The sequence below is a fragment of the Melopsittacus undulatus genome, chromosome 4, assembly GCF_012275295.1.
Source record: "Melopsittacus undulatus isolate bMelUnd1 chromosome 4, bMelUnd1.mat.Z, whole genome shotgun sequence".
Classification (NCBI taxonomy): Eukaryota; Metazoa; Chordata; class Aves; order Psittaciformes; family Psittaculidae; genus Melopsittacus; species Melopsittacus undulatus.
Genome location: NC_047530.1, coordinates 6,172,928 through 6,317,106, shown reverse-complemented (window position 1 = coordinate 6,317,106; position 144,179 = coordinate 6,172,928). Strand labels below are relative to the sequence as shown.

Genomic DNA, 144,179 nt, shown 5'->3' with positions numbered 1-144,179 from the left:
GCTGCACAGCAGAGACACAGCTCCAAAAGCTGAGCAATACCTGCCTAGGATCTGCCTGTGCCCTTACACATTCCGGGTTCAGCTCCTTGGATTCCTGCCCTGGAGCCCAGGTTCTGCTTCCTCTGCAGGCTGATGGAGGGTGCAGCATCTTTGGTCTGTTCAGAAACAACAGTATTGATTATGGAGTCTGATGAGTGGCAATGATGGGGTTTTAGAGTGGATTGGTTTGCTTTGCTGGACTCTGTAGTAACTGGTATCCCCAGAGCTAGGTCTGGTCCCTGTGTAGTGATGGGGCAATGCAAACCCGCTAAGCAAGGGCTGATGTTTCACCTCTCTACACTTAAATACACGATTTTTATTGATTTTCTTTTCTCTTTGCAGGAGATATTTTGGTCAAACTACCAAGGTGAGTCACTTTGAGTCCTGCAGGTGCTCTGCTATCCCTTAGGATGCGCTGTCCATCCTGGAGAGGTGGCTCCCTACCCTCTCTCACAAGGGGTCACTTTCCAGGACAAAGCACTTGTGTTCTGGCCCTAGGTGATGAACTGGCCCAAACCAGGATGTTCATTTGGATTCCTTTCATATAATGTGGTTCTTTCCTCTTATATTCCTAGTATGTCAGGGCCCGGGACGGTCCAGGGCAGTTCTGGATGCTTGTCTAGAAGGTAAGAAACTCATGTTAACATCAGCTCCCAGATACAGCGAGTGCCAGGAACTTGCTTCCTGCAGAGCTTGTAAGGAAAAAGCCATAACCTAACATTGGTGAAGCCATTGATTAGAAAGAAAAGTAGGAAGAGCAGAGTTTGCAATTCCTTCCTTCCTCTTTATTTCCCTGTGAACCATTGCACAAACAGCATGGGGCAGATACCCTTCTCCTTGTGATACAGTTCCCAAGGCAACCTCTCAACAGGACTCTGAGCTGCTCCCACAGCCAAAGCAAAGCACAGAGCTTCAGGGGGATGCTGTTCCTACCCCATGCAGAGAACGCCTGTGCGTGTGCAGGCTCATGCAGCAGCAGTTAAAGGGAGTTGTGGGATGCTAGCTCTGACCTTGATGAACAACATCCACTTGGCTTACCCTGTGTTGGGTTTTTGACAGGTAACTGCTCTCTTGGGGTGGGCCACAACTACAAGGGGACCATCAGCTACACCAAGTCAGGGATTGAATGTCAAGTGTGGACAAGCAAATATCCACATATACCAAAGTAAGTTCATCTCCCATGCACTCCTAAAGGGTGCTCCAGGGTGTCCTTGCTTCCTTCCTGGCCTAACCAGCCTTTTCTCACAGATTTAATGCCACCATTTATCCCAACCTCATTGAGAACTACTGCAGGAACCCAGACAACCACTCAGAAGGGCCATGGTGCTACACCCGCGACCCAACAGTGGAACGGGAGCCGTGTTCCATCCCGGTGTGTGGTGAGTCAGCTCCACATCCCATCCCAGCAAGCCTTCCTCTGGCAGGGAACACTGCACTGAGACTGGCACTGACTGTGCCAAGAAGGGTCTTACATGAAGAGGGGTCCTTCAGAGCAGAGGAGCTACATCTTAAACAGTAACAGGGGTGAGAAGGCTCTCTCATAGTTGCACCGAAGGGGATGGAGAAGCATCCCTGCACTTAGCACCTCCTCATTGCTCCACCCCAGAGAGCTCTCTGCCCTGGGGCTTTGCCTCAGAACTGGTTGAAAGCAGGGAACCTTCTCACAGCAGAAGTTTCTCTTCCAAGCAAGCAAAGAGACAAAACTCACTGAAGGCAACAACACCAAGTGAAAGCCAGAGCGTTCACAACCACTGTGACTATAGGGTGTTGTAAAGCTGCAAACCATTGCCATTGCCTTGGTGTGCAATGTGGGAACTGGAAACAGACAGTGCTCTGCCTCAGGATGATCAGGCACCTGTATTATCCCTGTTCTCTAGTTAGCTCCTGACTGACTCCTTGCTGTGACACTTATGCACACATGGATATGGCAGGAAAAGCCTTGCTTCTGTGCATGGATGTGGCAGGACTGTGCTTTTTTGCACATCTCCTTTGCAATCACGTTGACATGAGTCAACTTCACACAGAAGCAGTTGCACTGATTAAGGTGAACATGACTTGCTCAGTGGCTCCAGGGTGAGCAGGAAGAGGGTCTCTCTTCATATGGGGATGCCCCTAGGGCACAAGAAGGCAGTGTGCAGCCAAGCAGAGCGTGATGCTGCAGAACAGGTAATCTGGTACCCACTCAGGAAATGCTGCTTAAAGCTTACAGCCATTAAGACACTTGCAAGAAACAGCATGGAAAGCCTAGCAGGAACATTTGCTCTCTTATCTTTAGATATAGAAACATTGGCAAATGTTAAATTTGCTGCTTTCGTAGCTCATCACAGTAAAAGCCTCACCCAAATACGGGCTAGGTATGCATTTGAGTAAAAGGCATTGGAGGATCTAACACAGCAACATTGTGCTGCTTGGGCATCCCATCCCTTGAGCTGCTTCTCAAAGATACCCCAAAAAGAAACACAATATTGTCCCTCACCGCTTAGTGGCAAACAGAAACATGATGAATAGTGCCAGCTTCAACTTACCCCCATTGAAGGAATCTCCTCTGACACTGCAATATTGGAGAGGGCTACCGCATGCATGGGAGCATGGTGGGAGCTCCCAAACATAACGGGACACCCCATGGAACTCCAGGCCCCAGTAAAGAGGCTCCAGTGCTGTTTGTTAACAGTACTTCTGAGCACAAAGTGATGGCTTGAATCCCAGCTCTCTGTCTTTCCAGGTGAAGAAAGGATGACAGTTGAATATACCCCACGGGTCTCACCGCCAGCTCCACTGGAGCCCTGCAAAGAAGGGAAAGGGATGGATTACACTGGGACCCTCTCAGTCACTGTGTCTGGAGCTAAGTGCCTGCCATGGAACTCTGAGAAAGCCAAAGAGGTGCTCCAAGGAAAACACATCGACCCAGATGTGAAGCTGCTGGAGAATTACTGCCGGAACCCAGATGGAGATGATGAGGGTGTCTGGTGTGTCACAGATGAACCACCCAACTTTGAATACTGTGACCTGCACTACTGCGGTGAGAAGCCTGCATGGGTTTGGGTTTGCACAGGCAGCCAACAGCAGTACGTGTGGCTAGGGTGAAATGCGTGGCCTGGGAGGCATAGACAAGGAAGCCCTGTATATCCAAATACAACATATACTAACCTCCTGTACCTGTATGGAGCTGTTACACCTCTCATGTGGTCACTTCTCTCTGGTGGAGAACAGCTGGTGGGTTTCAGCTCTTCCTCTTTCCAACAGTGAGCAAAGAGCGTTAAGAAGAGCAGAGTTTTAAAACATTCTTCCTTCATCAGACTCACTGTGTATAGGGGGAAACATTTACATTGGAAACTGCATTGTGCGTTATGGAAGCTGTAACTGGGCATGGTAAAATGTTGGTCTTTGTCTCTCTCAGACAGCTCGCTGGAGGATGAGTATGAACAGTCAGAGAGCATCTCCGGCCGTACCACCCTTCCTCAAGAGTTCAAAACCTTCTTTGATGACAAAACGTTCGGTTCAGGAGAAGCAGGTGAGCAAATGAGCAATGAGAAAATGAACATGAGCCGGCTTCAGTGTGTGCTCACAGCCCAGAAAGCAACTGTATCCTGGGCTGCATCAAAAGGAGCATGACCAGCAGGTCAAAGCAGGTGATCCTGCCCCTCTACTCTGCTCTCCTGAGACCTCACTTGGAGCATTGTGTGCAGTTCTGGTGTCCTCAACATAAAAAGGACATGGAACTGTTGGAACAAGTCCAGAGGAGGCCACGAGGATGATCAGGGGACTGGAGCACCTCCCATATGAAGACAGGCTGAGAAAGTTGGGGCTGTTGAGCCTGGAGAAGAGAAGGCTGCGTGGAGACCTCAGAGCAGCCTTCCAGTGCCTGAAGGGGGCCTACAGGGATGCTGGGGAGGGACTCTTCATTAGGGACTGCAGTGACAGGACAAGAGGTAATGGGTTAAAACTTAAACAGGGGAAGTTTAGATTGGATATAAGGAAGAAATTCTTTACTGTTAGGGTGGTGAGGCACTGGAATGGGTTGCCCAGGGAAGTTGTGAATGCTCCATCCCTGGCAGTGTTCAAGGCCAGGTTGGATGAAGCCTTGGGTGCCATGGTTTAGTGTGAGGTGTCCCTGCCCATGGCAGGGGGGTTGGAACTGGATGATCTTAAGGTCCTTTCCAACCCTAACTATTCTGTGATTCTATGAAAGCTCCAGATACAGCATCACTGTTTGTAGAAAGGCTGCAGCTCCCTCCTGCAGGAGGATTGCAGAAGTCAATCTCCAGTTACAACACGATGGAGCTAATAAGTGCTTCCTTCCCAGGCTCTCCCAGCTTAGCACGCTGACTGCAGACAATGCTCTCCCTGTGAATCAGGGTAATAACAAAGGCAGATGACCTGGGGGTTTTGTTTCCAGACTGTGGCACTCGTCCTTTATTTGAGAAGAAAAAGGTAACAGACAAAAGTGAGAAGGAGCTGCTGGACTCTTACATTGGAGGCAGAGTTGTCCATGGGGACGATGCAGAAGTTGGCAGCTCACCTTGGTAAGTGTTATCTTGCCATGCTCTTCCATAGGGAATGGTGTCTCCCTTCCCTTCAAGCGGGAGAAATAAAAGGGCTCTCCCACCTGAGGCAGCATGCAGGCATTATGGCTTCTAATCAAAGCTTCTCCCAGTGGTTGACAGCTGGACAGAAACTCTCCTCTTGGGTCAAGTGCACCTCCACCTGGGACAGCAAGAGTGCTGATGGGCTTCATCCTCAGCTCTTCCTCCTTCCAGCTTTGCTGCTGCAGAGAGGATGAGAAACCCCCCTGGATGAAGGGAACAGGGTTAATGGCCCTCTACACAGAGCACACAGGTCCAGGGAAACTTTTCCTGGCACACTTGGGCAGCTCTGTCAGTACAGCACAGTGCTCTTCCCTGCTCACTGCCCGCTCTGCTCTTCCTGCGTGCCACTAGGACACACTCAGCCCTTCACAGCTGGAGTCCTGCTAAGTCTTCCTCCTTCCTTGTCTCTCAGGCAGGTGATGCTCTACAAAAAGAGTCCTCAAGAGCTGCTGTGTGGTGCCAGCCTCATCAGCGACAGCTGGATTTTGACTGCTGCTCATTGTCTGTACTATCCCCCCTGGGACAAGAACCTGACCACAAATGACATCTTGGTGCGGATTGGCAAGCACGTAAGAGCAAAGTAAGAGCCTGGATGAAGTGGGAGGGATGTCACCTTCCCCTTGGAGTAAGGAGCTACAGTGAGGTTGGCCTATCAGTCCAGTATCAGTAACACACATGGCCCATGCCACATGTCTGTCAATAGTGGGATCTAACAGAGCTGTCATTTGCTGCTCTTGCTGATCCCAAAGGCTAAAATGAAAGGGAGGGCAGAAGCATGGCAAGCCTGAAGGGAGGCTCTGGTGTAATTGTCTCAGAGGGTACAGAGCACCTGAGAGTATCATGAACCCCAGAAGAGTCTCACTTGCTCCTGTACAGCGAGTTCTTTCCTTCATGGCTATTTCAGGTATGAAAAGAATATAGAGAAGATTGCTCTGTTGGATAAGATCATCATCCATCCCAAGTACAACTGGAAAGAGAACATGGACCGAGACATTGCACTTATGCACTTGAAGAGACCCATTATCTTCAGTGACTACATCCATCCTGTCTGCCTGCCTTCCAAAGAGGTTGTGCAGAGGTGAGGAGACTGTTCCACAGGCCTAAAAATGCAGGCTACAAAAGCTTCCTTTGGGCCTTCAAAGCAGACCTAAAAAGATGCATTACTGGGGCTAGTTGCATCAAGACCAGGCAGGAGGAAGCTGTTCAATGCAGTTGATTACACCCACACTTCCTTCCCCAGGCTGATGCTGGCAGGTTACAAAGGGCGAGTAACTGGCTGGGGAAACTTGAAAGAAACATGGGTCACCAGCCCCAGCACCCTGCCCACAGTTCTGCAGCAGCTCAACCTGCCCATCGTGGCCCAGGAAATCTGCAAGGCATCCACCAAAGTTAAAGTCACTGACAACATGTTCTGTGCAGGTAAGTAGCACTGGAGGCAGCAGATTATAGACATATATCTATGTCATATAGACTGGTTGGGTGTGTGTGGAAACCCCAATTCCTCAATGTTCTGTTAAATTCCTGTCTAATAAATTTCAATAGGTACACATCTACACTCATAACTTGGGAAAGAATATTTCTTCTCCATGGCACATGCTATTTTATGGACCCTTTAGTGCTCTATCTTTTCTCCTCCAAGCTGAACAGCATTGATTTAATCTTTCCTACTACAGAAGGCTTTCTGAACTGCCGATCATCTCTGTACCTTCTTAAGGCTCTTCTGGCACTATGCCCTGTTGGAGAGAGAATAGAAGTGATCCCAGAATTCAAGCTACAAAGAGACTATGGATTCACCAGAACCAGTTTAATACCTTCTGCTGTATTCTTCATTTGCTTGCAGGAACTGAAACAACCTGCACAAATCTGCCATGATTGAGTTTGTGCTCTTGCATCTAGTAAGATGTGATTGCTTGAGTTAGAATGGAAGCCAGTTTCCTACCAAGAATACACTGTTCTTAGGGTTTCTTCTTCTAGACCAGGTTGGATGGGGCTTGGAGCAAGCTGCTCTAGTGGAAGGTGTCCCTGCCCGTGGCAGAGGGTTGGAACTGGATGAGCTTTAAGGTCATTTTCAACCCAAAGCACTCTAGAATTCCATGATAGACAGCATTCTTGTAAGACAGCATACAGCAGAAAAGGGGAGATACAGGCAATGGGAAAATGAAGAGATACCATCTAGTCCATCAGGAATTAAAGTGCCTCTTCATAGCAAGTCTGTAGGAAGACAGCTGGGGAAGAGAAAGAGCAGAGCCTGCAGAATGACACGAAAGTGGAAGTGACGATGGCAGTGTGTCTCCATAGTAAATACAACAAAAGAACAGGGTACACAGAGTACTACACACACAGGAGTTTGCAAGACAAGAGAAGGGCACAGTAGCTCGAGCTGCAGCTGCTGAACACGGTGGCAATCGACACCAACAGCAATTCTCGTGAAAGAAAACAGGACTGAGAGCACAGAGGGAAGCACAGGGTGGATTCAGGAATGCTGCAGACAGCAGCAGTTAGCTGGTTTACATACAACACAAACCACAAAACAGCTTCCTAAATTTCAGTGCAATAGTTGGCATGAGAGTAATCTCTTGGCTCTCAGCAAATAGATGCAGCAATACTTCAAGGAAGAGATGGCCAACAGCAGCCTGCAGTCAAATGTCCAACTTTGTTCCTGCCTGCAGGTTACAGTCCTGAAGACACAAAGAGAGGAGATGCCTGTGAAGGGGACAGTGGGGGACCTTTTGTAATGAAGGTATGTTCAACCGGGCTGGGCTCACAAAACACAGAGGTAGGTTTGTGCTGTTCTCAACTTCTGTAATAGTCTAAAAAGCAACAGCAAGGATGGAAACTGCTGGAGTGGCTGAAGCAAACCCATCTCATGCTCAAGGTGAGCAATTGAGATGAACCCTGCAGTCCAGCCCCACTTCTGTACTGCAGGTCTGAGCTGCTCAAGGTCTCAGCACTGAGAGCTCAGCTGCAAACACACAAATGATGGCCAACTCTCACTTAAGAGGTTTAAGAGTAAAGTTACTCCAACAAGCTGGTGTATAGTAGATAACAGTCTGAATCGCAAACCAGTTTCCATCACCAAACAGGCTGGGACATATACAACACATAGACCTCAAAGTATCTTGCTCCTTGTGCCAATCCCATTTTTCTTTGCTTTAGAACCCAGATGACAACCGTTGGTACCAAGTGGGAATAGTTTCATGGGGAGAAGGCTGTGACAGAGACGGCAAATATGGATTTTATACCCATGTATTCCGCCTGAAGAAGTGGATGCGAAAAGCCATTGAAAAACATGGGGGATGAATGCATTACCTTACTTGCTCCTGGCTTTGCTACAATGCTCCACTTCCTACAACAGAAGCGTAGAAGATCCTGAAGTAAACCAGTAACATCCTCACAACTCAAAGTATTGTCTCTTGAAAATAAAAGTTCCCCAAACCCATAATTTTACTTCTGTTCATGCTGAGTTCAGTTGCACTTGCAAGCCATTCCAGTAGCCAGGAGTACAGACAGAAGTGATTGCACTGGTGATTACTGGTTGTGCTTAAACAGCTCCTCCTCCCTCCCATCAGCTATTGCTATCAACAGGTTTTTAAACCTTGGATGATAGCCTTAAGCCAGTTGCAGTAAGCACAATCCTGCCCCCAGGCCCTGTCCATTCCTTCCCTTCAAGTCACCTCATTTTCTGTTCTAGAACCAGAGTCAAGAATGCACTGGTGATAGTCAGCTACAGTAACTGTGGCATTACATAAAACACCAAAACCAGTGTCAAAAGGAAAGCAACTGGAACCTGTTTTGAGGACAAACCTTGGTCTCAGCTACAACAGCAGACAATACCAGCATCACTGTTCATAAGGTACCACCTTAAGAACTTAAAGCTGTATACAGTTCATCCAACAGAAGAACTTCCATTACTTCTATACTGTATAGCAGTAACTTCCTACATGGCAGGTGGTGCTGGGTCCTCAAAGTTCATTTTCCACCTGCAATGCAAGATCCAGAAGGTAACAATTCATGCACATTGCCCAAGGGCCTCCAATGGAAGCATCCTGTACTGTACCCATAAAGCCTGTTTAGGGATCACTCCCAGAAGCTTTAGCAGCAATGTGTAGCACTGAAGACCCAGCAGTAAATACATATTTTTGAGTAGCCAATTTGTTCAGTCCAATTTTCTCTTAAAGCAATGATGAGATTTGGAAATCGTCTTTGCTCCCTCTGACACCATATTCCTAAACTTGTTCACAGTGCTAAAAGTCACAGAAAGAGGCAACAGTGAAACTTCATTGTGATTCATATTAAAGTGTATTAAGCAGCAGAATGACTGTTTTAAGTGAGAGATATCTGAAATAAGTTGGATATAAACGAAGTTATTGATCAGTTACTATCAGGCCGCCTCCCTGAAGATGGCTCATTTAGGAACCAACTTGAACACAACCCAATTTGATTGCCCAAAGCAAGCATAAAACCAACCTCTCCAATGCATCTGAAGAAAGCAAGCTCACAAGCTCCAGTTCCACAACTGTTTAAAACCATCAACAACCACAGGCATCAGGCACTGAAAATGTTTATCCCTCCTTATGTTTAGCCTCAGCCTTTCACTGCTACCTAACCATGTGTGAGAAACTGCATCTAAGAGGGCAAGCAGGACCATAGTTTCTGGGGTAAGGCACTGGAATGCTGACTTATTACAAACAATACAGAGGAATCATGTTTAAAATTCAGTTTAATGTTATTTAAATATTGTCTGGGCTAGAGATTAGGCTTTATTAATGGATGTGCACAAGTTTTAGTTCAGAACTCCCAGGATATTGAGTCCAACCGAACACTACAGAGACAACAGGGCAAAAACTCGTTCATAGTAAGCAACTGTACCTTCTGCTTCTCAATTATTCCTGTATTTCCCTTCCAATTCAGCTTCAAATTTAAAATAGCTGTATGCAGGTTTGCAGGCATCGCTGGTTTAACATCCTGAGCTAATTAACAAACAGCTCTTCAGAATGGCTACTGGACATGGGAAAGGAACATATGGATTAAGTCTCAGTAAGTTTCAAAAAGCAGCTAGTCATTGAGAGGTAGTGGCAGTAACTCTAGTGCCAGCCAACACAAACCATTCACAAACAGCCCCAAGTGCACAAAACCTCAATGCTTACCACTAAGGGCCAAACCTCCACTTGTTCCACAAGAAAAGTGCATGCCCACTTCAAGTTAGGAGACTGGGACTACTAAACCGAGGTGGTGGAGCAATGAATGGCATCATCACATCAATTAACACAGGATGGAGAACACTCGCAAGTCACCTGCTACTGCAGTGTACAAACTCACCACAAGCACCAAGCAGTATTACAGCAACTGCAACCCCAGCCAAGGGGCCCTGTAAGAGGAAGACTTCAGCCATTTGCAGAAGCTCTGGCACAGATCTGCTGTACAGGTACTACTTTAAAGCCACATTTCCACTGTAATCAGGCAAGATAGCTTGAGTAACAGCCCTGATGCAGAGACTGCTGGTCCACAGAGCAAACGACAAAAGCAGCAGTTGCATGGAACAATTAAAATCTAGAGCAGACGTGTGCTATTTTAAGCCTGCCTGTCCAACCTGTCAATAACTTTGTTCTAGCTACGGAACAGATGTGCAATTTATGCTTCACAGCCAGCTCTCTTGCAGTAAAAAGGTGAAAAGATGAATGATGGGGCTAGAAAGGCTACACAGGATATGTCTTAGTCTTCACACTTGTAGCTTCTGAAAAAGGCTAATCAGAAGACCACAAAAGAAGCAGTGGTTATAACTTTTGCAGACTAGAACTACCAGGTGTCTTAGTTACACCAGATAGTAGAGTCTGCTTACATCAGGTGTTTAAGAGCAAAAAGGATGTGGTGATGAGGTCTACCTGCATGAAGAGGACTGCATAACCTAATGAGTTCAGGATACATGAGTCCACTGGCTGTACATCCCTGCTAATCTATTCCATATCAACAGCAGCAGGCTCCCTCAAGGAAAGCTTTTGTACACAGAGGGGCTATGCTTAACCTGGGTAAAGGCATCACAAGGACTAGGTCATTTAAAATAAGCAATTTAAGCAAAGTAAATAGTCTCAACTTACTCTCAAGTTACAGAAACATATTCCAAACAAAAAACCCCAGCTATATGAAAAATGCACTACTGCTTATAGAAGAAAGAGTGCAAAGTTTCAGGATTGCACCTACAGATAGTATATATTCACTCATCTTCCTTATAATATAACCAAACCCCAAGGTTCATGTCATGAATAGTTCAGTTCAGTTTCTAGATGCCCAGTCACAACATTCAGGAATAGAGAGTGACTTCTCTAACCAGCAGTCACTGCTTTTCCTAGAGGCTGGTATAGTTAATGCAAACTTTATTTACAAAAGACACTTAAATTAGTTACTTCATGCTGTGTGTCCATACAGAACCAACAGTTCAAAGATTACATGGAGAAGAATTCACAAAATTAAAAGCAAAATCACTAAAGATCTTCTAAGAGTTAAGAACTAGGAAAAGATCTTAAAGACAATTGTACAAATAAAAAAAAACAAGTTATGAGAAACTAGTCTGAGCAAGAATATGGTTGTTTACAGGTCTGTACACTAAAACTAATACACAGACAGCCTTCTATTGTCAAAGAGATGCTCACTGAGAAGCAGAGTATGTACAAATACTTGTGCCACAATGACTCAACCCCCAAAATCCACAGTATTATACATAAACCAGTTTGTATACATTAGGCCTAAATGAGGCCATTTAACTATGAAGACTTCTAGTTTAGTAAACTAAAGCTGAAGACAGCCCAAGCAACAGTGATGCCGTGTCTCTTGCATCTTTATTTGCGACTGCTTTTTATTCTCTCCAATCTTTTTTTCAAGTCGTCAATATTAGCTGCTGCAGAAGAGGGTGAAGCCAGAGTAGTGCCAATGCCAGAGGAATGAGTCTGATTGGAGTCCAGGTCCAGATGTTGGTACTGCTCCCGTGACTCACGGAGCTGGGAGAGCTTACTGTGAAGCATATCTGTAGAGGATGCAACTGTAGGGAGTGTTGGTTTAGAGAGCAGAGATGTCAGAGGTGGTCTGTCTTCCTGCTGCAGGGAGAAGAAAGTGAAGTGTAAGATAATGGCAAAAGCCATACAAGAAGTACAAGCTATAATCAATGTCTTTTCATCTTCACACTAAAGACAAGAGGAAAGGGAAGAAACAATACAACGGTGATCTGGACTGATAGTCAGTTGCTAAAGTCAGAACCATGCGCAAAGCTAACTCCAATACTCAATTCCTATCATTCAAGTAGCTCATGTTTGGCTTGATGTCAGTAGGGACAGAAGAGCTGTACAGTCTTTGAAGATCAAAAATTTACAGCAGACCAGTATTTTCCCGAGATGGACTGTGTAGCCCTGAACAGCCTGATGAGGCAAGAGGAAAGTCCATGCCCACAAACAGCATCAACAGGCAATGATGCTGTGCATTCTGGAAGAACATTCCAGAACAGCTGGCAAAATCAACTCTGACAAAAGTGTAAATTGTCAATTCATAGAATGGTTTGGATTGGAAGGGACCTTAAAGCCCATCCAGTTCCAGCCCCTGCCACAGGCAGGGACAGCTTCCACTAGAGCAGATTGCTTCAAGCCCCTGTGTCCAATCTGGCCTTGAACACTGGCCATGATGGAACATTTGCCACTTCCCTGGGCAGCCCGTGCCAGTGCCTCACCACCCTCAGAGTGAACAACTTCTTCCTAATATCTAATCTAAATCACTAAATCACTGTTCTTTTACCAACTGATACCTCCATTTATGTTTATGACCTTATTACTATCACCTAGGAAACATCTCCCCTCCTCAGAGGGCAGCTGATGCACGTTTGCATTAACGGTTAAAACAGTGATGTGCCTGGATGACTGTTCCTAGCATAAACATAACTTCTCACGTGGCTGAATGCAATCTTCAGGAGTTGGCCCTGGATTCCTAACACAGATCACCAAGCTGTAAGAAACCTGTGGGGCCAAAATTTCTTAACACCAAGCTCATTCAGCATTTCTGTGCTTCAGTAGCCATACACTCAAAATATATGAAGCTTCATTCAACGGCTTTGTTCAGCTCTTATGGTTCTTTAAGAGCAGAAATATATAGAATTGCCACATCATTCAACTCAGAGATCAGTATACGTTAATCTATAGAAAGCAGTAGAGTTTAGTTAAACCTTTCCAAGACTCAAACTACACGGAGCAAAAGAAGATACCAGACTACAGGGCTGCAGAAATAACCTGCATGTGGGCTAGTGCTGCAGAGTGAAGTGAAACATAAACCTACTTGACCATGCAATGAGTTTAAAGCCATTTATACTGGGCAGGTGACATGCAGCAAATAGCTAGGACACACACTATAATTACAGATCAATGATTCTGATTGGAATCTGCCTTTAGCACAGAAAAGCAGTCATGTGAATTCTCAAAACAAAGAAGCAGAAATGAAGTGCCTCCCTGGGGAGGTACAAGAGTTGTCAGGTACAATACCTTTGCATTGTCAAGGCCACAGCGCTGCCTGAGGATTTTTAGTCTTTCCAAGTAAACTGAAGGCCCCACTTCCTCCCCATTTGAGTTTCCTATGGATGAAGATACAGTGTGGGTAGAAGCAGGAACACACGTTCCTTCCATCTGAGAAGAAATTCCTGGAGGATGAGGGGAAGAGGAAAAAAAAATGAAAGATTAAAACCAAACAAGGGTAAACTCCTTGGTCTTTTCCTTAGAATAACATGCAATGGATGAAGACTCCACCAACCTATAAACTAACAAGCTATTTACATTTGCTAGTACAGGCATGTGAGCCCTTTAATTTCCTTGCAAGAGTGACAGTTGAAAACCAAGGGAAGAATTTGAGACATTGAAGAAGCAGCAGCAGAGCAGCTCCAGAAGTAGTGCTGTGACTGACAGCTGAAGTAGACACTGGGAGGGAGAGGAAGATGCTGATGTGGAACAGCAGTAACCATGATGTTACATGGTTAACAGAGAACAACAGAGAACTCAGCAATGGGCAGGATGGGAAATATTTGCAGACTTCTGTCTTTTTCTAAGTTTCATAGTACTTCTGGGCAGACCTCACCAGTGATTCTAACCCCTCTTTACCTCTCAATTCAGGTAACTTAAAGCTGCTGCTTCTTCCAGCTCAATCTGAAATAGTGATTTCTGGAAGGCATATAGGAAGGTTTTTAAAGTTTCCCTACAAAAAAAATAGGAAAGGATTTTACATTATGGGAAAACCTTTCCATTGTGAAATGGACAGCAAGTTCTAACACTTAGCATGGACAGGGATTTCTTTTCACTTGTTTACTGCAAGGGTATTTAAAATAGACAAAAGGAGAATCAAGGTGAAGCATGTATACTTTAGTCTAAATAAAGCACAGCTGCAAGATGCAACAATGTCCTTTTTTACAAACTACTATATAGTAAGGTAGGGAGAAGAAAAATAAAATTGGGGCACAAATGCCATTTTGAAACCTAACTGCTGAGCTAACATTTCATGGCTGTACAGACTTCTGGGATGAAAGAATTCTCTGTCCTATCTAGTCAGGCATTTAGGAGGTTCTGAAATAAGTACTACAGTAATTTACAATAAAGGGATAGGAGAAGGAACAGTGGCAGGAGAAAGTCTCCCAGAACACTGAAACGTGGAAGAAATGAAAGTTAAAGGTAGTTTTGTCAGACTATATTTTACTGTCAGCTAATAATTTGTCACATGCACTTGCTAATACTGCATTGTATACTCATTTGTGCTTATCTGCAAAGAAAACACTCATTAACAAACTAAGTGGTTTCCAGTAATTTATCCAATTATAAAGCTGATTGATTGGAAATGAGGCAAAGATTGCTACAGGAACAGTTCATGTTATTTTAAATAAACTTTGATTCTACAGCAAACAATACTATCAAAAAACCTCTTGTACCATTTTAGTAACCAAAACGTAAAAGGAGAACCTGAGAGCTGCTGCTGTTATAAACCAGCTGCATACTTGACAGAAACAACTCTTGATACCAGACAAATGAAGCATAGGTTAACATTCAACCTACATTACAGGATACGAATTAGAGCCACTTGTTTACCAAGCTTTCAGATGTTTCTGACATTGATTGTGACAGTGGTTCAACATCTTTTTGTAAACAAACAGTGCACAGTCCCTGCAAATGGTGCCTCATAAAGCAACACAAGTGCCAAGAAAATATATAACTCACTTTGGAAACCCATAAACATCTGTAAATATTAGTTTCTACCAGGGAACATAACTGCCCTTCTATCTCTGCTTCTTATAGATCCATCAGTTCTATTATAGCACTTACCTGTAGAAGTAGCAATTCGTCCTTTCCCCTCCCGTTCTGTTTCTATCAGCCGGAGGCCTCTTTCCACATAGCTCTGGAAGAACTGTGAGGAGTTTTTCAGGAAGGGCTCAATGTCTGCATCAGAGTATTTCTTTTTGTATTCATACAGCTCTGCTAGACCCTGGAAGGGAAGAGTTCCTGTGTGTTACTACAACTGCTGCATCCACCATTCTAATGTATCATGCTTTCTGCCTTGCAGGAAGGGAGCACTTACCTCCTTAGTGTTCTCCTTGGAGCCAATCTTCTTAAATATTTCTGCCAAAATATCATTCACTTTGGCCTTTGAAGCCTTTTCCTCCTAAACAAAAGAAATCAAAGGACACTTGTAAAACAAAGTGAATAAAATGAGAGGAAATTAGACAAACCTACAATGTCCTCAGACCTGCTAGCTGGATACAGAGCTTCCAAGAGGAAGAAAACCTGGAAGCAGTTAAGAGTTTAAGCTAACTACCGTTTACACAGCATGAGAGCAAGAACATCATTAAGCTGTAGGACTCAGAAAAGTCACTGTTTAAAGCCTGTTTTGGGTATGGTTAACTTTTAGTAGATTGAATGCAGTATCAGGCAGCATAAAACCTATGCTGCACACCTGAATATCGTGGAGAGTACTTCATCCTGGGATATGCATGGAATATTCAGGTAATAACAAAGACACTGCAAGTTACCAAAGCAACCATAAATGAAAGCAAAACTAGAAGAATATTTCCAACATCAGTTGGATGCCAGAAAGGCAATTACTAGTTCATATTTCACAATCACAAAAACCTTAAATTGCCTTACATTTCCCCTCCCTACCAAAATATTTCATTACTTACTATGCGAGAAGCTCCTTTTTCTGTATCCTTATCAGCTTTGCTTCCACTCTGATCCATGGAGTGTTTCACTACTCTACACAGGTGAGCCTCCAGCTCAGACTCATTTTTGTTGTCTATCATTGTTAAATGATCCAAGATCTAAAAGGAGATAAAAGGGAATAAATTAAGAAAGAACAGAAGGAAAACCTTTAGAGACTGCATAAGCATCCAGTTCAAAAGTAGATAGACTAGTGACTGCTCTGACCTTGGGCCCTTTTAACTTGCACAGAGTGTGAAGCAGAGTCTTCAGTGTCCTTATAGGAAACTCACTCTTGCATTGCTTCAGCTTCTCTTTGGGGAAGACCTTCATGAAGATGTGGATATCCAGTAGAATCCGATCCAGATTGATACTATTAATGGTTTCCGGAAGCAGACGCACCATTCTCCACAGACACTGGAACAAGAGAGTGAATTAAAGCAAGACAACTCAAGGAAGGAGTATTTAACTATGTAAAGAAGAGATTGTACAAAACTCTTTGAGTCATTTCACTCCGCTACTACATTCAGGCACACACTGTCTGCTCAAGCTACATTTGCACTGATATGTGCTTTCTCTTTGTAACTAGAGCTGGACATATCCAAATCCTTCCTTAGAGCTGACGTATAAAAGTAATGGTGACTTCTCTACCAGTATATGGAAACTGAATGCCTTGCGTGAAGAAATTTCAGCAGATAATGCATATATGCTATGTACAGTCACACACACAAGCATTTGTTGTTTAGGTTTAACCTCATTAAGAACACCTAAGTTGTCTTTAAAAGATGGCAGCTACAAAAGGGTGCTGTATTATAAAACAAGATCACACCCATGCCTTGAATGCAGACATCTGCATGTTTTTTCTGCCTGTCTTTAGAGATTACATAATACAAGCCAGCTCCAGCCTGGGACTGTTTGAATCCATGGTACAGTGCTGTGGCTTAAGCAAATAAGCACACCAGGTGACCACACACCTCTGTATGGAGTTCGTATTAGTACACATGAGCTTCTGTACACTATTAGCAGGTGTTAAGCTCCCCTCCTGGCATATATAACATCACTATATGTAACATCAAATTATAATATAAGAGTTCAGAAATATTTCAAGTTATGGTCACCAATTTCTTTATTTTAATATATATCTGTTGTTTCAGCCAAGCTAGTTCAGACAAACCAACTAAGTTCAAAACTTCTACTACAGGCTCACCTTCATGACAAGCTCTGAAAACTTCGGAGAGCTGGCTGTTGCCAGCAGGCTGTCTTGGAGCAAAACCAGCAGAGCACTAGAAGGAATAAATTTGTAACAGTTACAAAGGTAGCAGTGCCATACACAAAAAGATGCCATTTCCCCCCACCTGACTGCAGAATACTACAGCAGAGACTGAGGTTAGTCATGGGGTGAAACAGCTCTTTATCTTTCTAGCACACTAGAAGTGTTAAGAGACAGTCTGCTGAATTACAAAGCATACAGAATCGTCCTACGCTGGTTTATTTAGCCTGCCTCCAGCTGTGCAGATTGTGTACTCATATTCTGATCACCGTTGGTGGTAATTCTTCATTAACTGGCTGAACAGTTCTAGATATCTTTCTTTGCCTACAGAACAGCTAACACAAACTTTGGCATTCAAGGAACACACAAGAATGGGTGAAGAGAAGCAGTAATCACCCAATTTCTATTACATACCTCAAGATGTTGGTCTGGTCAGACTTTTCCAGGACTTTCACTACCAGCAGGTTGACTGATCGGATGACCTGCTCACCCTCCTCAAGGTCTTCAAGCCGAGAATCCAGCATTAATGTAATAAGACCATGCATTAGATCCTTCAGCACACCAGTGGAGGCTTCTCGAGCCAGACTCTCAATCTGAAATAGCTACAAATTGAAGACAATATTAGGAGCTTTCCCTTCTTTAATATAGTTATTCCTTTAGACTATACTGTCAAACCATTTGACACCCCCTTTGTCCCCTAAAGTATACAGCTCAGCACTCAAGATGTAAGGAATATTAGAGCAGAGCTTGATATTGAAGTGTGATGGGTTAAAAGTGGCTGTATTCTGTATAAGCAAACAGACCTTCTTACCTTCCCCAATTTCTCATTCCCCATTCCCTCTTCACCTTAATGCTTAGGTCAAAGCCTTACCGAGATCATGCTCCCAATAATACAGCTGTAAAGTTTGACTATCTCATCTTTGTCAAGCTTCTCATCTGCCATATGCGTGTTGTAGATTAGCCGAAGCTGCATGAACGTAGCTATTAGGAATTGGTCAATGTGGCCAGACATTGCTTCTGCTTTGTCTTCCTGTCTCACAACCTCATCAATCTAAGATTTATAAACAAAATATCCGAGTCAACAGAATGCAAACAGTGCAGTATAACTGATTTAAAGAAAGACTTACCTATAGAAAAGGTCTTGCTCTGACTACTCCATTTGCCAAGGCACTTTTATTCTAAGCTTTCCCCTAAAATCCATAGCTAGACTTCTATTGCTAATCCTATTACAACCAATTAATGATCTTTTAGAGAATTTCAATCCTATCTCATATACAAATGAAAACAAAATGCTGCATGATGAATTCTGGAATTAACAACTTTATGAAATCTCCTGGATAGAATACTTCTAAGAAGTTAAAGCTATCCTAGAAAAGTATAAAAGCTATGAGGCAAGACAATTCTTTTGCTCAAAATCCATAAAACAGTCAGCATTTAATAGTCAAGTCTCACTGAATTAACTGAATTAATTTGTGTGTTAACAGCCTATTCTACATCATCCACATGGAATTTCTATTGCTAAAGCGAGTCAGATGGCCCCTGTGCACTTAGTTTTGTCATCAGGGAGTTCTGAGCAGAGTCCATGTCACCTGACACGATTGCTCCACCACAGTGCAACTCATCACCCTCGCTGACAATTAGTTTAGTACACTGTGATCAGTTGCTATTTTACTTCATTTACCTGTGCCAGAGCCTGGATGCTTGTATTTATATCACCACTAGCTACTTGGGAAATGACAAAGTTGATAGTAGAAGCTGTATTACTGTGCATGTCATCGAAGTGTGGGGATACAGCCCGGATCCTAAACAGTTGAAGAAAACAGGATTCATTACTCTCTTGAGAGATAGCTCTAATTCACATTGAACCTCTGTATTTCAATATTGGTTTAGAGATAAGCAAAAAGTATTTCATTCTTCACAGAGGATACTCAAGGAAGGAATAATTTAACATGTCTATTGCACTACTTGTTAAAGACTGATGATGCACTTACAAATGCAAGATCCTTTAACTATACAAATGCATAAGCAGAACTCAAACTAGACTTACTTCGGCTCAGGAATCAAGACTGGCTCAAAGATGTCATCTAGTTTGTGCTGTACAAGCGCTGGCATCTCACATCTGACAGTACCATTGTCATTTTCAATCTCGTCAAGATCCAGCTGAAACTCCCGTGGAACAGTATGTGCTGTCTCCGAATGCCCACCCATGTTCCGATTTTGGCTACAGAAACCAGGAGAGAGGTGTTTATTATATACACACAAGAGGCAAGGACACTAGCAGCCCTGTTAGCCCTAAATCTCTCTGAACAGCACAGATTCTGAACTTCTGATTTCACTCAAACCCTCTAAAATAGCCCCCTTTGCCTTTCCCCTTGCCACTAGTAAAACAAGGTGTTGTAGGCCAGATGAGCAACTGCTATTTATTTGGCCTTCTTAGTTTCTCTCAGAACCCATCACAAGACCTCCTGCATCTGTGACAGGTGTACACTGGTTCATTCTGAGAGATACCTACCCTAGTAATCTAAAATATTATCAATAGAATATAGTGCTCAAAAGTGGCTTTTTCTTTTTAAATGATGGATAGAACGCATATGCAACCTTGCAAACTCATATGGACTTGGGACTCTCAGCAGCCCACATGACTTGTGCTGCATAGTAGGTTTTTCTCAATGAAATACTCCAATACGTAGTTCTCAACAGGAACTTTCATTCCAAGACAGTGAGCAGTGGCAAGGAATACAGTTTGAGCTTTTTGTATCTGGTATTGTTGCCCCAGGCTCTACAATTCACACATGCTCATCCAGTTCTGTGCTGTATGTCTGTCCTAACAATTTAAACTAGGGTTCAATCAATACCAAATTTAATGTAGCACAGCAAATTCTCACAGTATTCCTAACCAGTTGCTTAACATGGAAGTGCCACATCTGCCTGCAGTTTGATCTAGAGTCACCTTTGGTAGAAACATGTAATTTTTGTTTAAGTCAGAGACCTGTAAACAATGTAGAAATGGCCACTGTAAACCTGTCATGCTCAGGAAGGGATGACTAGCATTGGAATGGAATGATAGAAGAGTGTTGCTACCAAGGAGTTAGTGGGCAGTACTTACATCCTATAAGTGCGATACATAATTCTGTCCATGGAGAAGCAGTGAAAAAAGGCACAAGACCATTTAGAAAGATTTCAAGACAGACAAGACAAAAAAAAATTTCAGACATTTTGTTTTTTTATATTATTTGGCCAATTTCCACAACATGCAAAGATGATGACACAAGAACTGAAAGAACAGCGCCAGACATGAGTAGCACATACACTATGCAGGCTGCAGATCACAGCGTATCAATACATACTTGAGTTTGGAGGACATGTCCTCGGCTGGTCCCTTCCGCAGCATGCTGGCATTAGTGCTGATGTTCTGAGCACGTAGAGGTTTCTCCTCTGCCTGTCTCACTGGAGCAGCCGATGGTCTCTTGGCTGAACGCTTTATTCTCTCTTCCAGCATGCTCATGTCTTTCTCAGAAAGCTACAACACACAATGCTTTCACTCAACTCGAGTTGCATGGGTTTTAGGTATCCTGGTCACCTACAGGAGGTATACCACTTATAACTGCAGGCTGAAGTTCTCTAATACCAAGGGTAGGAGCTGCAAGTTCCACCATCTAGCAACAAACTAATAGGGCCATTCTGGACTGCCAGATGCTACCTCAAGGAACAGATTAATCCATACTGACAAGCTGTAACAATGAATGCAGCTATTTCTAGCCAACATAATTTCCAAGAAAAATGTACTCTTCAAGCACAGCACTACCATGTATTTATAACAGTTGCTTGCATTGCTGCAAAACCTAAACAAAGAAAACCCCCCAACCTTTCTATACCCTTATTTGAGCCTAAGCAATGCTTTAACACTAGGGACCTGGCCACAGAAGCCCAAATCCTTCTAATAACTGACCTATTCTATGTACTCCTAATTCAAACTGAACACAAAGACAGCCAATTAAACATTTAAACTCATGCAGTGAGAAGAATCATATTTATCTGCCTTACTTACAGAACCAAAGGTTACTAGTAACTGCACTCGAACAAAGCTAGCCATGACAATTCTGTGGAAGCACTCTTCAACATCCATACGATTTGGAAACTGTCCTCAAAAGCAATACATTTTAAGACTAAATGGACCATGCTGAAGCTCAGAAAGCCATAGTTTAGAAGGGGCTGAATGGTTCAAGGCCTACAATTCTTTCTTTAACCTTGAAAATTGAAAAGCAAATGGACTATGCATCACTAAGGAGGAGACAGATTGCTCTCTGAACAATAATTAAAGTAAGATGAGAAGCTCAAATGTTAATGAAAATGCAGCATCAATTCTCATGGGGATGGCTACCAGAGAAAATGGGTCAATGAAATTCAACATTTCAGGGAGTTGGAAAAAGGGGAAAAAACAAAAAAGCACAACACAAAAAAAAAGAAGCCATACAGGCATTAACATATCTATCACATTCCAATCAGCTTTAGCACTGCTAGAAACATTAAGAGCTCAAATTCAGAGAAGAGAACAGGAAAAAATGGCCTAACAGCTCTTAATTCGGGTTAGAACTCAGTATACTTAATGCTATCCAAAGTAAACTGGAGACACAGCCAAACAGCTTTCCACTGCTGGAGATTGGAAAGTGAGTTTTGCCACCTTAAACTTTCACTCTATTTTAGATGACACAGCCACGTATGATTTCATGAGAACAAACCACCAGAAACACAAAGCAACACAGTACTGACACGGACTGTAGGAACTAGAGTGCTATAAGACAAAGCAAATAAGTTGAACTTCCCAAACTTCAACTGCAAAGCAACTGGTGGAAATGAGCATAAAAGAGCTGAGTATTTGACAGAGCCCAAATAACTGCCTTATTTGAACAAGTAAGTTATCCATACAATTGAATATAAAGCAAGTGCTCAACAACAACAGCACAACGTCACACAACCAACGACAAGCGAAACAGTGCTCATTCCCTCCAAAAGCCTAAGGATTTGAAAATTAAAAAAGAATGTAAGATTATGTCCAGTTACACTCACATTTCCAATGAGCTTGAACACTTGGTCACCATGAACGTTGTAGACAGTCACGATGGTGTTCAGTGCAGCATTACGCACAGTGTTGTCCCTGTCACCAATGTGAGTCGCCATTTCTTTTAAGGCTTTCCCTGGAGTTGGCTGGCATACATTCATGCCATAGGATTCAACCAGACATCCAAGCTCTTCCAGGCATTCTGAAAGAAGAAAATGACATGTGTGTTTTCAAGTATAAAGCTGCTGGGAAAAGAGCCCTCACAGGTTTTGTGTCACTTGCACAACTTGAACATTTGTAGAGGAGCATCAACCATGATGTTGATGACAGATATACTCCAGGTGATTTATGCAGTGATGAGTAAACTAATGGTTCAGACTACTTTATGCAGGTAGCATCTAAAAGCTGTCAGTCGTCTCTCTACCATCTGAATATTTCCCATAACCATATACAAACAACATTACAGTTAACTTCACACGTAGGTGATGTTGTGACAGCAAGCTTGCATACTCCATTCAGTATGTAATTTACCTTTCTGGTTATACCAGGATAAGATACTTTCAAGGTGACTAGGGAGTTGTTTGAGCTACAAACCCCATACCACAGATAATTTCTATAATGAAAGTAAGATACACAGTGTAAAGATGTTTATTTCTGAAGTCTTTATCAGATTAACTGATTCCCTCAGCCACTTGGACAATACTACTGTCACTGTTCAAGCCAGTACTGTTTCACTAGGATAGCAAGCCTACTCAAGGGAGGCTACCTTAATGCTGAATTGCTCATCTTTGGAAGGTACAAAGACACCCAAAAGCAAGATGATATACTCTGTAATTGCCCAGTTCTCACCTGCACGCTGTTTTGAGTTTTTGGATTTTGTCCCTTCCATGATGAAAGTGAACATCTTGCTGGCTGGATAGATGAAACACATCCTGTTCAGGATGGCACGGACATCCCTGCGGATGACATCTTTTGGTTCTCCTACCTAGTGGGAAAGGCAAAAAAAGGGGGAAAAATTAGTCTCATGATGCTACACATTTACCTAAATAACACGAGGAAAGGCAGAATTATTTTCAATGCAAAAGTCCTTTAAACACAGCTTTTAAAAGCAAATACACAATGTAGAATCATAGAATCATTTAGGCTGGAAAAGACTTGTAAGAGCAAGTGTAACTTTTGACCTAACACTACCAAGTTCACTACTAAACCAGGTCCCCAAGTGCCACATCTACAAGTTATTTAAATACTTTCAAGGACAGTGATTCAACCATTTTCTTGTGCAGTCTGTTCCAGTGGGCACAAGCTGCCTCCTGACCAGCACCCTCAGGTCTTATCCCATCAGGCAGCTTTCCAGCTGTTCTTCTGCAAGCCCATAGTGTTGCATGGGGTTGTTATGATCCAAGTGCAGGACCTGGCACTTTGCCTTGTTAAACCTCATACTGTTGGCTTCAGCCCATGAATCCAGACTGTCCTGATTCCTCTACAGATCATTCCTACCCTCCAGCACATCAACACTGCTTGGTGCCATCTGCAAACTTACTGAGGGTGCATTTGATCCCCTCATCCAGATCATCAATAAACAGAACTGGCCCAAATATCGAGCCCTCAGGAACACCACTTGTGACCAGCTGCCAACTGCTTTCAACTCCCTTCACAATGTATTTGAAATTAACATTCTACAGCATATGATGGTATCCTGATATATTCCTCATGAAAAATTAGGTTAGTTTCTGTACAGTAAATTGTACCTTTAGGATAAGATATGGGATGAAGGAGGATGCTTCATTCTCAGTAAGATGATACTCCTCTTGACTCAGCAAATTGAAAAGCAGCTTAAGGTATTCAAGTGCTTTCATCAAAACGCTTGTGTTGGTATCAAAGAACCTCAGGGTAAGCCATTTTAATATCAGATCCAGGCAGCTGATGACTCCATCTTTTTCATTTTCCAAGTGCTTGAAGAAAATATAACCAAAACAAGATGGGAGGTTGTGCAAAATGAAACACACTGTTCAACAAAAGAACAGAAGAAGGAAGTGCTGTGCCTGATGTCTGCATTTACTGGTTGATTCCTAGAATACTCTTAACTTACATAGCTTTCTGAAAGTGTACAAGAAGTCTCCAGTGAGGATGCTTTCCCTTCTCCCAAAAAGGAATCATAATACAAACTTCTTCATTCTTCTGAAAATTATTTCTATTTATGCTAAGGATTCAAATTCACAGAACAATGGTCCCTAGCTCCTCATGGTATCCCTATACGATTTTAATTCATGCATGACCTTTCATAGCAGAGATTAATTCTATACAACATCATCTACTACCACAGACCCAAAACTCACCTCAATCATAACAGCCAGTGCTTTGTTGTGATGCTGAAAGTCTGCATGAAACATTTCATCCTGTAGCCATTTAGCCACACAACTGGACATCTGAGTTTTTAGCTGCTCAATATATTCATCACGGGGAGTAGTGAAATTCCACTTTAACACCTGTAAAAGGCAGCACTTGGAACTTAAAGCAATCAATACTTAGTCTTCCTGAAAGAACCTACAAATTGTATCCCTTTCAATTCTGCTTTAAAATATATCTTCAAACTCTTCTCATTATCAAGTAATAGGAAAAAGTCAGTGGTGTTTGCTCACCTCAGCTTCCATGGAAAATTTTCTCTACTTAGAGCAGTTATCTTTAGGCAATTATCTTAGTTATAAACAATTAAAATGGTTGTTTCCAAGCTGTAAATATGCCTATTTACTAGCAAGTTACAAATAACACACGCATTTTAAGTAACAGGATTTCCCTACAGAAGGCAAACTTGGTAAGTGGGGTTATTCAAAATAAGTACATTAAAACATTTACAATATATCCTAGAACTGCAAAAATTAGTGAACAGTTCTCAGGTAAAATCTTGATGATGCTTCACAACTGAAGACTCTCTTGACAGCTGGAAAAAGACCTTTGGCTTTTATGAGACTGCATAAAATGCACAAAAATTGTGAACCAGCAGAGAAACCCCACAGTAAACCGGATATTGACCTGTGAAAGTCAACTAAAGAACTACATAGTCAATACAAGGGATGGACAGGCTATCACTGTCATGCCATAGCATGTTTAACTGTAAATTAGAAACTAGAATACATTAAAATTACTCCTTCAAAACTTGTGAATACATTCAGGTTTTTCTCACCTTCAAAGCTTTCTCATCTTTCATCCTCTGTTCCTTCCCATTTGGGACTATGATGAAAATAGGACCCGATTTATCATCGTCTTCCTTCAAAGTAGGCTTGCTTAGCACTTTCTTCCCCTGAATGCCCTGAAAAAAAACCAAGGCATTAACAGGCAACACAACACACATGCCTCAGTCCCAGCAGTTGCAAGCATTAGGTACCAGCCAAACTCATGCTGCCTTTGCGTACAAGTGCAGCCCAATGTACAAGAGCCAGAGAGAAGCTGGAAGAATAAAGTTGACTAGGATTTTAGAAGTATGTGCTCAGCTGCTGTGGAAGCAATACCCATGACAGTGTGCGCAGTAGTACCCTGTGAAATAGGACACATCACTCTCAAACAGTGCTCTACTCACCCACCCACGTCCCTAAAACCCAGTGTGGTACCTGTTTGATAGATTTGCTCTTTGCCAGACTGGTACTGCCTTTGCTGAAACTTGTATTAGCTTTGGACAGGCTGGTATTGCCCTTGGACATACTGCTACTAACACCTGACTGCTGTAAATAAGCCACAGAAAAGGCTTTGTTGTTAGACAGCTGGTTACCATTCCAAACCTTTCCATGTGTTCACAGCAAAGGAATTAACTATAGCATTAGAGCTTTGACTTAATATAATCAACTTAGGCAAATCTACAACATCCTTCAAGGCTTGTTCCATTCATTCCTGCCATGAATCTGGACCTACATCAAATACTCTTGCTGCAGCATGACCACAGGCAATGGAAGCAATAGGACTGTAGAACAATTTGGGGTTATAAACATAGATCAAACTTGAAAATTAATAGCAAAAAAAACACTAACACAAACCACAAAAAAACAAACTAAATACAAATTCAAGTTAATCAGTTGAGATTATGATGCTTTTAAGCATCTTCCTTCCCTTTCTGCATTGGTGACTAGGAACGTTTTAATCTTCATACTGTAAAGGAGAAATTAATTCCTTTTGATACACAGGTTCAAAATTACTGCTCAAAGTGTAACACTGGAACTGCAATGGTAAGAATGAATCCTCAACAGCATGAAATCAAGGGGGGCAAGCAGATTTAGAACAGACTCAGCTGCTCACAAGACTGTATTTTTGACAACACAGACTCTATGGCAACACTTGTCATTTCAGACCTCAGATAAGCATGAGGATTTTCAGTAAAAGCAGTCCCTAGCAAGGGCTGTACTCTTTCACCTGCAATACATTAATGAATTACAGATATTCACTTCACAGAACTGATTTTATAACCAAAAGAAATTAACATACCTTAGCTTTGGAGGAAACTCCTCCTGCTTTTGCTCTTTTGGGATCGGGTTTGGATTCTGCAGAACTGGACCCTGAATCTTCAGCCGATGCTGGAAAACCAAGACCCATTTCAAATAACCAACAAGACCATTTTAGGTCAGGAGAGTTTTTCATTCTTAGAACACAGAAAATAAACTGTTCATGGATACAATTTGCTCATCACATAAACGTCTGAGGATTTTAGACACATAGAAAGTCCCTTAAATTCCATGTTAGCATGTGAAGTCCTAATAATTAAGATGTTAGCAGATTTATTACCAAAATGATTTAAAATGCACACACATATAACACTGTGCTGGTGTGTGTTTGTGTATCTAATGCCTAGAGCTGTGTTTACACCAGTTTGAACAGGCAAGCTAGCCCCACCAGGGTAAGGCAGGACTGCTTCAAATCATCTGTCCCCCAACCTGCTATCCTAGTACCTTCTTTTGCATCAGCACCAGCATTCTAGTAGTCCCACAGTGAATGTTTCAAAAGTTATGTTAAAATCAGATTATTACAGAAAAAGAAAAAACCAAAACCAAGCCCCAAGCCCTCTAGGCCATGGGTTTTAGCTTCAATACTAAGCTGATATTTCCAAAGAACAGCTGACAGATGGTTGTGTGGAAAATAAAAACCCTCCTACACTGGAATCTGACTGAACTGCAAGTAAGACCAGAACTGCAGACAGTACTCACTAGGGTATGCAGCTATCTGTAACCATAATTATGCTGAATTCATAACTATGCTGAATTCTCCTGTTTCTTCCTCTGGCATGTCACATCAAAAAGCTTCAAAAACCCACCCTGTTCTCAGTCATGTCCCAGAATGTAAGAGAGGTTACCTGATGCAGGTTGGAATTTGGCTGGAGCTGCACCCCCTGGCCCTCTGCAAGATGCCTTAGCAGGAGCAGCTGGTTTGGCTGGCATGTTGGCTTTGGCTTTCTCAAGCATGGCCAGTACCTGGTCTTTGGAAGTTGGCTAGAGAACAAGAGGAGGAAAACAAAAATGATGAATTTGCAAAGGTTAGCGAGAGTGATTGCTAATACATGCCACAGACAAGGAAAATTACAATAGTGTGAAACAAGCTATTTTCTGTTTAGCATCTTAGAGGACCTTTAATCTTAATATATCAATGTTTTCAGATATTTCTGTTCTGAGAAACCATTAAGATCATTAAGTCTCTTCTGCAAGACCTACGGGAAACAAATGAACCAGCAATCCGTTCTAGCTGAGCAGTCCTACAACATTAATGGAATGTCCCAACAGTGATTCAGTGCTCAAGGGTCCATAATACACACCAAATCGCTAAAAACCACCTTAAAGCATGTGGTCAAAAGGTATAGAGTTGATCAGTAACTGGTATGAAAACTACCTGCAGAGAGGCATTCTGGGAAACACAGAATGAGTAAATGTCAAACTCCTGCAGTGACAAACCTGTGGTCATGGCAGCAGTCTTTCTAAAGCAGAGAAAGCTCTAACTCACAGCCTCCTGCCACTATTTTTAGCCCCCCCACTGAAAATAATCAATGCAGAGAAGCTTACATGACTCAAGACAGCATATCATGAGACTTGTGAATGTGACTTAATATCCACTCATTCAAGGTCTTATTATTTAATCTTAAGTGACAGAAATACCTTGAGCTTGCTAGTGGCTTTTGCCATCTTCTCAAAGCCAAGGTGCATCATGAAGAAAGGCAGGGCATCCTGAGCTTTTTTACGCACATCCCCATTTCGATCTTCGAGGCAGGAATACAGGTGAGGCACACACAAGAGTAGGTCAGAAGGAACAGAGCGGAGGGTAGGCAACTTCTCAGCCAGCCAACCAAGAAGCTGAAAGGAAGTTTTAGTTTAAAAGCTTTGGAAGCAGCACTCCCAGTGTGCTGTCAGGCCACCAGAGCCTGAATAGTAGTCTTTCAGATAGCTTGAAGTAGGAAAAAACCCACTCCAACCTTAGTTCAGGCAAATATTCTTAACCAACATCAACTTTCATGTCAGCAATAAAAGGATTAAAAAATTAAGTACAATATGTTAATACACAGCTATCTTCAAATTTGGAGCCTGGTCTCTTAAGACTGCACAGACTGTTTCTTCCTTTTGAAAAGCACATCAGAATTTCAGCTGTACTTAATCAGCAAACACATTAATGCCTCCAGTTTTGGTATGTGATTAATTTGAGGGAAAACACCCTAGCTCTTGAAATATTCATCAAAACAGGAGAAAGATTAATTTCAGAGGCATTGAGAACTGCATGACAGCTGCCATGCAGGAAGAAAGCTTGTGATTAGCCTTTTGAGGTCTAAAATTTATGTCCGTATGAGGACACAGTCACCTGTTTACTCATATAATGGCAGCATTGTATCACTTCAGCCTGCACAGATAAACACAGTCCATAGCAAGTAAGGTTACCTCTTGTCTTAAGAAAGGATTTTCCTTTTTGAGCTCCTCTGACAGGTCTTCCCCTTCCAACCACTCTTTCATGCCTGTTTGTTCAGCCCACGCGTTCACAGTTGCCAGTGCAGCAGCACGAACATTATTCTGCAGCAAGAACAAGGTTTAAGAAGAATAATCCTAAAGAGGGGTCAGAAGATTACAACAGAAGAGGCAATAGTTTCACATCCTTCCCATGAAAAGAAAAAGCTTCTACATCACTGGCTTTGAAATCTGGTGTTATTTGCTGCCTGAGAGGTCCAAAGTTCATAACAATTTAGTTTTAATGATGGTATCAGCTGCAGAAATCACCAAATTTGGCCCTTATACTTACCTAACATTATTTTTAAGAAGTCAGTTTAATAAAGAGAGACAAAGAATATCTTAAAAAGCACTTAATTTCTGCTACCATTCATTGATAAGAACTTTGAGAACCTCCTAACTCTCAACCAAGCTGAAGAATATAGTGATTTATGTAGTTCTTACAACAGACTTAGCACATTCATAAACGAAGGCAAGTGGGTTATGAAGCCTGTTATTAGGGCACTCTTATTTAAGACGCATACAAGCAAGTCAAGTCAAGAGCAGGGGTGTCCCCTCTAACTCCTATTAATTTCCATCTTTAGTGTTTTTTTTTCCCCAAGGAAAATTTGGAACAGCAGCCTTTTTTGAAAACATGAGAAGTCATTTGGAATATTTAATCCTGGTCGGACTTGATCTTAAAGCTCTTCTCCAAGCAAGTTGATTCTATGATTAATAACCACAGTTCTTCAAAATATTATCAGTACAGAGATGACTCCATACATGACTCTCTCCTGTGGGCTGAATGTCTGAGGCAAGCTGATCGTGCAAGAGACTCACTTCGCTCTCATATGGATTAATTCTAAAGGCAAAGGTAACATCCAGGCACACCTAAACAAGAAGCAGCCGCCTTGCCCAGTTGCTTCAAATAGCTCTTTCCCATCCATGGTCCTAAGCTTTGATTTTGACACATCTTGACAAGCTCAACAATAACATTATGCCAGCTTCGGTGGCAGTTTTGAATGTCCTGTTTCTAACTACAGGCCTCCCACACAGCAACGAAGACAAGAATGTACACTGGAATCCATGCTGATATGCTAAAAGAACAGAAGTTCCACAAGCAACTTGCAAACCTGATTAGCATCTAATGTAGTATATTTAGAAGTATGCATAAAATCACCACATTTCATTTAAAAGCTGAAATATGCCACAGACTGGGTTTGTTTACAAGCAGGAGAATACATCTCAGGCAGAATATATTTTCAGACAGACATTCATATTTGGGCAATAAAAATGTCTTTGAAAGGTTCTTGCCTAAATGACAACTTAAGATTCCAAAGAAGTTTTAACTACCATCCACATCCACCTCTGAAAAGCGAGTCCAAACAGCAATAGTTATTCTCAAGCATAGCTCAGTGATCGGCAAAAAGCAAAGTGAACTTGTTGAGCTCCTACCTTACTGTCTCCTAGAACTGTAATGACAGGAATGCCCAGATTTTTCACATGCTGTTTAATATTGGGGCCCATTGCTGTTGCCAGCTGCTGAAGAATGCTCAGTGTTTGTTGCACCTGCACAGAAACAAGAAGGCTTTGAATGAAATACTCCAGAACTCCAAGTTTTATGCGGAAAAGTAACACTGCTGTACAGATAAGCTTTTACTTTGGAATGCCTGCTCAATGGTATCTATGCCACACTTCAAACTCACCACACAATTAGATAACTTGGAAATATCTAAACAGAAGTTATTTCTATATTCCCAGTAAAATAAAATTCAACTAAAAATATCTTCAAATAAGGGACACCTTTGTCACAAGCAGAGCACAAGCACAAGCTTGTTTGGTTGGTCTGGGTTTTTTTAAGGCCTTTTTAACAAGAAGCAAAGAAAAAGGCAAGTATTTTATAAATAAGCAGATATGGAATGATCAAGAAAGACAGTTCATTGTTTTCCAACTGTTGATATCATGACATTGTAATAGACTGAGTAATAATCAAGATTCAGAAGTCATGAATAGTTTGTTTTAAGTTCTAAGCTGGAAGCAACTGAAATAGGGTTTTGAATAACATACCAAGATTTTATTGGAGTCATTGAGACGACCCTTTAAAGCAGCTGGAAGTTCTCCTATGTTTGGTTGTATGAACTTAGCATCATTTATTATGCTTGTCACTTCATCTAGACCTTCTTTTCTGATCTTCCAGTTCTTGTCCCCAATCTTGGACACCAGTTCAGCTGTGATCTTCTCACTGTAAGAGGAAAAAAAAGGGCAAAAAGCCCATTTTCTTACTTTTAGTATCTTGTAGTGCTGTAGTGCTTTAACACTACAGATCTCTGTTGAGAAAGTGTCTATAAACAAGGATTTTTGAATTGCAGTGGAAGTATGTCTTCAGGTTGTAGAATCCAAACTTACCCTATATCTGTTCTTGGCAAGAGATCCACAACATCATTCCCAGCATCCTCCTGTTCCTCTTCCTCACCATCATCCCCACCTGTCACAGTATTCCTGGAAATGCCACGAGTTGGGGCTGGTGCTGTCTGCCCTTGCATCTACAAGCAACAGAAATCAGAAACAGATGCTTTACAGTATTTAACATTAAAAATGAAAACACTTGCACGATATGAATGTGCTGTCTCAGGGCTACAGACTTTTAAACATTCTGCTGTTCAAACAAAACCAGAAACTTGAAGTTTGCCATGAGAAAAGTGACCACTGGCATAGCCAGACATAGTGAGTTTGCAGCTGCTTTGGTGAGATGTCTTAAGAAAGCCGGTTCACTTATAAAAACACAGGTTAGACCACAAGATTACTGCAGATCACAGCTACTGAAGTTTCCAAGTTGTTTTAGTGATACTTAGTAGTAAGAGAGCTACACGTTGTACCTTTTCAAATTCTGCATCTATCTGGGAGAGAAGAGCTGGTTTCTCATCCTCAAAGAACATTCGCAAAGGAGGTCCCACATAAAGATACATGACTCCCAGGAGGGTAATAGCAGAAGTCCTTACAGCCTGTTAAGAGAGGATAAAAGCACTCAGCCTTCAAATTCAGGATTGATAATAATTCAGGTTTAAAATTCTGAAGGTACTCACAGGGTTAGTTGCAGCAAGAGCTGTCTTCACGTTACTGATGAAAGCTTTGACATTCAATCTGTAGGAAAAAGATATCCCCCATAAGTAAAATGCACAGAAAGCACCATAAAAACTGAGATAATAAGTTAAAGAAAAAGAGAACAATGTGTTGAGAACAGATTCATAGAACTAACCTACAAGCAAATTTGCACTTAAGTAAAATCACAGGTACCGTGCAGATAAGTTGCTATATAAATAGCTACTGAAAAAGGTCAGTTTGGAGATCAGCCTAGTACAAAAATCAATTCAATAAACATAATTTATATGAAAGACTGCTATTATGACAGCAGGAAAGTTTCTATAAAATATAGTGATCCACCTAGGTTTCAGGTGTATTCACGCAGAACAGGGACAGCAGACACGCAGAGCTCCTTGCCCAGCACACTCCTATAGTACATAAAGTAACAAAAATGCTCTTCAGAGAAGGCTGAGTAATGAGCTGTCCTGGGTTCAGCAGTAGAACCCAGGACATGAGTAAAGCACCTCATAGTAACAGCATCTTATTCTTACACATTTAAAGCTAGAAGAACACTTGGCAGAGCTAGAGTAAGGAACAAGAGTTCAGCTGTACTTGCAGCCACCCTCCTCTTCAGACCAATTTGACAGAGAACAGATTCTTAGTCCTAGCTTAGAAACATTTCATTCAAGTTTCTCTTAGCTATTTACTTAAGAGACGTACCCAGAAAAGCCGAACTCTTTAATTGCATTTGAAAGCCAGTTCAAGGTTTCTGACTGGTTTTTAGGATTCTTCTGAGAGAAAGCCGTAGCCACAACCTGTAACAGAAGACAGTTGAGTAAATTCTCACTGGCAAACCAGGTAACAAAGCACTGCAGTAAAGGAGTGAAGTCACCTGCAAAAACACCACAGGACATTGCAAATAAACAGAAGCATACAAGAAAAATGTGTGTTGTGTCACTGTAGCAGAATATAATTGCAGGTGAAGCTAAACAGAAATTCCTGTAGTACTTCAAGGCAGCCAGAGGCACCTTTGTTATGGATGTGTGCCTGTTTCGGCAGGATTTCAGCAAAATACTTATTTACTACTTGCTACTTCCTCTTTAGGAAGAACTTGTATTAACTTCTGCCTTAGGTGGTATCTTGAGAGCAAACCAATCGCTTCCAGGCAACAGAAAATGCAAAGGTTTAGGATTTACTACTCAGACTGAAAGAATACCCCACATATCTCTGGCTTTATTACCTTTGCTGCCCACTCACCTGCTCAGCAGTCCATGGCAACTGACACGCCTCTGCTATTGCTGTCATGGCTTCTTTTGCATTACTCCCACATTTCACATCACCAACCTTGTCTACAAGACCATCCAGCACAACCTGGGCTGAAGTTTTGGAGAAGTTTCCTTTCTGTGCAATCAATGCAACTATATGCAGTTTCATCTGCATCACCTGGAATGACCATAGCAGCAAGGAAGTTAATAATGCCTTTGTGTATTTTACACCAAGTTTCTTATTCTATGCATTTAAATATAAAAATATATACATTGTGCATACACACATATAGACATTTGTTTACCCACACAAATGTATACATACACTTGAAAACAGAACTGGATTCACACAACATTTATGTACACAAATACATATTTTTATACACACTTGTACATTTATGGTTTTGTGTGATCACACGAATTGTGTCTATACACACAAATACTTATATGCATAGATATATATATACACAACCAATAATACTGGGAAGCCATTATCTATATTAGAACTTGGATATACAGATACATATACCTGCACACCTGTATAGACATACATCTACACCTAGCTATCTTCAAATGTTGTTTCAACCACGAACAGAAATCGAATCTACTTTCAGAATTTATATTCTTATTGACTATAAATACAACTGTGGTCATGGTGCTGGGACTGTCATCACTGACATAATACATGCACTTACAGCATTTCAGCTGGAAGCACAGTTTACATTAAGTACAAATTTCAGACTGTTAATTACTGAAGGATAAGATATTACCTGAAAATTTGTTTCCTTCCAACCAGGTTTCTTGGCCAGCATTCTTACCAGTGCTTGGCAAGGCATTTCATTTCTCTCCATAAGCTCAACAGCCTAAAGGATAAACATGAAGTTAGCCAGTGGGTCACAGGTAATACAAACCCCAAACCACAAAGTTACCCCAACTGTCCTGTAAATATTTTCTTAATACTGACATAAGTTGCAGAAATACTCAGCAAAAGAATTGACCTGAAAAGCATTACTCCAAGACCTTCTTTCACAAGCAGCCCATTCTACAGGTAGTGAGACAAGGTTTGAATGATAGCATTCATACTGCTATACTCTCTATGTTCTTTAACAAGTCCATAAAATGGCTATTCACCATTCCAGCCCTGTGAATAGCACAAACTAAAACCCAAAGCAACCAAGTAAAAAGAACATCCACCCCCAAGAAAGCCCTAAATTGCGCTCCTTTCACATTTGAATGCTGATTACATGACAAACCCTGAATGTAATCTAAATTACTGTTTTACTTATTATTAGGCTTATCCACTCCACTGAAACTTCCTTACATTTGAGCACAGCTGGCTTCCACAGCAACATTTCACTGCTGCCAATCACCTTTTCCATTCATATATTAAAATTCAGTCACAACTATAACAGTGTAGTAGTATGAACTTAGTTGTACATTGACAATTGATGCCTCTTCTGAACTCTCAAAGGCTTTACGATGAAAGACAGGCTTCACACTGAGCAACGCATGATACTTTTCTTGTTTGTGACTACATGAAGCACTTGCCACCAGCTGTGAAGACTGCAGGTACTGTATCTTCAAACATCAACTATTTGCCAATTGAATTTTTAGCAGTATAATCAATTGCTGCCTAACATGCAATCAGCAGGGACTTACTTGCAGCTAGTCTTGCCCAGTCACTGCAAAACATTTTGTTTAAACCTTGTTGTCTTTGAGACTAAACTTCTGAACCACATGGTGTTTAAACAACCCCCATCATGCATTCTCAATCCACATACAAACATTTTTGACAAAAGCGTAACTACATTAGAATAAAAGGCTTACTTCACTGTTATGGAGTAAGAGCTAATTTCAATGATGTAAGCCATTTGTCTTTTACAAGTATTGTTTAATCCATCTGAATTGCTGACATCACTACTCCCTTTCCCTACGTGCCTCTCTTCTTATCCACTGATACACTTACCTTCTGAAACTCCTCCATGCAGGCAAGCCTCTCTTTCCAGTTACCACTGTCTAACTGCTGGATACAAGAAGCTGGAAGAACAGCAGCAGCTTTTTCTTCACATACTTCTATCTGCAGAGAGATCAGAACAATGTCAGCACCCCACTGTATCCCTTCAGAGGAAGGCAGCAGCCTTAAGGACAGGTAATATACTACAGTAACTTGCACTGTGCTGCATTTAGAAAACATGAGAAGTTTTCTGTTGCAGGCTTAAGTATTTTGTATGGTTTGTATATGTAGTTTCTACATAACTTTAGAAAGTATATAGTTTATATATGAACTATACTTTAACATATAGAGCTTCTATAGGAATTTAGGAAAGCTTGAATTTAAGAAGCTGCTAAATTGTACTGCAACAGAAAAGCAATCCCCAAAGAGTATGGTATGTTGTGCAGACAGTAAACAATACTCAAGTAGCCACTTATAGAATCAAGCAGAAGAAACCTAAAATGTGTAAAAACTCTGAATTCATAGCAATGAATCACTAGTTGATGAGGGTAGATGGGAGAAGACCCATATTTTGCATCCATTTTAGCAAAATGAAGGATTAATGCTTTTTAGTATATGAAAAGTGATTAAAACTACCCTTGTTTCACAGGTGTCTACACCACATTCAGGAAGCACATAATCATTTTCCACTGTATAACTAGCACTATAAATTGGATGCATAATGGAAAGCATTAACTCTAAGCAACACTCCAGAGGTAACTGACAGTCAAGAAAACTCGCAGATAAATCTGGCACAGCTCTAAACTTTATTAGTGTTTGAGCTTATTTTACCTAGTTCCCTACCAAGAAGATAGGTAAATGCTCATGAAAATTCTTGGTTTCTGCATGATAATTGAAGTATAACTTATTACAAACAGCATGGAATAAACTTGCACTAGCTCACTGAATTACTGCTGTACACTAATTCAGATTTCAGTGTAAACTCCAGAATACTGTATACTGAAGCAAGTATCTTAAGGAAATCATGCATCCTAAAGCATGTATATCATTACTTTTTTCATCTGTTCCTAGCTCAGGAACAACAGGACATACCCTACTATATTAGCATGATTGTTTGCCATCTTAACATGGCCTGGTATCAATAGCAGCCTGAAGAACAAGTGTACTTACCAAAATACAGAAAGCATCAATTTTACCAGTTAGGAATGCCATTTATTTAGATATACTTTTTGCCCTTGTCCTAACAAAAAAACACCCAACTTCAGTGAAAGAATCTGTCTCTGAATACCTGTATTATCTGAAGACCTGGTTAACCAAAGCTACTTAGAGGACTTTGTATCTCATAGAATTAGCAGAGTACTCACCGAAAGCTCCGATTCAAATATTTCTTTGGTCTCAGGACCCTTCTTGCCTTTAGCCCCAGCACCTCCCACGCCTGCAGCACCTGCTGGTTTGCCTTTCTTGGGTGGGCCCCCAGACTAGAAAGGAAATGGACAAGTTAGCCAAGACCAGATGTCTAGTTCATCAGATACCAAAAGAACAGATGTTTTTCCCCACACTTCTACATTCTAATGTCAAAAAATACTTCTCTCTCTTGTACCATTACAGCTGCAAAGAAATAATTTTCTGCTAGAGCTTATTGAATTCATATGTTGCTTTCAGACTACTAGGTTTTATAAAGCACATATAGCACAGGGACACACAAGACAATGAAAGACAAAAAGGGAAAGAACTTATTTGTGAAGGTTCAGAAAGTAATTAAGTCATTTATATATTCTCCTATGGATACTGATTCAATATTAAGCTTGCAACTGGTATCTCTCTTCAGGGCTACCAGTATCAATAGATGAAGAAAATAAGATCCACTATTTACTTCCAGGTTTCCCACCTGGAGAAACAGGGCATTAGAGATGATCTACAGTGCTATTTAGGTATATTTTACAAATGCAAATAATCATTTGAAAGTAATACAGGCTAATGTTTCTAATTATTTATGGTAACAAACTACAAACAACACCGAAGAGAATGCTCAACACAAGTAGTAACCTTGCTAGCTAAAATAAGAGACATTCACTTCAACCAAGTACTACTATTGCCACAGAGCACACTAACATATCTACAGGTCCTCTGAAAACTGGAGCTTCCTTTGGTCCCTCACTACTTTGATATAAAAATCTGGCATTAAGACATAACAAAACAGTTTGTATCATTAAAAACTGTGATTTCATCAAGTATATATTCTTGGAAAGTCCCAGATTCTTTCTATTGTTGGGCTCACCTACTCCTACAGAATGACAGCAACTCCTCAGTGAAAGGAGACGTTCAACAGGCCACCTTTGATCATTGATAAGTAACAGACAACTGTGATTGTCAGACAATCTCTTGGCAATCTCTTACCTTCACAGCAGGTGCTTTTTTCTGTGGTCCTGGTTTGGTTGCTGCATCTTTTGTTTCTTTATCTCCACCAGACCCTGAAAGAGCAGGGGTCTTTCCACTAACAGGCCTGCCTTCTTTTTTCTCAGCAGCTCCTCCTGCTTTTTTCCCATAAACCAGTTCTACTTTCTCAGCACATTCTTTAATCTGACAAGCAATTACAAAGGAAAAAGGGAAAAAGGAAGGGGGGGAAAAGGGAAAAGCTATTTAGCTACCACCATTGGATGTACAGTTCTCTTTCAACAGCAATGTTTCAAACTTAACTGTTCATGTTCTCTCCAGAGCAGCCATTTACTTAATATTTGTTATCCTGTTTTTGTTAAACAGTCAATAGCATCAGTCATCATTGTGTTACTAGAATCACTTTCCTAATTAAAAATGAAGTGCATTTATACACACAGAAAGCATTGACCCCCCAATACTTACAGATGCTCTAAAGACTAGTTCTTTGCAAGTTCCATTACAAAAATCATAATTCAGTCAACAAACCTATCAGCACGTGCAAAAGCACAAAAACTCTGTGGTTGGAAAGTAAGGCTTTAATAGCAAATCCTGTCTAGTAATATAGAATTAGACCACATGGCTGTGCCTTAAAACCCTAAACTTAGTTTCACGCAGAGAAAGTGTTCAAAAGCAAGCAAAACCCCACAACCAACAAAACCCAAAAGAAACCCCCCAAAACACACCCAAACCAAACCTCACAATCCACCTCATGGATAATTCAGCCTTGGAACCAGATTCTTTATGTAAGAATGAAAAGGTGCAATGTTAGCAGACTAATGCATTTTAGGTAGTGGAAGTCAAGAGATTCTTGATAATCTCACAAGAAATAGAGATTTTCAGATTCCCTGTAACATCAGTAACTTCAAAGTAAAGAAATTTTCAAACCCCTGTGCTCAAAGTCATCAGCTGCAGCACTCTCTTTAGTCTTCTCTAGCCTAACATGCACCTTAAATGGATAATGGGAGCATTAGTCACAACATTTATAAGAAACTTACCCGTTCAAGCTTTAGTTTGTCTACATCTGCTAGAAAAGGATTCACAGCTTTCTCTCCAGCCACTTTCAAGGCAGTGCCTAATGCTTCAAACCCAGCATCTCTTACTTCAGGAGCAGAATCATTGATATGCTGCAAAGAAAGACAGCTCTTATGATATGACTTCAACTCATACCTAAACAGATTCTTAAATCAAACTTCTAGATAGATCCCCTCCCTTTTTTAAGGCCAATATCTACAAAATAATCCACTGCAGAAAAGGTTGGTTTTCACTTCTATTTTCCTATGTACTGATGAAATCTACTATTTCTCAGATACAGCCAGATTCTCATCTTTGGATCTTTTACAGCGTAAGAGTGACCATTCAAGCTTTAATACATACTGACACACTATTAAAGTTCACAAGGAGTTCAAAGTTCTGCAACCCTGTTCAAATCTTTATTTTTGAAGCTAGGGATACTTCCCATAACAAGGAAATGGCTATTTGCAATGAGGAAAAAAAGTATTCATTTTATTGTTCACACTGATAAATGCTTTAAAATAATGGTAGTATAGGAATCAATGATGGCTCTTTTATTCATGGCAGAAGATGTGCAGCATTCCAGCAATAGCTTGCTAGAAATGTCTGCAAGGAGTGGCACAGTACCCAGAAGTTTAATAGTTGCAAATTACTGCCTTAATCTATTACAATAATTGGAGAACCTTCAGTTTCAGAGAAGCCAACTAAAGAGACTAAACCGTTCCCATGCATCTTGTCTTCATCCGCAGTCAAAACTGACTGATGGCTACACACTACACAAGAACTCTTTAGTCCTTGGATCACCAGAAAGGTCTTTGTCCCAGAATCCAATGCTACACAGCATCACTGCTTGAATCAATGACAAAAGTACCAACTCCTCCTGCTTTACCTTGAGAAGTGCAGCACAGAAAGGTTTTAACAAGCTTTTTGGCAGCGTAGAAGGTGTGCAGTGGCGGAAGCTTCTAGCAATGAAAAGGGATGTTTGTTGCTTAATTGTTGGGTTTTTGTTGTCCATCACTGCCAACACATCTTCACTTATGTTCTGCAATGTGGTCTGCAGGGTTGGATAAAGATAATTTCAGTAAAGTAAGAAAAAAAACCCCAGAAACCAGTTCTCAGACAACGAAGAAAGGGGAATTGTCACTATTACTTACTGTAAGAAAGATTGCATCAATGGCCTCTTGCAGTGCCTGCACTACCTGAGGCTTCTTCTCTTTAAATTTCTCCAAGATTGTTGGAACAACCTATGGAAAAGGTAAAAAAGTCAATCCACTCTTAACTAATGTAACTGGGAAACCTGATAATCTGCTACCTGGTATTTTGCAGAGAAGCAAATGATGCAGGTATCACTGCTGCACCCTCCAGGAGGGCACAACAGCAATATGAAATGGTTTATTTTAGCTGATCTCCAGTATTAGATTCATTCCAGCCAATCTACTAAAAACATAGATTTTTGAGCAATTTCATAGCCAAGCTAAACAAAAGGAAGATATACAAGTTCACAGCATTCCAAATGAACACTCTGGTTCTACTGGTCTGGAACACAGAGCAGTAAAGGAGAAATCATACTGTAAAAATCCAAGAAAGTATATAACCTGTTCCTTCTTCCCCAGTTTCCTGACAGCACTCAGCATGGTTCACTAAGAAGCCCTCATTTGACCATCCTTTTGATGCAGCCCTATAGCTGTACCTGGGATTGCAAGGTCCTACACCTGGGTCGGAGCAATCCCAGGCACAGCTACAGCTTGGGCAGAGAAGAGATTCAGAGCAGCCCTGCAGAGAAGGACTTGGGGGTGTTGGTCAGTGAGAAAATGAACATGAGCCGGCTTCAGTGTGTGCTTGCAGCCCAGAAAGCAACCGTATCCTGGGCTGCATCAAAAGGAGCATGACCAGCAAATCAAAGGAGGTGATCCTGCCCCTCTACTCTGCTCTCGTGAGACCTCACCTGGAGCATTGTGTGCAGTTCTGGTGTTCTCAACATAAAAAGGACATGGAACTGTTGGAACAAGTCCAGAGGAGGCCATGAGGATGATCAGGGGACTGGAGCACCTCCTCTATGAAGACAGGCTGAGAAAGTTGGGGCTGTTCAGCCTGGAGAAGAGAAGGCTGCGTGGAGACCTCATAGCAGCCTTCCAGTATCTGAAGGGGGCCTACAGGGATGCTGGGGAGGGACTCTTCATTAGGGACTGTAGTGACAGGACAAGGGGTAATGGGTTGAAACTTAAACAGTAGAGGTTTAGATTGGATATAAGGAAGAAATTCTTTACTGTGAGGGTGGTGAGGCACTGGAATGGGTTGCCCAGGGAGGTTGTGAATGCTCCATCCCTGGCAGTGTTCAAGGCCAGGTTAGACAGAGCCTTGGGTGATATGGTTTAGTGTGAGGTGTCCCTGCCCATGGCAGGGGGGTTGGAACTGGATGATCTTAAGGTCCTTTCCAACCCTAATTATTCTGTGTCTCTATAACCCACAGCTGACAAGACCATGGCTCTAAAGCACCTCTGTGCTCCCTGGAGCAGTATGTTTCAGATATATTGCCTTGAAAAAGCACAGCTGACACTGAACTCTGCCACACTGGAATTTTCCAGCAATTTATACCCAATCTAGCTGCTCAGCCAATAAAATAAAGGTAAAATAATCAGCAGACATTCTCATGTGGCAGTAATATTTGCAGCTCCATTTCAGTATGGGCTTTTTAACAGTACAAAGTTCTGTCAGTGAGCCAGGAGCATGCAGAGCTTTTAACTGCGGAAAACAGGCTGTTGTCAACGTTTTCATAAACCTAATGCAGGTCAGTTTGGAAGTAGCCTGATACCTACAGAAGTGAAAGCTCTTGCATAATACAAAACAGCTTTTTCCACACATATCCAGAAGCTAACTGTGCGATCCCAACTGCTTGTGACACACAGTGACTTAGGCTCAGCTGGTAACCTTTGTTGGGCCACAACTTGTAAATTCCTTGTTCACACAAGCTTTAGCACTAAACACCCCTTCAATTAATGCAGAGCACCACCATACAGACCCTCATATATGCTACTGCAGGTGCTAGATGCCCTAAAGCCTACAAAGAACAAGTCAGAGGAAAGAGATATTTAAAATCATTAAGTGTGTTTTGGAAAATATTGACAGCTAGAATGAGTGGGGTTTTTTAACATGGAAGTTAGAAGCCATGTCCTATGTGAGAGAAGGAAGAAAAATAAGTCCAAGGCTCCAAAGGCTGTCAGCAGAGGTGAAGTTGGGCCACATGAACTCAGTTACAGTGAGTAGTATGATTCTATGCTTGATTTCATTACTCTTGTATTAACAAACTGCAGACTAACATTACTCTCCTGTATTTAATAGGGTTTAGAATAACCCCACAATTCTAGAAGCAGTTCTGTTTTATAACACTTCAAATGCTTGCTCTTAGGAGGAGCCTGCGTTTTCCTCACCAGTAAATAAATACAGCAAACAAACCAAGTGAAGTGGTAAAAACTAGTGAGATTATGCAACACAGCTGCTGTTTCAGTACTGAAAAATCATCCTCTCAATGCTATTTGCTTGGCAACCATGGAGCTATACCGTTACTTCAAAAGCTTGGCTTTTTCTGTGCTAACACTGGAGCTAAGAGGGTTAACCTTTCAAACACAAATGAAGTATAAAAAGATGGTTAAGAATGCTTCCAACTACAGACAGCTCACAGAATGAAAGAGACTTTGTCCAAACTGCTGTTCACAAGTTCAAAACATTCAAGTCTCCTGAACAGCAGTGACAGTCATTAGCTGCCCAATTCACCACAAAACACAACACTACCAGCAGCCAGACACACCAGTTTGCTTTGTCTCTAAGCTCTTCACTTTTGCTTATCACAAGAAAAACGTGATTCAGCAGCTTAAAGAATACACCAACAGAGGCTTAAGAAACAAGTGAGATAAAGGGAACTTTTAATTAGTTGCAGTTCTTTATAGAGACTGGTCAAGCTTCCCCATGTATTCCCTGATAATCAGCTGTTGGTAAGAGATAAGTAACAAAGAAGAACAGAGCACTGATCTACATCACCAGAACATTCTGGTACCAAAAAAACCCAACTCATTAGTTTAGTTATTTAAAGCAGCAAAAACACCCCCAACTCCAGACAATCAAACCAAACACTCATCAACAACCCTCCTCCAACATTCAAAAGAACCCAACCAACCCAACCCATCCATCATGGAGCTGCTAAGTACAACTCTGGCTCTAAAGCTATTTTTTTTCCCCACTGTGGCCTACAAATGCATTTCTCTATCCAGGATGAGGTAATGTAAATACAGTTCGTTTGATGAGTAATCTCATGTTTGAGATCTAGAGTTGTCTTAGTACAGAAGATTTATTGCAATAATAAGCTTCATGTTGCTTAACGTGGATAAACAAGAACCTTCTAACCTTAAGCTGCAAGAGATCTTGGCAGATATTTCACTGCTTGCTTCATTAAAGGGGTAGGTAAGTATTCTGAACTGTACAAAGAATACCTTTGATAAACACCAACGTTTGACAGGGAAAAGAAAAAGGTGTCCAGCATCAATAAAAACAGGAAAAAAAGTACATACTCTTACTTACATGCCCTGCATACTGTCCAAATTTCTTTCGGAGACCAGTGGCTAGTCCAGCAAGGCATTTGGCAGCCAAAGCAACCAGCATAACATTTGTATCCTTCCCAACAACCTGAGGAGGCAAAAACCCCAAAACAACAACATTAAGAGACTGAAAATCCAGGTTTCAGAGACTAGGAAGGATGTCTTAGAATAATCAGTGGGCCATAGATATTCCACCACTGTTCCAACTAGTCATTTTCTACTTATGAGTATTAACTCAACTGCAAGTTTTAAAGTATGATACAAATAAATTACAAAAGAATATTAAATCCTATGTGCACTCTGGGATTTCTCACCTTTTTGAGAACTTTCACCAAGTCTGCATAGTCTCCTGATTCCAATTTGGGATTTTTCACCAGCAGCTCAACAGCTTCTAGAGCTTCTTTCCTTTCCTGCCACTTCTTTGCTTCCTGCAGAGCAAACAATTTCCATTCATTTATAAATGCAACTTTCATTCATTTATAAATGCAAACAGTTCTAGAGAAGCCTACATGCCACAAACCACAGATTTTAAAACATAATTCTATACTAAGAAACCCAAAGTCTCCCTACAGTTCAACGTCAATAACTGCAATGAAATATGAAATACAGTCCTTTCCAGGGCATCTCAGCTCCTTAAAATTACAGCTTTCTTGCTAGTAAATCAAATTTTGAGACTTTATGATAGTCTATATTTTATTTACACAGTCTGTTATTATCCATGTAGCAGTAAAGCATACACTGCAGAATGCCAACAGGTCTTAGGACCCATCAGCTTCAAATGTCATAGAATTCACTGGGAATATTTAATTTTATGCTTACTATTTTCTCATAGAAGTCTTTGGGAAGCTTGGAAAGAATTTCTACAGCTTCAAGCAACTCATACGCGTCTACTTGTGGTACTGCCTCTTCCTCATCATCACCTCCTGCAATCAGAAGAGAGAAAGAGATAAGCACAGTGACAAAAGAACTTTTGACTACAGCACCACCTAAGCCTCATTGTTTAAGTGTTATCAGTTGTGATTTTTGTTACTCCAAAAGACAGATACGCTTTCATAGCACTTTACAGAACCATAGAACAGTTTGAGTTGGAAATGATCATCTAGTCCCAACCCCCTGCAATGGGCAGGGACACATTCTATTGGACAAGGTAAAATAAATTTAATGGGTTCCCTCACAAACAATACACCAGTGATAAACCTTCCAATAGAGTTCAGCAATGAATTAATTTACCTCCATCTGCATCTCCCCCAGCTGCCTGCTGCTGCTCAAACTTTGCTTTCAGCTCCTGTTGGGAACGCAGGAACCTGGTCTGCTTAGGAGCAGCTGATGACACTTTGACCCACTCTTCTTCCAGTTCTTTTAGCTGAAAAAAAGGGAAAAGCATTGTTATCAAAAACATTCTGTATACACAAGACAAGCAACACTTCATGGAAAGCAATGGAGCTTTCCTATTTCAAAGCCAAGATAACAGTGTCTTTCAAGTTCTTTTTTCTGTCACTGAAGCGACTTCCCCCTCATACTCACTGTAGCTTTTGATCAAGTAGGTCCACATAACATCAATAAATGTATCAATGCTAAGCATTTACATAAAAACAAATTGTAAAGCCAGAATGGTGTCCCCTCTGTAGAAACTTCAAAATAAAAACGGCTGAGCAGGAAAGAAGATCTTTTTGTTACAGCCATGCTGAAACCAAGGCACAACAAACATGCTGTGCTGCCTTGGATGACACAGATTTCTGCTTTCCACTTGAACATGATTAACTGAAGTGGATAGGAGGGAAAGATGCATAAATAATTTATAGTTTTAAAATAAGTGTTCCATCTCCAATAGATTTAGATTGGACATTAGGAGAAATTTCTTCACAGAGAGAGCAATCAGGCATTGGAACAGGCTGCACAGGAAGTGGTAGAATCACCATCCCTGGAAGTCCTCAAAACCCATGTAGATGATGCCCTCAGTAACATGGTTCAGTGGTGGCCTTGGCTGGGGTAACAATTGGACTTGTTGATCTTAAAGGTCTTTTCCAACCTAATCAGTTCTATGAGTCAATAGCATAGCTATCTACCATAATGTAATGCCACTTCCTGAAGTGGAGCAGTCACATCCTGAGCACCACCAGAACAAGCCTGAACGGCTATGCAGAGTAAAAGAAAAACTTCAAGAAACAAGAAAACTGAGAAAGAAAATGGTGAACTTGAGGAATTTCAGTGCAGGTGTCTTTTATAGGGGTAACTGCCCTTGGCTTAGGTCTCCATGAAATACCATTCCACTTCTCAAATCCCCTCAGTTCAATATGATGCTTCCCTCCCAACTTTACATATATTCAGAGCAACAAAACATAGTCATTATTTCTTTACAAAAAAGAAAGAAGGACATTTTAGGCGAAGTTACAGGAAGCTGAACAATAATGTTGCTGTCACTGAAGAATTCCAGTTTTGATTATAACAATGCTCAACTGCACAGTATCGGGGGGGCTCATGGAAGTGTTCTCAAACATCTAGATACAGAAGTACTTTCTGCCTACCTGAACAGAGTTTATGTTCTGCAGTGGAGGTCTCAGAGCATCCCTTATCCAGCGGTAGATCTCCACAGCAAGGAGCTTGGCTTCATCTCGAACAGCCTTTTCCCGAGACTCAAACAATTTTGGCAATACTTTAATAATTGGCTTCAGTGAGATGATTTTTGAACCAAATTCACTGAAAGTGAAAAACATGGAATAGCATGAGTGGCCAGTAGGAACCAGCAAGTGATCCACAGGTAATAACCTATGAAATGCTTCCAGTGCATGTTCAGGGATCATGTAATGGACTTAAATCATTTTCTGTTAACTAGGAAGCTACTATAAAATCTAAGGAATATTTGCTCTACCATAATTACCCTCCACACCCAGCCTGGAATTACAAAATCAGGCCTCTGAAATTACTTCAAAGCACTTAATCCAATTTGATTCTTAAACCAGGGAGAGAGGAAAAAAGAAAGGGAAAAAGAAAGTGTCCTTAGACCAACGCTTGTGTGACCTACTTTATTTTAAAATCAGAATAGAATCTCCTTTGTCTGTCCCTGGAGACAAGCTGCAGTAAAAGCATTAGTCACTTTCCCACTTGTTGGACCAGATAATTATAGTGAGCCTGGGTCATCCTCACAGAAAGCACACGTGTTGAACTATGTGCTGTTGAAAGGACACACAAGTTTCCCAGCCAGTCACCCTTCCCTGTCAGCAGATTCTACAGCTTGGTGTGCTTAGTACCCTATAAGTCTGCTTTTTCAAGCAGTGCTGAATGAGAACAAAAGAACTTTCTTTTCATATTCTTAGTAAACTGATAGAGTTCTTAAAGCATACTTTAAATCAATGCAAAAGCCATTATTTTTTATTCAGAAGCATTTGTTTTCCTTGAGAGTTCTTAATTAACCTTTCCAATCATTTTCTTCCCTCTAATCAAGTACCACATAATAGAGCTAGTGAAAATGACTGCTCAAGAACTAAAACATCTCACTTCTCAAGTTTTACATATTTTATAGCCAAGCCCACTTTGAGAAGTACCAAGTATTAAAACCTGCAAAATGGGTCTCTGAAACACAGTTTCTATGCAGAATATGAACAAATGAGTTGCCCAAGATTTTTATTCTTCTACCATGACTCAAGAAAGAGCACACTGGGAAAATTGCCTATGTAAATTCTCTTATTATAATGTTACATTATAGATAATACTATAGATACTATCTAATTCATATGGCATATATCTCTTATAGATAATATTATATAATTAATAAAGCAATTAAAAACCCCCAAACTCCAGCACAAGATAAACACTTGAAGCTAAACCCATCACACTCCAGCTACCCACCAAGGTACAACATAGCTAAACGTTATCAGTGCAGAAACTCCTTCAAAGTACAAGACAAACTTAGGCAACACAGATCAGAAGCAGAAGATGAAGGTTAAGTCTCCAGGAAAGAATTTGATCTTGTCATCTCAAAGACAATAGAATAGTACATATTAAAAGAAATAGGCCAATGTAGCACATTTTATAGGTGTGGTTGGTTGAAAGAGCTTGAGGAAGGTTATGCAGGTTCCTAATTATACTGTGCTGTTAAAAGGACATTTGACTAGATAAAGCAATTTAAAATAGCTAAAATATACTCTTAAATGTGGGACAGTAGTTTCACTTAGAAGCACAGGTAAGGTGCTAAGGCAAATGCTTTGACTTCTATTACAGAAGCTTGAAACAATTAGTTTAACAAGAGCCATCTATACATATGCCTCAGGAAGGTGTCTATAGAATCCCAGAATAAGACACTTTCCATCTATATTATAGAGTTTTCACATGAACTACTTCATTTAAAGCGTTCTGTACATTATCATCAAAATTATGTTTTCTTAAAAACAAGACAACAAAACAATGGACAATGAATCATAAATGCGCCAAATACAAGAATTTAATAAAACCCCAGAATTTTTCACTCAACCCAAACGCGGGAAACATATTTGAAGAGGAACAGAACCAAAATATGTTCCAAACCTAATCTTGAAACCAACTATCCCATCTTAATTAAATTGGATTTGATTTTTACAGAGTACTATAAGCTTTTGTTTTGAATAAGGTAATAATTATATGGAAAATTGAAGCTTACTGTGCAGTGAGCTTTTCCCATTTTTGAAGATCAACTGAAGATGCTCCCATCCATGAAAAAAAACAGTGTTGGGGTTTGGTTTTATTTTAGAAAATGGTTTGGTTTTTTTTTTTTGGGAAATGCTACATTTTAGTTAATCAGTGAGTTTATTTCACATATTCAGAAAAGAAGATCCACAGCCTGGAACAAGACACACTAATCCTGCCCTTCTTTCAGGGGTCCACTGTAAACAGTTGCCACAGATTAAAGTGATCCAGATGAGGCTTGTACAACAAAGACATCCCTCACATCTAACAAACCCCATGATGCTCAACTGTTGTGGTCAGAAAGTATCAATTCAATAAAGATACATCCTATTCAACAACAACAACGGCCTGTTAAAGACTAAAGCAGCAAATTAGACTCTGCATACTGCTGGGTTGAGGGAAAAAGGAAAAAGACAGACAAAAGCCACCTAGGAACTGAAAACTGAAAGCTTACCTTAGTGCTTTCCTCAGTGTCTCTATACATGCTACTATGATTTTTGGGTTCTTGTTGTCCAGACCCTTTAGTAATTCTTCTTGTACAGCCTCCCCTTTCTCAATTTCTATATACATTAGACATATATCTAGACCCAGCTCTTTTGCTCTGGCTTTCGGCTGATTGAACACTTTATTTACAACTCCAGACGCTACTTCTCCTGTTGTCCTGGAAGATGAGGAAGTGTTAGTTTCAGAACATTTAAGAGAATTAGGTGTTCTACACCATTATGCACAGACAAAAGCACACAACACGCCCAAAACAGATTAAAACTCAGTAAGTCCTCATGTAATAGAGACTAGATTCTAAGTTAATTTTGAAGGTAATAACCTTTCTTAAAAGATGATCTCAGTCTCTAGTTTAATCAAAAGAATTTCTGCAGATCAAGAGTCAGTTAACATGTTCCTAACACTTGACTACAGACAGTGAAAAGTAGACTTCTTCTCAAAAACTTATTAATATACACTAGTTAAGGTCCACAAATAAATGTAAATTCCTGGAGCTCCATGTATTAGTTAACATATAACATTGTGTATATCCCCAACACAGAATCTCACAGGTATTTCAAAGCTTCCAATCCACTAAATCATTTTACACCAGTTTTAAATTAAGAGGTTTGGAAGGTTGTCTGCTTTTAAAGCAAAGCTTCAGTGTTTTGTTTTGTTTTTTAATCAGACTAACTCTTGTCATCAGGTCACTAAGTCAGTGGATCAAAGCACTACTCTGGCCTATTAGGGCACTTTTTTTCACCTTGATAAGTACAAGCTATTTCCTGGGCTAGACAACAGTGAAATACTAAAAAACATCCTGTGAAGATTCATACTGGTTAACGTAGATACAACACCACATGAACATAACCGTATTTTAGTTTATGGATGAATTGTATAAGTATCTCCCTAGAAGAAAGGCTCTCTGCACATAAGGACAGTTTTAATCTAACAAGAACAGTGATCCCAGTTCACAGCATCTATACAGCCAAATCACTGATTCTTTACCATTTCATAAGTCTTCACAACTGCCTTTATTTGAATTACTTTAAGCAATTTCTGACAAGTTAATATGGACATGGAGGCCACCTAGAAGAAAAGTCATTCAACAAGTTGTCTACATTAGAAAGCAAGTTCCGCTGTCAACAGTAAAGATCGTGACTATTAGCGGCATCTGCACTATTTATCTCCAGTCTCTCTCAGAGAGGCACATTAAGCTGCCATAATAGTTTAAGTGCACTTACTTCCCAGCTACATGAGCATTTTCAATATAAGCAAGTGCTGCTTCCAGTCCTTTCAACTGAGCCACTGCATTGGAGTCAGTCACAAATTTCTTTATCAATCCAAGATATTTGGACCATTCAGGACTCTTTTCGTCATCTATCTTCTGGAAGAGCTTAAGGGCTTCTTCATAACCATTTAATCTGGCTTTCCACAGCTGGAAGTAGAAATCATGGGTTTACTGTTGTGTTAGTATAAGCTTAGCTCACCAATCTTACAAAGTTCTTCAATCATAGTTGGAAGTGTGCTCAGTAAGCTGGCATTTGCAAGATATCAATGACTATATGAATGACATGCAGCAAGACAGAAGACTCGTTCTTCTCCCGCCAAGAATGATCTGGATAGAGAGATGCCAGTCTTCCCCAGGGCTCTTCATGAGCTCTTACAATCACTGATGAGTAGGTGGGAGACCAACAATTGTTTCAGCTACAGATGACTAATTTCTCCACATGAATGAGTGCACTGATCTTCAAGTGACAAGCTTACGCCATGCAGATTACCATGCTGTTATATTCTGCTTAATAAATGTTATTTGGACACTAGGTTGGATGGAGCTGATGCAGTTTCAGATCTGTTATATGCATGCTGTGCAGCTGTTGAGATCACCTATGGTGTACTTAGAGGAATACCACAGAGTCACTCCAGCAGAGATGTAACAGCAAGCCAAATGCAATGACAAGATCTCCTACCTTGTGTTCACATTTCTGATCAATAGGCAGTTTCATCCACTCACTGTCGTCCCCCATGGTAATTCAGGTTCTCCCTAATTACAGTAATTCCTGTTGAGACAGAGACAAGTTAGAACACAATAAAATATGTCAAGTGCTACCCAAAACATACTTCTACTTAAAAAAGGCAAAAACCAAAACCACAATTCCACAGCAAATCTTACTGCTATAGTGCAACTCAAGCTTGTAACGGTATTTACATACAGACTATTCAAACTAGACCATTACTTTGCTAGCCCTAGAAAGCCACGAGAAGCCAATAAAGATCAGAGCAGAACCATGTGTAGTATTTCAGGCACTAGAAGTCTCAGTGTGTGAAAGTTTTAGTCAGCAGAGAAGGCATTCAGGTTATAACCTCATTTAAGCTTGAGGAAGAATGTACCACGATTAAGATGCTTAGCTGCAATGAGTGCTCATCCACACTGGAAAACTGACTCTTACTGACACGTGCTTTCACAGCAACAGGTGCCATGAATCAGTGTTATGGAATAACCGGGTGCCAGTGTGAGTACAGCCATTTTAACAGCTACAAACACTGCAGCTGAGATGAGCAGCACAGGGAGGAACAAAACGCATTTTTTGCAAGCTGGCCGCTTTATGCCCTAATTCTCATGTAGCCAGCAGCAGCAACTGTCAACAAGAGAGCAATTTCTCACCACACACAGAGCTCAAGTCCTTGCTCAGTCAACTTCCCAAGTGTTTTCCTCCTCTTCCCCTTTGATTTTTATTAAAATAGGAGTACTGTCTGTTAAGGTATGAGAAGAGACCTCAGTCTCAATGAACATGGCCAGGAGGTCAAGGGAGGTGATTCTCCCCCTCTACTCTGCTCTGGTGAGATCCCACCTGCAGTACTGTGTTCACTTCTGCAGCCCCCAACACGAGGGACATGGACCTGCCTGAGCAAGTCCAGAGGCCATGAAGATGCTCTCATATAGAGACAGGCTGAGAGAACTGGGCTTGTTCAGCCTGGAGAAGAGAAGGCTCCAGGGAGACCTTAGAGCAGCTTCCAGTGCCTAAAGGGGCTACAGGAAACCTGGAGAGGAGCTTTGGACACGAGCCTGTAGGGACAGGACAAGAGGGAATGAATGGCTTTAACCTGACAGACAGGAGATTGAGATTAGACATTATGCAGAAGTTCTTCCTTGTGAGGGTGCTGGGGCACTGGCACAGGGTGCCCAGAGAAGCTGTGGCTGCCCCATCCCTGGCAGTGTTCAAGGCCAGGTTGGACAGGGCTTGGAGCAACCTGCTCTAGTGGAAGGTGTCTCTGCCCATGGCAGGGGCTGGAGCTGGATGAGCTTTAAGGTCCCTTCCAACCCAAACCATTCTATGAAAATGTACAACTGACTGCTCAGAGAATAACAAGGGAATATGCCTGATGCAGGGAGACCAGCAAAACAAAAATCAGCAGCCACAGCAATAAGGGCTCCCAATGTCATTTAAACAAAACAAACCAGAGAAGGAGTAACATATTGCAGCATACCATGACATAAATTGTAAATACTGCCCAGCACATACAACAATCACTAAAGGTATAGAAATACACAATACTAACAGAATAGACTTAATACAAATTCAGCCTGTGCCAGCAAAGCTGCAAACCTTAACCTAAAAACTATTTCCCCTAATGCACAGTCTCCCTGCACAGAATTAACCCATGGAAGTAGTAGCATAAATTAACTTGTGTAAGCCAATATAAGCCAATTCTCTAAAGCCTTTAGTGAGCTGAAGGCTCATACACAACATACAACCAACAGCACTAACATACAGAAATCTCAAGACCAATATTATGCTAGCAGCAGTCCACAAGAAAGACAATCTTTTTAATTCCTTCCTTGATTAGTTAGAATATACTTAAACAACAACCCAACCCAAATAATGATAAAAACCCAGCCCTAAAACACACAAAAAACCCAATCAAAACCCAACTCCAGAACTCCCAAAAGCCACCAACACATCATCCACAATAAGCCACACCAATTTTACCTTCAATATTTATAAATTCATTTGGATCCTAATACTGTTCTCACTACAACTGCATAAACCGACTAATTTGCCCAACGGCAACAAAGCAAAAGTCAATGTCAGGCTAGAAGGTGACCACACATATAAACAAATGTATCCAGACATTGTTTGTCCTTCTTTTGTCACAAACAGCAATTTGGATCTTTTTTTCTTGACATCAGCACAGTACAACTGAGAAGTCTGCTTTTTAAGCAAAAGCAAACACATATTGTGCCAAAGCTGAAGTCTTAGTTAACCCCTAAATCTATAAAGGGCTGAGAATGAAGGGATTGTTCTGCTCATTAACAGGAAATTAGGTAGTTCTGAATCTTGCTCACAAACTTGGAGGTAGTTCAAGCTATTCAAGCCTGTCTATATAATTTTGTTAAGGAAAGCATACGGAATCAATATGAGGACAATAGTTATTTCCAAAGAAAACAGAAAAAGAAAGCAAGCATTAACACAGTAACAGCAGAAACACCAGAATAAAGAGTGCTGGCACCTGTACTAAGAACATCTCCCTCTATACCCTATTCTTCTAGAAAACTGGCAGCAGTGGGGAACTCCGCATCAAAAAGAAACTCAATTCTCTCCAGAAATCTGTTCCACCAGGGAAAATCTTGTTGTAGGTCAGCAACTGCCTCACTACAATCCTAACAGCAGTTCAAATTCTTAAGTCAGGAACAACTCCATTAAAAAGGCAGCTTGTGCATTGCAAGGTTGATCCTGATTTATAAGTATTTCACCCTTACACATATACAACAGTTCATTGCTACAAAGTGCAGCCTCTGGCTTGTACATTCCAGTGATGCATTACAGAATCTAAAGGAAAATGATTTAGTATTTCTCTTCCCAACATCACAGTGTACTCAGCTTGGGGGACAGGACATAGAACAGGACATTAGACATAGGGAATACAGACAAGATGATCATGAAGCAGTGTTTTCCTCATGCATTTTTAAGTCTGGTCAAATTAGACCCCCTACTATTTTTAGTCCTTAACACCTGCAGTGGTTACTTCAATTATAAAATGGGTTAAGTTGCCTTCTGTGCCAAACCTGACATCTAAAAATAGTGATAAAATTATATTTCCCCCCTCTCAGTAACTGACAAATCCCCTTAGAACAGGCAATCTATCAGAAAGTATTCCATAGTCACAGAGGGAAAGCTGCTTCTTAAACATCCCCTCCTTGTAGCTTCATCACTGCTCACGCCTGTCCTAATGCCAAAATCTTGTACTGACTCTGCCTACATCTTGCATTTACCAGAATAAAACACTGTTGTTTCTCCTTTCAATTAAGTCACTGCGTTCTGTATGTTCATAGAATATCCCACATTGGACAAAATGCTGTGGTTTGTCAAAGCTTATCTGCAGAGACATGTAAACCTTCAGCCGTTACAACTACCAGCAAGTAGCCTCATTACACAATAATGCAGCTAAATTCTGTTATTACTAGTGACTTCTCAGCATTGAGGTGTTTGACCTACATGGCTTTCCTGTTGTCCCAACTCCGGACAATCAGATTTAAGTATTTCAGTAACAATATTCATTTTTGTAGAATCCAGAAGACAAGAAAAGTCACTGGACCACTAAAATAAGTTTAGTGAGAGAGGTTTGTTATTAACATGGTCAATGCATCATTTGTAAAAGCGAGTCAGCTGAGCAATCTGCAGTGGGGATGAATAACAAATCCTCCCTTGACAGTTCTTGGCAGGACAAGTTCTTGTACTATGGAGCAGTGAGGAAATGAAGACCATCAAGGAAATAATAGGTTATCTTTTAAAGGGAGACCATGCAAAAGCAGCAACAGCAGCAAATACTTACAAGCCAGCACAAACACAAGAATTTTCAATGTAATAGTGAGAATTTCCTACTAAATATAAGTTTAGGAAACAGATTTATCAACTCAGTAAAAGATTATAGGAAAGTGTCAATACATGAAAGTTTGGATTCACCACATATTGCTCTGAACAGCTCCTACTCAGCTTCTAAAGAAATGAATAGCATCAGCCTTACAGCTTCATAGCATGGGGAACTCCTAAAGAAAATCCTTTAATTGTAAACATCCCAAGATGTGCTTTATGTTGAAGTGTACATTTATGTCTCAGCACTATATTTTACTGTGAAGTTTCAGCTTTTAGGCCATGTTCTCCAGAAGATACAAACAGATGTTTACTGATACCGATTTATATTGATACTGATACTTTACCCCACTACCACCTATTGAACCTCACTGTTATACAAGAACAGCATCAAGCATTTTGATACTTCAAAAGCTTCCCAAAAGCTTTATTCAAAAGAAGAAGTTCTTAGAAAACAAGACAGGTCTTTCTAAAGGAGAAATCTGTTTCAAATGTTCCTATACAGTAGGGCACATATTTGGAGAGCATACAGCTGTATGTCACATTTCAGATGAAGCCAACAACAGTTTGCTGTCAGCACAGCCCATAATTTTCCTAGCAGAAAGAATTTGTTTAATGGCAGTTTTGGGTCATATTTTCTCTTTGGCTCTGAAAAGATAAAGTCTCACTTGCTTTGAAGTTTAGCCCAGCATGGTTTTGGTATTTGCCAGCAAAACCTTCTCACTAGATACAATATAAAGTAGCTGAAGAAAAAAAAAAAGGTTGAAAGAGTTAAGTAATCATAACAGTTAAACTACTTTAAACCCCACCTGGATACACTAAGTATTTGAACAGCACACAAATCTGAGAAGGACAGACTAAACAGTCAGTGAAATAATGCAACTGATTTAATAAATCCCACATAATAAAAAGGAAACTGAAGTCCAGCTAACAATCCTGAACTACAGATACCTGCTCAAGCAGTGAAGAGTCACAAGAACTTTCAGTCAGGCTGCAAATGTGCTTTCCAGCTCCAGTCCACATATCTTTTGATGCCAGACAAAAGAACAAGAGATTGAAAAACCCACAGAAGATTATTTGCTGCTTAGGGAATAAAAACTTCTTAGGATTTTAAAGGCTGGTGTTCCTCAATGAAAAGGTGAATCAGAAGCCGCAAGATACGGACTCCTTTTTGAAAAGAAAGGAAGACCTTGGAATAAAGGAATAGGAGAAATGCATGCCAAAAGAATTGTTTTGCAGGTTGCAGAGTAGATGGCAGCTCAGTGAACCTACTGCTTCAGCAGCAGTGAAATGGAATTAAAGAATATATACTCTTGCCTGCTCTAACTCATATGTCCTAACTCAGTTCAGTGACAACAGCACAAATGGCAAGTTGCTAGTAAGGGGGATACAACATATTTTTCCAGATCAATCATTTAATCCATGGCTTCTGAAAGTAATGGAGGCTGTGCTTTTCTATGCACCTAAAAGTGAGAGAGAATGCAAACTAAACTGACCTTCTGCTACAGCTATTTCTTACTGCATGGGCAGGCTGGAAGGAAGCCAGCCTTACAGAGTGGAGAGGGGCAAAAGAGAAAGGGCAACCCACAGGCAAGTTTGCGTGCACAGACATAATTCTAGGGGTGACCAACTGGAGTGAAAGATGCCAGTGGGACTGTGCTTATTCGCTGCAAACTCCCCCATCCCTCGAGGTGTTTACAAAGCTCAGGCATGGAAAGGCTCATGTGATGTTCTTTAAAAGGACAGCCTGAACTGCTGATGAAAGAAAGCTCCCCCGGAGACATCATGCTCCAGGACCGACCACGAGCTCCCACCTTCTCCACGGGCAGCATCCTCCAGCACAGCCACACGGCCCTTCCCCCGCGCACACACATACCCCCCCGCCACCCCCAGCGCCTTCCTCGCTCCGCACCGGCTCCCCGCCCGCAGTCCCAGATGTCCCCGTCCCCCTCCTGCTCCCCCCCGCACGCCGCAGAGGAGGTTCCCTGTCCGGCGGCGGTACCGGCAGCCCTTATGTGTCAGCAGCAGGCCGGGGCTCGGGGCAGCGGCGGAGCAGGCCGCCCGCCCCGCATTGTCTGTGCCCACCGCCCCCGACCGAGGGCCGGACACTCACCCTGACGGCTCCGGGCCGGCTCCGCGGCGACAGCGGGCGTGGAGCCGCGGGCCGGGCCGGGCCAAGCCCCTCCCCACCGGCGGGCGGGGCTCGGGGCGCCGCGGCCGCACCTGGGCGGGGAACCGGCCCGCGCCGGGGCCAAACAAAGGCGGGCAGGGCCGGACCGGACCGGGCCTCGCCGCGCTCCCCCCTCAACCCCGGGGCCGGTGCTCTGCGGTGCGGGTCCTGGGCAGGGGCTGCGGTGGGCGGCGAGCGGCTGGGGCCGCCGGGGCCCCGTTCTCCTGAGTCATCCCCGAGCACGCACGGGCCTCGGAGCGAGTCTTCCCGTGACAGAGGTGGCTGCGGTCATACCCGAGCACGGAGCCCATGGTCCCACAGCCCCCAGCTGAAGGGAGCAGGGAGGAACGAGGTCTGCCGTGAAGAACAGTCCGTTCCGAAGGAGTGGGAATGAATAGCCTGGCAGCACACCATTGCATTTCATGTTCTGCTGCAAGATGTGTAATGACAGCGCTCCGGCAGAGCTGATTCATCAGCAACCTCTGTAGCCATCACCTGGCATTCCAAGATGCCTTTTCTACAGTGAAAATAGCAATTGAAGGAGCTGGTATGGTGGAAACTGGGTGTCAATAGCTTCCTGCACAGAAGAGCATCAAGTATGATGCAAAGCTGTTTCTTCAGCCATCTTTTTAGCTAGCTGAAGAAAGAAGCCTCTTCCCAGCACTGCAGCACCAGCCACGCTCCCCACTGAGTAATTGTCCAAATTACGTCTTGTACCATCTCAGCCTTCCCCCCACAACAGCGAGGCACAAACACATCAGCTTCTGCTTTCCAACGTTTAACACTGGCAGCAACCGAGCTGTCATAGAGACAGTTCCAAACAACGTGCAACTGCTCAGGTCAAGAGACTCGTTAGTCAAACAAGCCACAGCAACGGTGCTCGATGCAAGGCAATGCTTAAATGAAACAAGGGTATACAAGGCTTTCCCATGTCACTCTTTAGAATGGCACCACTAAAAGATGAACCACTGGAACAGGCTACAACAAAGCAACAGCAGCAATACCACACAGTCTAAAGACTATGTGGCCTTGAAACCACCTATTCTGTTGGAGATGCAAATGGCTTTAACACTATCCTACTCTGGCAGAGACTTCAGAAGCCATTTACATTAATCAGTTTACAAATAAGTTAGCAATACAAGTTCATACCCTTGTTTCAAAAAGCAGAAAAGAACATCTGCTGGTACCCAGGAACAGAGAAGAGAGGGGAAGGGGATGAAAAGGAACCAGACTGTCACTGACCATGATTCTGAAAACCCTAATTAGGAGGTTTACAAGTATTTACATCTCTCAAGGGTCCTTCAAGTCATACGTCCCATACACCAGAATGCTCCAAATCAGATACTTCAGATTGAGAGACAGTTACTAGAAGCATTCAGAGCAGCTTCTAATTGTATGCACTGTTGAAGATGCTCATAAGTGATCTATAAGAAGGGGCGAACAGAGGTGTCACAGTTTGCAGATGACACAACTAATCAGGGTACCAATAAGGCAAAAGGATCAACTGAAAGCTTACAACATGCTGAGTGAATTCCAGGTATAAATTTATCACCTAAATACACACAAGAGACAGCTTTTACCACTACATTAGAACTCAGGTTTTCTAAGGTGACTGTTAAACAGGAGTAAAACCTTTCTGTTTAACAGTAGGTACGAAAGCAGCACCAGCCCAGATCACAAAACTGGCCCCTATCAGGGGAAGGTCAAGAGCCAGGAGGATTTCAGTTCCACCAAACACAATTCATAGGCCTATAAGGATCAGGAACCATGTTCCATTACTATGTATTCACTTGTTTATGTTAGAATATCAAGTGAGAAGCCTGGCATCAGTACAGATGTGAGGCAGGCTGCCCAACTCCAGTTCCATATGCTTCCAAAATCCAAGTCTCAATTATTTTTGGACAGGTGTTACAAATCATTTTTTCCCTGGTCAATATTCCCAGCTTCGGGTCTTGAGAATTGACTTCGACACATCTATAATAATTTGTTTAGAATCTGTTGTACTTAAAGGCCATTTCTTGTTAATACTTATTTAATATAGCACTCTTGGTGCTGCTTTAACCCTATTGCAACTCTTGAAGGGGGAGAAGAAAAAAACAGAAGGTACACCTGGACATTTGAAATGGAGGAAACTCCCAAACCAGCAAAGTTTAAAGAATGGCCAAGCCTGAAGCAAGAAAGTTAACCCCAGTTCTAATTTCTGTACATTCAACTGATTTGAGACTCCCAAGAACCAAAACTGGAAGGGAAAACTTGCATCAATCATTCCTCTTTCTGACTTAGCCCTATAGTGATCCTTGAATAATAGACTTTTATGAGTAGCCTTTTAAAGCACTTTAATATTTGAGACTTTCAACAGCTGGAAACATGCACCTTTGCAGTCTGAAACCAACTGCTGTGTTTACTGAAAGCCTATAGCAATGCCTTCTCTGATACACCCAAGTACTAAACAAGTAGCTGGTAGCCCAACATAACAACAACTACTCATCCCCTTCTATCTGCAGGGGGCAACTTCAACAGCACTACAGTTTGGCATAAGTACTGGAAGCTGCAACACTCAAAATCATAAGCCAGCAAAAAAGGAAGCCTGCAGAATAATGAGACAGACAATACACACCCAACAAATCGGGTAGATAACTGTAGCAGATCAATTTGTGATTCTTAGTTTAACTTTAAAATAGAGTCCAGATCAGCTGTTGCAGCACAGAAGTTCTGCTCCTAACCCTCTCCTATACAAGGCTTTGGGTCTCTCACTAACAGAGATCCAAATTCAGAAGGGAAATCCCCTACACACAAATCTGAAAGGTACTGTCTTAAGAAGAATCACAAGACCCTGACTCAGAAACGAAATCAAATTAAACTGAGATGGGAACAACATGGGACCCGCATTCCCATTCACTCTTCACATACACTAGGGAAGATCCAACAGGAAGCACCTCCTAGTGAGGGACCCTGGAGATCCAGGACTAACACCTGCGCGCCCAACAACAGAGCTGTAGAAATGGAGATGAGCTCCTACCCTTCCTGTTCAGATACAATCACCTCAGGGAACATCCTCCTCGGGTCAGGGGAAGCTGTCCCAGCGCGCAACCTCCCGAAACGCACTCTCGGGACACAGATGCCAGCTCCCCGTTTCCCTCGGGGAGCGCTCAGACAGAGCCGAGCCCTGCTCCCTGCGCAGCCCCTGGGCCCACCCTGCCACGCACCTCCCGGACAAGGCCCCAACGGTTCCCAACCGCGCCTAGGCCCATAGCGATGACACGAAAGAAGCGACCACGGCGGAGCAGCCCTGGCCGCTGCTCTCCACACCCCCCACTGCACTAGCGGCCTAGACTTGCGGCGCTCCTCCGGCCTTCACAACGCCGCGTGGTGCAGGCCGCGGCCACACAACCGCCAGCAGCCGCAGCCCCTGCCCTCACCGCAGTTCCAACAGCGGTGCAAGCGATGCCCCCGGGCGCGGGCGGCTACTGCGGAGCGATGTCAGCGCCGCTCAGACCGCGCCTCCGCCCAGGCCCCAGGTTAAGTCGCGGCCCAGCGGCGAGAGGCTCACCCGCTCCCTGCGGGCCTGGGCAGCAGCGGAACACGGAAGCCGGCCCGTAGCAGATCTACCGGGACCGGCCGCTCTTACCTGGGCCGCGGCGGGGCGGGCGCAGCGAGTGTCCAGCCGCTCCTCGGCGGGGTTTGAAATCACCAACACCGCCCGCACCTCCCAGTGTCCTCAGCGCCCATTGGCCTGCGCCGGCCCCGCCCACGCCCTCATCCGCGCATTGTATTGGTCCGTTTGAATCCGGCAGAGCCCACGCGTGCTCCGCTCCCTCCTGAGGCGGCGCCGGTACCGCGGGGCAGAGCGCACGGGCGGGCCTGGGGCCGGTCTCTGGTGGCACCGAGCCGGACGAGTCCGCTCCGTACCTGCTCGGTAACTACTGGGACCGCTCCGTACCTGCTCGGTAACTACCGGGACGTGCCGGGGAAGGACCCGCCCGGTGAGGGCCGGCTGTGAGGCCCGCTCCGCCCCAGGCAGCCGCGCTAGGCCGCTGGAGCCATCGCCGTTCGCAAAGGGCTAAAGCAGCCCTCGGGAAGTGGGAACATCGCGTTAGAGGGGAAGGGGCTTGCCCTGCGCAGTGTGTTTAATAGGAGCAGTGAAAACTGCGCGGTGTTGGAGTGCCGTGTGTCTGTCCTCCTTTGTTTCTGCGTTTCAGCTGAAGAAGGTGAAGTTAGGGGGGGATCAGAATAGAAGACAAGGGAGAGGAGAATGCCATCAGCACAGCCACAATGATCATACGCTGCCATCTCCCCACCACGCCGTATTAACGTTGTTTTTTAAAAGGTGAGGTTATTGTGGTTTTGGTTATTATATTTTTGCATGATCCCAGTGAAGTGACCTCTGTGCTGTGCTTCAGCTGTGAAATGAGTGGAAATAAAGCTGAAATGTTTTGAGTGCTTTTGGTACTTCTTCCATCAGAAAGGGACAGAACGGACAAGAAAATGATCACCAGTACTGCAGTGTCAGGCATACACATATCTATGGAATGGTTTAGGATGGAAGGGACCTTAAAGCTCATCCAGTTCCAACCCCTGCCACAGCCAGGGACACCTTCCGCTAGAGCAGCTTACTCCAAGCCCCTGTGTCCAACCTGGCCTTGAACACTGCCAGGGATGGGGCAGCCACAGCTTCTCTGGGCACCCTCTGCCTGCGCCTCAGCACCCTCCCAGGGAAGAGCTTCTGCCTAAGAGCTCATCTGTCTCCTCTCTGGCAGGTTAAAGCCATTCCCCTTGGCCTGTCCCTACAGGCCCTTGTCCAAATCCCCTCTCCAGGTTTCCTGTATCCCCTTTAGGCACTGGAGCTGCTCTAAGGTTTCCTCTTAAGGAGCCTTCTCTTCTCCAGGTGAACCAGCCCAGCTCTCTCAGCCTGGCTCCACAGCAGAGCTGCTCCTGCCCTCTGAGCATCATTGTGGCCCTCCCCATTTACTGAATTTCCTTCCTGTATTACTGAATATTATTCAGCTACTTAAACGCTCAATTATTAAAAAATGAAACAGAATCTTGAACAAAATCCCTTACAGATGGAAAGCCAGCTCTTCTCTAGAGCTTTATTTTCCACTGGATAGGGGCTTGAGATCACTAAAGTCTTAACACTTTCCAAGAAGAGGAACATCCTCTTCTGCTGTTGCTATGTTAAAAATGAAAACAAACCAGAGAGGTGTTGTGTGTGCACAGGAATATGCTGAAGTGCATGAGTGTGGATATTTGGTCCTTGCTTCAAAGCTGTAGTGGCAGAAGACATGTGTGTTACAATCAGATTATCAAAGAACCCAGGTCTGTTCCTAACTTCTTGCTCCTCTGAAACAAAGCTGAGGTTCTGTGAGGTATGGGAGCACCTCTTTCAACGGAAAGTCAAAATAACATGCACGATTCACAACCAAAAGCCAGTCAAAATGGTTAAGAAAAGCTAAATTTATATTAAATTATCATCAACCCCTAAAATACTGAACACAGTGGTTAAATAACTCCAGAAAGTCCAATGTCTCCAGTGAGTAACGTTAAAACCATTACACAGGAACACACAGAAATCACTGACGTTAGCTCGGACAGACAGGAGAGAGGTTTGCTTTTTACATAGTAAATCAGTGCTCAAGAGATCATCCCCCAGTAGCCCTTCTACATTCTTAACATCCTAAGTGCAACAAGGGACTTCTCTTCCCTGGAACAGGGAACCATGATGCACCCCATAGGCAGCATCTCACTGGGGCTGTCTCTAGGAGAAAGAAAACTCATTTCTGCTCACCTCACTGGTAGAGGAGAGGCTGTGGGACATGTTGCTCCTTTTCACCACAATCGTTTGAGGGAGGGAGCAGAGAGCAGTTACAAATGGTTGTTAGGCTGGAGTGTGAAAGGTCCCTCTTAAGAAACAGCAGAGATATATGAAGGTGGAGATCACAAGCACCATAAGCTGTTGGAAAAACTGACTGGGTTTTCCTTTCCCTTCTGCACTTGAGACTCAGACAGCATTTATTGTGACACAGTCTGACTGAACCTCAAGTGAAAGGTTCGGGCATATGTTTCCCTTCAGCCCTGTCCCACACTCACCAAAAGCCATTGGGGAAAACCAAATGCACCCCAAACCCCAAAGAAACCCTGCTCTCCTAGAAACCAGAGCCTTCCTTTCCCTATCCAGCCATTCACTCTCAGCTCTGATGCCCCTGCCCCTACATGTGTGTCACGGTTTTGACAAAGACAACGTGGTTTCTGTTAATATTGATTCTTCTGCCTATGCTTGAGCCCTCTGGTGTTGTCCCTGCTTGAGGCAGCTCAGACAGCACAGTCTAGGTCAGTAACACACACTCCTGTCTCAGTTCCCAGTCGAGTCCACATCTCAATCCAAAAGTGCCTCTGCCCAACAAAACCAATGCTTCCCAGGCTGGAGTCAATCAAATAAATAATTAAATAACAATCTAATTAAAAAAAAGTCCTCTGGGAATAGGGAAGAGCCCCACATTAACACAGGGAAATTTCTAAGCCTCAGCCCCAGTTCATCTTCCACAGGAATATACACCAGTCAGCCCAATGGTGCAGTTACAGTTTCAAGCCACCTTAGAGCCAGGTCAAAGCTGCAACCTTCCCCTTCCTGCAGAGCTGTAAAAGTACAGCCAAACCCACTGGCAGCTGTGGTGGTTTTCAGGGTAGCAGGGCTGTTAGTACATAAACAGGGTTAAAGCAGGGTAGGATGGATTTGCTTTTCTTCTACCATCCGGACAAATACTGCATGGGAGATGCGCCTTCCCCGCACCTCTGAGCCATAACCCTAGTGTGCTTTGCTCCTTTTACACCCCAGGTGGGAATGTATTTGACCTCTTTCCAGGAAATAAAGAGGTTAGAGTCTGCTGTGAGAAAATCTTCACTGGAAAGTTCTGCTTCCAAGCATCTGGCTTAACACTTCCTGTTTTACCATAATAGTGACTGGAGGGGTTAATATAAATCTCAGTTTTGAAGAAGCATCAAGAGATAATTTCTCTATCTGCTTTTCTCCCTTCTGGACAAGCAGATGATGAGAAGTCAGGAGAGTGTGAAAAGGTGGCAATAGTCCCTGGGAGCCCCACCTCCAGATGCTGCTGGGGTGCAACTGCAAGGGTAGGATTACACCTCCCAGAGGGTGAAGGCTGTGGAGGCCAAAGAACAACTGAAGCTCTTGCAGCTGATGGGAGAAATGCCTTTGCAAGGAGAGCTATTTAGTGGTAACAGAAGAGCTTAAAGTGCAATTCTATCTGATAAACAGTTATTTAAAATGGCCCTTGCAGCTCCCTGATTATTGTCTCCTATTCTAGGTCAAATGGGCTCAGCGTAGTAATAAAGCAGTTCCTCACTGTCAGCACTGAGGGTTCCCCTGGGAAAGACTCGACCTAGGAATTCTCTTTTTTCCCCTTATTACAATAATCTAAGGTCCTAAAGACCAAGAGAATTGGGTCCTTGCAGCATTAGGACTAGTGGGGACTTAGCAAGTTTTCTTCTTCATTTTTAGTGTATCAGTTATGCAAAGACAAGAGTAGAAATTAGGTCTTGCTGAGATCCATTTCTTCCCATTAGCTCTGCAGAACTAAGAACAATACCAATCTCTGCTTTGCTTAAGTTCAGCTTAAGTTCAGAGTGCTCTAAGTTCAGCACTCCAATACCCACAGGGAGCAGTTCTGAAAGAGCCATTTGCTGTCTCTTGTATTTCCAGAGTAGAAACATGTTTTAACAGGAAAGGGGAGAACAGGAGCAGTGTCCACTGCCAGCAACAGACACAGAGCTCCAATCTGAAGCATTCCCTAAAGTTTTTACTAGCAGATGGGAAAGTAAGCAGTGAAGTTCTCATGAAGCAAATCATGGCAACTGTGGTCACCCTCTTTATGCCCTTTAAAGGTGACCTGATGCTGTGTCAGTGTTCCCTTGAGCCCCGAAGTATACCTCATCTATTCCAAGACTCCTCTCAAGTCAGAAACCCCTCAACACAAAGCCTCAAAGTGCTGGAACACTAGTGGAACTAGTGGAACCAGGGGTACTTCTGCAACCAGGAGCTAGCAATGAGGCAGCTCTGTTCTCTTCATGGGCATTGACTGTGAGCTGGACGGCACACGACTCGCAGGTTGCCAGAGAACACAATCTGAGCCAGATTCAGGCCAGAGGAGTCACTGCAGAAGTTAACGTGGCAGCTTCCAGGAAAGGGGAAACATAAATAAACCACAGACAGTGAGACTGAGCCAAAAGGGTCTCTGGGTTCCAACCCACCCATCCTCCCTCTCCAACCACAACAGCAGAGCTGCCCAAGCTCCTTGCTGAAAGGCAGTCACAGTCTCTGGGCCCCTTGCAAGAGGAGCTGGTCTCTGTGCCCTTCCTTGCCTAGCAGGCAGAGTCTTGTCTGGTTTGTGCAGAGCAGAGGCTGAGGAGGGTACGAGCATTCCCAAAGTCACGTGTACTTTAGACCTCGCTCTCGGTGGAGGGCTTGCGTTGGTGTTTCCAGCCTGTGTCTGGGAGCGAGCCCCGCCGCTCTGGAGTTGCTGCTGCTGTGTTAACACTGCTGCATTCAGACTGTTCCTCCTGTAGCAGCTGCTCAGTTTCGGTGTCATCCAGTGAGCCAGAACTAGCCTGGATAGAGACCGTGTCCGTCTTCATGCAGACGTGGTCCCGCAGAATCCCTCCTCGGGAGCTCCGAATCTGCTTAAGGTCATCCCACTCGGAATCATCACTGGATAAAAGGCATATCCCCTCCACAATCTTGATCTTCTCCTTGGTGTAGCTGTGGTCAGGACCAGTCTAGGGAGCAGACAGATGAATGAAACAATACATGTATGGAAAAAACATGGCAAAGAGCAAAGCAGAGCTAGGATGTAGACAGTGAAGCAGACAAAAGGTTGGACCTCCATGAAAACAGCCACTACGGCTTGGACTATCACAGTGGCAGAATCCATTCTAAGCTTCCCATCAGTTCTTCACCACCTGCAGACAAGTCCTCCCTGCAAGAGCTCTCATTCCAAACTCCAGGAGCCTTCAAATCATGGAAGGGGAATGAGGATGAGCTGGTTCTTCTAATTCAACTATATCTATTCCCAAACAGCAGGGGAAAAGAACAACCCTGAGCCTAAAAATTAAGGGGAAAAAAAAACCCCAACAAAATGGGAAGCAGGAAAAACCAGACTTCATGCTAAGAGTAGGCAGGGAATCAGTTCTAGGTTTGCAATATCTTTATATCTGAGTCATTCCAGATTTGCCTCTCAGGAAAGCACAGCTGGAATACCGCTGTTGCATCTGAGTCTCACAGTGATACAGGGCAAGGAGATTATAGGGAAACAACAAAAATGATCAGAGGCTAAAGGGCCCACACTGAGATTGAAGATGCTCACTGACAAACAGGGAGCATTAGAACATCTGATCTATTCCTGAGGAGAAAGTGGATGAGGAAATATGCATCTGGGTACTATCTAGGAGCAGCAGAGAAAAGTGAAAAGAATTTTGATTGCCAGATAAATAAACCCAAGTTATCCCTAGTAAATAAAGACTAAAATGGCAGGAAAGTTTGGGAAATCTATTGGACAGTACCTCTGGAAAAATAAAAGCAGGGAAAACTCTCCTCTCTATAAGTCTTGCTGTGATCCCTGCTCAAGGAACTAAGTGATCTACCAGATCATTATGAATAGTCCTACAGAAATTATCTTTTCCAAATCTCACACACTGAGTATGAGTGGCCAAAGCCACAGAAAATTACCTACACTTTCTTGACAGACAGTAGAGCTGAGACATAAAAGCAGGGGAGAAAACAAGAAGGAACAATTAGTATGGGACAGTGCTTGAGCCACACAACAGAGCTTGAGTGAGGGAGGCAGGATCAAACACAGAGTAGTGATACCTGATGTGAGGATGTGGACGGAAATCAGAAGAGGGAAGATGAGAAGCTATCTGAGTGATAGGAAAGCTTCTGAGGAGAAAACAGAGGAGAAATGAAGTGCTGCAAGGTATCATATCAAACCCTCTCCATCCTGTCCAGGGCAGATGTCTGCAGGGCCTTTAAAATGCTTCATTAAGTAAGGGCTCCAGTTTTCTCCCTATCCCACCCCTTCTAGGCAGTGCATAGCCAGGAGCCATGTTCTTGTTACCAAAGCCCTTCTAGCTGCCTGGTTCCCTGGTGACTTTCCAAAGCAACCTTGGTGCAACAGTCACCAACTCAGACTGTGTCCAGGGAAGTCAATTCCCTTTGACTCCTGGTACTTTGAGGAGCAGCACCCAATGCAAATGAAATATAAGACACTGTGGAAGCTTGGAAGAAGCAGAGTGCTGAAGACAGGTCTAATTCACTGCAGCTCAGTGGGGAAGTGCTGCTGGGTCATCTCCATAGAAATCTGAGCAATTCACGCCAGCTGTCCACCTACATCCTAAAAGTCAATGCTGACAAGCTGCAACACTCACAAAGGCCAGTAATACTCAACAGCAGCTTGAACTGGGCTCCTGTGTCCTTAGCAGCAAAACTCTTACCTCTTTCTTATAGCACAACTGGTTGTACATGGTTGGTTTGGGAACTGCTTCAATCTTCACCTCTTGGGTAGACGTCCGATATGAGGGATTACTGTAGGTGAGGTTCCCCAGGCCAGGGTCCGTGAACTTGGATTTATTATGCCTAGAGGAAGAGAGATGTCAGGAAAGACACTGCCAGGATCCAAACCTCCTAAGTGTTCGGTGAAAGCTCCAGCAATCTTCACTGTCCCTCAGAGAGGGAATGCTGACTTCACCTGGCTCTTCAGCTACCAGTATAGCACCGCCATGTAACCACAAAAGCTGTACTGGCAGTAACTGGTGAAGCTATCTGTGAATTGTCTCACATCCCTGTCCATGACTCATGAGGTCTCTACAGAAAACATAGCCATTAAGGCTGCAAATATTAGAGCTGTGTGCCCTGCACAGCACTGAAACCTTGCAAATCAAATCATTAAACACTGCTTCCAATGGGGAACAAAGGTATTGTAAATTACAGATTACATGCTTTCAGGAGCTTTCTTCTCCTACAACCCTAGATTTTACTGTTGGCTAAGAAAGGGGGAAAAAGTTCACTTACCTATATATAATTAAAGCAGCAATAAGCAGCAAAATAAACAGGATGCTGAGAAGACCTCCAATGATGTAGCTGACATGCAGTCCTTCTCCTGAAAAGTGAACAGCAAAGGTAATATACCCACTCTCCTCCACTTCCACTGGATAACACTGACCTTGGTGTATCACCTAATACAGGGATTTTATACCCTACAGAAGTATGTAAAGTAAAATGTCAGCACACCAAGGTTCAGCAGAGGGTTTGGCTTCAGATGAAACCAAACATATAACCCTTCCTCCCAGCCAGGCTCCAGCAGACCAAGGAGCATCAAGATGTTTGTAATGTAGCTGGATAACGATGAGTTAGACCCCTTTGCCGAGAGGTTACTCCTGCAGTGGGAAATAATTACTCTAGTCGGCCATCCTCAGCCAAACACAAATGGTAAGGAAGAGTATCATTAATGGGAAGAGCCCAGTGAACGAGGTATGAAATGAAGGAAAACTATTCTTCAAATCAAAGTGTGCTTTGGAAAACTCCCCACAGAGGCTAATGAATGTTTATGACCAGTGTTCATCCTTAGGCACACTTTGGTCTGCTCAGAGGACATTGGAATAATTCAAGTCTGAATTCTGAAATCTCAGTTTCAGACACTATGGACTGGAAGGCCATGGACACATCTGGAGGAAAACCCTGGTGGAAAAGGGTTAAAGAAAAGGAACTCACCCATGGTCGCCAGCACTGCCTCATTGGCGTGGGTACACAAGCCTCGCCTAGCATCTTTGTCAGAGCAGCTGAAGGACAGAAGGACAGTTAGTTACTGGAAGTGCCATCAACAGTATAGAAGAAACCAAAGGACAGGATGGGACTGGCTAGCACTGATATTCCTTCTGTTTCCAGTTCAACAATGGAAGCCTTCCTTTCTCCTCTTCAGTATTCTGTATCCAGAGGAGAGGGGACCATATATACGGGGGGTGGTGGTGGGGATATATATATCAGTTATAGGTCTCCAATATCTTTATATGCAGGTCATTCTAGATTGGCCTCTCAGGTACACAGGTGTATACATACATGAGAGCACAGATTTCAGCATCAGTGCTGCAGCAAAAATCATACCATCCTAATGTCAGCACAAAGATCTTTCTGTCCAATGCATCATAGCCAGCAAAGCAGAAGCTTTGCCCTGTAAATAACCCAGCCAGAACTTCCTTTGTTTTCCTGGGCAGTAGGAATAGCAGGCTGCAGAGAATTTACAGAAGGTCTCTTAACTACCTGTATTGTAACTTAAATGTTAGAGCTTCAAAGGTTCTGTTCTGCCCCAAACAAGTTATTCCTTTGGGATCAGAGCAGAACCACTTCCTCAGGCATCTGAGTCAGGTTTGAGTTCTCCCAGTAAATGAAATGAACAGACTCCCTCCTCCTCCTTTCAGAAATAAGTTGTCAAAATTAGGAGTTAAAAAAATCTATCAGCTGAATTACACGGTCTCAGGAGGATTTTAACACTTCAGCACAGTCAGCCTAGACACACATTTCAATAGAACAGACAGAAAAATCTCTGCACTTCTTTCTTCTTTCCAGCTCAACAGTGTTCTGCATTCTTTATCAAAATGGTTTTCCCATCAGGAATGTGAGGCCTGGAGCTCTTTTGGCTAGGGACAGGTATTATCTGGATGATGACAACCAGAGGGGGCTTATATGTTGCACATTGTACAAGCTGACTTTCACACCCCAATTCCAAGGGAACAAGAGCACTTACTTTCCTTCCACTGCAGGCGTGAGAGGTTTGGTTGTTGAGGTACCTATTCTGCCAGGTGGTGTCTGACTTCTCTCTCTCACACTGGTGGGTTCAGGACCAAAGGGCACCGCACCAGGAACTAGAACAGAGAAAAATAACCAGAACCTCAACTTTGTAGTACAGACAAACAAGTCTAGTAAGCTATATATTGTTTCTGAAGTGGCCCAGATGAGCAGCTTTTTCATCTCAAACCCAGTCTGTCAGCAGAAAAGACAGAAGGCTTTATTGCTCACAACCCCCTTGCTTCCAATATATGAAGTTTTATACACTGGAGAGCTTTGGAAGTTACTGTCCCCATGACACTCAGTAAACTCACTGGTAGAACAGGGCCGCCCATCAGGCTCATCCGGACACGCACAGACAAAGTCAGAAGCTCTGGCGAAGCAGAGGTGGGTGCAGCCTCCATTGTTCACTCCACAAGCATTAGAACCTGGAAGGAACAAGTGATTTGCTAAATACGTTGCATTGACCAAGTAGGAGCTCAGAGTAACAACTCTTTTTCCTGCTCAGCCAGAGATACTTTCTAGCACATGCTATTCATCTGACTGTTAAGAAAGTGATGACAATAGTCAGACACTAGTAGGATTAAGGCAGTCTTGAAAGGAACGCACTGGAAATCATCAGACAGGAAGCCAGTCAGCACAGCTGCAGAGACTAAAACCCAAAAGGCTCACATTCTTCTGTTTTAACACAATGTCAGATGAGCAACACAGAAAGTGACATTGCTAATCAAAGCTGTAACAGAACACCATTAAGAAGTACTTGACTGAAATGTCATAGGCAGACACGGAATGTGCACAGGGAAAATGCATTAACAGTCTAAGAAAGGATTCTGTCTTGACACCTACAGTAGCACAGTTGTTAGACATCCTTCTGTCTGCAATTAGCATTTGCCTGAATCAAGGTACTCCTATTTACCTGTCTGTCTCTGAGGGGAAACCACAATGATATCCATCAGTCCCTCCACATTGGCCAGGACTGTCTCTTTGTTCCGCCCTGAATATTTGTCCACTCTCTGGATAGATTTGGTTTGCCAGTCAGTCCAGTATATCCACCTATCCTGCTGCTCAGGGAGATAGCAAAGAAAAATCACAGCCATTAGCATGGGTAGCCACAAAGACACAAGACATCCATAAAAAACCATCCCAGTGGCAGAAGGCCCCAAGGCCTTCTCAACCCCTTCCCCTTTTACCATAAAGAAAATGACTGTCTACACCCCACAGGAGTTCAGACAAACTTCCTTTGTTAGCTCCACAGAAGAGTGAAGTATGTCCCCTCAGCTATCTTGGTTTCCCCAGACTGTATCAGTTCCCTGTCCCCAAGCTCCACTGTCCAAACTCATCAACACAGCAGGAAGAACAGTGGCAGCAGGAAAATCTTACCTGTGTCAGAGCAAACGGATGTGACACTTGGCTGACCAACACTTGCCGTAGCTTCCCATGGAGATCACAACTCTCTATGCGATCAAGATGCGCATCCACCCAGTAAATCCTGGAGGAACATGGAAGGAGGTGAGCTTCCATCTATACAAACCCTTTTCACTTTTTTGTCAAGATGGATCAGACAAAAAGCAAACCCAAACCCACAATGCTACTCATAAGCCAAGCTAAAAAACTTCCTTACATCCCTTAACCCTATGAAAACAGAAGACAATCTTTCACCTCCTGGTGTCATAATCCAAAGTCAATCCATTGGGCCACCCTAGGTCAGTGTTAATCAGGATTTTACGTTCAGAGCCATCCAAGTTTGCCCGTTCAATTTTAGCAATGTGACCCCAATCTGTCCAGAAGAGATACCTGAAGAGATAAAATGCAAGTGTAAAAAGAAAAGACCACTTCACTTAGCCTAAGGGAAGTTTTAGTTATGAATTAAACTGCCATTAACTGATTCTTCAGGTTCAAAGAAGATCATGTGGCCTGTAGCTTGCTTTTTCCAGCTACCTGCCCAACCTTCAAATTCAGTGTTTGCTTGATTACATCTGTCACTGAGAGCCAGCCCCTTGCTGGTACCTGCAGATCCAAATGGCACATCTCTCCTTCATCCCACAACTCCCTCTTCAATCTACCTCTGCACAGCCCTTTTCCCTGCCCCACCAGTACCCCATACTTACCCCTTCTTGGGAAAGACAGCAATGGCTCGGGGCTCATCCAGGCTGTTATTGATCAGCACTTTCCTGGAGCTTCCATCCAGTCTAGCTACTTCTATGGTATTGCGTCCTGTGTCTGTCCAGTAGAGGTTCCTGGCAACCCAGTCCACTGCCAGGCCATCTGTAGTCTTCAGACCCTGGCCAATAACAGTTTCCATGTTGCTGCCATTCAGATCAGACCGCCTGGATGGAAATCAAATGACAAATGGTAGTGAGGAATGGGTATCTCCCACTCCTCCATGTGTGATCCCCAACAACCACAGGGCCCCCTAATACTGCTACCTCCCAAACACCTTTTCTCCCCAGTAGTCTCCAGCAGGTTAAATACACCTTCAGCATTCGGTTCAGCGATACACATGATGCTGTGTACCAAAGACAAGGTGTAAGCACTGGCAGACTGCCATCATCTCAGTCTCCCCAGCTTACTGGCACACTTTACAGCTCACTGTGGCACAACTAGCACAGGCAGCTGGGTAACTTGGGTGCTGGCCAAGCAGATGACAGGCACCCACCTGATGACATCAAGAAATACATCTGTGTAGTAAATCTTGCCATCCACACTGTCATAGTCCAGAGAAATGACGTTATTCAGCTCAGGAACAGGGATGTGCACATCTGTGTGGTCACTGGTATCCAGAGAGATGCGACGGATGGAAGCACGGCTGGAGAAAAGTAGGTAGGTCTCTGGAGAAGAGTCACACGTCTGCTCATCTCTCTTCAGCTGGATGCCAGTGGGGCAGGCACAGGAGAAGCCAGTGGGGTGAGGCAAGCAAAGGTGGGAGCAGCCACCATTACGAACTCCGCATTTATTGAAGCCTTTGGAAACAGGGAAAGTTTAATGATCCCCCGGAGCAAAGGTTTATTTTAAAGGCTATATACATGCACAACTTGCTGGTAGCTGAGTTTATCCTAACCATCCCAGCCATGCTACAGCCCTTCATACAGAGACTGCCTCCTTCCCCTCCAATATTCATGGTGGATATGGGCACAGCTGGTCAAGGTGAACAGGAAACCATAGTAGGGGGAGCATTAGAAGCAAAATCTTGACCTGCATTCCTTGCTAATCACAGCTTTCCCATATAAAAAGGAGCAATCAAATGCTGATAGATTCACCCAACTGCAGTTTAGCTTTATTATTGCTGCAAATGGTAATGCTGACAGAAAGATCCAACCCTGTGGGGAAGCAGCGTGACAATGCACCAGAGGCCAGGCTGACAAAGAAGCTTCTGTTTCAACTTAGCTCACACAGTGGCAAGTAAACAAAGGCATCAGAGAAGCCTGCTCAAAGTGCCTGACATATTAGGGTCATATCTTCTTCATTTTAATTGAAAAACCCCCAACATCTATTTACTAGGAGGGGATAAACCCAGAAGAGAGGTGCAGGGAGTGGGAAGAAGACAGCAGGGACATGATGGCTTGAGTTTTGGTTAGCTTTAAGCTATATTGTAAAGTTATACTGTCAAGGGTGATGTTCTGCTGTTAGGAGCCACAGGAGAAGCAGCACAGAGTTTTCTGTAGAAGTATGCATTGGGGAAATTCCACCAAAATGAAGCCACAGCACAAAGCAACTCCCACTGACAAGGAAGGAGGCAAGAAGGGGTCGTACAGGATCCCCAGACAGTAACATAAGGAATCTGACTCTTGGCACAGTATAATTGGAGAGCATGATGTATATTATGAACAACTAAAGAAGCAGAGATTTTGTAGAGGGAAGTGGCAGATGGGAAGATGAAGCCTTCAATGGTTGGAAAAAAGAGACTAGAACTTGAAATCAGGTTTAAACTAGCATAAGAGGAATCAGTGCCTTTTGCAGTTAAAAAAGGGAAACCGTCCAATGCCAGTAAACTCTGATGAAGCCTAATAGGGCATGACTCATTCAGTCCTCCTAAGAAAGTGGCTCTGCTGTGCGTGAGGTTGTCAGTGCAGCTCAGTGAAGGAAATGAGATGAAGGGGGGAAAAGACATGCAGTAATAAGCAAACATCAGACCTATGGAGCTGGATAAACAGGGAGAAGTGCAAGAATAGTTAAACAAGAGGAAAGAAGAGAAGAAAAGCTGATTTTTGAGCAGCTACTCTATCACTCGTGCTTTACACCAAACAGCTCTCTTCAGTGACAGCTCTAAGGGCTACCCTAGTTACCACAGACACCCACTGGCTTGGAAGCAGCAGAGAAACTCACCCAGGGGCCGTGTCCTGTCAACAGCTTGAATGTCCATGAGGCCAGGCAGGTTTGCCCTCACCAAGATGACATTGGCACCAGTGTCCTTGTCAGCCCTGTGAATGCTGCGAGTTTGCCAGTCAGTCCAGTAGATGTAAGAGTCCAGCAAAGTGAGGCCATAGGGATGTTGCACTGGGGACAGCAAGGTGTGGCGGTTGGCACCATTGAGATCTGCAGCCTCAATCCGCTAAAGAAAGAAGTAAAACATCAGCTCCATAATCAAAACACTGATCCTCTTGCTAGCTGTTACTAGGTTGAGTGGGAAACAGAGGCTAAACAAGTGATGTGACTCAAGTACACCCTCCCCATACACTCAGAAGAGCTTACGTTCCCTTTGTTCTTATAATAGCTTGCTCAAGAGCTTTAAAACAGCCTCCAGGCTACCAAAGACCCAATAACAAACCCTGCTTAAGAACAGAATCGGACCTCAGTGTGTGCATCAGCCCAGAGCAGCTGGGATCCAGCTTTATCCACTGCCAGTCCATTAGGCCAGCCCAGGTTGTTGCTGATCAACACCACACGTCCAGAGCCATCCATTCCAGAGCGTTCCAGCTTGGCGTTCTCACCCCAGTCTGTCCAGTACATATACCTGGGGAAAAGCCAGCAACTATTATGGAAACAGAAGTCAAAAGTCCTGTTCTAATCCCTAGATAGCCTCTTGACAACACTGACCCCATCTCATGGTACAAAGCTATTGCCCGGGGGCTGTCCAGGTTCTGCCAGACCAAGACTTTCCTCATGGAGCCATCGAGGTTGCCCACTTCAATCCGGTTTGTTCCTGTATCTGTCCAATACATCTTCCTGCCAATAGCATCTACAGCCAGCCCATCTGTAGTCAACAGACCTGAGAAAACAGAAAGGTATATTGGTATCTTCCCACCTTAGTCAGGAGTTCTTGTGTTCTCCTTGTGCCCTTCATAAGGCAGTTGCTTTAGTTTTGCTTGCCCTTCCACTGAAGACTTAAAGATTATCCTAGCAGGGTACCACAGAACCACTCTTTTCATGCTGCATGGAGGCAAGAGGCTCCCAGTCCAAACTCTCTTACCTGTAGTGATGACGTCCTCAAACTGTGAGCCATCAAGGGCAGCCCGGCTGATTTTCCGCAGTGTGCTGTCTGACCAGTAAACCTTTCCTGGGTGGAAGGAGAAAAACTTCTAAGAAGCCCACAACAAAACCAAACCAAACCCCAACAACCAAGCAGTTAACTCCTTAAAAACCAGATCCAGGTCTAACTACCAGCTAGCACCATTCAAAATAGAAATATCATCAGCATAAGACTATTAAGTTACGAGTGATAGTTAGATGATAGCTAGTATTTTCCTATCTGGACATTCCTTTCCTGACTGGAAATATCTGCAACACATACAAGATAAAAACCTACACAAATTTACAACCTACAGTAAGATTTGCACCTGGGTCTTTATTCAGATGTTTAGATATGAAGTCACTTGTTGCCTTTCAAACAATCAGATACATTAAGAAGTTCAGACCTTCACGAGGATCCACTCCAATTGCAATGGTGTTCTTCATGGTGACATTGACAGAGACAACAACATCTGCAAAGTAGGGAATATCCAGAGACACCATGCGGATGTCAGTCCTTCTGGCAAAGATCAGAAAGCTGGTCATTCCTGCAGAGAGGGGAAAATGGACAGGTATCAGTGAGGAACAAGTTCAGCCAACTGCAGGCATCCTCAGTTGAACATTCTGAAGGTGACATCCACTTCAGATGAAAAGGGAAGTCTCAGACACACCTCAGCTTATGGGGACTCCAGGTACAAAAGCTTTACTGAGTGTTACTGAAAGCTTCTTTACATCCAAGTTAAAAACGAGTGAACTCATGGAAGTTACTTCTGCTCATATGGAAATGGGAATTAGAAGTCTTTTTTTTCAGGCTAAGGAAAAAAAGTGGATGGCCTGAAGCCAAGTGCTTTCCTCAAACAGGGTCCATGGCAGGAATGTGTACAGACCTTAAAACAGAATATAGCACCTTGTAGATAAAAAAGAATCCCCCTCAAGACAGAGGCACAAGTATAGGGAAAAATGTGACATCTGCTTTAGCTGCCCAGCATAACTTCAAGACATATTTGTTCTGCATCAATCCAGTATCAGTAAGTTCCTTCATAGTAATTCTAACTCAAATCAAAGGTACAGGAATCAAATGGATTTTCCAGGGGATAAAGCAGATAAGCGCATCAAAGTGAACTCTGTTCTCTAACAAGACAGGAACAAAAGGTAGCTGTGATACAAAACTACAGTGAGAACCCTACAGAGAGGACTAACCTGGGGAGCAGGTCTTGCCATCAGACTGCAGGTTGATCCCAGTAGGGCAGGTACAGCTGTAACCTTTTGGAAGAGGTGCCAAGAGGCACAGGTGACTGCAGCCTCCATTGCCAACTTCACACGCTGTATGTACTACAGGAAAGAGGATGAGAAATCCATAAGCCAGTAGCACAAGCACAAAAAAGGGGTGTAACAGCTACAGAAATGCATTCTAGAATGACCTTAAATACCAAGCAAAGAGTTATTCTCATGCTCTCATATTCCACCCACAGACTTAAGACACTGATGGCTGACAGACAGGTCAGCTCCTTGCAGGAGAGCTGTGCCATATACCAGAGCCTGAGCAAGCTCTCAGCTCAGTGTGGCTTGGGGCGAGCTCTGTACCTGATGGCCTATGCCGGTGGAAAACATGAATATCCATAAGATTCTCCAGATTGTCCTGCAGCGTTTCCCGAGCCTGCCCAGTCCTTCTATCTGCGCTCTGGATGCTTTTGGCCTGCCAGTCTGTCCAGTAGATTCTCTCGCCATAAAGAGTAAGTCCAAAGGGGTGAGGCAGATTGCTCCCAATCAGCACCTGGTCAGATTACCCCCAACCCCCAAAGAAACATTACTAAGAAGTCACTAAGGGGAAAAGGCTTCCCTTGTCCCCTCTCAACATCATAATGCACAGTCACAGCAAATGGAGAGTGATGGGGGAACATCAGCCCTCAAAAGGAGGTTCCCCTCAAACAGAGTTTGCATGAGGAGCTCTTCTCTCCCAGTGAAAGCAGCCCAGCATGTCTTAATTTGGAGATTTCACTTTCAACTGGAGAAAGAGGCAGGGGCCAGCAGCACTCTGTGCTCAAGGACTTACACCTTAGGCTCCCAGACACCCTCCTCAGAAATGGCTCCCTTACCTTCCTGTTGCTTCCATCCAGACCAGCATACTCGATGGTCTTCATGCCTGCATCTGCCCAGTACAACCGCTGTGACTCATAGTCAATGGCCAGGCCGTTAGGCCATGTTAGGTTGGAGGAAATGATCACCAGGCGGTTTGAGGCATCCATACCAGCACGTTCAATCTTGGGGCTGGCTCCCCAGTCAGTCCAGTACATGAACCTGAACACAAGCCCAGACAGAAGTGAGTGCCCACATTCCTTCACTGCCACTACAGCCAGGCAGTGCTAGAGAAGCAAAGGAGCCTGGTGCCTTCAGGCCCTAGTAGGAAGCAGCACTGGGTTAACACTGTCCTTATGTTCAGCCTTGGGTTCTTGTACCTAAGGATCATACTCAAATTTATATATCTCCTACTGCCCATGGGCTGGCCTAATTACAATACGGAGGAAAAAGTTCAAGATAATAGTTCAAGCTCTACAAATTAGCCAATTATTTACCAGTCTCCACTATTAGCTCTTTATACTCTTGCTGGTCTTCCAGTGATCCGTTCAAGGAATGAATAGCACACCTTTATTCAATACCTTCAGCATTTTTAAGGCAATGGCTGGAAAGCTTTTTCCTATTCACCCTATCCCCAGCTCCACAAGGTTTTATGATTCAGAAGCAAAATCTGTTACTGAAACCATTTGTTTCTGTTGCTTGGGTTTGCTGTTCACAGCACAGCTGATCCCTCAATACTCTGAAAGAGTGTTTTGAAGCCAAGAGGCCACAACTGTGCTTGACATCAACAGTAATTCACCCCATGGCATGGGGGTTGGAACTAGATGATCTTAAGGTCCTTTCCAACCCTAAGTATTCTATGAGGATATCCTTCTGGCTGAACTCTGGTTGATAAGCAGAGAGCCTGAACACAAATCCAACACAGATGTGAAATAAAGAAAGAGAAAGGATCTACACGGCCTCATTCTCAACAGGTTTTGTACCACATCTTTAGCTATTATGTCCCCAGAACAAGCAAATGAAAACTCCAGCCAGCTCCTGCAAGCTCTACAACATAACAAGAAATTATTCCTGCTTATCTTGTTCCACTAGCATCCAAAATCAGGTCTCTAATTTCAGTCTTTGGCAGGATGGAGAACAATGGCATCACAGAAAGACAATTGCACAAACAGAAAGAGCCTGAACTTGTTTAGACATGCAAGAATTGCCATGTCATTCCAGAAGAAAGAATCTCTCACCCTCCAACAGGATCCACCACAATATCTCTTGGTCTGTCTAGGTTCTCCCATATCAGAACAGTTCTCATGGTCCCATCTGTGTTGGAGACTTCTATCCGATCTGTTCCTACAAAAGTCCAGAAAGAGAATAAGAGATCAAAGTTCTTGTGATTCCAGAGGTCTAAGGCACAAACCATCCCTATAACAATGCATTTTTTTTTTCTCCATCCATCTGTTCATAGGTGGAAGATAAGTAAGAAATGTGGCTCAAAGCATCACCTACCATTAGACCTCTCAAGTAACCCCTGTGGCTATCACTGATGCAGAGTCCTGTATGAATGTAAACCAGCTCTTTCCTAAGCCTCAAGGTGTCTACGTGGGCATGAGAGAACAGCTAAAAAAGAATCACCCCCTTAGATCTATCTGAACTATGACTTCCCAGCAGGGCCCATCCTCCAAATAGTAGCTGCTGCACCCCAAGATACACTGTTGAAAGACAGGTAAATGCACAGAAAGAAAAATGCAAGACAACAGTTGTGCTTGACTTCTACTATAAGCCCTTCTACAGAATTAGTACCGGGGATACTGCAAAAAAGAATTAAACAAAGGATTCCACCTCAACTCCCACTTTGTTAGAAGCACACGAACCCCTCCATTTTTTGCTAGACAGAAACATACAAACTTCAAATGACACAGAACTAGCCAGCTGACTTCCAGTTTTCATCACTAATAAGGAAGACAGAAGCCTAGGGAAAGCAGAGGATCCCAGTACCTGCATCAGTCCAGTACAGCTTGTTGGTGACCCAGTCTATTGCCAGTCCAGCTGGACTTTCCAGGCTGGTGTCCACTACGACCTAAATAAAAACAAGAAAGCAAAAGTGCTTAGTGAGATTAGACCTTAAGGAATAAGCCCCTGGCCAATGTGTCACCATTCACTAACAATGCTAACTTCCAGAAAGGCAAAAGCCCAAGCAAACCAATGCCATACAAGAGAGTATTAAGGACTCAGAAGTTCAAATTAGTCTTATATTTGGAGAAACATCTATTTTTCAAGTCTGTTCAAACTGCAGCTCCAGACTTTCAACTCTTTCCCCCTGTGGCACATTAGCCTAAGGACATGCGCAAGAAGCATTCCCAAGGAGCATGGCTTTTGTTCCAAATGTAGTACATAACAGATAATTTAATACTTCTTCCTTTCAGATTTTAGGGCTACAACAAAGGAATTGAGAACAGCTCACAACTGCAACATGCTTTGTGTCCCAATTCAAGGTTTGCCATACCAGGAACATGTACCAAACTTGGTTTATGAAGTGTTCAGTGACCTCAGGGCTGTTCTGAGCCAGAACTAGGCAAACTAATGAAGCTCCTTAGAAGAGCAGTGTATCTCAGTGCCTTCACAGCTGATGCTCAAGGAGTTTCATGGCTAGATGACCTCCACACATAGTTAACACTGTACCTCCTGGCTGGATCCATCCCATTTTGCTCTGCTGATTGAGTCGGTGCTAACGTCTGTCCAGTAGACATAGTCATCCTTTGAGTCCCAGTCTAGAGCCACAGCGCTGCGAACATCAGCAAGGGGAATGACATCATCTGACAGGTCATCTGTGTCAAAGCTGATCCGACGGATGTCCATCCTTCGGGCAAAAAGCAGGAACTTGTCAAGACCTGATCAAAGGTCGAAAGGTCTTCTTTTAATTTCTCTAAGTTCAACAACACAGTGATAGATACAGACAATTCCCTGCTATAGCCAACCTTAACCACTTCCATTACCTCTCACTGGCAGGTCACAGCCCAGGATATTACTGGTAGCAAAACATCACTGGGTGGCATAGGCAGGGGTGGGGACAGAGTGGTAGGGGGTTGTTGTTTCTTGGGGATAGCCTATGGTGGGGAAACAAAGTCAACCAAGGAATGGCTCCGACCTCCCTCAAATCAAACAGCCATTTGAGAATAGCTCGTAAGAATCTAGGAGACAGTTGGCCTAATTCTTCCACATGGCTGCAAACTGAGAGGGACTGTGGCAATTAAGAGGACTGGACTTTTTGTTCATCACTGACACAGCTCCTATGAGCATTTTAGGGAGAGAATCAGCTGTGACAAGTAGAGTAGCACCAATAGCAGTCCTGAAATAAGGATGCAAAGATGGAGCTTCTCTGTATCCCCACCCATCAAGCTTAGTGAGGGCTTGCAGAACAGAGAATGTATCAAGAAGGTGAAGCATCCTCTGGTGGGGCCCTTAATACTATTAACTCAGTCTCTCCAGCTGCACCTCCTTGGAAACAACTTGTGCTGGCTTTTACTCCCCTTGCCAACCCTCTGCCACCCTCTGAACATCCGAGCATGCAGGCTGTGGTCCCACCTCACTTACTCTGGGCGCAGGCATGGCTGCTGGTCTTGCGGAAGCCCGTGGGGCAGGCGCAGGTGTAACCCTTGCTGCTCGGCAGGCAGAGGTGAGTACAGCCCCCGTTGTTGGCCCCGCAACGGTTTCTCCCTGCTCAAGTAGCCAAAGACAAAAACAACCACGCATAAAGCAAAGAGTAAAGCGTATAGACACCAACCAAAGTGGCAAGACCCTGTAATTTGTCTACCCAGAAGTTACTGAGATTAAGGAAACATAAACTAAATCAGTAACTCCATTTGTAGGGCTCAACTTTAAAATAAAGCATTTAACTCAATTCCCTTCTAGATTATGGCAACTGAAAAGGAATAAAGGAGGTGTCAGTCATTACTACTGCCCATTTGCTGTTTATTCCTCCTCCCAAAACGGTTCTTAGATAAAGAGGCCACGTTTGCTACTGAAAAGTCTCCCCTTCCATGTGGCAGCAGAGGGAGCTGTGGTAACACCTAACACCAGGTTAGCAGGGCTAAACTGCCACACGGAGCAAGCTCTGCACCAGCTCTGGACAGAGGTGGTGGCTGTGTATATGCTGGATTCAGGCCTGCCATCTCCCTGTTTTACAGGGTGCTGGGTGACAGCAGGTCTTCTAGCAGCTAAAATAGGTCTCTACCTTCTCTGCAGTTACCTGCTGGCTGGCGCTGAGGATGCAGTGTGTGGATGTCCATAGGGAAGTGCAGTTTGTTGCGGATGATCTCCTGGTTCTTGCCTGTGAATTTGTTGGCACTGTTGATGCTCTTGGTATGCCAGTCTGTCCAGTATAGACTGTCCTCAAACACAGTGATAGCAAATGGGTGTGGGAGGCCTGTAACAGACATCCAACACAAGGATATAATCAGGTCCAACAGGACTCAGGCTAGCAGGGAGATGAGGGAATGTTCTTTCCTCTGCTCCTTGGGCCTTGCCACAGTCAACCTGCATAACCCACCTTACACTAATACAACAGACAACTTCTCTCTCTTATCCACTAAACACCACGTAGCAAACCCCACCCCCAGTGGTAACAGAATTCATCCCACAGTGAAAGGAGACAAGTACAGAAGCAGAAGCCAGTGGCTCAAACGCAGAGTACCATTGTGCTACTCTGTCTTTACTACAGAGAGCACTCCCTGTACAAAGCTCTGTTACTTACCCTGGCTAATAACAGCCTTCCTATTCCGCCCATCGAGGTCAGCCCTCTCAATGACATGATGCTTGGCATCCACCCAGTACATTCGATGTCCTGCATAGTCAATGGTCAGCCCATTGGGCCAGAAGAGGTGCGTATCCGCAATGATGCGTCGATTAGAGCCATCCATGTTGGAATACTCAATGCGGGGAGTGTTGCCCCAGTCAGTCCAGTAGATAGTGCTGGAGGAGGCAGGGAGAGACAGGCTTTAAAACTCACGTCCCATATACTGCACCCACCATCACTCCCTATCAGTGTAAAACATCAGTTCTGTGATCTCGAGCATGAGACTGGGTTGCAGCCATAGGAGAAGTGGTGTCAGTCAATATGGTAACACCCAGCGCTTTCACTCTGGTGAAACATGAAAGGCTCAAAACAGGGTTAAGGCTCTGAAAGCCTCAGCATTGTCAGGTTCCCCAAACTGACAATATCAAATGAAGGCTTGAGCCCAGAGCCTGTGATCAGAGATGGGGTTTTCGATGCTCACCTGGAAGCATCTACATTGAGTGCTCACTGGAGTCCTGTGCTTTCACTCACCCCTCCATAGGATGTAGAGCAATTGCTCGCGGCTTCTCCAGGTTCTGCCACAATAGCACTTTCCTGTGAGTCCCATCCAAGTTTGCTACTTCAATTCGAGATGTCCCAGAGTCTGTCCAGTACAATTTGTCATGGATCCAGTCAATAGCAAGTCCACCTATCTCCAGGGGAGAATTAAGAGCAGAATGAAACCAGGAGCAGGATTTGCTCAGAAGAATAGCTCCCACTCCCTCTCAGCCTCATAAGAGGCTCAATTCAATCCTCCTGTCTCTTCCCCCATCAGCCAAGATTAACTCTATGGGGACAGTGATCTAACCCCCATTCCATCCAGCCTCTCCCCTTGCTCAGGGAGATGTACTCCACTTTGAATGCTGGGTACCCACTTTTCTCCACTCACCCACCCATGCTCTCACATCATGCTCAGCCCTCAGGCTTTTGCCTTTTTTTGTGGTGACGCACCTGGGCTCTCCAGCCCTGTGGAAACCACCTCCTCCACATTGCTCCCATTCAGATTGGCCCTCATGATGCGATCCAGAGTGACATCAGACCAGAACACCAGCTCCTTGCTGTGGTGGAAGTCAAGGGCAATGGCATTTTCCAGGTTGTTCAGGAGCAGGGTGTACTCTGAGCGATGAGGCAGCACTTGTCGGATATCAATTCGATTGGCAAAGAGTAGCACTGGCTCTGGCCCTGGGAACACATGGGAAGCCAGCATTAGAGTACTTGTATAGGGTTCTGCCCAACATTCCCTCTGCACCAAGTCCTGGAACATAGTTATGTGGTACTAGCAGGAAGAAATCAGCTCCCAAGTCTAAAACACTTCAGAGAGCTGTTTTCCCATCCTCAACACACAGTCTTAACTCAAAGGTGAGCAGTTCCAAACCTTTTGGCAAACATTCACTCAGCAAGAAGCAATCATTCTCACCTCACCTCAGCCTCTGTAACCATACCACTAGGCAGCCACTTGGCAGCTGGTTTATAGTTTCCTTTTCCTGTATCTATCACTTGGCCATACAAACACACAAGCTTTACCACATCTTCTACCACAGACAAGATACAGTTAAAATCTGCCTCAGACAGAGATAAACTCAGCAGGTAATTCCACTGCAGAGGGAAAAAACCCAAAACAACTACACAACCAAAAAAACCCCAGTGTCAACATCCTCCAAGGAGGACATGGACCTGTTAGCCGCAAAAACGATCAGTGGGCTCTGGAGCACCTCTTGTATGAACACAGGCTGAGAGAGCTGGGCTTGTTCAGCACAGGGGAGCCCTTATTGCAGCTTGCAGTGCCTAAAGGGGATGAAAAGAAACCTGGAGAGGGACTTTTTGCAAGGGCATGTAGGGACAGAACAAGGGGGAATGGCTTTAAGCTGCCAGAGGGGAGAACTGGGTTAGATATTAGGAAAAAATTTGTTATTATGAGGGTGCTGAGGCACTAGCACAGGGTGCCCAGAGAAGCTGTGGCTGCCCCATCCCTGGCAGTGTTCAAGGCCAGGTTGGACACAGGGGCTTGGAGCAACCTACTCTAGTGGAAGATGTCCCTGCCTGTGGCAGGGGACTGGGACTGGATGAGCTTTAAGGCCCCTTCCAACCCAAACTGTTCTTGATTTCTTATGGATTTCATTAGCAGAATTCATACTGAAATCTTAATTCTTTAAATGGAATTTCTAATTTCTCGGCTCCCACATTTAGAGGAGCTGAGGAATAAAATTAAACAAGTGTATAAATGCCCTTAAAATCATCAGATGTGCATTCAGCAGCCACTCACAGCATTCAGGACTGGTGACCAGGATCAAGGGTCAAACCACAAGGAGGTGTGATAAAACCTCACTGACCGGAAAGGTTAAGACACATCTTGAACAGAGACAGAGGCACGAGGCTGGTTTTGTCCCAGGATCTGGGTTACCAAGAATGACAATGGACTAGGAAAAGGCAGCAAGGGCTGTCCTGCTGGCAGAGAAAGAAGTATCTTTCCTTGATCAAAATCACATAGCTTTCATGGGTATTCTCCAACAACCTGGCCATACCTAAATACAAATCCAGGTACTTCCCTATCCTCACATGTTGGCTTGGTGAACAGCACATTGCTGGCAGTGAAACATTAGAGACAAAATAATGAGAGCTGGACCAACACACACACCCCAGAAAAAGGTTGAACTCCTCTTTACCTAGAGCTTTGCAGCTACGCTTGTCAGGCCGCAGCTCGTAGCCTTGTTCACACCAGCACTGGAAGCCTCCTTCACTGTTGGTACAGCCTTGGCTGCAGTAGCCTTCCTCAGCACATTCATTCACATCTGCATGTTACAGACAAAGGGAGAAGGTTACCACTGGATCATCAACAACCAGGCAATGTCACCGACAGCTTGCTTCTGCTTTCATGCTCTGATTTGCACCCTATCATAACCATCAACTCCAAGCACATCAAAGCAGCAGGGAGGAAGTTGCTGCTCCAAAACCCCACCTTGGCACGATCGACCATCTTCCAGGAGCCTGTAACCTGTGTGGCAGGTGCACTGCACCATCCCTCGTACCATCTGGCACTTCTGAGCACAGCCACCGTTGTTGATGTTGCAGTTCTCCTCCCCTGTTCGTGGACCTGTGAATGGAACAGGTGAAGATAACTGAGCTGAAACCACAAGGCAGCTGCTTGTGTCCTCAACTGTTAGGCACCAGTCACCCTTCAGAACAGGCTGAGCAAGAGTGGGAGGGCGCAGGCTATGCTGGAAGCTGCCTCTTTGCAGTCAGAGCTCTCCCCTGCGTGCCACAACTAAAGGGGACAGACAACAGGGACAAACTTTGACACCCAAGATCTTTGCCCCATTATTCCTTGTCTGCAGTATGTAATTGGCAAAACCACCAAGCCCTTTTTCCCCAGTCTTCATCTCTCTCCCACTGTCACAGCACAGGCTTTCTTCCTTACACATACCCTTCAGCAGCACCAGATAGACTCCCACACATCACACTGCTTTCATTTACGTTTAAGACTGCACTCAGAGGACTTACGGCAGTTCTGATGTGGGCTCTCATCACTGCCATCCCCACAATCATTTGCTCCATTGCACAGCTTCCTCTGGCCAATGCAACGCCCGTTCCCACATAGGAACTGGTCTGGGGCACACTGAGGGGTTCCTGCAATAGAAGAAAAGGAAAGTAAGCACATCACCCTTTACCCATTGAATAACAGTCATGATGAAGAAAAGAATACAGAATATTTTCTAAGAGTTATTAAAATCTCTGTATATGAGCACAAATCCATGGCTTTCTCTTTCTTTGGATTCAGTTCATCTCACACTCCTTACTGCTCCTTTATGCTGATTTGGAGGCCTGCAAACTCCCCTCCAGACTGACCCCACTGTTGTTTACTGGGAAGTTTAGCTATTTAGTTTCTCTCAGAATGACTGGAAGGCTCTGGCTTAGCTCCCTTTGCTTCCAGATTCCATGCCCCAACTCAGCATGTGCAAGAGAGGAGTCAGTTCCTCAATTTAATCATCTGATACGTCAGCCAGCATAGCTATGGATCTTAAATCTGCCTAGGAATAATCTTGTCCAGCCCTAACTGCACTGTGATGGACTTGGAATGAGATTTACAAGCATCCTTGATATCTGAGCTCAGGCAACAGGATTTCACACATAAACTACACTCTTCTGCTGTTGGCAGGGAGACTCTACAGGATTCTTGTAAGTAAAGTAATACTGTTTGGAGGGACTTTGCCCATCCAACTGCTTTTTCAGCAGTAACTGCACTGTCCTGTTGCCTCTTACTTCTTGTACCTCTTAAGATGACTCAGTTAGTGGTTTCCAAATCATCACCCTCTGATAATCCCAGGAAGACAACAGGACAATAGAGTTGTCAGCAAAGAAACAATGAGATTGGCAAACTGCCTGTAAGCAGCATGGAAAAGGGCAGTTGTGAGATTAACGAGTACAACTAAGAACTAACAGACACACCAAACATAAAACCAAATCACATGCAGATTCACTAATCAGAGCACAGGAATGCTTTATGTGAAGGATTCTGAAACTTGGACTATATTTGTCATATCAATGTCATATAATGATCCTTACATCAGCTGATCTCTTTGTATTCCAGATCTCTTCTATGCCAATAAAAACACAATTCTGCTCTAAATCCAAGAGGTGACACACGATTTCAACTCTTCCTACAGACATGCAGACAGCACACTACTTCACTTAGACTCCCTAGTGCACATCCTGCTTGGAAGCCCCAAGTTATTTTTTACTTGCTGACTACCACCACAGACCTAATGCAGAATCACACAACTGCCTTTACAGTAACAATAGCTGTTATCAACCACCTTGGGTCTGGTTTGCGGTAGGGAGGTTGAATTTCGGTGCCTCTGGAAGTCTGACTTGGCTTCTGGGTGGCAACTGTTCTCTTAATCCCTCTAAATGTCTCTATTATCAGGATGAAGAAACAGGGTTATCAACTTGTCTTTAAGTACAATTGCTTTTCCCAGGATCACCACCATCTCCTGCACACTGGTGCTCATGACAGCTGACCAGTCTAGAGCAGCTGCACTCAAATGCCTACGTGTACCTCTCCAGGTCCTCTGAGCTCAGTTTTCCTTGTAGAACACCCACTCTGCCTCCTCAACAGGCCCAAACAAGGGGTACAAATCCCTTTTGTCACCCCTAATCTCACTGTTTAAAATACACTGATCCAGCAGGGTCAGAATGTGAAACTGGGCTTCACCTACAGGAATGAATTCATGAACCAGTACATACTATTCCTCAACAAGGCCTACAGACATCCTGAAGGATCGGAGGAAAATAGAAGGTTCTAGAGATTCTTTGAACCATAGCATAACACTAGGGCCTGTTGAAACCCTCCTCTTCTCCATTGCCATTATTATCATAGAATGAATCATTGAATAGTTAGCATTAGAATGGACATTAAAGCTCATCCAGTTCCAACCCTTCGCGTCATGGGCAGTGATCCTTCCCACTAGAGACCAGGTTGCTCCAAGCCCTCCCCAACCTGGCCTTGTTTCAACCTGGCCTTCTGTTATATAAAACTTTTATTATATAAAGCAATGGCTGCATGTGAAAAGGAGAACTAGGAAAGGGAAACTCCTGAGCAAATATTAAGGGGGAAGATGACCACCCTTAACTTCTAAACCAGAGAGGCTTTATTCTTCACTTCCACAAAATGCAGGACAAGAAGGTACAGGGACCTGATATTTGACCAGAAAACACCATCACTTTAGTTTAATCACACAGACCTGAACCTGTTTGCAAGCACATAAGATAAACTATAGCTCACATTCTTTGGGAAGGGTAGAAACTCTAGGCTGAACTCAAGGAAACAACCAAAAGACTTCACTACTTATTACCCCCATGATGGAAACATTAGCTGTAAGTAGCAAAGCAGCAAGCCAAACCTGTGTTCTCACAGTTCTCCTCATCACTGTTGTCAGAGCAGTCATCTTCCCCATCACAACGCCAGGACAGACGGACACAGCGCCCTGATTTACAGCGGAACTGGTCAGCTGTGCACATAGATGTGGCTGGGGGACAAAAGAAGAACATGAGATGAGCAAGAAGGATCAGAAGAGACCCAATTCCAAGGCTAACAGTCCCAAGTACTCTTTATATCTGCAGAAACCCCAGACACTCCCATCAGTTCCCAGCACTCACTGCAGTTCCTCTCATCTGACTGGTCATCACAGTCAAAGTCTCCATCACACCTCCAGCCAGCATTAATGCACAGGCCACTGTTGCACATGAACTCTCCAGAGCGACAAGGCTGATGAGATGCTGCAGATATAGGAAAGAATATAAAGAGCAAACTCAGACCAATGTAACATCCCTGCATCCTCACCCTTGCACTCCATTATTGTGGAACTTGGTCCTGAACGGACTTCTTCTGGATACTGCTATAACATCCGCACACAGAACTGTGCTGATTACACACCACAATTCTCACTTTCCAGATTTAAATGCAAGTTCAATAGTGAAAGAGTCATCTTATACAATGAGATTGCTGTCTACACTGCAACCCTTCTCCAACCAATGTAAAATCCATTCAGGTTTGCAACTCGTATGTTTGGAGCAGTTCACCACCCTGCATTTACTTACAGCAGTCAGATTCATCAGACCAGTCCCCACAGTCATCATCACCATCACAGTGGTAGATGTCCAAGATGCAGCGTCCATATGCACACTGGAATTCCTCCAAGCTGCAGGTGGCAGCTGGAACATCTGATGCTAAGAAGGGAATCAAAGAAAAAATGGCTGAGGTGACAGGGCACAGTCCAGTTTAGATGCAACCATCTCACAGTCAAATAATAGAGTAGCAAGGATTCAGTGATTACTAGCCATTGCTGCAGAGCTCTGCACGACTTATATTACTGAGAGGAACTTGAATGCTGTTTATGCTTCATTGAGGAGCAGGTTAAATCTATATATAAAGACACTTATACAAACAATCAACGAAAATAATAATAAATAAAAAGGATGTTAGCCTATAAACACTAACTTTTCAAAACCCATTAAGTTCTAAAGAAGAAACAGCTATGAAGAAGCAAGATTTGACGGGAAAGAAACAAAAAGAATACAAGAGTGCCAAATACCACCTTATGCTTGAGACATGCTTGAGACACCATGTTTTAGTGCTTAACAGTGTTTCAATTGTTTATTAAACCTGGACAAAACAGATACAAAACCAGATGGAAAAATAAAGATACCCTTTGGGTGTCTTAAGGATTGAGGTACATCAGAGTGCAAGGTATGGAATGAATCCTTTAAAATTCGAACCAAGATAAGCACTTGAAGGCCAAAGGAAGGAGGCAAGAAGCACAATGCCCAGGTCTGCACCTCACCTTTGAGGATTTCCCCTCTCCTTTTCCTCTCAAGCTGTCACCAAAACAAACCATGCTGTATCAGTAAGGAGCAAAGCCAGACAGATGACCGTGGGCAAAGGCCAACAGAGTCAAGGATTTGCCCACTGTTCTCTGTTCAACAGTGTGGGAAGGGATGAAAGATATTCTGAGTCCCACACAGCAGAATCTGACACCTTTTCTCATACCCTCCAAAGAATGAACTGCATGTTTTGGACATATGAGTCTTCCAACTGAGCGCTCTCAAAATAAATCCATTAAGCAAAAGGGAAAAGAAAGACTGACATGAACTGCACATGAAGTGCAGGCATACTACATGGTGTGTTAATGTGTACCTCACCAAAGGAGCCTGAAAGGAGCACTTGGATCTCCTGGAGAAGTCAGTGACTTAAATTCTCATGTAGTGTGATTCAATTATAGCACACACAGCCTCCAAAAGAAATGCACTCACATTGAAACAGCTGAACGAAACACGAAACCCATAAAACACACACAAAGGAACAGCGTAGTCCCATCTTGCCCTAGATGAATGACAGCAGGATTGGAGATACAGAAAAGATGACAGCCACATGGAGGAAGATAAGAGGATGGTAGCCAAATTGAGCTTCTTAGCTTCAATAGCTATAAAATGCCTCACAGAGACAACTGCCAGCCAGGACTGGAGAAGCATCCCAACTTAGAGAAGCAGGGGCACCAGTTCTGGGTGCCCCTCCATTCCCACAGAAGGGTGAAACCTATTCATGGCCTGCAGGGAAGTGACAGGCAAGGGAGAGGAGGGAAAAGAGAGGGAGGGAGGTTGGCTTCCTCTTGGAGCCCTTTCCTGGCTTAGAACCGTCTGCAGCCCCTGGCTCCCTGCCAGCTCTCATTATCTGGAGAGATAAAAGACAAGTCCCCCATGCATCCACTCCCCTGCCCTTGAGGAGCGGGCGGCCCCGAGCCCCCTCCCAGAGCCTTTTGAAGTTTCCTGCTATCTAGAACAAATCCTGCACAGCGCCTTCGAGAGCAGCGTGGGGGAAGGGAACACTGTGACTTCCATAGACACAGCACAGGCAGTGGGGGTGAGGAAGGGACACAATAGACCCCCCCCACACACTTGCTGCAAGCCGGTGAAGGCAGAGGAGAAAACAACTGTTGTGGGTGCTCAGGGTCCCTCATACCCCATCAGTTACTTTTCAGGTGCATAAAGCATCGCAGTGAGGAGAGCTTGGTCAGGCAGACAGCCCCTGCAGCTGGGGATGTGCAGTCCCTGAGGATGCTATGTGTGTTCCATCCTCCTCCCCCCCCCAGTTTCAGGAAGGAATCAGGCAAGAGGAAAACAAGGAAATAGTTTTCTCCCCTTCCCCCCTGCCCTCCAACTCCTACAGTTTTATACAGAGGTGTGTTCAGTAAAGCATAAGTCTCCTGCTCTGACTCAAGGTCACACAAGCATGGGAAGGAACAGCAAAGCAGCCCTGCACAGATGGAAGTATGCCTGTGAGGTAACACAAGAGATACACCATTCTCTTGTGCCCTCTGGGGTAAGCAACAGAAGGCAGCATAGCTGCCAGTACAGGCAGGACTAACTTGTTTTTGATCTCTGCTGTAGAAAATGTGCCAAACCCCAAAGACAGGAGCAGGTCCAAAGGCTATTTCCTGTGGTTATGAGGTAAGGAGAGCACTTACGGCAATTCTCTTCATCCGATCCATCCTTGCAGTCTGTGTCACCATCACAGAACCAGTGCTCAGCTATGCAGCTCCCGTCACTGCAACGGAACTCCTTCTCCGAGCACTTTCTCATATCTGCAGAGACAATAATGCAAATGAAGCCTTGATTTTTCTCAGAGCAGCCAGGAAACAACCATCCCCTGCTCCTGAAGCTCCCAGGGCACCCACAAACAAGACTGCTTGTGAAACCATACATACCCATGTCATGCAGTGCCTGAACAAAACCATCATTACTCTTTTAACTGACATGGAGTGCTGGATTCAAAAGGAATCCATGGGATTTCATAATGATATGTTAAGGAGTAGCAGATCTCAAGTGATTTCTGCCTGGCAGGTAAGCCACACAGCCTGAGATCCCAAGCAGCCAGCCCATGGATTATCCCACAAGCCCAGCCCAGCCAAGCCAGCTGCAAGCCCTCACTGTGCTCAGGGGATCCCAGAAGTGCATAGGCCAGAATCTGCATTACCCCCTTTAAAGCACTGGCAGGGCAGTACTTGTAGGACCTCATTACTCACCACACTGCTCATCGCTGTTGTCGCCACAGTCGTTGTCACCATCACAGTGCCACAGGCTGCGGATGCAGTATCCATTCTGACAGGAGAACTCATCTTCCTCACACTCCCGTGGAGCTGCAGGGACACGATGGAGATAAGGTGAAGACAAGGCAAGAAGATTTACCTTGCAGAACACCAAATCCGTGACGTTACCAATCCAGCAACATCATTCTCCAAGGACACCACCATGCTGGAGAGCTGATTTCCCTTCCCTAACAATACCAGGAAAGCCACTGAGAGCTTTCTTGGGTGTCTTTCTTCCACTCCATTCACAAGTCAATAGCACAGCAGGCTCTAAAACCTGAGAATGTGGGTTGGAGAAAGTACCTGGCACAGAACAATGGAGCCACCCATGGGACTCTAGCATAGCCCCAAGCCAGGCTCAAGAGATCCCTGCACAGAAAAAAGGCAATCAGCTCTCTTTTAAAAGGAATTAATAGGCTCTATCATTACCTAACAAATAATTGCTGGTAGGATTATATCTCCACCTTCTTTTCACAGTGATGCCAAAGCTATCTTCAAAGGAAAGGAAACGCTCATTGGAAAGGAAGAGAGAAAATTTAAGCTTCCTCTTCTGAACACCTCAGTATCTGCAGCCTCATTCTACCCTCTTTGCCAGTCTTCTAAGGAAGCAGCTCTGCAGACCAGTGAGGAAAGGGACTGCAAAATTAGCATCTGAGGATCTCAATCCAGCAGAAACTCGCCTATGGTTAAGTGCTAGCCCTAGGAGTCTCTTAAGCACAGAACCTTGCCTTCCTCCTTCCATTAGTTTCCAAATCTTATGATCACACTCTTCTCCACTGTCATCTCAAATACAAGGGCATCCCAACTTCTGAGAAACAGAAGACGAAACAGACTTGGCCTATAGACCTCTCCTTTCACAAAAATCATTGAGCAATCTAGAAAACTGAGCTTAGACCGGTGATCCAGAGCCTCACACAGGATCATGGAGCCATAGAAAAGACCTTAAAGCTTATCCAGTCTCAAACCCTGCCATGGGCAGGGACACCTTCCACTAGAGCAGGTTGCTCCAAGCCCCATCCAACCAAAGCCAACTGAACAATGCCAGGGATGGGTGTCAAACCCTTGCTTCCCAAGTCAGTGCCCAAAAGGGCAGGCAAAGATCAGGGGCATAGTGACCAAAAAGTGAATTCATTTCCACACAAGTGTTGGACATGGAATACTTGACAGCCAAGAGCTTGAACTTTGCATTTCTTGAGATGTGGTTCCTCCATCAGAGCCACCCTGGAGCACTGTGCTTCGTAGAATCCAAGGGCTGCAGAGTGATGATTATTAAGCAGCTGCAACCATCTCAACCAGACAGCAAAACAGGTCTGCTCCTAACTGCAGCCTGATGCCAGCCCTGGCAATCAGTGCAGTTTCAGCCCAGCTGAACCCCAGACCTGATTTGTTGTGGAGGAAAGCTGTATCCCTGAACACCTTCTGCTAATGGAAATCAACCACAAGTAACCCTTGGCCTCAACACAGGCGGGAAACAAGGGGCTGAACTCTGAAGACTCAGGCAAAATTCCCTCCATTTTAATGGCACAGTGGCAGTGTTCACAGCTAGCAGCCTGCCATGGCAGCTCTCATGAAGATGATGCCTTGCATGGCAGCACACAGTCAGCTTTCAGGGTAACTAGACTCACATGGGGAGCATCCCAACAGAACCTATCTCTCCTCAGGGAGCTCTGTTTGAAGGGAGAGGATGCTGGGGACAGCCCAGCCCAGAAGACAAGTCAGACAGTGGAACCTGAGGCCGCAGGAAGTCAGCCAGACAGGCAGTTCAGGAGGATTTGGCAGGGGTGAGGTGTTTCCACAAACAGGGGAGGACATGAAGAGCTCAGGGAAGTGCTTCATGGGACATTAACCAGCAGGGCTGCAGGGCATAAATGATTCTCCAGCCGGATGGAGAAACATCCACTCCTCCAGGACACATAGCTGAACAGCAAACCAGGTGCCAAGGTAGCAGGACCTAGGGACATCATCAGGTACACACACCTCTGTTACAGGCTACATAACAAGCCAAAGGTCTGATTCAGTGGATAAACTCTCACATTCCTGTACTAAAAAGGGTCACCTTTGTCCAGCCATGGCGGGCAGGCACTGCACCCACCCTCTCCCTTCACAGAGGTGACTTACGGCAGTCCTGTTCATCGGAATCATCCTCACAGTCATTGTCTCCATCGCAGACCCACGACCGGCGGATGCACTTCCCGTTGTCGCAGTGGAAGTCCAAGGGGGAGCAAGTGGGCAGCACTGCAACAGCAAAGAAACACCTCATGGAGCTGCAGCCAGCTTCCTTCCTGACAGCACAGTTCCTTCCCTCCTGAGGGAGGAGAGTACACCTCTTAGGAACGGAAGACCTAAAGTCAGGAGGAAGAGCTGCTCCTCAGATGGGGCCAGGGCAGGGCTGCAGCTTGGCAGTCTCTCCTCCCCAGAGAAGCAGTGACCTTCCCACAATAAAGTAGCCACCACAATTCCCCCACTGAGTTCCTTTTGTCTCTTTCATCCCTGAGCCTGCTGTCCTCCCATAACTGCACTTATTTTAGAACAAGCTAAATTACATTCTCAACATCTTTCTTGCATGCTTCCCAGTGAAGTCCATCCTGTTTCTACTGCACAGTGAGATCTTTAGAGCGAGCACTGTCAGAAGCAATGTGTTTGGGAACAGGATTTTTGCAAGGTACATGCTATAGTGCATGTTCCAGCACAGGAATTCTACCAGCATTTTTATCTAACCTGCAAGGAAGAGCTTTGAGGCAGGAATCCTCTGCTGGGGATAATTTGCTGTGCCTCAGGTGTGGACAACAGAGTCCAAACCTGGTCTCCAGAAGGGACAGAGGAAGTGGGCAGATGTGGGATGGTGCTTGCCTACACAGGAGCCTGCTGGCAATGGGGCAGAACCACAAATCCACAGCGTTTGAAGAGGCCTGGAGCCACAAAGCTGGAATTCAAGGGGCAGCATCAGCCTTGTCCTTCCCCCCACAGATGAGAGGAACACTCAGCCCCAGGAGGTTTATGCTTTTAAGTGCTGCCAGATGTGGTAGGGAAGGGGCTGCAGAAGGCTGCTCCAGGCAGGTGTGTTCTCCCAAGAACAGTGTTGGCTCAGCAATGTGAAGGGGCAAGGGCTGGAGAGCCTGAAAGGTTCCTGAAACCCTTTCATCCCAGCCCAGCTTGCTGACAGCATCTCCCATCTGTCACCAGGCAGACCAGCCCTCCGCTGCTATGCTGCTGCTGCTTCCCCTGCCAACACTACCCTGGAGGTGGGAGCACGAGGGGAGGGAGGCAGGTAAAAGAAGAAGGTGAAGACAGCAGCCACACACGCGAGGAGGAGGATTTAACAGGGAGAACAAATAGTCACATTTTCAGCTTTTCCAGCTTCCTCAACCCTCCACTTCCCTTTGGCTCAGGACTGCTGCCAATGTCCTGTGAAAGCAGCAATGGATTGATTATATTATACAGAATCATTCACCACTCTCTGTAGTAAGTCCCCCAAAATTTCTCGTTGAGGGCCTATCCTAAAAGCTCCCCCCCTCAGAACACACTGGTGCAGTTAAAGTCAAACTTGCTCTAACGTCTCTTTTTGTAACCACAAATTCGGATTATATTTTCAGCCATCCCCGCAACATGGCAGTGTAGGCATCTCTGTATCTGAAAGCACATCACTGCTCTCAACACTGAACCCTGCGCTATGCAACCAAATACAGAATCTGGCACTAGCCCTTGGGAAAGGTTCTTCCCATCCTGTTCAGAATGCCCCATGCAGATACATGTCCAGGTCAGCTCCAGCTGCTTCTAGGTCTTGAAGATGTATGAAGGAGAGGAAGGATACAGATCTACTTTCACTGCACAGGTCTGACAGCACTCTGCTCTTCCAATGGCTGACCCACTTCCTTACACTTCACTTCCCCTGAGCACCCCTGTGCTACATCAAACTGGAGATGGAGCTTCCCTTTCTTCCCCAGGACAGACAGAAGGGGAAAATACTCCAGTTCCCAAACTCTCCTTCCAAACAAAACCAAGACGGATTCTTGGATTCAGAGGGTCAGTCCCAGACATCATCCCTCTTCCCCTAAGCACAGCTCCCATAGATTGCACACTGAGCAAGCCTTCCTTGGCCTCAGCTGCAGTTTAGGGCTGAGACCATCCCCCTCAGCATATGCTTTTCGGTCCCAGCGTGACTAATCACCAAAGGGCTGCACAGGAGCCACCTGGAAGGGAATTTGCATGCTGGCTCTCCAGGGGAGAATTCTTCAGGCTCCCACAGGGTTAGGCCATTAGCGCTGGTTCAGGGCCCATACCATTATCCCACTGAACTGCTGCATCCCTTCATGAGGTATGGACACAAAATGGAATTCCACCCCTACAGCGAGCGCTTCAGCCAATTTCATACTCCCCCAACATATAAAAATTGAGCTTCAAGCAGAGGGGAGGGAGTGAAGGGGGTGAAACAAAAACTGCTCCATACAAAGGAGGACCTAATTCCCAACCCAGTAGACATCAAGTGTGTGTCAGCCCAGACAACACCGGAGGGAGATAAATCCCCTTCTACAGGAGCTCTCCTTTAAAGGAGGAAGAATAAAACACAAATCCACCTAAGGAAAATAATAATGCTTTAAACCCCCCCCCAAACACCAACCCCTCAATCCCCCACCTCCCCCAAAACCCAGCAACCTAATGAATGAAGACTGATGATCTTATAAAGCAGAAGAACTACCAATGAGATCAGGGAAGGGATCCACATTAACTTATTACCTGAACCTAATAATAGAAACAGATGCTTCAAAGGAAAACACAAGAGATTCTGGGAGCAGCTTTCACACGGGGGCAGTCTCTTCCTAATCCCTTCTTCCCAGCTCTGCCCTCCCAGTCCACAGTCACTTCTCTCCATTAAAAAGCAAACTGGCTACACAGAAACATTCCTGTGTTTTCTTCTATTTATTCCAAACCCATCGGGCTTCGGTTGCACTGTACAGCCCTTTGCTCTAGGGTTGTTATTATTCAGCTGTTCTGTTGGTCATTTATTACTTCATATTTTGATGAGTTTTATTCCTGTGGAGTTAAGGCTGAGGGCATACCACTAGCCCAGAGTTAATGTTTAGTACTGTTGTAAATACATCCAAAGTGTTTGGGAAACTGAAGTTAAGAGGAAATTCAAAAGGTAAGAGGTCACACTTAGGACACTCAAACAACCTCCACTCTATTTTGTCTTGACATCAAGGAACGACTATACAGCTTGGTAAGTGTATTGCTTTAACTCATACAACTCAGTTTAAAAACATGCTTCCACAGTCAGAAGAGTGCATGGCAATACAAACAAAGCAGTAGGAACTCCCTTCATAGCTAGAGATGGGGCAAGACCTCTGGACAAACTGGATTAGCATCTAGACAACTGGAAACAGAATCACTGTATTCTCTTCCTAGCTCAATACTGATGCTTACATGGCCAAGGCACAGTTCTGTCTCTTTAGCCCCACTGCCCCAACATGTAAAATAAAGATTATTACTTCCTAAGGAAGCTGCAGTCCTTCATAGGTGCTGCTTCCACTGATGAGGTGATCACAGATTGCACTAACATGCTTTCACCACTAATCATGGCAGGATTAGCTAATGCAACAGTGAAGCCTCATGTCCCCCTTCCCTGCTCAATTCCAGCTTCATCGCTCCATATCTGTGCAGGGTTTTCCTAAAACAGATGAGGAAAGGCAAGTCCTACAATGGAATGGAAGACAAACAAATGCCCAGACAGCAAGGGACTAAACCCTCCTCCCCAGGCAGAACAGGGAGGCAGGATGAGGAGCAAGCCCAAGGAAGAGGAGCTGGTGGGTAGAGCTAGGCTGGGCAGTGGCAGCCCAAGATAGCACACCTGCCAACTGACAGAGAGCAACACAAAAAGGCCTTTGAACTTCCAGTCATTTCCCTGAGCTCATCCCTCTGCATGGTCACGCTGGACATCATCCAAGGTTACAGCAAAGCTAGGTCTATGGTAAGCCTGCTATTCCTCCCCCTCTTGCAACTCCTATTACACAGGCCGCTCTTTTATGGCTGAGCAGAAGGGGAAGGGGGAGGGCGGAGGAAAAGGGAAGTTTATAAGGTGAAACGCAGCCTGAATCACGTCCCGCTGTCCTTTGAACACTTGATTCCTGTTGCCTGTGCTGAGCAGGTTGCTGTATACCCAAGGATTGCAAGTGACCGGTGTTCCGAGCTCTGGAGCGCAGCAGTTTGAACACTGCTGTTTAATGACATGAACTCTCGGTTGTGTGAAGAATGAGGAGTTAAGTTAAAGAATAAATACAAACTCCCCCCAAAGAAATCCATGCTACCCACATGAAAGTCAAGCGCAGCCGGCCCTCCAGCTACAGCCACACTCGTGCACGTGGAATAAGCTCTTGGGAAGAAATGGGAAACATTGCATTTTATTCACTCCATTTTGGACAGTCTAGGTTCCGAATAACAGATAATGCTCCCAAGTTCACTGCTGAAGTGTATTTAAAGGATGCTGCTGGTCAAAAGGAAAAGAAGGGGAAAAACCAATTTAAAATAGCATCAGCACCCAATCTGTCACAGCCCTTTGATCACTAGCGCGCTCTCTGCCCGAGGGGGCACTGCATTAATTCTGGTGCCTTGTAAAGGAAGCACACATACTCCAAAGCCAATAAAATGGTGCAGTACAGTTGCAGATACAGAACTGGTGTCTTTTAAAGAGAAACTTGAGCTCTTCAGGAGTAAATTAGTAAAACTTGAAGTTTAGAAGTGAAGCTTCACCTGAGCTCTTATGTCTGAGCTCAAGGCTGGTGATTCAGTGGCAGGCAGAGGAAAGATGATTCTTTTAAAGTTTCTGTTCATTTTAGTAAAAGACCCATGAGATTCTTATCCTCACAGCAACTGAAAATGTTTTGTTGTGGGACTGATATACAGGCTACACTGATAGCCCTGTTCCTGGCAAGGAAGAGGTCCACTCCTAGGTTTGAATGAGCTGTAGCTCAACAGGAACTGCCTATGGTTCCCAAAGAGATAGGAACATCAGACCACTTTCTGTAAGTCTGAAGGTAAAAGGAGTAAATTCTTCTTCAGTCCCTTTAAACGAAACCAATTGGCTTGCTTAGCTCTATGCTCTGTTGTACAATACTGGCTCATGGAGCTGCACATTTACATTACGTATGATACAGATCCAAACCTCAGAGTAAGAAGGCTCTACGGGGGGATGGTTCTGAGGGGATTTGGTGCATCTTAGGAGAAACAGAGCTATTTATCAGTCCTCAGGCCAAGTTTCCTCAGTTGTCCTTTCACCCTTGCCACAGGAAGTAAGGCTCATTCACACCACCCTGGACTTCAAAGCACATGCAGGAGGGCAGAATGAAAACCATTCCTCCACTTGCATGCAGCTTTCGTTAGAGACAGTCCAAAGTAGTCTCTGTTGGCACAAGGCAGGAAGGCAGCTGAGCTGCTCTGTGCTTGTGTAGGAAGGGCTTCCAAGGCAGTCACTGTCAGCAAGCCAGAGAGCTGACACCAGAGAAAGTCTATGAAGCTGGCATGACAGCTGGGAGGCTGCTTATTACTATTATTACTACGGCTCTCTGGCTTGTAAACATGATCCAGAGCAGGAAGCAAGCATGTCACTGAATAATTGGCTCCCATCACAGCAGGGCTTCAGATCTGCAAGAGAAACAGCTCCTGTCACAGCCAGGTAAGCAGAGGCAGGGCTCTCCCAAAAGCGACAGGAAAATACCTACAAGAGGCAGACATTCCAAGGACACCAATACACGGAGAGAATGGCTGGGGTGTGCAGAAAGGATTGAGGAGAACAGTTGAAGAAAAACCTGGTGCAACTGACTCAAAAAGCAGGAATTTGTTTTATAGTTTGTAACAGAACATTAATTAAAAAACTCCAAACTCCCACATTTTAAGGATTTCTCTGAAAACTGAAAATCTCTCTTCAAAAGGAATGCTCCCTGTGTCTGCTCTTGCTTTTCATAGCTGTAATTCCTCTCAATGCCAAGTATCTTGTCCTTTTGTTTCTTTTCTTCTCACACAGTGCATTTCAAGCTGTCTTTTTTTAACTGAAGTGACAGATTCCATGTTCAAGGCTAGAAAATTGCATTAATATTGGATTTAGTAACCTCCAATCAAACTACTCAAGCATGTGCAGTGATGTTACACAAACACAGACGCAAGATTGAGTCTTCAATGGCTAAAGTAATGTTCACCTTTCCGCCCACCCCGTGTTTCACTCTTGCTTTATTAGGAGTCCAGCAGTCCAATGTCTTCCCATTCTCCTCACCCTTTCCCAAGGAAGCAGATAGAATTCTCAGGAACTCATTCTTGTCATTGTAGTGGCTTACATTATGCATATGAGCTGATAACACTGAAGACAAAGTAAACCTTAAAATAAGCATGGTTGCAAGCTTTATTTCTCTGGAAAGTTAGGACATCCACCAGAGGGAAAAGAAAATCCCATGACTCTGAAAAACCAGCTTGCAGCAGACCACTAGAAATGTGGGATTCCTTGCAATCATTTCTGTTCACTCTTCTGATCAGAGACTTCTTGATGGTATTTTAGTTCCTGCCTGTAGAACTCAGAGCTGTACTTCCATACATTGCTGAAAAAGAATCTCAACAGCTTTAGCATCTCAGAAGAATCCATATAAGTGGTTGCACAGACTGAGGTTCATGAGTCACGTCAAACCACTGGGCTCACCCCAGCATAAAGACTTGCCCAGTGGTTTTTGAAGAATCTCGCTAGTTTTTCAACTAGGCTTCAATATATGTGGGGCTTGTAGGATGACTTCCTCAAGACCCAAACGTACAGCTCAGCATTGCATTGAAAAGAAATCCATCAATTTCAGATCTGGTGTAAGTCAAGAGATAGAAAAATAAACCAACCTAAACCCAGAAGTTGCTCAAAACTTCAATCCAACCAGAACCCTGCACGTATGTCACAGATGGCCAGGGAAAGAAAGAAATTCTCATGTTCTGTGTGCAAACACCAGTGCTGATTGTGAGAAGTTGCTGTTCCAAGGGGCTCACACCTCACCCCTGCTCTCGCACTCCAGCCACCTTCCTCATGCTTGGCACAGGGAGCAAACAGATCAAAGGGGAAGGTAACCCCACAAACAAGTGCACCTTCACAGGGCTCCTGTACGCCAAGCAAAGGAGGGGGATTTAGCAGGTGATCTGCTCTAACAAGAAGTTTCAGTGCCATAATAACTGGGCAAGATAGGAAGCAGCACAAACTATCACAAACCCACACTATAGAGTCGATCTAGTTCTCACAAGCTAACAATAATATCACGTATCACTCGTAAAGAGCAGCTACTCAGAGCAAGATTGAGCAGGCTTAGTGGAGTTAAGTGTTCCTAGGGCCCCTCCACTGCAACCTCATGTTTGTGTACTGAAGCCATGCACTTAACATTTCTATAGAGCCCTTAGCCCCATTGCCTAACTTCTATTTTTGCCCTTTTCTTTCCACTAAATTCCATTCAGAATGCTTCTGGCTGGCAGCTGAAAAAGTTCTCCTCTTTGCATTTATTCTACTACAAGGCAATATTTAAAAAGGCAGCTCATATTCTAGTCCATCCTCTTGAGTCACTTTTCTACTCTGTATAAATGCAGCTCTTTATCTCCCCTCCCATCTTGTCAACTCTACTGTCCCTCTCTATACACTCTAGCTTACCTCTTTCACTAAACTGCAGACCTACAGCACAAGTTGTACTCTTAATGAGATGTTTAAACATTCCCATCTTATACATGCTGTTTCCTAGACAGCTCCCTTTGCCTTGTTAGAAACAGTAAATTAAGGAAGGCAGAAATTAAATCCAGTTCCTGCATTCTCTGCCTCTACTATATATATCCTTTCCAACATCCAGTGCCTGAAAGTATCAGTAGATTGATCAGTTTGCTGCTACTCCCTAGTTTGTACAGCTTCCACACAAATCCATGTAGACCTGATTTTCTTAATGTATTAGGCATATACCATAACCACTGTACTGTGCGAGACCAAAAGGTTTCTCTCACCCAGGCCACAGCAAGAGACATGATGCAACAGCAGACAACAAGAGAGGAATGTAAGAACACAGCATGCAAGTAAACGTTCTTCCTCAGAAGCCAAAATCTGCCTCTATTTGTGATACAAACACTTCCCCAGCAAGAGGTGGCATACTCATCTTTAACAGCCCTCAGCAAACTTTACATCCATAAACTTGTCAGATTGCTTTCTGAGAATGTTTGAAATTCCAGAACCAATGTTTTGTGGGAAGGAGATCCACAGCTTAAGTGTGTGCTGTATGAATGAGCAACTCTGGGTAGCTTTGAACCATTGCCTGCTAGTTCTCACCTAGCTGGGCTCAACTACACAGATGCTGACACTATGCAAATACAGAGTAGCTGCAAAGCAGCAGATCCCAAGACCAGTGAATGTTGATGACCCTGCTTACTTTCCCTCCCATCCCAGGGCAGGCAGGACAAAAACTAGAATGTTACTTAAGAGGGCAGACACCCTTAATATACTTCTTCACACTGCTTATTTCTTTTCTGTTAATATTGATAGCAAACCCATGTAATTTAGTTCACTGGTAGTACTCTTGAAAGGGTGGGGAAAAAGAGGTACTTCTCTGTCCCTTCCCTCCCTCTAAAACATTTATGTCCAACAGCTGTCTAAAACGAGTTGCAAAAGGCAGAGTTGGGCTTTCACTGTGCTTTATGTCAGTGGACACTGGCTCTGTTAGACTCTGAGTCAAAAGCACATCAGCTACAGGCTTAAGCATTTTTCATGCAAAAACTATGATATGCCTATAAAACAGAGAAGCACCTGCAGAGAAGTTAAGGCAAACACAAGAATAGTATTCTTACTGCAGCCATCTTCGTCACTGTGGTCCCCACAGTCATTGTCTCCATCACACTGCCACTGAGCAGGGATGCACGTGCATTCACCAAAAGCACTGACAGCACATGTAAAATGATTCCGTCCACAGGAGCATTCGGTGCTACTTGTAACACCTGGAAAGGAACAGAGAATAAAAGGTATTTTAAGAGATCCATCTGTTTTAGGGTAAAGGCATTAGATACAAAGTTGACATCAGTTTTCCTCCATGTACAACCCATGTGTATGAACACGTACTCTATTGTAAAGGAAAACATTCACTCCCCTTGCACTGTTGAAACAGGACATCAAGTACTATGACAGCTTCCTGGAATAGGGCTGTTTGAAGGCAACTGCAAATAGCAGCCTGCCAAAAACAGACTTGGGAATCAGCTGAAAAATAACTCAGCACTGGTTACAATCAAACTCAAGGAATGCCAGGTATCAAACTCCCTTGTTAGTTTACAAACTCAGTCTTCTCCTAGTGCACGGTGTTTCTGATGCTCCACTTCGTTCTGATACTGCAACAGAAGACATAGCAAAGATTTCACTACACAGTCATCTGGGGTCTTCTCCAGACCCTGAACTTTGTACAAGTAAACCTTTTACATGTCACTGCTTTAGACATTTCAGACACCAGTGAAATCAAAACCAAGATAGAAATCTTACTTATCTGTAGTGATTCAACTGTGACATTACCCTGTGTATAACTGACAGTTCTGAAAGCAAAAGGGGAGTTTCAACTCTACAAACTGACCAAAAGAAAATGCACTCCAAATGTCAATATATAATCCAATAAGAACATTTTTTCCATCCTTAAAGGTAGCTTAAGGAGCTCCCAACCCTTTTTTGCCCTCTCCCAGCTCCAGAACACCACTCTGCACAGCTCTTGACTCTCAGCCCTGTGCAAAGAAAACTGTTATCCCACACATTTTCTTAATAAATCTCTGTCTGGATAGACAGAACAGGCTATAGCCCACCTCTCCAAAGGAAAAGGTCATGGCTGAACTTCTGTCTGGCATTAGCTGACTATATAATCAATATCACCGTTAAACAAATGATTAGTCTATCAATCAAAACTCCCTCAGGCTTGTCTGGGACTGGATTCTTTTTGCATGGTGCCTTCTTTCTGCAATTCAAACAAACCCAAAGCCCTCAGATTAAACAAGAGATCATAAGAAGTACAGAGGGTAGTTCTATAAACCCTGAACTATTTGCAGGCTTTCTCATCTCAGTTATGTCTAGTGTATCCATGATGAACCATGAACTGTAACAACCAAAGCACACACACGCAGAAAGGAAAAATTTTCTTACTTTCCATTCTAACTGAGAAAAGCAGTATCTGCAAACCCGCATGTAATTATTCCTCAGCTCTCTCAATAAGCAGAATGCCCCCCAGATAAGACATCCACTTGTGCAAGATAAGCTACAATTTAGGTTTAGAAGGGATACACTCCTTGCTTGAGGAAGAATTCCATCCTAAGTTTCCTCTGCAACAAAACTGGCTGAGGATTACTCTGTATGTCAGAGAAACTGGCTGACAGCTGGTGTAACAAGGGATAGAGGCAGGAAGAACATAAGGTGAATAAGGAACAGAAAGAAGGAATGGCAAATGAAAGAGGGCAGAGTGGTCAGATCCTCAATGGACTTACTGGGTATAGCCAGGACAAAGGCTGACTCAAAAAGACAGCAAGAAGGAGATGTAGAGCGAGAAGGCAAAAAAAGCAGCAGAGTCATCCCTAAGGAAAAGCAATGCATCATCTATGCAACATATCTTAACTATTACACATAGACACAAGGAAATTCAGAAGAACCACAAACCTCCCCCAAAATCAAACAGGTTTCTTCAAACTGGCAGCACAGGAAAATCAGGACAAACCACCTTCTGCTGTTACTCACCACTATTTAGAAAGGCAGTACTAACTGCACATTGTATCCAAGATAGCTGCTATTTAAATCCCCTTTTCCAAAGCAATTTTTCTACCAATGTCCTCAACATCACCCCAAAGCACTTATTCCTGCTACTTTAAGTTCAAATATTCCTTCCTGTTGGAGTACACCAAGATTATCATCATCCTCATTACCCTTAGAAAAAGTCAAATGCACGAGTACTAGTGACTGGCTCCACGATGACTTAGGGCAGTTTCACCAACAGGAAAGGATCAGACATCAAGGCAACTAATTCTTTAAGGGAATATATTTAATGATTTATTTCTGGATAAGGATAACTACAAGTTGGAGGGGAAAAGTAAGCATGAGCTATTTTAGCTCCTGAATAGCAGCACAGAGGTACAGCTCTGCAACAGCAGAGAAAGAATCAGTGCAGCTGTCTTAATCTGTAAACTGCAGCTTGATCTGCTGATTTGTCAAACATACTGTTATCTTCAAAAGCTGCTGCTGATATCAGGTTATAGGTATACACACACATATGTATTAAATCAGTTCTTCCTACTTCCCTAAAGTTGCTATGTTCAATCACCTCCATCTCTGGTTGTGTTTTACCATCCTATTGAAACTGCTGGAAGCTGAAGGATACATTGTGACCCAGATGCCAACCATCTCCATACACACCAGCCTGTATCTCTACTAAGCATACTTTGCTTAATCAGTCCAAATTATGAACTTTGTGATTCTGATGCTTTGTGATTTATGACCTTTAAGGCAACTAATCTTCTAGTCATTATAACGATGTATTTATATTATAAACCACAATTTGCCCTAGTCTTACACTTCGACAAGTAAAGCACATCATTGTGTGGAGAGCACACTAATTCCAACTTATGAATAGTATCAAAAGAAGCAATCCTGGATGACTAGTCTTTATTCAGTAAGACAAACAGGCTGAATGAAAGACTTCAATGTGGACAGTATTTCCCCCTTGGTGTCCCATGATTATTTCCCAGTGGTCAAATGATATTACCCTGTAACTATATCCGCAACAGCAGAGGAACAGGAAGGATAAAGATGAGAATCATGTTTCCTCCAACTCCCCCAAGCAGAAGTAAGTGCTCTTGGTGCGAGAAGTCTCAGTGGAAGACTTACTCTTTAATGGGGAGCCCTCGTTAAAAACAAGGAGTGTGAGACAAAAGACTGACCAAGTGTGCAAATAAACATCCAGTGTCACATTTCAATCCCAGTTAGTCAGGGGTACAGAACAGGATGGAAACCAGCACTTGCCGTTAACTGCACCAAAAATCAAAGCAGATGTGCCTACTGACACTTCTGCACATTCTTCTGGCGCAGGAACAATGAGAGTTACCTCTGGGCTTAGCCATGACAAGCAATTTTCATCAAACTGCAGGCTTGGACATTTTACCAACCTTCTATATTCAAAAATCATTTCACTTATGCAGAACATACCATTTTAACAATGTAATATATACCAAATACCCCAAAACTGAACAGAGTCATTGCCAGCCTGAGCTGACTCCACTCAACTTTCCTGGGCTCTCCTCATGCAACCACCAAACAAGTTTCCTACTCTCACTTGCCCATGTATACAAGCAACCAAAAAAGCATCTTCAGTGTCTGTAGCTAGTTCCCTCCAGATGCAAGAGCAGCAGGATCCAATATCCAAACAGTTTTCATAGCAAAGCATTATACAAACAGCCTCTGGATTTTAAAAACAGGAAGTCAGTCTAAACACAGGCCTCCTACTTAACATCTGCCATCACCTTAAATTTAGCATGCTATGCTCTGTTTCTTCAGATTCCTTCCAAATACCCTCCCCATCTCCATGTTTATCTGACAAAGGAAACGTTTCCTGAGCCAGGGTGGGCTCCCTCCTCCTTCCAATAAAAGATAGTTAGGATCTCTGTAATTTTATGCCTAAAGTTGGCAGAGCAGTTATGTCATTTCTGGCTGAAAAGCCAAAGTCAATAATCACCCTGTCATTTCGGCACATCAGGTTTTTTGAGGGGCTTAAGCTGTCACAGAAGAGCCCTGTATTTGCCATAGATTCACAGAAACATTGATATGACAAATGAAGCTTATTAAATAGACAGGGTAATTATCCAAACTGAACTCGGCAGCCTTTGTTTTGTTAGGGACAGCAGATTCCTAGGGAAGAGTGAAAACACTATTGCTTTTAAATCCCGATGACATGCTTTATTCCAAAAGTAGAGATGCTAATTCCTTTTTTTCCGTAATGACAGATGGCAGCTTTTAGCACTATTTTGTAGCAATTCAACATTTACAGGCTGTTGCTTCAACATGGAATCATGTAACAGCCCAGAATGGAAAAGACCTCACTCAAAACATCACCTGGTCCAACCTTTTGTGGGAAAGGAGCCTGGATGAGATAATCTAGCACCTTGCCCAGTCACATCTTGAGAACCTCCAGCAACGGGGACTCTAACATGTCCTTAAGGAGGTTGTTCTGCTCAGTGACTGATCTTACTATAGAGCATTTCTTTCTTCTGCTGAGATGAACACATTCCTGTTCTTCAGGGTCCATCAGCTCTGCTAGGCCCTGGCAACATTCCAGCAAAAGTCCCATAAGATAGCTGAAGTTTCCTCAAACAGATGTTGACTATGAAGACTGCATGAACAACTGCATGCCATGAACATCCTCCTGCCGTCTATGGTCAACACCATGGTGCCCTGCCACATTTTCCTTCTTTCCAGGAACCAAGATCTGATGACATAAGAGCCTCTCCTGCTCCACACCTCCCTGGTAGTTGCATCTTTTCCCTCTTTATCCCAACACAAAAATTCCTACTGTCATTTTTTAAAGCAGTGGCATTAAGTTGACAGACATCAGTTTGCCCGTGCCATCCTGCACCTCTACATGTGCCTGTAACAAAGAGCAGCATAGCTCTCCATGGCTAAGTATCCATTTCATTCCAGGAAAACAGCACCAATGGGTTTCAAAATCCCAGCACTATGGACGTATTTGGCATGATCTACAGTTGCAGACTGTTCAGCTCAGAATCAGAAACCTCTGGAAAAACCAATCATTCCTTTGGTCCAGGACTGAATCACACATGGATCTGGGTTCCTTTCACCTCCATGGGCAAGCACCTAAGTCAGCATTTCATGGCCTACAGAAGACATTCAATGGAAGTCGAAAATCTTCCTGCAACCTCAATATATGAGAGACACAACCAAAAAGATGATAGGACCAGTTTTACAACTGTAATCCTTCTATATAAAAATCCCTGGCAGAATACAGAAAGTGAAAATACAAATATCTGAGAGAGTGGCAAGGAGGAAAAACTCCAGAACTATGCAGAAAAACTGGCATAGGAATAATGGAATCAAAGGGAACATGAGAGAAAGTTAAATCCTAACAGTGACGGGTGTAAGGCTGTGATTTTTCTCCCCAGAGAAACAGGGGAAGGATCTCAGCAGAAGGTTTTTGAACAAATTTGGACTAAGCATCGGAATCTTGTGCCCTGGCTTCAACAGATGCGCTTCATTTCTTATTTGTGTACTTTAAGAACCCATGAGCATTTGACTGTTTATTCAGTGTTAAAATCAGGGAATTGTGCAGCACAGCCTTTAACAGTCTCTTTAACACCTTGCACTCCTGTTGTTAGAAGGTCTGTGTCAGACATCATTCTCCCTCGTTCTCCACTTCCAGGCCAGGTTCACTTTTGCATTCCCATCACATATACACCTTGATGAGGGCAGACCTTTAACACTGCAGATGGTTAGAAGATAGTACAGCTCATGTGTTTTCCTTCTTCATCCAGCACTTCCCCCAGTATTTCTATAGCAAAGCAGCTTTCTTTGCTTGCCTATCTTGAGGGAAAATGAAAATTTTGGATTCCTCTCTCTTACCCAAATAGCAGTTTCCACTGTAGGAAAGTACAGTTAATCCAGCTTTAGAAGAGGGATTTGCTGACCATTGTTTAAGCCCTGAGCTCCGCTGGCAGATACAGCAAAGGCAACATTACAGCATAACAGTCTGATGTCAGAAGGGGCACCACACACTGATAAAAGCCAAGTTTCCTCTTTTTGGAAGCATCCGTAGCAGTTCTGACTGGGTATCCTCACGGCCTCCAAGTATTTGATGCCTGCCTACAGTAAAATAACCTCCCTAGGAAAACCAAGCCAAAAGTTTGCAAAGCTTTTAACAGAACTGTTTCAGTTTTGTTTAAGGAAGAATGTGATAGAAGTAATGTTAAAAATAAATGAGTAAATAAGTAAATCCAAACAAAACACCAACAACCAGAGCAGAAAGGTCAGAGATATTACAGTGTTTTGGTGACTGAGTATTGTGTCTACTCTGGCAGTCTCCAAGTGGGAATGAAAGCTTCCCAGGCTCAGAAGTACTGCTCTCAGTCTGCAAATGCAGATACCTCTGTCCTGAACCAACTAAATACATGGCTGAATAAAGCTCTAGGGAGAAGCACACTACTAAGCACAGCCTTCAGTTAGAACCACAGAATCATAGAATAGTTAGGGTTGGAAAGGACCTCTAGATCATCTACCTCCAACCCCCCTACCATGGGCAGGGACACCTCACACTAAACCATGTCACCCAAGGCTCTGTCCAACCAGACCTTGAACACCACCAGGGATGGAAACATTCACAGCTTCCCTGGACAACCCATTCCAGTGCCTCACCACCCTCACAGTAAAGAACTTCTTCCTTATATCCAATCTAAACTTCCCCTGTTTAAGTTTGAACCCGTTACCCATTGTCCTATCACTACAGTTCCTGATGAAAAGTCCCTCTCCGGCATCCCTGTAGGCCCCCTTCAGATACTGGAAGGCTGCTATGAGGTCTCCACACAGCCTTCTCCAGGCTCAACAGCCCCAACTTTCTCAGGCTGTCAGTTCCCATGAGAAATTGAAAAACTATGAGATTTAGACCTGAAAAATGTTACACTTGATATGACCACAAGGAATAGGAAGCATAAGGAAGAGAAATTCCACAGGACATCTGCTAATTAGGACCTAAAGAAAATAAGTGAGCAATCAAAGTGCAAACTCATTGGTGGAGTAGTTGTATGCACAGGGTAGAGCAAGACTGGAACAGAAGGCATATTTTCAGGAACACTACATGGGTCAAGAGGTACAAGGTCTTTAAAAAGATGTTGTGGAGACCTCATAGCAGCCTTCCAGTATCTGAAGGGGGCCTACAAGGATGCCAGAGAGGGACTTTTCATTAGGGACTGTAGTGGGGTGATGGGCTTAAACAGGGGAGATTTAGTTTAGACATTAGGTAGAAGTTTTTCCCTGTGAGGGTGCTGAGGCGCAGTCAGAGGGTGCCCAGAGAAGCTGTGGCTGCCCCATCCCTGGCAGTGTTCAAGGCCAGGTTGGACACAGGGGCTTGGAGCAATCTGCTCCAGTGGAAGGTGTCCCTGCCCATGTCAGGGGGTTGGAACTGGATGGGCTTTAAGCTCCCTTCCAATCCAAACCATTCTATAATTCTACATTTGACTGTCCAAGGTGACCTCATCCTACAGCAGTAAAGACTATCCACCTCACTGAAAACCTCACCCTGCACCCAGGGAAAAGGAAAGCACGTGTACAAACAACTGTGGAAAAAGAAGGACTTGATTTGAACATAAAAAGACTCCCAAGGATCAAAAAGCAATTGTTACAGTTCCTTCTCCCAAATCCTACAAGTCATAAACACCTTGCAATAAACAATATGACTCTAACAGAGGTCTCTAGATACCCATCCTAACTCTATCCATACCTTCAACAGCCTTTGACAAAATCACTTCGTCCCCTGTAGAAGCAAGACTACTGTTACTACATCAGCACAGTGAATGAAGATTTTATGTTTAATGTGTTCTTCTACATACCCAGAGTCTTTGAACAGAAGGTGCAGCTGAAGGGACAGTATTATTGCCATGAAATCCTGGTCAAAACCCAATTCCAATTGGCTGGGTTACTAGCACACCCAGATCAAAAAGATCGGCTGAGGGACCATGAACAAAAGATAATGAGAAATGGCAGCAAGACACGCTGCAGGGGGTAAAGATGGCCAGTAGGTATCACATGGGTCAGCATTAGATCCAGTCCTATTAAATAACTTAATTAATGAGCTGAAAGAGAGAGCAAGTGTCATGTTCAAGGAGCCTGCAAATGATGCCAAAAGAAGAGATATTCTTCTACAGACACACAGAAGACAAAGAAATAATATAGAAGGGACCTTAGAAGATTAAAATTATGGGCAGGAAATTAAGATTCTATCTTTTAATTTTCTTTCTTTATTTAAATCTAGTGCATCTGGTGGAAAATAATTTGAAACAGATACTCAGATGCTAAGAAAAATCTGGGATGCAGCAATGCCTGGAGAATTCAAGGAGCAATAATAAAGGCAACTTAGCCATTACATTATGGCTTTACGTTATGACACAATATGGCAGCCCAAAAACAACTTTAGGCTAAATATGCATGTGTAACATTATGGAGGAAGAAAACACCTCCCTGTGCAGAGTTGGGGTGTAAGCCTGATATAGAGAAATTAAACAACATGTTCTAACAACAGCAGCAAACTGTTTATCAAAGGTGTGTTACAGCACTCTGCTCCCTTAGGACTTCAAACAGCTTCTGTTTGAAGCCTAAACCAATGTGGCACTTTTTTCCCCTGCTGAGTATTTAGTTCTTGCAATCAGACAATAGGCAATGACTGCCAAGTCTGTTGGGTTTGGTTTGGTTGCTTGTTTTTTCTGTATAGTACTTTTATTATCCCCTGTTTCCTGAGCAACCCTGCAGTTGCCTATAGAAGTAGTGCATAGTGGACAACACATGGAGTCCCTGGATAGAAACAGGAGCTTTCCAACCCCAAAGCATGTTAAGCACATCAAAATCTCAGCCCGAAGTCCCTGTCCAAAGGCAGGCAAGAGCTATCAGGTAGATGACAACTATTTTGAAGCAACTAAGGAATTCTATCAGGCGATAGAGAGGCCAGGTAAGAGAAAGTCATATCTGAGTGACTTTTCCCCCTGGTCCTCAATTCAGATCCCTACGCAGCTCTTTCCTGGTAGCGCCAGACCTACTTTGTAAGAAATGGTAAAACATTTCAGCTCTGGCTTCTGGATCTGTTGGTCTGAAGTGTGACCACACTGTGATGCTTTCAGCATATTTACCTGCCATTAAATGGCACATGTCCCACTTTCCTTAACTACAAGGTTCCCTCAAACATATGCAGCTGTCAGAGATGTCAGAAATGCAGGTTTTGTTCTGTAGCTCTGCACGCCTGCCAATCACTGCTGCCAGCCAAGAAACCAAGCACCGTATCAGCCTGCTTCAGGTGTCATGTCCAATGTCAACAGAAATAGACATCTTCTACAAAGGGCTTTGAGCCTTTCAAACAATCGCAATTTAAGATGATGTTTCTCCTGTTCTCCCTACAAGTGTGTTCAAAAATATCAGATAGTGGGAGCTTCTGTTTTCATCTTCACAAACTCCTGGTAAAACAAAGACCACAAAAAGTCAGGAGCTGCATTATACCATTCCTGACATCCTGCTTCTCATCTCCAAGGCCCTGCTTGAAAAGATTCAGCATCCTAAACCCTTTTAACCCATGTATTTACATTTTTTCTGTGGACTAACTAAGTTTTCCTACATTTGAACTTGGATCCCAATGGAACAAGAGCATTGTGCTTCCTACCTTGTGAAACATTCCTCCTTTTACTGTTAGAAGCATCCCTTCAGCCTTGGCATTTCATTATCTGTGGATACTCTCTCTAAGGCAGAGAGGATTTCATCCCTATTTTATTATGAAGTGCAGAGTGATACCTCAAGGATGCCATCGAGAAACACACTTTGTTGATTTTAGCCTGGAGTGGCGTTTCCTTAGGTAGCTGCAAGCTCCTGTGCAACTGCATGTCAACAGAGAACTGCAATGAAGAATCCAAGGTACAGATAAGAAGTGTTCACCCACAGCACTAAATTACTTGTCCTGCAGGACTATTGTACTCAAGCACATTAAAAAGAAAGGAAATAGCACTCAGAAACAGACAACAATAAAAGGTTGCTGCTGCATAACATCATTCAGAAATACCATCATCTGCTGTAGACCAGCGGGGGAATGTTTAGCTGAACCACCACAGCCTGGCAGCCAGAGCTACGTGACTCAAACCCTTTCACACACTAGACAAACACTTTAAAATACTACCTTAAGCCTACATCATGCTTTGCAAGAGTTAGTCACCTCAGCAACATGAGACACACAACTTTCCATTGCTTTCACTGGGTATTTTTTCACAACCACACACTAACTACCTCTATCCTTTCCTGTCCCATAAGGGTTGTGAGCAATTTACTTCTCGTTTGTCATGAATCATACAGCACAGCAGACACTAAAATGGAGAAAATACTGGCACAACAGCAGAAATGTTACCAGGAGATGTTCACAATGCCAGACAATTGCCCACTGCCAGCTCGAGAAGTATCCTGCTGTTTGAAAGAGGTAATCCATAGGAAGAAGATACTTCTGATATATTTCACCTGTTGTAGACACCGAAGAGTTTGACTAGCACGACAGCGCTTGAGAAGGGAGCTTGCTGAGCGCTCAGAAATCCTTCTACTATTATCAAAGCCATGGAGATAAGCTACATTGATCAAGACAAGTGGTGGAGTTGGTTTTCCCGGTTACAGGGCAGAAAACATTGGTATTTTAAATGCCAAAGGCTTTCCTTTAACTTTTGAATTGATTCACAGATTGATTTCTCTCATCCTTCTCTTCTGCAAATAAATTGAACCAAGGAAACAAAGGGAGCACAGGGACATAAAAAGCTCTACTGGCATCTGCTGCAGAATACAAGGAATGATCCAAAAGGAAAAAAATCTAAGCACTTTCTATTCTTATGGATCTCAGAGGATGCTTCTGTGATAGCAGCTGCTGTATAAATCTGGGGCAGCTGTGTGATCCATATCCACATTTCTCAAATTTTGGACAACCAATGTGCACTTACTGCTCTAAAGGCAAAGCACCACTTTATACAAATGCTGCCATGTACAGCCTTCAGAAGGAAGATTTGGGCAGAGCAGGCTCTCACCAAGACCCCAGTAACAGACCCATGCCCTTGCTGCTACAGACAGTGAGAAAGGTCTGTTTCATTCACTGTGCCCCTCAAGTGTACCGTAGATCTACTCAAGTTAGCTTTAAACTGCCTAACTTGGGGTTTGCTGGTGACAGATCACAAAGAGCAGCAATCCACCTGCAAGAGTCAGCAAAAGCAGCAGAGTAAATACTTGAAGCAATTATCCTACCTTAAATACCTCAGCTAGAGGAGCAGCCAAGGTTTACTACAGTTACAGCAAGAGTATGTTCTATCACTTCGGAGGAGCAACCTGGAAGAATGAGAACTTCAGAGCTGTTTCAGAACCTTTGAAATCCTTCACTGCAGGGAGATGAACACAAACAGCCTACAACAAAACCAGCTTGGTGTCTGTCACTCACACCAGCAACATGAGAAAGCAAAAGTCTCGTTTGCATCCGTGCATTCCTCCCTCTTGTACTTCACTTCCTATAGTTTAAGTAACCCAAGTATTAGCTTTTAAGGCAAACAAACTTGTGGTGCTTTTCTACCATTCTACTATTCACTGTTTCTGCTCCCATCCCTGTCATATCCTCTTCCAAGCTGCATCTTTGGGATTTTATTGAATCCTTGCTTAACAGCTGAGACAGACATAGCTGTCATCTCACTGTGCATGGACTAAACTTGACCCAACCTAACCCAACCTGACCCAAGCTAAAAAGCAAGGAAAGAGCCCACTAAGTTTTCAGTTTCATAGAGGACAGCCATACATCTTCCTGCCCGCATGTACTCTTGAACAGTAATGCCCTCCAACTCTGGCAGATGCTACTGAAGAACCAGTTACAGGTCACAGCATTAAGGCAAGCTGAAATTAATGCCCATTTATGTTAATCTACTGTCTGTAAACTGCCTTGGTTTAATTGCAGTTTCACAAGAAACTAAGCTGGCTTGGGATGGAGGGGAAAGGAGAACAGAGTGCTCAAAGGAGGACAGCTAAGAGGAGGAAGCACTGTTGCCATCTTTTCTTGAAAAGTAGTGCTCAGTGGCTTTAGGGAACCAAGAAAAACTCAAAGTGGTATTTTCCAGTCTGGGCTGCAGGAATTAAAGCCTGGTAAACGTCCTTGGGAAAATTCAGAAGACAAAGGATCCTACCCAGCCACCTCCTTACCACAGATTCTCTAAGAAATTGGCTCCTTTCTCTTTAGATTCAGAAGCTTCTTTTTAGCTTCCCCTCCCACATCACTTATGATCTTTGTTAACTACTGCACCAGTGCTTGTCCAGTGCTCTCTGGATTTACCAAGCACCCATAACCCTGCTCACAACACATTCAGAAGGCATTTCTGACCTGGACTTTGAGGTTCACCCTGCATTGCCTCTCTGAAATACACTATGTAAGTCTATCCCACAGGAAATTACCAACCAGCTCCTTTCATCTTTAAGATGCTCTAGGCAGTGGACCAGTTGTCAGGACATTCTGCTCTTCAGAACATATGCCCCACATTCCTCCAAAACTAGAACCCAGACCATTCTTATGTTCATTTAACGTATTCAAGACAAAAGCCAAGTTCCTCTCTCTTGATCAGTCCCAGAACACATCAACATGGATAATTATACACCCCTGCAAGCATTGTAAAGACCTCCCTCTCAGGGAACCTGATGTTCTAACTGGACTGCAGTTGTTCAGGCACACAGTATAAGGGGATGAGTTCTGCCTGCAAAAAAAGCCCATTTTGGCTTTGTGGGCTGCAGTCAGATTCTTCCCATCATTATGGCACAACACAGAAAAGGCCAGGTCCCCGGGCAAGACAGAGACTGTTCTCTTACAGGGTCATTTTCATGAGTTTATTTTGGTCTTCTCTAAAGAGGCCATCATGTTAGTGGTGCAGCATCTGAGCTTTGTAGCTTTCCAGCTCTCTGCCACACAAGAGACTGGGAAGCCAACCACAACAGCTCTGCTTAGCAGAGGAGTTCTCTAGGGAAGGGATAGGATACACAGTGCGGTTTTGTGGCAATAAGGAGGCAGAAGCTCATTTATGCAATCCCACAGGCAGGAGGACTTCAAAAGCACAAGCCACAAGATAAATGGAGCTATCTTGGGACAAAGAGAGCTGTTCTGTATGTCCTTTTCTACAAAATAACCCCACACATGATATTATGTTGCCCTCAGAGGATGAGCAGCAAAGGGGCAATTATTAACTGGCCAGACTGAGCTGGAAGAACAGGGCTGGGTTTGGCAAAGACAGAGGTACCACACAACCACAGAGACATCACAGCAACTCTGCTGCCTACCAGAGACCTGGATTAACTCAAAAGTAAGGAAGAAACCTTTACCAGTAACAATTCTTAATATATATACACACACGCGATATATATACACACATGCACTCAAAAACACAAGCTTAATGCAAATATGCTTTATGGGCTCAGACAGGATAAGGTCTTTCCAATAGACCTGCCAACAGGAAAAACAAGAACATTAGTGTTGGGGTTACTGGAGGGCAGCTCTGGTGCACATCAGCCCCTATTCAGCCCACCCACATTGGTTTGCTTTCTAGGCAGCTCCCAAAGTACCAACCTACACCTCCCACAGCACCTGGATTTCAAACTCCTTTGCAACACTTAGACAGTGGTCACAAAACTCTTCCTCTGCTCCAACTGAAAGTCTCAGGTGCTGCCTCCGCAAACCCATAAATTCATTCATACTCACACCCCAGAAAAGATTAACCACAGTGAAAAGCACCAGAAGATGCCTTAGAGCCAATGTCAAACTCTTCACGTTGGGTTGCCCCTTCACCTTCAGTGAAATAACAGCAACAGCACTGAGGCTGGGGGAGGAAGATGCACAAAAACCCAAATGGCCTAATTATGGAACCACATCTATGCAGGTGTGTGTGTGGCCTCTACTACTACAGCATCAGAGTGCTGCCTTCTACTAGTGAACAATTTCAACACCTCTTAAGAGCTGGGAAATACTATCTTAAATTCAGAAAACAGAAGCCCAAAAGTACAGATCTGTGAGTATTTGGGTACCCAAGTCACCTAAAATCAACAGAAAATAAGACATTTAACTATCATCACACATCTGGCCAAAGAGATTTAGGCCTGACTCTCAGTATTACCAAGCACTCATACCTCCCACCGCAAGCACTCTTCATGCTTGAAACCTGAGCCTGAAGTGACTTCCCAAAGAGCTTGTGGCCAAACTGAGAAATTAACACAGATCCTACCTGGTCCCAGTCCCCTTCTTAACCAGGGCACAATCTGCTCTGCCCAGCCTCGATCCTTACCCCAGAGAGCTCATTACAACAAACTGGCAGGAAATCAAAGTCGCTGTTGCACAAAGGTGGAAGGATTTACACACGCTGCTTGGGAAGTCACACTAACACCTCCTCCCGCTCCACTTCGCTGCTCTGCTCCCCGACCAAAATGAAGTGGATCCAAATCCTGCTTTCCCCCCCCCCCCAAAAAAAAAGGTCAGAACCAGGCTCCTGAGACCCTCCTGGGGTTCCCAAGTTCCTGTATTAGCCTTATAATCATTAAAAGGCCAACATCAAGGGAAGTCCAGTCCAGAGGCCACCGTTGACCTAATAAACACTGGAATTAGATTTCTTCCCAGTGAAGAGGCTGCCCGCCTGATGGCACAAAGCCAACGTTTAAATGCTACTGTTGCTCAGAGCCCTGAATTAGTTTTGGATCTGGGGAGTTTGCCTTGAGCTACAGCCAAGAGAAACATAGGAACTGGAGGGAAATTTGTTAAACGTTAACAGAGCTGCAGGAAGGGACTACCTCAGGGTTAGTAGGTGGCAGGGAGGAAGGAAGGGAAGCCACAAACAAACAGAAGAAAAGAGAAATAAGAAGCAAGACATGGGAAGAGAGCAACGAGCAAGATGATTTTTGTGCATTCCAACCCCCCACATAGTGAAAAGCAGGGTTTTTAGGCCCTACTTGCTCATGGGGTTTTACAGTGGTTCTCATCTACTTTTCTCTCAACGCCTGACTCATTCGCTGTGTCAATGCTGAGTTACCATGAAACTGGACTCTTATCCTTGGTCAGCCAAGAGCAGACAGATATTTCCAGCCTCCTTGGCTGGGATCTCAACAGCTCCCATGTTCTCAGAGGGAGTGGTACAAAGCTGCCTGTGGGAGCAGCTCTTGCAGCAGGCTCTCTTTTCATGAAGAGGATGCAGTCAAAACAGTGCAAGACCCTGCCTGTTGATGCTGTTCTCCATTCTACTGATGATCTGTAGGGACTCAACACAATGCCATTCTTGCCTTGAATACTCACTCAATCTAATACAAATGTTTATACAGAGAGAGTTTAAAGATACACCCATTTTGACATGTTTTTCTTCCTCTCCTTTTCTCAGTAGGAAGCAGGTGAACATGAAGACTCCACAACTTGACAGTTGTTTTCCTATGAAGCAAAGCCAGCGATAGCACAGCCTACACTGGTAGCTTCCAATGGAAAAGATGCAGGACATGCAAAGGAAGGGAGCATCTTGCATTGCAGAAAGTTCCTATGACAATGTGACCCACTCAGTGACTGAGGAAAAGGCTGTGGATGTTGTCTGCCCAGACTTCAGTAAAGCCTTTGACACCACTCTTCCACAGCATTTTCCAGGAGAAACTGGCTGCTTATGGCTTGGACAGTGTACTCTTTGCTGCATGAAAAACTGTTTGGATGACTGAGCCTGAACAGTGGTGGTGAACGGAGTGAAATCCAGCTGGCAGCAGGTCACAAGTGGTGCTCCCCAGGGCTCAACACTTCTGTTTAATATCTTTACTGATGATCTGGATGCAGGGATTGAGTGCAAACCCTCAGTAAGCTTGCAGGTAACAGCAAGCTGCAAGCAGTGTTGATGTGCTGGAGGGTAGGAAGGCTCAGCAGAGGGATCTGGACAGGCTGGATTGATGGGCTGAAGCCAACTGTATGAGGTTTAACAAAGCAAAGCTCCACGTCCTGCACTTAGGTCACAACAACCCCATGCAATGCTACAGGTTTGGGGAAGAGCTGCTGGAAAGCTGCCTGATGGAAAAAGACCTGAGGGTGTTGGTCAGAAGCCAGCTGAACAAGGGCCAGCTTGTGCCCAGGTGGCTGAGAAAGCCAACAGCACCCTGGCTTGTATCAGAAATCATGTTGTATCAGGGCCAGGGCAGTGATTGTGCCCCTGTATCAGCACTGGTGAGGCTGCACCTTGAACCCTGCGTTCAGTTCTGGGCCCCTCACTACAAGAAAGACATTGAGGTGCTGGAGTGGGTCCAGAGAAGGGCAGTGGAGCTGGTCAAGGGTGTGGAGAATGAGTTTTATGAGGAGTGGCTGAGGGAACTGGGGGGTTTAGTCTGGAGAAGAGAAGGCTCAGAGGGAACCTTTTTGCTCTCTACAACTGCCTCAAAGGAGGTTGTAGTGAGGTGGGGGTCAGACTCTTCTTCCAGGTAACAACTGATAGAACAAGAGGTAACAGCCTCAAGCTGCACCAGGGAGGTTTAGATTGGATATTAGGGAAAATTCCTTCACCAAAAGGGTCATCAAGCATTGGAGCAGGCTGCCCAGGGAAGGGGTTCAGTCACCATCCCTGGAGGCATTTAAAGGATGTGTAGATGTGGCACTTGAGCACATGGTTTAGCAGTGGACTTGGCAGTGCTGGGGTAACAGTTGAAATCAAAGATCTTCCGGGTCTTTTCCAACCTAAACAATTCTATGATTCTATGAACTAGAAGGAATGAGGATCTATAGACAGCAATAAGCAATCCCTCTGTCACCTTCCCAGAACCCACAGAGGACCTTTGTTTGCACCAACTGAATCTCCACTCTTTCCACCTCTCGCACATGTGCACAGGTGCCGTAGAAAAGGATAAAACAACTGGAAAGCACACTCATTAAAGATCTTCTATGCCATCCTTTAATGTGTCACACTTGAAGCTGAACACTGCTGGGGGGCAAGAGCATTTGCCCCCCCTCCCAATCTGCCACCACAACACAGAGACGCCTTTCAAAGCTTGAAGAGTCTATTTGAATAAACCATCTGTGCTACTTGACAGAAGAAACAAGCTACAAACATGGTATTAAAGAAGCAAGAGAATGAGCAGAGGGCATTCAACCATGTCCAGACATTAAATCAGCTGAATAAAAAACTGGTTAAAGAAAACCAGAAGTACCACAACATGGACTTTTTCCCCCCCACACCTGAAGTGAAACCAATATGTAGAGTTTTCACTCATAGAAAGGGGTCTCTAAGCATCTTGAAATTCCATCTCATCCCTGCTGGATAATGCATGTCCAAGCTGTCAGTCCACTTTCAATCAGTCCCCAAGTTCAGCTGAACTACAGCTTTGTCCTCACACAGACTACAGCACTCCTTCAAATACTTACCTCTGTTTTTCTGTTATATCCACCACAGGTATATTCATATTTCTACCAAGTTCATTTGCATCCATCCCCAGAGAGTCTATGGAACTTTAGAGGTCTCTTCACAGATTATCACATTCAGGATTGCACATTAAGTGAGGCAGATATGGCCATGAGCTGCTAAAATCTGCAAAACTATTACGATACAGCCTAAATTTCAGCAAATCCCCACACAACCTCTCCACAAACAATATCCCCAAACTTATTTTCATTCTTCCAACACTTGTCTTCCATGAGATCCAGAGTGTTTACAGGTCTCCTGCTGTGCACGTAACTCCTTTCCCAAATGACATGAGTCCTCTCCCAGGCCAACATGTAAACAGGAGCAATGCTGACTCCAGTGAGCATCCTTCTCCCCCCTCAGCTTCCTAAAGGGTTAAGGCCCAGTTATCACATGCTGGTAGGCTGACAGCTTTATGCCTGCAATGTCTATGTGGGTTTCAGACTCTCCCTTTAATCAGGTTCCATTGCAATTAATCAGTGGGTTTCTTTATAAGAAGGAAAATAATAATAATAAGAAACGGCGAGCACTCTATTCAGCCCAATTCAATCTGTGCAGCCAAATCTCATGACCAGCTGGAATGCCCCTTTCCCAGCCTGCCCAGCAGGATGCCCAAGGATGGCGTGTGAACGTTTCTCTCTGCTCTTGCTCCAGCGTTAAAATGAACAATAGTCCCTGCCAGTGTCATTCTTCAGCAATTCATCTCTTCCTGTCGCCAGACTCTTTCGTTCCTTCTTGCCCCTTCCACCTTTTTTGTATGAAAAACAACAGCAGATAGGCAGCAATATAATAAAATAAAATTGTATTTACTTGGGAGATTTGAGGGAAGGGGCAAGAAGGGGGTGAAGGAGAAGAACAGCCTTTACCCCCCTCCTGCAATGAAGACACAGAAGAGGAGCGTTCTCAGGCCCCAGCTGACCTGCACTGCTCCATGCCTGGTTTCCCTGCTGCAAGGAGCATCGAGTTTGCCAGGGGAGCTGCAGGGAGGACAGGGCCCTTTTCTTCTGGAGGATGTTGGAACTGTAATTACAGAGAGGTAGTTTCCGGGGGGAAGTTAACATGGATCTCAACTCATGTTCCCTGTGTTTTTCATGAGCGGACCTGTGGCCTTTACTTGACTTTCTCATTCACCAGGGAATGAGTCAAAAGAGGCTGAAAGAAGCCACAAACACAGTGTTATAAGACTTGGATCTCCTGTTCCTGAAGAAGCAGAAACAGGAGGGAAATGGTTCTATAGTATATGCATATAAACACACATATACTCCCCAACAGAGCAGGAAACATATCAGTGTAAAACATTAAGACAATTGAATGGTTCATGAAGAACAGGTTAACCACAAAGGGGTCAGTAACCAGCATGCAAAGAGACACATCATGACTCCCCAACATCAGCTCTCTCCATTGAAGGGAGGTGAAGGACCAGGTCCAGTGTTGCAGACCCTGGAAGGCTTTAGTAAATTTACTTTTACAGGTGTGAATTTAAAAGGGTTGTTTCCTGGAATGCAGAACTAAGCAACGGTCTGGGAAAGACTGTACCTCATACAGCATGTTTCAGAAGGAAATAACTCCAGCTGCTATTGATTACACAGGACATTTAGGATCTATTATAAGCAAGTTAAAAAAAGCTTTAATGAAATCCCAGAATTGAATTCACCTGCACAGCTTTTAAACAGGCTCCTTTTGCGCTTTACGACACCACAAAACCTTCACATTACTTGCAGCACAAAGTCCTGAATGGAATGTAAAATCATTACATGGCATGCATCACTACAACAGTCAAGCAGTCCATAAACACAGCTTCATTTGTCTTCACATCTCACTGCTGTGAATGGTTTCATCAGCTCCACTTTACAGATCTCAGGCAGCCATAGTCCCAGGACAGAAACCTCTGCCCCTGGGTATCCAACCTGAAGAGCCAAGGCAGGGTTTGCAGAAGTGCTGGATGCTCATAGAACACAACAGAAGGGAAGTGGAACAACACAGGTGGCACAGAATTAAAATCCTGCATCAAATAGGTCAGCCTCAGGCCTCTCAAACTTGCAAATCCCTTCTTTCCCTAAGAGAAAGGACAAGCAACAGAGAATGACCTGAAAAACACAAGCTGTTTTGTGGGTGCTACACACCGAAGTGGACACTACAGAGAAGTGGGACTCAGAAGCAAGAGCAACTGGCTAGATGAAGGAAACGAGTGTAAGGCAGAATAACCCATCTCATAACTGCTCCTTCCACCTGCCCACATTCCCTTATGCCTTTTCCATCACTCTTACAAGCTTTCCTACTTCCACAATCCCATTCTCTTTTGCTACTCTTTCCTCCTAACTTTTCCTTTTTACCTCCACACAAACACCCAGAAATTCAAATCTGATCCAAATCACCCAGTCACCTTTCTTTCTCTTCCCACTGAGTACACATACCCAGATGCAAGCTGCTAGCAAAAGAGAAGCAAAATGATCCAGATGGAAAAGAACTAGCAAAAAGTTAACCCTTCAAAACTGCCTGGAAGAATCTGAACAGGAAATCAGGTTGTATTATTTATTCAGCATTTGGCATCCCTGGATTGTTATTTGGCATCAGCTGGACTGTTCTTTCATACCTGCTTTACAGCCTTGTGGGATGGGACTCAGCTCCATAAGGGACTCTGTGTTATTTCTTGCACACAAAACCATCTTCAATACTCATTATATCACACAGAAATAGCCCGTAGAGCCAGTAGAAGTAGCTGCCTCCTCCTCCTCCTCCTCACAGCCTGTAGGCCAGCAAGGGAACACTCCATCCAGAAGGCAGCTGCTCAGAAAGCATTATGTAGGCAAGAGCTCCTGGAGCAGAGCTTCTGTTCAACTCAAGCCTACACTGGATAGTTGATCCTTCCCAGCATGGGAGGTTTAACAAACATTCTCAAGCTTTTCCACACTATGGCAGGATTTTAAACACGGGGAAAAAAGGAGGCAGGGGAGAGAGGTCACTTTCTCTCTATCCTTATGCTCCAACCTCACTGAATCATTTCTAACTGAAGCTTCACAGACAGCTTTAAGCAGAAACTCTTCTCTCTCTGAAGTTTCAACCTGGAAAGTTAGAAACTGGTCAAACTTAACTCAAAAGAATATCAGATAGAGATTGAGGCAGGTTTGGTGCCTATGGCACTACTCCTTTCCATTTCTGCTCCAGAGGCATCAGGAACCTTCCCTTGAATTCCTAATTCACTAACAGTCAAGCCTGAACTCAAAGCAACTGTTCTCAACTTGCACCTCATGTAAAGACTGAAGCTTCTATTTCAGTTCTCACAAGAAACTGCCCCCAAAAGCTTGTCCATTTTTCCTGCCATCTTAGTTGGTCTAACTAAAGTTGTTCTCTCTGCCTACAAACTTTGCCTCACTTGTAGTTGTGATGCTCTAAGGACAGAATGCTCCTACACTGCAAATATTATAGAAGGGGAAGTCACCAGATACTAGTTAGGGTAAGGATGCTTAAAAATCTCCATAGAGACAGTTATGTACATTATTTTGAATCAGGTCTGTATTACGCATATAATTTCTTCCTACAAAGAAGGAATTGTCTGTAGGCAAGGGTAGAATAAGAGAGGCAATGATGTCCCTTATTTGAAAGCTATATCCACGCTAAGAAATACTGCAAGCTTTACCACAGCATAGCAGCCTTGCCTTCACTCATCCTGTATATTCACCTACACATTGACACAGAATAAGCCTTTACTTACTAAATTCTGCTGATCACTTGGAGACTGGATTCAATCTGGGAATTTTGCTGGGATTTAACAGACATGGGGGCACGTAGTGATATACAAGGGCAAGCAGTTATAGGACAAGGGGGAATGGCTTTAAACTGACAAAGGGAAGATTCAGATTAGACATTAGGAAGGAATTCTTCCCTGTGAGGGTGCTGAGGCGCTGGCACAGGGTGCCCAGAGAAGCTGTGGCTGCCCCATCCCTGGCAGTGTTCAAAGCCAGGCTGGGTAGGGCTTAGAGCAACCTGCTCTAGTGGAAGGGGTTGGAACTGGATGAGCTTTAAGGTCCCTTCAAACCCAAACCATTTTATGAGCCTATGATACTGTGACTGGAAACGGGAGATGAGCCAGGCCTGCCTGAGAGCTCAGGAAGCCCAGTCTCGGTATGTGCAGCCCCTGGTTACACTCAGTGTAAAACATCTGTGGAACTATGACCTTAGAGCAAGAGTGCTCCCTGTTCTTGGAGAATACTGACACAGGTAAGCATCTCCTCCCCAGGTTTAATTTCTGACATGATATATCTGGAACAAGGATTATGCTTCTGGCATCATTCCTCCTGTAACAAGAGCATCAGGTCTAAGCTGGCATTTGAATCTTTAATACACAGGAAATAATGCATGCCACACAGCTTAGCCAATGTAAGAGTTCAGCCCCAAACCATGGGCATGCCAAACTTGCTGCCAGCCCTGCAGGGATGCAAAGGCATGTTTAAAGGAGGTGGCCTGCTTCCTTTTTCCCCATAATGCTACAGAGAAGTGGGCTCATATGATCTCTTCTTAACACAATCAAGCAGTTTCATGCTGTTTAGCTATCTCCACTGCAGCTTTGGAAAGGGGGGAGAGAACCACCACATGGATATGAGCTTACCTGACTATCCAGGGTTACAGTAATGGGCTCAGGGAACTCCCAGTGCCAAAACCTATCAGACAGTCCAGTTGCCATAGTTTGCTTTAGAGAGACATCAATTCTCTGATTTCTTCCACATCTGGAGCTGGGACTCTGATCAAATAAACTAGAAATTGAGAGATCATTCACAGCTAGTAGAGGGAACACAAAGTAAAGCATAAAACCAGACAGAACAGTTAAGCAGAAACAAGCTAGACACACTGAGCACAAGAAAAGATCGTGCTTTGAGCCTACACCAACTTTGGATGAAGCCACCCAGAAGGGGCTTGTCACTGATGTCTCCTGCTAAAAGAAAAACAAGAAAAGGAGACTCCCTGAGCCCAACCCATTGTGTGTTGCCTGCATAAATCTCCCCCCCTCCCTCAGAACCAACACTCGATGCCCTCCCTCCATACCCTCTCAAGCTTTGGTGTAGATGCTGAATGCTGACAAAGGCACCCTTTAGAAGCCTGGACCGCAGAAGCCAAAGATAAACCCCTTCATCCATCTCTGGTTTTGTCTCCCTCACATAGACAGATTCCCCCCAGCTCTCAAGCCCATCTCACCCTCCTCCCCTCAAAAGCGATTAGGGAAAAGCTGTAGAAATATTTGCCCAAAGCTGGAGCCTGTTGCTGGGCCCAGCTGTATTGTTGGTAGGAATACACACAGCAAACTTGCACTGTGAGGAGCCCTGCGGGACTCCGGGCGCTTCAGGGAGGCTTTGTGAGCCCAGCTCTGCATGCTCTAGCCAGACTATTGTGAAAGGGAAACAGACAAACAGTTACAAACCCCAGTGCTCCCCACTCCCATCACACACACCCCCTTCAAGTACCCCCCTTCCAGCAGCCAACACCTTCCCCAAGACAAATCTAGAAGGGAGGGGGCTGCCAATGAAGAGAATGAAAAGGTTTCCTCCTTTAGATTTAAGGCAACAAGTCAGAGCTGCAAGGAGTCCTTTATCTGCCAGGGAAGCCTCCCACTGCTCCAGAGCTGGGCCGAGCAGGGATCCTGGGGGCAGCTTTCTGAAGGCTGCCATTGATTTGTCACTGGTGATAAGTGAGGCTGGGGCCGTTCCCACCATCGCCTGCAGAGGGGATGACTCTCCCACAACACCCAGTGGGGGAGAGGGGCAGCAAATGAGGAAATACAGAACCCGATGGTCAAAAAACTCCTCAACAGCTCTTTTTTTCTCTCATGAACAGCAACAAAAAGGAACAACTGTGCTGAAACCAAGGCAGGGGAGGAGAGGCAACAGTGCATGGGGATAGTGGGGGTAGGAGGCTTTTAAACCTGCTCTATTTACATAGAGAGACTCTTCTCTGGAGCACATGCTGCTGGAAACTTGTTCTTCTGCTTTTCGGGAGGGGAAATCTTTTCTCACAGTGCTACATAAATGAGAGAGGCTAATGAAGCACCATGTCTAAAAGGTGAATTCCCAAAGCAACAGGAGATCTTAAAGGAGCACCAGAGCTCCCCCAGGGAACACACAAATAGAGCAGCAGCTGCCTGGGCAAGACCAGATGCAGATGGGTGAACTGAAAGCAAGACAAAAGGGGGAGGAAAAAGAAAGAAAAAACAAGAAGAAAGAAAATCAGTAAAAGCAGCAAGGTCCTTGGCCTTTCCGATGTAACTAATTAGGAAAGACCATCGAAACGGGTTCAACTTGCATTATGAAATGCTTCTCTTGTGCTCCAAGATGCTGAGGAGCGCATAGGACACTTCTCCTTCCTTTCCCAGCCCTCAGCCAGCTCCTGCCCCAACCAGGCTCAGGCTGAGCCACACAGACCTCATAACACAGCCTGAAAACCAAGAGATTCGAGTCTATAGAGGTACAAGAGCATCATGCCCGCAGCCTCCTTCTAGTTCAATCAGACTAGACCCAGGAATCCAGAGGATCGTATCTGGCAAGATGTTACCTCGGGACAATTGCACGCAGCTCCTAGAGCACCACATCATAATCCAGCAGGCTAAAATAAATGGAAGTTGCCAGGCTGTAAATCGTGACATTCAGCAATATTCTACCTCATATTCAGTCATTCAGAGGCACAGGGCAGGTCACTGGGAGCAGTGATTATTTCAGATATCCTAGCCCAGATTTCTTGCTGTTCCAAGCCAGCGCTGCCTTTGTGACCTTTAGCTGGGGATGAGCACAATATCAGAACCTTAGCAGATAAAATCCAGTGCAAAGATTTCATGAGTTAGAACAAAACCCCACCCCAAATCTCCCATTTATATCCGAGAACCAGCCAGCAGCCAGTTAGCTCAGAACACAAACTGAACGTGTTTCTCACCAGAAATATCCCTGTGCAGCCAAGCAGCTACATCCCAAACCAGACAAAGGTTTTGAGCAGTCCTAAAGTGCAACACAATTAAAGCCCATTGAAGCCTTCTGCCTCCTAACAAGAGAGGACTAAACATCTCCTGAGCTTGGTGAACTGACACCTTGGATCACTGCCACTACTTGAGAACCTGGAAATAGGCAAAAATCCAGCAAGACTCCAACTTGCACACCTGATTAATCTCAGTAGCTACATGAGAAGCAGAACTAACAAAGCCAGTTTCAGATGGCTTCATCTCAAATAGTCAATTTTGGTGCATCTCTTGCCAAATCGAGGGAGGGAGGGGATTCTTTCATGTCTCACAAAATGCAAACTCATGAGAAAATTTCACCCACAGCCAAGTCGCTTGTGTGGTGCCTTCCCTTTATTGTGCTGCCTATTTTCATGCAACTTTTATTCTCTGGGACCAGTTTTTTGGGGGTGAGAAGATATGCAGGCATATTGAAATAACCATGGCTTCCATACAAAGCACCCTAAAGATGCCTGCGGATTTTTCTCATGAGAAGAGCCTGTAGTAACAATATGATAAAGAACTACTTCTGATATTACTTCCTGGACCCACTTGGAGGATCTGAAGTGCATATCCAAATAGACCCAGGCTCCTCACAAAGCCCATTTCAGATCCTTTCAGCAGACGTCATTCAGCTCTGGAAGAACAGGTTTTTGACACTTTCTAGAAGCCTTTTAAGCTCTCCTGCCTACAGAGGAAAAGTTCCCCCTACATGCAGGCACATTGCCTTTTGCTCGAACCGTGACCTCAGGGCCAAAACCCTGATCAGATGCATTTACTGTGATGACTCAAGAGCCATTTTCCTTCTGTTATTCCACTTGGGAATAACACTCTGAGGAGTAGGGTCCAACAGACTAATTAAGTGGCATCAAGCTTTTGAGGCAATTTGTGGGCATTGCAAGAAGTGATGTTGCTCAGCCCAGTATAGAATACTTCCTCTAATCAAAGAGCAACCTAAGCCCATCAGTGCTATAAATGCTACCTAAAATGACTGGATAACATTAAAGATGAAGCAGAACACAGGGCTACTCATCTAGTTACTTCTATTCATAGCTGAATTTTATCATCCATAATTACAATCTACCTTGACAAGCTCCTGGGAGGTTTATTCTCAGTCGGACACAGATATTTTTCCTCTCTTTCCACTCCTAAGTGGAAGAGTTATGTAGGAATCCATTCTAATAGTTGTGCAGCAAAATTCCTCTTTTCAGTCAGGAAAAAAAGCAAGCATGTCTGTGGTGGGGAAAGAGGCCTTAGTGTGCAGTTTGGGTCCTGACTAAACTTGCTAAATATTTCTGGTACCTTACACTGCCATTTCCAGACACTGTAAGAATATAACATTATTCCTACAGATCATTCTCTAAGTAAGAACATCTGGTACGTTTGGACCTTTAGCCAACAAGCCTTGATGAGTCAAGATCAGACCTACTGAAGTCACAGCACACCATTAAGCTACACACCATTCTGGTCATGACAGCCTACACCTCCAGCTCTGAGGTTGAGCTGAGTTCGCTTTCCTGTTCTCTGTTCCTTTATTCTGAGGTTGAACGTGATCCATTAATTCCAGATTCCAAGAAGTGTGCTTAGAGGTTCATTCCCCTCCCTCCATTTTTTATTGTACACTATCAAACAATGTGGAATTACAAATAGCAACAGCATTCTGGAAATCGTTCCATGTCCCTCCTTACAACCGCACACACACTTGGCAAACTGAAACACACACAAGATGATTTAGGTATCAAGCCCTCAGAAAGAACATGACTGTTTTCCATGGGGAAGATATAATCTGCTGCCCTTCATGATACAACCTAGTTCTTGATTTCTTTGCCAGATATCCTCCCCAAACAAACCCTCTTCTGTGCACAATAAGCAAAGGTCAGGAAGCAGCCTTGATTTGACTTTAAGTGATAACACAGCTTTCAGGTCCTCCAGAAACACACTGATACTCTATCATGGGAAAGAAACTTCAAGACTATGGTTTCATATTCATCAGTAGTGCTAGCTTTAAGAGCTCCCAGCCCTCCTTCCCCTGCTCCCAGTTGCACAACCCCCATAAGCGAACACAGCTTTGAGCAGCCTGGTAATAGCCAGGGAAAGGGATCCAGTGGGCGATGAGCAAAAAGATGCCAAGTTGTAGGGTCTTCCAACTCATCCTCACCCAGCCCAGTGTGCTTCTTCCATTTGCCTCATTGCTTGCAGAACCATGGCCTCAGAGCCAAACTGACAGAAGAAGTTGGGGTCGTTTCCCATTCAAGGCTTTACAGACATATTTACTACATTAGCTAGTCCAAGAGTTATTTTCTGCTTACAGTCTGTTTACCAAGTGTTTGTACATTTAGAAGTAGGATACTCACGCTACTGTACTGAACATCCTTATGAAAAGGAATAAACAGGGTGAATTAGATCATTCCACAATTGAGTACAGTAAATGTTTAAAAATGTAACATCCTAATCTGGGAAAAAGCCACTAACTTCAGTATGCAGGGGAAAAAAAAACAGCTCTTAAGCAACCAGTCCCCATGGCTCAGTTCTTTACCCTTGCATGAAAAAAATCTGTAGGCTCCAAAATCAAGTTGACAACTATCCTTAGAGAGACCAAAAGGAAAAGAAAGACAACCCAGCCGTCAGCACACCTGGCCCAACAATCATAGAGAACCTTTATGTCGTAGCTTACAAAGAGGACATTCCCATATTAAGTTCTGTACAGACAATCTCCAAAGGTTATGGGGGAAACCACTTAAGCTATTGGGTAAATACAGCTACTGAAGCCAGTTATGTATTTACAGACTTCTACCCAGCAATTTAGCTTGCTGCTACAAAGCAGCAAAAAGGAGCATTCAATAATTATTATTTAAAGTTGGCCACACTAAACTATCCCAATTCAGGAATGCAGGGTTTAACACTTGGATTCCTGACTGAGTCCAAGTTATGCTTCTGTTCTCAAATTTCCTGACCTTTGTGGTTACGTGGTTAAATATCCATTTGTGATCCATCCTAAGACCCTCTTGCAGTCAGGATAGGGGAAAGGGTGGAAGAGTCAGGGAGGTAGAAGAGATCTTTGGGAGCTGCATGTTCAGATATGATACCCCTCATTAGACTAATGCTAACCATTTATTGAACACAATGGCAGATAACAGGAACAAACACTGTTTAGAACAAAACCAGCAACCAGATCCTCATAGAAAGGCACTAGATCTGAGAAGAGTTTTCACTCTCCCAGCATCAGACCCCAGATGCAACAAATGTGTCTATTTAATTGTGATAATGCTATATGCAGCATGTCAGAGGGGAGCAGGGGAAGATGATGAGAAAGGCAGCTTCAATAGAAAGATATTTTGGGGATGGAAAGGACAGAACAAGTCTGTATGTTGAGACTAAAAGGCAAAGCATTTAAGTGGAACCCCTATTTACTGTGTTAATCATTGTGGGGTCTCCTCTAGTTATTCAATACATCAGCCAATTTATTGCATGTAAAATCAAAAACTCTTCAGAGTAGACTGTCCTTATTGCGTGAACACACTGCATGTAACACTGCAAAGCTCTGATTTCCATCAGAGTGAACCTTTACATGATCCAATTGACAATTCATGTGTGAGATTCAGCCCACGTAGATGCTTCCCTTCAGCCTATCACATACTCATTGAGGGAGAACAGGAATGGCCATTTAGGCAGCTTATGTTTCCAAACAGTGAGCTCTGTCTGCCTTTGACTAACCAGACAGCATCAATGCTGCCGTTTCTGCACCAACTCTGGAGGAGGATGAAGATTCTGCAAATAAAGACTCAAAACCTAACTCTCTGCTAGACATCAATCATTTAAGAGGCAAGACTAAGGAAGGAGAGTCAAGACACTAGCAAGGAGATAAAAGTTTTCATATTAAGCTTGACAGTTTCTCTGGCAACAACTCGGAATGTAAGTCTGTGTTAGCCCAAGTGAAACAAGACAGTAGGTCTATGCTTCCAGTCTTAATGAATACAAGTTTCCACCACAAAGAGGTATCACCAATTAATGTACTGCACCAGTTGCAACACCTATAGGTTGATCTTTTGCCACACATGGACACAATATTAAGACTGTCATACAGTACAACACAATAAGGAGGCCTATGCTTACATGAGCCATAGAAACCAAATCTTGGGCTTGAATTCTCACCTTCCCTTATTTCCAGGAAAAGTCTTTATAATTATTAAGGCAAAGCAAAGTAGCAGCAAGCCAGTGCCAAAAGAAAACGGTTGGTCTTGTTCACTTCATCCTTTCATCAGGTCTACACCGACAGCTCACTAAAGAGCAATTCCCTTCAGTTTGCCAATACCACACCAATACTTGTGGTGTCACTCGTTTCACCATTTTGCAGGTGTGTTCCTTCTGTGACAGATCAACAAGCTGAACCAATTCATCCAGCAGATATACACTCAAACATAGCAAAGGGAACAGGGGAGAGATCACTCTGTGGGGCAGCCCAGAGTTACACTAGAAGAGGCGTAACATGAAACTATATATTGTGGGCAGAGAACAATCCTCAGCAGTGACAGCATCTTAGCACCCCACCAAAAATACTCCTCTCTGAGAGATATCAAGTTTACTGAAAGCAAAAGGCAGCAGGAACAGAAATTCCTCTCATCCTGATATTCAAAAACACAGGCTTTAAATTACCATAAAACTGTATTTTGAAGACAATGTTTCCCATAAAGCAGGATTATACTGAGCCCTACTCCAGAGCAGTAATGTGCCAGGCTAAGTCATTTGCTATTTCATTCCAAATATCACCTGAAACAAGCCCCTGACTGTGCTCCTGGACCAGCCACATCTCCACTGTCCAGCCCATTGTTTAGTTGTTCTAAGCAGCATGTTTAATTTACACAGTTTAAACAGGAGGAAAGGACTATGCTGATAGAGATGAAGGAGCAGAGGGCAGGAAAAAATGCAACTCATGATCCATAAGTCATTTTTCTAGCGCCCTTTGCAAGAGACATGGATCTGCAGGGAAGCAAGTGGGTGATAATTAGGGACAGTTGGAATATTGTTTATTTCCTATTAGCAAAGGCAGCAGTTCAGGCCTCCAAGGATAAATCACATTTCTTAACCAGATGGAAGACATTTCATTTTCAAACATCAACCATACAACAATGGACCACAGAAAGGAAGGAGCCAATTCACAACAGCAACAAGAAAACAGAATTACTAGAGATTTTAGAGATGAGTTCTCATCAAAATCTGCACTTACAAAGAGCCTCATGTCACATCAGAACTCACACCACATCCCACCACAGTCAATTCAAAGACACTTTTATTGGCAAAACAAGCTCTGCAAGTGTTACCCACATGTAAAAGACAGCACACTTGAGTTTCTCCCAGAAGTGAATTCAATATACGAAGGGACTGCCTCCACAGTTGTTTCAATAGAGAAGGCTTCATGGCATAGAGTCCAACGACAGAAATTAAAATATTCCAAGGAATAATGTTTTATATCAGTAAGAGAAGTGTTTTCTTGCTCTCTCTAATCTTCTTTTATATTTTACTCACAGGATTAGAAGATTTCCTTCTCAGCTTCCCTTTTCCTTCTCTTTCCCAGTCATTTTCTGTTTGATTTATGATGCTCTCCGTGTATCCAACTCGAAGCTGCACATGCCAGGTCAGTATTTGGTAAGAGTCTCACTTGATGCTGCACATTTGGTACTATCTGCCAGCACGACAACTTTGCGCAATAACTTGTGGCAGCCTAGCTGGCTAGTAGGTTTGGACTTTCTGTTACAGAAACTTGTGTTCTGGTTTAGATTTAGACCAGTTTCTCAAACAGATGGATTCTGGATTCAGTTATTTGCTCCATTTGCCTCAAAAGGAGTGCCAAATCCCAAAAATAAAGCTTTCGTAAGAGTGGACAGCTTTTTCACTTTGTTTCAGTCTATGGTTCTCTAGTCCTCTCAGGTAGAGGCACCTTTTGCTGCTTTGGCCTAAACAGAAACCAAGTTTCTTTTATGCAAAGATCAGCAATGAAAATCCTTTCAGTTTTGTTCTGTAGCCATTACCATATAGAGTTCACAGATTTAGTTCTATCATGTCTTTGTACATCTGAACTTAAGAAAGTTAACTTCCCCTCAGTTACAAGTATAGGAACACACAGAGCCCTGGAGTTGGCTCTTGTGGGAGTTGAATGTTTTATTTGCCATCAAATAGTAGAGTAGGAAAACCTCAGCATTGTATACAGTTCTCATGGCTTGAGTAGTTGAAATGTGTCTTACTTGCTAGGGCCACCACAGCCACACAGACACAGAGCCTTAGGCATTCAAGGACTCCTGAGGCTGGTCAGTGCAGGGCTGTAGAGCGACCATTCTACATGCCCACCTCAGCCCAGCCCCATCCTGCAGCAGAATAATTCTCTCCTTATGGAGTTACTATCATTTTCCTCCTGCGAGCCACTCCCCCTTCTGCTTGCCTCTAAAGGGCACAGAGCCATACAGCACATACCTTCAAGACTTTGGTATGCAAAGTCAGAAAACCTAGCTCCCTAGGCATCTCTGGTCTTCCACGGTGTAACTCAGATGACCCTCATTCCTTTGATAGACAGTTGTAGCATCACCACCACATTGATTTTAAGATCTTGACACACAGGATGCAGAGCACGTTGTTATGACATTGTTCAAGAAAAAAAACCCTAACTAACCTAGATCCCACTCCATGACTTTCCCAGATTAACCTGCAGGACCAATGCACTGCAGTACATTAGCCAGCAAATGCAGGTGTTCTGGCAGCTGTCCCAGTCACTTAATCGGAAGCCTGAGCTCAGAGGCTGTTTTGCCTGAGCGGGTAAGTCAAGATGCACATACCAAAGATGTCACCCAGCCTCACTCCCTTCTTTGCTCCAAGGCTTCTGGCTGAGTACTGTTTATTTATATCCTACAATTGATGGATTGTACATAGGTTTCATTTGCCCAGTAGCTCCCATTAGTTCTATACTGTAACTGTTAGATTTGGACTCGTGTACCTGATCAAACTAAACAGGGGGTTTTGCCAATCGTTTGAAGTACTCAAGTGCCTGCCTGCCACCCCCTCTTCACTGCCAGTCTGTTCTAAAGCATCTGCAGCACAAAAATTGCTCATGGCTATTTCTCAGAAAGCAATCATCTCAGCTTCTCTTCTTCCTCCAGCGTACATATTACTGCCATCAAGAGTTTGCTTCTCCAGCACAACCAGCAAAACATTACTAGAGTACCACATGAATTATCCCATTTTTATTAGACATTCCTTTCCAGCTTAAATATTTGTTCCCAAACTTCTGAAGACTTGTGGGTAAAAAACTAACCATACCAGGCACAAAAGGAAGTACGTAAAACACAACTGACTGGAAACCTTAACCTAAGAAATTAGCTTATGTTGTTCTAGTCTGGAATTTCCATGAAGAGCAACAGATTACAGCTCCTCATCTTCCAGTTCACAGGAGGCAGGTCACAAACAACAGAAACCTCAGAGAAACAACAGGTTTGTCTTAGAGCAGATGAGCTACTGCAAGCCAAAGGAATTTGTACTGGAAGGTTGCGGAAGGCAGGGATCAACAAGGCTGCTGTCTCTGCTTGAATCCTGGCAGCATAGAACTCACTCAATGTAACTACCAGTGACAAACGTGCCCTTCCAGGGGAGTTGAGGCAGAGATGGGATCCACCAGATAATAGAACCCTGGACCTGGAAAAAAAGCCAAACACAACAAACACCTGAAAGGCCTAAAGGGCTTCTGTTGTTTAAGGTAATGCTGACCACAGGTCTGAATTCTTCCTTACACTCAAAAATGCAGTGAACAAAGGCCTACATGTAGTGCTGACAGTTCAAACTGGAACACGTAGGAGGTTATCACCCCTGTGGTGGGGACAACTGGCCCAGAATAGGCTGCTCATGAGTCAACACCCTCCTGCAGCTGCTGTTCACTGGTACAGGACAGACATCAGACCCAGGGGCAGTCTTCACCCAGGGCTGTAACCTCACCAACCAGCCCAAATCCATCCTTCCCTGTTTCCAAGTCAATGCCCAAGAAAAATCCCTTCACCTCTTTGACTCTGCATGGATACAGTTCTCAATTCAACACACTCTTTCTTTGCATTAAACTTAGCTCTGTTTGCAAGGCAATGACTAGTACCCTTATCAGGAGACCTGACCTATCTTCTACCAACTCCCACATTACACTTTGTAAGATTTAGATACTGAATACTTCTATGTGGGATCCATGACAAAACAGCAGATAGTCCACTAGCATTCTTATTTGCCAATGACTATGCTCTCCTGCTTCTTGGCTATTAAAGCCTCTGGAATGGCAGCCTCCACTCTCCCTCCCTTTGCCATGCTGCCAGCTCTCCAGTTTTCTATCACAGACAGACCTATGATGTTCCTTCCTCCTCTTGCCAACAGGTACGTTGCTGATCCAGGCCCTTTTTAAAAGGCAGCACAAATTAGGGGGATGTCCTCCAGCCGTAAGAAACTCAGCTTGGGCTTTTCAAGAGTAACAGGCTTCAGAAACCACAGTGAGAAGAACACAATCTCTGAGGCCTCAAAAACCTCATCTCCCAAATTTGTCAAGGCTGAAGAAGCTGCAAACTCTGAGTCACAAAGAAAGGGCAGCAGTAAATCTGGTTTCCTTTTAACAAATGGGATTTTAATTCAGAAAATTATCCCACCTCCTGATTCATCCTCAGGAGCTCGGAACAGGAGCAGGAAATTACAGTCCGGAGACTTCTCATCCTTTTCCCTGCCCTCAGAGTTGCAAAGAAAGGATTTGACTATTCAGCAGTTATGGAAATTCAGAACTAAAGTTGGGTGGGAGCATAAAGGGAAAAAAAGAAAAAGGTGTGTCTATTTTAGTCTAATCCTGGATCCCATGAGACACGGTTCTGCTACAGTGAATGGCTGCACCTTAGGCAAGAACCTCTCCCAGACACTACCAGCTGTCACCAAGTCAAATGAACTGATGGAGCTGGAGATTCAGGCTAAAGGAGCGGAGTGTGTTTCCCTGGACCCTTCTTGCATAGTCACACAATGCTGCTTCCTTCAGAGGAGGCCGAGAACATCACGTTTGTGTTTGAACAGTTCTCACTCCTTGAGTTGAACAGTGACTCACTCCTTCATACAGCAATTCTTAATGGAGAAGAGGAAGAGAAGGAGCCTCCTTTTCCAGGAAAGGTGTTATTTTCTGCCACCAGTCTTGTTGCTTCTGTACCCAAACTCCTTTCCAACCCCAGAGGAATCTCCTGTTCTCACTTTACATGTTTTTCCAGGCAATCATCTCCAACCTCCTAACTTCTCCTTTCAACTCTGCCTTCCCATTTAAAATGCTTTTCCAGGCAGGACTGTCATCAAAAAGACCTTCCCAGACATGAGACATCCCACTCAAAAACCATGTATGTGCCCCCAGTCCTGGCAGGTCTCACATTCCATCACTGCAGATAGATGTGGTAGTGAAACTATCTCATGGGCTCACCATACCATTACTGCTCTCCCTCTCCTGCTGTTGGTCTGCTCCTACTGCTAAGCTCCTGTCATTTGATAAGCTCACCCCACTAGGTCAGGGACTCTACTGTTGAGGGTCCCTAGAAGTCACCACATCCTCCTCTAAAGCATTACTAGTATAAGGCTTTCCCTGCCTGGCTGCTCAATGCTCATCTTCACTTTCAAAACTTCCATCTTTTATTCTACCTAATTAACCACTCTTTCTGACATCAGATCCCATATAATTACTCTACTTGGATCTCCTTACACAGCTCTTCTGTTCCTTTGCCAGCTCAAGTCCTTGGCTCTCACTTCCAAAATGCCTATCTGTTAATACCTGTACTTCTATACCCCCTTCCCTTCTTCTCATGGTTTATTCTTGCATCTGCTTCCTCATCCTTATTTCCGCAGCTACCAGCTTTCAGTAGTCTTTGATGTCAAGTCCTACCCTAAAATCTCTATCCTCATTCTAAGATGCAATTGGAATGAAAACTTTGAGAAGCTTTTCCCATTAAGCAAAAGCTAAAGGAAATTTAATTAGAATGGTATGCTATGCTCTTTTAATATTGCACCTTATCTGTCCCACTAGAATAATCATTTCCCTGATCCTTATCAAACATCAGATGTCCAGTTTAGACTACAAACCCTTTGGGCAAACACAGCCTCTTCCTCCACGCTACACAGAGCCACAGCACTTAGACCAATCTTTAAGATAAGAAAAACACCTCAAAAATTCAAAGAACTCGATTTTGCCAAGAGCAGTTCCACTCCACACACTGAGACTTGGGAATGACCAGAGAAGTTAAAAGTACTCTTTGAAACTCCAAAAGGCAAGAGCAGGGTCCCACCCCCAACAGAAACAATGTCTGAGAAGAGAGGAGCTGGGTACAGACAGCACTGAAAAAGTTTTTCCATGGTATCTCTAGCTGCTGCCTGCTTCCAGTCTCCAAAGCCATCACTTATCCCCTTTGAAACAGCGGGAGAGTCACTTCTTTTTTCCTTCCCTCTCCAGAAGGAGCACAGCAGAAATAAACCTCGAATGATAAATTATGCACCACCTTTGTGTGGCTGCCTCTTGGCCAGACGGGAGATTTTTCTCCCAAAGCCTTTTGTTTCCAGCTTTGATCCCAGTGTTGGATCCGCTCTGTTCAGCACTCCCTCGGCATGGAGGTGAAGGGAGAGCTGACACGGGCCAAGTTCAGGCTTACTGCAAGTCACAGTCAGATCTTCCATTAGCCTTCTCCCCTCCCCCTTCCCAACTGGAACTCTCCTTGAGTTTGAAAAGATCCTATTAAACATTTTCCAGAGGGCCTTACAGAGGATACATTATTTTGATGGATGCTGGGACTAAAGGAGGAGGATTTCTAAGTACAGTGAAATAATGGAGTTTGTTCTAATGGGTTTAAGAGATGCCCGGGGGCACCAAGTAAGTTCCTTCTCTGCAAATCAAAAACACAGAAGACCAGAAAATGGAGCTGAACAACTGAACGCCAGGAAGCGGGGAAATCGGGCTCTATTTAACTGCAGCTCTTGGTTACAGCCAACTTCAGGCTGCTTGGAAAAACAGCACACACACATCACTGGCACAAACTTAACAGGAGAAAACAAAGAGACAACAGGGGTCAAACTGGGGGTGGCAAGTAGGAGAAGGATGCAAGGCTGGGTCCCCACCCCCTGCCAGAGAATCGGATCAATTATCCTTGAATACTAACAAGATTTCTGATTAAAGAACTGCTGCTATGCAATAGGAACAGAAAGCTCCAGCAGCTGGGAGGGGCTGTCAGGCACTAACAAAGACACACAGAAGACTATGCCCTGCTAGGGCATATGGAGGAAGTCACCACGCTGGTAGCCAGCAGAGGGGTCTCCCCTGCCTGGAGTCAAGATAACATCTCACTGCTGGCAAACTGAACTCCAGAAGTAAAACTTCACCTTGACACTGCAGAATATGGGGTCTGTTTTAAGGCAAACATGTTCCCTCCTGGAAGCTTTGCTGGACGACAGTTCTTTAAACAACTTCATAATCATAGTACAGAGAGATGGATTTTACTGTCATTCTAACCCATCCAGGGGAAAAATCTGGTGCTTCTTAGTTCTGAGTATTGCAACATCAGAAAGTTGCTGTTAACATACAACAGCTTGAGAAACAAGAGCCTGCACAGTCTTTGGTCGCACAGTCTTTGGTCATCCAGTCTTTAACAAAACTGCAATTTGCAGCACAAACATTGAACATGCACATACAACGCTGCCCGTTAATCTTAATGGATTGTGACTTGCTGACTGGTGACTGAATACAGAAAAACCTCATGACCCAAGATGCTCAGGAAAAAGAAAAGCTTCTGTTACTGCTTTTCACAACCTAAAGTTATGCTAACATTAAGCGTCCTGCTATTGGCATATATCTCATGTCATCAGAAGGCTTCCGGCTGTTCAATCCCTTTTCTTTTTCTTCTATTTTAAACAACAAACAATTCCTTGATCCAAGGAGTTTCAGTCATCCACAATTTAGCAAGGCAAATGTCCACAAACATCAGCTCTGTTTGATGTTAATAAAGTCTTTATGAAAACTTATTTTCTTGCCCTTACATACTGAGTCTCCTTTCATCTGGGCTCACAGCAGCCACGGAGGAGTTCTGCTCCTCACAGAAACACTGACTGCAGCTCAAGAGTCTCTTAGACTAAACACACAGGCTGGAACTCTTCAGCATTTAACAAGCTGTTCTGCATAACAGAGGCAAAAAATGCCTGGACAGCTGAAAAACCTGAACACAAACTCACTCACAACAGGACAGCAGCCAAGTACTCCCAAGGTAACAGTCCCAGAGCTACCAGATACACAACATGAATAAACCAGGAGCCTATGGAATCAGAAGTCCCTGGATCCATAGTTAGTATCTTTAGTATAGGGAAGTCATAGAATTATAGACTAGTTAAAGTTGGAAAGGACCTGAAGATCATCCAGTTCCAACCCCCCTGCCATGGGCAGGGACACCTCACACTAAACCATGGCACCCAAGGCTCTGTCCAATCTGGCCTTGAACACTGCCAGGGATGGAGCATTCACAACTTCCCTGGGCAACCCATTCCAGTGCCTCACCACCCTAACAGTAAAGAATTTCTTCCTTATATCCAATCTAAACTTCCCCTGTTTAAGTTTCAACCCATTACCCCTTGTCCTGTCACTACAGTCCCTAATGAAGAGTCCATCCCCAGCATCCTTATAAGCCCCCTTCAGATACTGGAAGGCTGCTATGAGGTCTCCACGCAGCCTTCTCTTCTCCAGGCTGAACAGCCCCAACTTTCTCAGCCTGTGTTCATACAGGAGGTGCTCCAGTCCCCTGATCATCCTCGTGGCCTCCTCTGGACTTGCTCCAAGAGTTCCATGTCCTTTTTATGTTGAGGACACCAGAACTGCACACAATGCTCCAAGTGAGGTCTCACGAGAGCAGAGTAGAGGGGCAGGATCACCTCCTTTGACCTGCTGGTCATGCTCCTTTTGATGCAGCCCAGGATACAGTTGCTTTCTGGGCTGCAAGCGCGCACTGAAGCTGGCTCATGTTCATTTTCTCATTGACCAACACCCCCAAGTCCTTCTCCGCAGGGCTGCTCTGAATCTATTCTCTTCCCAACCTGTAGCTGTGCCTGGGATTGCTCCAACCCAGGTGTAGGACCTTGCACTTGGCATGGTTAAACTTCATGAGGTTGGCATCAGCCCACCTTACAAGTGTGTCAAGGTCCCTCTGGATGGCATTCCTTCCCTCCAGTGTATCAACTGAACTGACATGAAAAACTACAGGGTAGATATAGAAAGAAGAGATTCCAGAAGCAACACAGTGCCCAGTATTCATGCAGTAGAGATAAAATATCCCATAGAAGAGTAATGCTTAACACAACAGCCATGGCAAAGACCCATGGGCTTTACAGATGTAAAAGCAAGAGCCTTTACATCAAACACATAAGATTCACAGAAGACAATCAGTGTTCTCTACTGTGATTCCTGTGAAACTGAATACAGTGTGCCAGTCCCTAGAGTGGGTTTGCTGCATGCCAGAGCTCAAGCTCTGAATGTTGTAACAGGTAAAGCCAGACATATTGAAAGACGGTCAGTTTAAGTGTGCCTCCATGTATCACCTTATTATGTAAATCCTTTCAAGATAACATCACAAACAGCTACAGTGGAAATAACAAGAGGACTAGAGAAATAAATGTCCACTTTTCTTATACATTTAAGATCAGTTTACTTCCTAATTCACCCTTTCCAAGGGGGAGTCAGTAAAATGTCTGTGCTTTAATGAATCTTTTGCTCAGAAAGAGAAGTTAAAGTCTTATTAGAAAGAGAGTTAGCCACAAGTCAAAAGCAGCAGAATTCAATGGAGGTGTAGGACGTGCAGTTACTTTTTAAGCCTACTTTTAAAACCTTGACTGGTTTCCAAGATAACATCTCTTTATCAGCTTTTGTAAGTGTTATGAAGCATATATTCCATTGTGTTCAATGGTAAGTTGCATTCTAGGGCAAATGGAGTTGGCCTTGGGCAAGACAATTTCTACTTCACTTCCCACATTTACAAAAGAAGGATAATATTTGCCTGTTTCACAGGAGTGCAGGAAGACTGGAGAGGACTATCAGACTACAGATCATTCTCATAGAATTATTGCTTTAATTATTTTTGAATGTAAATTTCACCAGTCTGGAGAACTACAGGTTTTTAGAATTAAAAAATACAAATCACTTCCATTTCTTTCTCTACTTAACATCCAGCAAGTACTGCTTTTGGTTTGAACTACAAACAACTGGATAACTGGATTTACATCCAACCACTTTTTCTTTGGAACTTCAATGAACCCAATGTAGAAAAACAGCTCCAAATTTTCCGAAATCCCATTTTATGCCCCACATGAACAGAACATCCCTCTTCAAGGTTCACAAGACACTCTGGAAATGCAACCACTTGATGTAACTAAGTACCTAGTAATTTGGCTGCTGCATACACCCACACTCCCAAGATGCAAGAAGGGATCTTCTATTGCACAAAACAGCAGTCAAGCACACAACAAAGCTTTCGGAAAAAGAATATGAAAGGAAACTTCTTATCCACACTCAATAAATGAATTTGTAATATTAACTTTATACTGGAAGATTTCTGCTTTATGCTTTTTTACAAACATTACCCTGTTTTAGTAGATACAGAATTGTTTAAAAAAGTAAAATAAATAAAACCAAACACCACCATCACCACCATTTGTCAGCGTCCTGCAGCATCTTACTCTTCATTTTAGAAGACTGGGGATGTTACTCAGTGCCACCACCACTGTGACAAAGACAGTCAAGGTAATTCAGAGTTATTGTGAGATCTGTGAGTATCACCCAACCTCATCAGTAATAAACCCAGGCACCCTCAGCACACCCAGCAAACAGAATATTATCAGCTCCAAGTTGATAACAGGAGAAGGGGCATTTTGCACCTGGTTTGTGGAACCAACAGCAGTGCGAAGTGGAGACTGCAATTCCCACTGCAAACTGCACTCCTGGAGAGGTATCACATTCAGGTTTGTGACCCTACAGTGTCTGGGGAGCGAAGCTCTGACATTAGCCATGTATTCTTCTGGCAGAGCTCCAGGGCAAGCACATCACTCAGACAGGTTCTGTGACATTCTGTATTCACACTAATGCAGACCATCACTGACATCAGGCCCTCCTTCATCACCATGCACCAGCAGCGTGTGCCATTAGCTTCACATTCTCCCTCTACACCCACTTCTACCTGCACCACACTTTCAAGAGCTCAGAATACTCAGAGACCTCTTTTTTTGACACAGTCTTCTCTAGTTTTAACTGCCACCATCCACCAAAAGAGGGTCAAAGGTCAACCCTGCAGACTTGATTGCTTTACCCACTCCTGTCCTTGAAGCACAGAGGTAAATGACCAAGTGCTTCTTCCCATTTACCTGTTTGGCACCATGAGTTCTGTGGCTGCAGATGCCTTGTGGCAGTTCAGCTGCACACTATTCCCCACTTGTACTTGTAAGGGACAACAATGAAAAGTTTCTTGCTAAGGGGAGGAACACAAACTCATCACAGACTTTGGCATCTTCTCTGCCACCTCCTCATGTTTTTCCTTGCTTCAAACAGGAAAAAAATTGCCCAGGAATTCTTATCGCAAAGCTTATCTTGGCATGAAGGAAAGAGGATGCTCACTTCTGAAAACGGTTGGCACATCCAATCATAAACACACATTCATTTGACAAGAGGACACAGGAAAGTGCACTGATGGGAGAACAACTTGAAAGAGCGACAAACTGCCATAAAAAGCTTCCCAGAGACATCAAGGCACAACCACCTACAAGCAAAGTTGCCCTTTACAAATCAGACATCCCCCACATGGCTGTTAACAGCCCAGACACATTAACTAGGAGCACCTGGGTAACAACCAAAATAAAACACATCCACATCTGCACCTACACTAAGATCTATGCTTTAAGATCTCCCTCATAGACTGTAGCACAGTATCTGTGTGGAGCTTGGGAACTAAAGAGTACTTCTGTTTTCTATAAAGCAGATTTTCTGATCCACAGAACTGCAGCCCTTTCCAAGCTGCTTTAGCACCTTCTTCGAAGCTGACTGCAATTAGGTTTCTTGTTAGAAAAGAAATAAAATTACTTGAAACCCAAACTCCATGTGATTGTGCCCCAGAGGCAATACTTGGAGAACGATGGAGGTCAGCAGCACTACTGCAAATGCTTCCTGTAATTTCAGAGCAGCACAGGAGAAAACGGATGGGTGAAATTATACAGCAGCTGCCAAAGGAGCGCAGGGAGAGAAATGAGGTACGGATCTCCTCTCCGCACCCCTCCCCCAAAAGCCTTCCAACTCTTTATAAACAGTTCCACGAAGCGTTTAGATGTTTTCTCCTCCACCGGGCGCACTTGTAAAAGAAAGCACTACCGCACACAACGAAGAAACAGCAATCGCTTTTCAGTTGATAGAGCAACCACAAAGATAAGTTTTTCACTTCACGGAACTGCTTCCCTGCTCGCCCTCACCGCAGGCAACTCCTGCCCTCGCCACTCTTTCTGGTGCCGCTCCTACCCCGGCCGCACTCCGTCAAGGCTTAGCGGCAGAGGAGAGCTCCCGACCCCCGCCGACTCAAGGCAGGTAGCCCTGGGTGCTGCCGGGGAGCCGGGCTGTACCTTTAAGGGGCCCGTGGCGGCGGGTGCGCGGCTGCATTCCTGCTCCGGAGCGGCGGCTGTCCCGACACGCCGGGCACGGCAGCCTCCGAGGCAACCTGCGCGCCCGCCCCAGCGCAGCCCGGCCCGGCGCTCGCACCGAGGGAACAAAGCCCGCACCCGCCGCCGCCGAACTTCCGCGGGGGGCAGCGGCCGCGTGGGCTCCGCGCTGCAGCCGGGACCTGCGCCCCAGCCTGCCGGGGGACCCGGCTCCAAACCGCCGCTGCAGGGCTCGGGGAAGGCGAGAACCGGTCGCAGGACGGGGCAGGGCACGGCTCGGCTGCCGCTCGACGGGTGCGGGCAGGTGAGCGGCGCGCCGGGACAGAGCTCCGCACCGCCGAGCCCGGGACGGCGGCAGGGCCCCCGCGGGGCAGAGGGTGCCGCGGAAGCCGCTTACCTCTGGCGCGGAGCAGCGCTCCCAGCAGCAGCAGTAGCAGGAGCTGCGGAGGAGCGGGCAGGAGGCATCTCCCGCCGCGCCGCCTCATGGTGGCAGCGCCCCGGTCCCGAGCCCGGGCCGCCCGCAGCGACGTCCCAGGCTCCTTCTGCGCTCAGCGTCCCGGCCCCACCGCCGCTCGCTCCCTCCGCAGCCGCGGCAGCTCCGGGGCTGGGGGCTCGCTCCCCGCTCCGCCCGGCCCAGGCCCGGCCCCGGAGGAGGAGCCCCGCCGGGGCAGCCCCCGCCCCGCTCCCCCCCAGCGCCGAGGCACTTGGAAAACTTTCGGCGCGGCAGAGGCGGTCCCGACTCCGCATTGGGACACGCACCAGCAGCATCACCACTACCCCGGGCTCACCCGCGCCCTCTGTCCTTGCCCGCCCTCGTGGCTCCCTTCCTGCGGGAGAGGAAGCCCTTCCTAAAGCGGCATCGGGGCTCTCGCTGT

The 144,179-nt window shown here is 44.1% G+C and overlaps 3 protein-coding genes and 1 non-coding gene across 4 annotated transcripts in view; 1 reads left to right on the top strand and 3 right to left on the bottom strand.

Moving 5' to 3' along the window:
* Window positions 1-7,925, top strand: part of F2 (coagulation factor II, thrombin) — a 9,603-nt gene extending 1,678 nt beyond the window's left edge. Inside the window, exons 3-14 of the mRNA XM_034062337.1 lie at window positions 382-406; window positions 615-665; window positions 1,099-1,204; window positions 1,288-1,418; window positions 2,762-3,058; window positions 3,437-3,550; window positions 4,436-4,562; window positions 5,038-5,205; window positions 5,530-5,703; window positions 5,866-6,044; window positions 7,295-7,365; window positions 7,782-7,925. Of these exons, the coding sequence (XP_033918228.1) occupies window positions 382-406; window positions 615-665; window positions 1,099-1,204; window positions 1,288-1,418; window positions 2,762-3,058; window positions 3,437-3,550; window positions 4,436-4,562; window positions 5,038-5,205; window positions 5,530-5,703; window positions 5,866-6,044; window positions 7,295-7,365; window positions 7,782-7,925 (1,587 nt within the window). The remainder of the gene's footprint in view (window positions 1-381; window positions 407-614; window positions 666-1,098; window positions 1,205-1,287; window positions 1,419-2,761; window positions 3,059-3,436; window positions 3,551-4,435; window positions 4,563-5,037; window positions 5,206-5,529; window positions 5,704-5,865; window positions 6,045-7,294; window positions 7,366-7,781) is intronic.
* Window positions 7,926-10,979: 3,054 nt separating this feature from the next.
* On the bottom strand, window positions 10,980-60,302 carry CKAP5 (cytoskeleton associated protein 5). Its single transcript, XM_034062336.1, has 44 exons — window positions 60,240-60,302; window positions 50,539-50,628; window positions 49,813-50,006; window positions 48,543-48,749; window positions 45,955-46,126; window positions 44,660-44,792; window positions 44,249-44,352; window positions 43,744-43,857; window positions 43,413-43,517; window positions 39,995-40,084; window positions 39,730-39,894; window positions 38,825-38,953; window positions 37,791-37,973; window positions 36,758-36,871; window positions 35,406-35,516; window positions 34,210-34,302; window positions 33,432-33,617; window positions 32,895-32,989; window positions 32,177-32,234; window positions 31,970-32,095; window positions 31,500-31,636; window positions 31,161-31,335; window positions 30,549-30,662; window positions 29,052-29,180; window positions 28,281-28,475; window positions 27,488-27,623; window positions 26,626-26,714; window positions 25,337-25,462; window positions 24,492-24,641; window positions 23,904-24,107; window positions 23,005-23,140; window positions 22,164-22,357; window positions 20,444-20,616; window positions 19,144-19,317; window positions 18,778-18,898; window positions 17,968-18,147; window positions 17,511-17,698; window positions 17,034-17,109; window positions 16,055-16,243; window positions 15,811-15,948; window positions 15,210-15,293; window positions 14,957-15,116; window positions 13,139-13,293; window positions 10,980-11,713 (listed from the first exon to the last, which is right to left on the bottom strand). The coding sequence occupies exons 2-44, from the start codon at window positions 50,593-50,595 to the stop codon at window positions 11,459-11,461; spliced, it is 6,114 nt and encodes a 2,037-aa protein (XP_033918227.1). The 5' UTR covers window positions 50,596-50,628; window positions 60,240-60,302; the 3' UTR covers window positions 10,980-11,458.
* On the bottom strand, window positions 18,619-18,728 carry LOC115947320 (small nucleolar RNA SNORD67). Its single transcript, XR_004081262.2, has one exon. It is a non-coding gene; the product is annotated as a small nucleolar RNA SNORD67 (small nucleolar RNA).
* Window positions 60,303-62,036: 1,734 nt separating the features above from the next.
* Window positions 62,037-143,811, bottom strand: LRP4 (LDL receptor related protein 4). Its single transcript, XM_034062340.1, has 38 exons — window positions 143,702-143,811; window positions 102,273-102,419; window positions 93,564-93,680; window positions 91,383-91,496; window positions 90,825-90,941; window positions 88,402-88,530; window positions 87,961-88,080; window positions 87,705-87,830; window positions 85,306-85,431; window positions 84,764-84,898; window positions 84,471-84,596; window positions 82,759-82,989; window positions 82,300-82,456; window positions 81,727-81,944; window positions 81,223-81,399; window positions 80,568-80,690; window positions 79,656-79,864; window positions 78,972-79,053; window positions 78,221-78,326; window positions 77,003-77,204; window positions 76,491-76,680; window positions 76,107-76,238; window positions 75,314-75,454; window positions 74,869-74,955; window positions 74,496-74,667; window positions 74,250-74,412; window positions 73,785-74,010; window positions 72,118-72,421; window positions 71,570-71,788; window positions 71,121-71,255; window positions 70,842-70,950; window positions 70,378-70,522; window positions 69,776-69,889; window positions 69,421-69,538; window positions 68,391-68,458; window positions 67,692-67,779; window positions 67,115-67,256; window positions 62,037-65,401 (listed from the first exon to the last, which is right to left on the bottom strand). Exons 1-38 carry the CDS (start codon window positions 143,787-143,789, stop codon window positions 65,066-65,068), a joined length of 5,739 nt encoding a protein of 1,912 aa, XP_033918231.1. The 5' UTR covers window positions 143,790-143,811; the 3' UTR covers window positions 62,037-65,065.
* Between the last annotated feature and the right edge of the window lie 368 nt (window positions 143,812-144,179).

What these genes read in the sequence shown, in the direction of transcription:
- LRP4 (XM_034062340.1), bottom strand. Translation starts at nt 143,789, where the DNA reads ATGAGGCGGCGCGGCGGGAGATGCCTCCTGCCCGCTCCTCCGCAGCTC. An exon ending in GCTTTGTACCATGAGATGGG is followed by an intron (nt 74,413 to 74,495) that starts GTCAGTGTTGTC and finishes GCTTTTCCCCAG; the next exon opens with GTATATGTACTGGACAGACT. An exon ending in GGGCTGATGCACACACTGAG is followed by an intron (nt 74,011 to 74,249) that starts GTCCGATTCTGT and finishes TTCTTTCTTTAG; the next exon opens with CGGATTGAGGCTGCAGATCT.
- CKAP5 (XM_034062336.1), bottom strand. Translation starts at nt 50,595, where the DNA reads ATGGGGGACGACAGTGAGTGGATGAAACTGCCTATTGATCAGAAATGT. An exon ending in CACTGGCTGTTATGATTGAG is followed by an intron (nt 24,108 to 24,491) that starts GTGAGTTTTGGG and finishes ATTTTCTTCAAG; the next exon opens with CACTTGGAAAATGAAAAAGA. An exon ending in GTCTTGATTCCTGAGCCGAA is followed by an intron (nt 18,899 to 19,143) that starts GTAAGTCTAGTT and finishes TCAACTGTTTAG; the next exon opens with GATCCGGGCTGTATCCCCAC.